Source organism: Sarcophilus harrisii, chromosome 3 (assembly GCF_902635505.1).
Source record: "Sarcophilus harrisii chromosome 3, mSarHar1.11, whole genome shotgun sequence".
Taxonomy (NCBI): Eukaryota; Metazoa; Chordata; class Mammalia; order Dasyuromorphia; family Dasyuridae; genus Sarcophilus; species Sarcophilus harrisii.
Window position 1 is genome coordinate 448,804,388 of NC_045428.1, and position 144,179 is coordinate 448,948,566.

A 144,179-nucleotide genomic window follows, 5' to 3' on the forward strand; every position below is an offset into this window, starting at 1 on the left:
TTCTCTCTCCCAATACCCAGAAGTCAGGTGAAAAGTTTTCTGGCAGAAAGTTATTTGCTGAGGTTCCCCCAACTCATGCCACTTTGGATTTTTAGGGGCTAGATTTCTGTCCCTGCTTCCTGTTTGCTAGGGATGAGCTGTGTATTCTGCTATGAAGTCTCTGCCATAAGTGATGAATGACAAACCTCCTTCTCTGTTCTACTGTCCCCATCTTTATCCCACTACCTCCCCCTTTCCCAGGGCTCATGCCTCAAAGAACCTCTACAAAAGAGCTGAATCCTGGAAGAGAGAAAGGGCCCTTCTCCCCACAGAAAATGCTCTTTTCAAATGAATCTCCCTCCTCTCCAAATGGCACAGAGTCTGCTCGGTGCCCCTCAAATAACCTTGGGAAATTGCCAGTAGAGCAGCAGCCGTGGCAGCTTTCCTCCCCCACTCCCGACCCATCCTCCTCCTCCCCTCACTTCTTCCTTCTATTGCTTCATTGTCTCCATTCCCTCATGAGACTCTTCTTTCAGTGACTGAACTGATTCCTGTCCTCTGGGTTGGAGGCCTCAAAGGGCTTTCGGGAAGTGGTGGCGGGCAATTTGGCAGTAGTACTCTTGACCAGGCAAGTTTGCCCATTTTCAATCCCTCAAACATTTGTCTTTATATGTGAGTTTCCTTAGAGGATGGGAAGAGAATTGGGAGAATGGGAAGAGATTGGATTCTCAATCTATCTTAAATCTGGGTTCCATAATGGTCCCCTCCTTTTTTATTGTTGACCCTTTCTAACGTACCTCTATCCATCTAAATTTTCCTGGTCACTCTTTATCCCTCCTTCCACCTCAATCCTTCAAGTAGACAAGCTTTCAGTGTCCTCATTTCCTCATGTTTCTCAAATCCTAAAAAGATGAGACATGGTGCATAAACAGGGCTCAGGCTCTCTTGGAATTGGACAATGAACACTGAGTCTTGTTTCCTAATCTAGAGACATGGCTATTTTATTTTCATCAGGTTATGGAGGCAAGGCTGTGTTCCTTTCTTTGGGTCTGAGAAATATTCTGTGATGCTAAGATTGTAGGAGATCCTCTAGCCTTGTTATGGGGCCAAACACCATGGAAACCTGCTGTTATGGAATTCCCTAGAGTTGTACCATCCTATTTCGAAGATCAAACACAGGCTTGTCTCCAAGGTTCTCCTTGCTGTTCTAAAAATTATCAGAAGGAGAAATATCAAGTGAAAAAATCAGAAGAAAGAAAGAAGAACCAAAGGAAAGGGAAGGGAAGAAAAAAACGGAAGAAAAAAGAAATGGAGAATGAGGGGGAAAAGGAAGAAGTAAAAAATAAGGGATAGGAGTGAAAGAGGAAAGAGGGAAAGAAATGGAGAGGCAGAGGGGGCAGTGACATTTCCATATGACCTCCAACTTCTGCCCCATTCTCTTTCTTCCCCTTCCCACTTCCTGCACCTGGTGATATGGTACTCATGCCAAGACTCTGGGGAGTGGGGGAGGGAGAAGAGAGGGATAGAGATGCCTTTGGCATCTCTTGGTTTCTTCCTGCACAAGGCCCTTCTGTGTGGAGACCAAGAACTGGGCCTGGATGGGGCCTGGACACAAGGGGATCTAGGGGCTGGATGTATGCCAGAAATAGATCCCATTTCAACTCTTCCAGCTGTGGTCCCTCTGCTGTCCCCTTGCCCAGCCCCCAACCTCTCCAGCTGTGGGCTCTGAAGCTTGGTCTCTTCCTTATCTCCTTCTCCTATCTTCTTATTTCTCCCTGAATTTCCACACTCCCATGATTCTGCCTCTCTGAGACAAAAGTGATGATTTCTTCTTAGACTCCTCTTGGGAACAGCTGCCCATATTTCTTGTCTCCTGTGTCTCTTGTGCCTCACCTGCAACCAACTCTATATTCCTCCTTAATTCCTCTACTCTCACTCAGTTCCTTCTATTCTTTTGCTTTTTCTTCAACTTTATCCTCAGTTACTTCCAAACATGTATACCCTCTCCTAACCCTTTTTAGAAATATTTGTCTTTTAATATCACAGAGTTTTAGAATTGGAATGGACCTTAGAGACCATTTAATGCAACCCTTGACCTGACATATAGATGCCCTCTGTCTTGTCCTATGAAAATGTTACATTTATTCATATTCCTGTTTCTACTTTGCTAATGTTGTTCCCTTTGTCCAAAATGCTTTTCATTCTCCACTATCCTATCCAAATCTATTACATTTTTCAAGATCTAGCTTAAAGCCTACTTCCTCCACAAATCCTCCTGGTGTGTCCTCTGTATTCCTCTGAATTTCCAGGACTCTTATGGTCTGCATTACACAATTTATAATTTGGGCATATAATGTCATGCATTATTCCATGTTACATATGTTTCAGTGTCTTCTATAAGACTGTAAGCTCCCTGAAGGCAGAGAACATGCTTCTCTATCTCTATACCTAGTATATTAAGCTTACAATAGAAAGAAACTCGGAATCAAAAGATTTAGGTTTGAATCAATTCAGTTACTTTGAATTTTCATTGTTATTTATGCCTCCATGATTCCTGGTAGGTAGTTGGTGCAGTGGATAGAACACTAGGTCAGGACTCAGGAGATTTACTTAGACACTTACCAATTGTCTAATCCTGAGAAAAATCACTTAATCTCTGTTTGCCTCAGTTTCCTCAACTGTATGATGGGGATAAAAAGAGTTATCTATCTCATAGGATTGCTGTGAGAATCAAATGAGATGATGTTTGTGAAGCACTCAGTACAATGCCTGTCGCATAATAGGCACTATATAAATGCTTATTTCCTTTTCCACTCCCTTACCTACTTTTCTGGTTGCAGTAATCCCAGTAACAGGGATGCTTGCTTCCATCTCCTCAGAGACCTTGGAAGAGCGGCTAAGAAGCTTTGCATCCTTTTATTTACTACTGTCAGAGCCCTAATCCCAATAGACACTTGAACAGTTTGGGTCTCCAAACTGTTGTAATGATATAATTTCTCCTCATACTCAAGCTAGATATGTCTCTCCATTTGAGATGAGGAAACCAAAGTATTGAATAGCTCCCACAAAGCAACCTACTACCATTAAGATTTTCAGAACCTTCTCCCCTCCTATGAATGGAGAAACTGAAGTTCAAACTGAAAGGACTTGGTTTCCTACCTACTGAATTCCTAATCATCCTTTCAAAGCTTCCTTAAATGGCCCCTCCTATTTCTAGCCTTTCCTGATCACCTGTTGATAATGTTCTTTTCTTCCGCTTTTCATATCTCGTATAACAACACAAAGATGTTGTCCATCTCTCACGAAACCACCATAAATTATTTTGTATTTTAGTTATTATGTTGGTGTCTTGTCCATTTACTTAACTGTAAGCTCCCTGAGACAGAAGCATGTCTTATCTATACTTGGACTTTCCTCTAGAAACTAGTAATGTTAAATACATAGTAGGTTATGGAAAAAATGACTGTTGAATAAATAAACGGTCCACTGCCTTCAAGTTTACCAAGGTTAGAGCTAGGATAGTATCTTGCAGCTTTGTCTTGTACCTTCTTAAGTTCCCAAATACCAAGAACTTGCAAGTTCAACTACACAAATGCAGAATAGGAGCCACATGGGATCATAACTGTTACTTTACCTTATTTCTGACCTGAATAGCAGTGCTATGTCCTTTTCCTTAGGAGGAGGGACTTCGGGTCCAAATAGTTATCCCAAAGATGCTGGAAGAGTCCACAACTTGATGTCCCTTTAAGGGACTATCCTAGAAGGGAGATTTTCTTTCTGTGTATGTGATGGTGGTTTCATGAGATGGTGTTTTTACTCAGAAAGCTGAATTCCATGGACAGAGCATGGATTAAAATAAGGAAGCCATCTCTAAAACTCTCCACCTCAAAAAAATTGAAAATTTGAAATAAAACAAAAATAACCTAGATTCTTAAAAAAAAAAAAAAGGCACTTACTCTGAGCTGCCTCTACAAAATGTATAATGGGAGAAGAGTATAGTGGTTCATAGATTTGTAAGTGGAAGGGAGCTTTATTTTACATGTGAGGAAAGTAAGACTCAAAGAGATTCAGTGTCATATTGATAGAAAGTGTTTGAGGCCAGTAGCAGAACCCGGGTTTTTTTTTTTTTTTTTTTTTAATTATAGCTTTTTATTGACAGAACATATGCATGGGTAATTTTTTTTTTTTTTTTTGCAACATTGTCCCTTGCACTCACTTCTGTTCCAGCTTTTCACTTCTCTCCCTTCACCCCTCCCCTAGATGGCAGGAAGCCTTATACATGTTAAAATGTAAAAGCATATTTTAGATACAATATATGTGTGCAGAACCGAACAGTTCTCTTGTTGCACAAGAAGAATTGGATTCAGAAGGTAAAAATAACCTGAGAAGAAAACAAAAATACAAGCAGTCCACATTCATTTCCCAGTGTTCCTTCTCTGAACACTTCTCTGGTCATTTCTTACAGAACAATAATATTCCATAACATTCATAAACCACAATCTACCCAACCATTTTCCAATTGATGAGCATCTACTCAGTTTCCAGTTTCTGGCCACTACAAACAGGCCTGTCACAAACATTTTGGCACATGTGGGTCCCTTTCCCTTCTTTAGTATCTCTTTGGAATACAGGCCCAGTAGTAGCACTGCTAGATCAAAGGATATGCACAGTTTGATAACTTTTGGGGCATAATTCCAAATTGCTCTCCAGAATGGTTGGATTAGTTCACAACTCCACCAACAATGCATCAATGTCCCAGTTTTCCCACATCCCCTCCAACATTCATCATTATTTTTTCCTGTCATCTTAGCCAATCTGACAGGTGTGTAATGGTATCTCAGAGTTGTCTTAATTTGCATTTCTCTGATCAATAGTGATTTGGAACACTTTCATATGAGTAGAAATAGTTTCAACTTCATCATCTGAAAATTGTTTGTTCATATACTTTGACCATTTATCAATTGGATAATGGCTTGATTTCTTATAAATTAGAGTCAATTCTCTATATATTTTGGAAATGAGGCCTTTATCAGAACTTTTAACTGTTAAAATGGTTTCCCAGTTTATTGCTTCTCTTCTAATCTTGTCTGCATTAGTTTTGTTTGTACAAAAGCTTTTCAATTTGATATAATCAAAATTTTCTATTTTGTGATTAATAATGATCTCTAGTTTTCTTTGGTCACAAATTCCTTCCTCCTCCACAAGTCTGAGAGGTAAACCAAACTATGTTCTTCCAATTTATTTATAATCTAGTTCTTTATGCCTAAATCATGGACCCATTTGGATCTTATCTTGGTGTATGGTGTTAAGTGTGAGGCCCCAGGCTTTTTGACTTCAGATCTAGTGCTGGAGTGAGGTGGGGTACAGTGGTGGCGACGGCGGTTATGCATGCATAGGTTCCCTATGTTTCCTTTCTAGTATCACCTATTTTCTTCCATGAAAGAGAAGCTATTTTCCATCCCAGTCAAGTACCTTGTCTGGACGGGATTGACACTGGAGGAATCGATGACAAATTCCCTGGGAAGTGACCTTGGAAAAACACATATTTCTGAATTCAGATATCACAAAAGCATTGCTAATGGTGTTACTTTTGGGGAAAAGTTATAAAGGGAAAACTCAGTTTGGCCTCAGTATTGCAAAGGTTTCATTTCAAATATTTATATGCTGAAGTATGCATGTAATCAATATACAATATGTGCACATGCACATACATTTCACCATTTTGATGTTCATTTCTTTCTAAATAGTTTTAAGAGGAACTTCCTTTTTGCTCAGAATAACCCATCTCTACCATTTATCTGAGCCCCAGACCCATCTTTCTATAAGAGACATCTCCTTTTTCATACCCTCATTATGTAGGGTGAAACTCTAGAGAAGAAAGTGAGCTTTTGTGTCTTCCTTGCTCAATGGGTCTAGGGTAGAAGAATAATGACATTCACCTGTATCCCTTGGATTCCTACCACTCCTTTTCTCCCTATTTCAAAGATCCTGAAGGCCAGGTTCTCAGCCTTCTTTGAGTGGAGCTAGTGAGTGTTCTTAAAATGGTGATATTTTGTTTTGACACCTCTGGAATATTGTGTTACCATAGTTGAACACCTCTATGATGTTAATTAGGTTCTTTCAAGTTTAAGTATTCTTGGGATGAATCAATGAGTTTATTAGGACCACTGACTTAGTACACAAGGGAGCTACCTACCTCCTTGGCTCTATATATGAAACCAGAAGTCTTGATGCCCCATGGACAGTCAATTCATTGTCCTGTGAAGAGGAAAGTCATTGCTTTGCTTATGTGCTTACTGGGAAAACATCAAATAATTCTCTTTGCCATCAATTATGCACCCTTTTTCTGACAGTGATCTGTATGTGTCTTGTTATTGCATGATTCTGATTTGGAAGAAACCAGGTCATCTAATCCAAAGCTTTCATTTTGGAAATGAGGAAACTGAGACCTAGATAAGTTAAATGAGTGACTCAGTGGCCAGTGAATATGATAGGATTCAAACCCATGTTTTCCTAGATTGGGAGAGGAGGGTGAGTTCACAACAAAGAAGACATCATTCATTCTCAATTCAATTTAACTTCTATTTCTTGTTCCTTTCCCCCCCGATTATCCATTGCCATTTTTGTTCTCTTTACTTCCTATCTTTTTTCTTTTTCTATACTTTTGCCAAGAGATAGTTGTTATCCCAGCTACGCCCAGAGAAAGAACTCTGGGAGATGACTAAAAACCATTACATTGAATTCCCAATCCCTATATTTATGCCCACCTGCATTTTTTATTTCCTTCACAAGCTAATTGTACAATATTTCAAAGTCTGATTCTTTTTGTACAGCAAAATAACGTTTTGGTCATGTATACTTATTGTGTATCTAATTTATATTTTAATGTATTTAACATCTACTGGTCATCCTGCCATCTAGGGGAGGAGGTGAGGGGGGGTAAGAGGTGAAAAATTGGAACAAGAGGTTTGGCAATTGTTAATGCTGTAAAGTTACCCATGCATATAACCTGTAAATAAAAGGCTATTAAATAAAAATTAAAAAAAAAAAAAAAAAAAAGAGATAGTTGTTATCTCTCTCCCAATACAATCCCTTCTAGCCCCAAACCTTCTCAACCTCTTCCCTCAAAATCTTCTCCACCTCAACAACCTCATTTCCTAGTGGTAACTACCATTTGAGTAGGACAAAGTGGATAGCTAAGCAAACCTAACCAAGACAGATGAAAGCCACTTTGTCCCTTCCCTATGGATGTTATGTGTTCCGGCTCTCAGTCTCACTGTTCACTGGTTAAAATAGAGAAGGGGTGGGGTAAGAATCTGAGGGCAGTGTGTATGACCCCTGCATTCCTCTACAAATTACCATCACATCCCTAAGAACTATTGGAAGAGAGGGATCCTGACTGCATCCATTCTTTATCAAGGGATTCATCAAAGGACTTATAGCCTCCAGACCCTGAGGGTGGGGAGTGGATACTGTTTGGGAAGAGAAAGTTTGCATAATGAGAATTTCTGAGTTTTTGAAGTCTGGATGTAGTAATGGTTAGCTCAAGGGCCTACAGTTCTGGTGCAACTCACTGCATCTCCTATTGTGGGTATAGATTATGGCTGAAAGAGACAGAAATTTTAAAAATGGCTCATTTGAGATTTCTCCTCTAGGCTGCTGGGAAGGGAGGAGTAGTTCACCAACTCCCCTTTCCCCCCTCAAAAAAAGTTCTAATTTTTGGAGTTTATATTGGACCTCTAAAATCTGGGCCTTGTCTGGATGGAAATGAGTTATATTCCACTATCCTCAAAGTCTAAATCATCTTCTACCTAGCTTGTAAGGTAGCTCAGTCACCTTGAGTGGCCCAGCTGGAAATGGATTTAGGGGAAGCTATTCCTCAGGTTTCCAAGCCCATGGTGTCTAAAAATGCCCTCTGCTTCTCTCTTTGCGTTTCTGTCTCTTTCTCAGTAGTTCCTTGGTGGGAAGGTGGGGGACTCCCTGTCTTTCCTCCTCCTCTGCACCACTGTCCCTCCCCCTGCATCCCATTCTGATTAGTTGTGAGCCTCTCTCTGCTGCTGCTGTTGCGGCTCCTTAAAAGAAGGAGCACATCTTTACTGCAGTCTCGAAATGCCAGCATGAGGTGACTTCTTGCAGGAGATGTTTCCATGACACTCATTTAGTCCTTCTGCAAATACCTTTGGTGGGTGTGGGTGAGGGAGGGGAGTGTTGAAGCCCCTTTAGTCTGCTTAACTGCCTTGCTGGGTGGGATGATTTTCCTTTCCTCCTGCCGGCCAGAGCTCCTCATTGAGGGTCCCATTGCAAGGGAGCCCTTTCTGGTCTCTCTCTTCTCTCTCACTCTTGTGCTGATCGGTGGGGCTAGGCTGACATGGGTGGGCTGGGATAGGAGTTATGTGCACCAACTGGTGACTCCATTTGGAAGGAAAACTTTTTGTTGCTCAAAGTTAAGACTTGGGAGTAATGTTGGTGAGCGGGATCTAAGGGGTGAGAGGGGGGGTATTTATGTTAGGAGTCCGGGCCTGTGACCCCCCCCCCCCCGTCTTGAGTGAGTCAGTTTGAGTCCTAGGGATCTCAGAGGTCATTTTGTCAATTCCCCTGCCTTCGGACTGGACAAAGCCTGGCCTTCCAGGCGAAGGAGGTGGGACTGGGGAAAGGTAGCTGGGGACGGTATTTTTCCGTCTGGAAGATATCCAGGGAAGGAAATTCCCCCTCATCTCTAGGTTGCCTGTTCCTGGGTCTCCCCATGACTGAATCAGCATCCTCCCTCCTCCCGGAGCTGCTGTCCGCAGAATTGATGACAAAATGTCTGGCGCCCTGGGTGGGTGGGTATGGGCCTCTCCTTTTGCCGCCATCCAGGATAGGTGAGGCCGGGGTAGGGGTCCCAGCAGCAGCCCCTGAGGGTTCCCATCTCTCCCTCTAGAAACTTGCCATGCAGTGTGAGCAGGGAGCAGAGCAGAGACGCTAAAACGCCTTCTCCCTGGCAATGCGCATGATTCTGCGGCTCTGTGCTCTCCACACTTCAACGCACCTTGAAACGGGGCTCGCCTCCTTCGCACGGGGACGGGCAGCATTCTGAGCCAATCACCCTTCACTCCCCCGGGAGACAACCAATGGACAGGAGATGGGGGCGGCCCTAGCGGCTTGGGGCCCAGGCTAGGCTTCACCATAGCATTGGCTCAGCTCTGCCTTTGCTTGTAGTGCAGGTGCTGCCGCCGCTGCCTGGATAAGGGTAGAGAGAGGGGCTGCGCTAGGAAAGGAGGGATGGAGAGAGAGGAGGAGAGGCAGCCAGAAGAAAGGAGCAGGACATGAGAGAGGGCGTCCGGGGGGCTCCTTGACACCGCTTTGGGGCCGGGGCATGATAAGTCTGCGCAAAGAGGAGCACTTTTGAGATATGATGACGCTCTTGGCTGGCGGGCGGTAGTACTATGATTTGGTATGTGGCCACTTTGATAGCAAGTGTGATCAGCACCAGAGGTCTTGCAGCTCAAGGTGAGTTGAAGTACAGCGTGTCTGCTCTGCCCCCATTCCTGCCGCCACCTCTCGTCCCCTCCCTTCTCCCCTAGCCCCCCCCGGCTCCCGGGCTTCCCTTTCCCTGGGCTCCCCCGCTCCCTGCTTCCCGAGCTGGGAGAGAGCTAGCTGCACGCCCGGCGTCCGTAATTGCCGCGGAGAGAGTCCCCGACTGGTGACTCGCACTTGGAAGAACTGCCTCCCAGGCAGGGAAGAAAACTTGCCTCTCCATCCCGTCCCTGCCCGCATCTGGAGGGCGGGAGGCAGCGGGGGAGAACGTGCCGGGGGCCCTGGGGCTGACCCGGCATCCGAAAGAGAATGCCTCCTATAGATCCTGGGCATCCCTCCGCCGTCCCCGCAACTCCCTTATCTCCACTTCTCGAGACTTTTCCTTTGGCGAAGATTAAGACGGAGTGCTTCTCCCCAGCGAAGCGACAACGCAGGGCTTGCAGGGGGCTTGTTCTCAACTCCGGCTAGCAAGGCAGGCAGTTTGCGGGTTATTTGGTGGGGGTGCCCCTCGTTCGCCCCCCCTCCCTCAAATAAATCTCGTCTCAGCCCGGCCACTCATCCGAGCGGGGCGCTCGGCTTGCTATCCGGCTGTGGAAGGAGGACCCGAGAAGGCTACACGCACACACACACACACACATACGCACACGCACACGCACACACACTGCAGCCCCGCGGGCAGCAGACGGCCCCCTCCCCGCAGTTGGCAGCTTAAGGTCACATCACCTTGCTCTCTTGGCAAGGTGGGCACCGAACAGCGGCGCTTGGGCGCGCTTCCTCAGCGCCCCAGAAGCATCCCGCTTTCATCCTGTGCCACGACCGCCCGCCAGAGCCTCTCCGGGGGCTGCGGGGTGTTTGCCATCCCTGCCCGCACCTTTCCCTAAGCCGGGCGCAAACTTCCCAGGGAAGTACTGAGCCCAGGAGGGAGACTTCCCCCCAAGATCCACAGCGGAGCGGAAAGGGGGAATTCCCTGCGGCTCCTCAGATCGGAACCTCTGCGGGATCTCCCCTTTTTATTTATTTCTCCCTGAATCGGGGGTAGGGTCGGGGAGGCACGGGAGAGGAAAGCCCAGTAAAAGAGGGACGGGGGTGCGTGTGCCGCCGGCGCTGGCTGGGGAGGCCGAGGACTGGGGAAAGAGATCTATGTGCTTGGCTCGGTGTGGCACCCCCGACTTGTGAGGAGTCCTTGTAAGGAAGTCGGGGAAGAGGAGGGCGGGTGGGTGCCAGGGCACTGAGCTCATGATCCCCCGCTTCCAGCCTATGATCTGGCTGCGGGGCAAGTGCATAAAGGCTGCCGGGAGACCGCTGCCAGAAGGGAACGGCCGGGCGGGGCTGAGGATTCGTGCATGGATGTCAACCCTAAAGAGAGACGCCCCTCTAACTGAGTGGGGGAAGGGGTGGGCAGGGCAGGCAGCCCCCCTTTTCTCTCCCCCCCCCCAGCTTCCCTGCGGTGCAGAGACAGAGCAGACCAGCAGAAGGCGCCTTTTGCCGAGACCGCACAAAATTAGGCTGGGGGTGGGGTAGACCTGGAGTGAAGTGCCCCCTCCTCCGTCTCCACACTCCCCACCTTCTTTGGGGGAGGGAAGACCTCTGTAGGGTGATGGGGGAAGACTATAGGATGGAATCAAATAATATATTGATAGGTCTTACAATTCCTCATTTAGGTGGGGAAACTGAGTCATGATGAAAAAACTTGGGGAGAGGGAAGACATTAGGTCTGAATAGGGTTTGCATTTGAAAATCTTAGGCTTCCTGGCCTCTTTCCTGCTAGTTTTTCTCCCATTTCCTTGCCCACCTTCAGTTATCCTTATCGAAGTCTCTACTTCTCTGAGACAGTTAGTGAAAGAGCAAAAGGAAAAGTAGAATGAACCCTATTTTCTCTCGGAAAGAGAAAGTGAGAGGGCTGAATGATGTTTAGACCTTGAAGGGAGAGTAGGAAAAAGAGCTTTTATTAAGGGAAAACTGCCGTTCTACCTCTTAGTTAAGGCTTGAATAGGGGAAAGTGGATTTTTCACTGCAGCAAAAGAGAGAATAGTTAGACATTAAGAACTTCCAAATCACAGGACTGGGTTTCCCTAAGAAAATGACAGATCTTCTTCTTCTTCTTCTTTTTTTTTTTTTTAAATTTGAAGAAATGCCCATCTGTTTTAAATGAGTTTATGTTTTTTTTTTTTTTTTTTTTTTTTTTTTTTAACCTGAAAGAAGGTGGCTGATTTTATTGAACTCTGGAGGCACTTTTCAGCATGAGATGTCTCTGGGTTCCTGGAGCCCCTCTATGCACTTTGGAATTCAGTATACATTCATTAGAAAAAAATTGGAGAAATTGTGGTGTCACCATGAAGTGTTGGAAAAGTGCTCAGAACCTCTTCTTAGGTTACAGTAGACTAGGGAACTTCTTTTGAGACTCTGCTTCCCAGGTATCCACAGGGAATGAACTTAGGCATTAGAGTTGCTTATTTGCATTGGAAAGTCAGAGGAGCCAGAATCGTGTCAGAACCTGGAAAGGGTCGTGTGAAGGACACATAGGGCTGCTACTTTCCCTGCCCTCCTGGAAGAAAGCAAATGAGAACTGTTTATTGTCTTATAACCCCTTACAGGGAAGGAAGAGAATTAGATGGTGCTGGGAGGGGTCTGCCAGTGTATAAGAATGAGTAAATCCATATGTGGGAGGCTGTCTTTGCATTTATGTCTGAGACTGAGTGTGTCTCTTACAAGTGAACTTACTCATAGAATGCTCTCGATTCCATGACTCCCCAAAGGAAGAGATGACTTTTCCAAAAATCTCTGCAAGCTGACATCAGAGATCAAGATCAGATGTGTGATTAAGTTGACTATTACTAGGGATGCTCTAGTTATTAAACATCAGTAGAAAGGTAGAGGGGGACATGACTTTAAGGGAAGCAAAGATTAGCCTTACCCAAAAAGCAACTTGGAATTTGCAAAGGAGACAGTGACCATGTGGATGGAACTTCACCTTTGAAGTTTTTCAGGTGGGAGTTGGAGAGGTAACCCTAAAAGGATTTTAGAGCTAGAAGAGACCTTGAAGAACATCTTCTCTAACTTCCCCATTTTGTAGATGATGAAACAGACCAAAAAAGTTCATTGTCTTGACTCTGATCCCACAGGTAATAGTTAATTGAATCAGGTCTTTGGACTCCAAATTCATGCTCTTTCTCCTGTGCTATGCAGCCTCTTGTCCCTGCTTAGAGGTCTGCAATGCTGGAGACATGGCTAATTTGCTTTGGAAGATATTGGATCCAGTTGTTGCCAATCAACAAGCATATAGTAAGCTCTTACTATGTGCCAGAGGCTGTACCTCTACACTATCAGGGACATGTGTCATGGGTTGTTGAAAATCAGAATATCAGAATTAGGACTTTGAAGATCCTTAAAAACCTGCCTACCCAAATTATGAATTTCCACTACAACTCTCAATTCATCTAGCCCTTGGTATATAAACAGCAACAGGGAACTCACTACCTCATGAAGTATTCTTGCATAGCTTGAATTTTTGCAATCAATTTTTACTTATTTTCTGCCTTTTTGTATTTCCCTGCAATTTCTAGGTATTGGCCCTAGTTGTCCCCTTAAGCTGTGAAGAATAATTTTAGACTTTCTTCCACATAACTGAGGGGAATCATAAATGCTTTCTTTAAATTTCTTCTAATATTAATTTTAAAAATAGACAAGCATTATGATACCCATTATATAAGTGAAATCTTATAAAACATATGTTAGAAATATTAAGGGAAGGAAGAGGCAGTCTCTCATATAAAGAAGTACCCTTACCTACCCAGAGGCCATGACCTATGACTCTTAAGGTAGATTCATTAGATTGTGAGCTCTTTGAGAGCAAACTGTCTTTTGCCTAGTATATAGTAGTTTCATAGTTGTTTATTGACTGAATGATTGATAGCTACTACTAAAAGAAATGGTGTCCAGGAACAGAGTAAGATGCCAAGAGCTGGATGAAGGTTTGAGCTGGAGTCCTAGCTGTAATGGGCACTATTAGAGATTAGAGGGTTGGGTTAGAGCTTCAGGCACCTCATTTCATTTAATAGGGGATTGTGAAGGGCAATGTACTGAGGGTCTCAGACAACTGTTCTGTGGTGAAATGGCTTTCTACAACCTAAATTCTATGAGCCTAAGCCAGTTGTGGTTCTTGAAGGGTACCTTAAAGAAATACAGGTCAATAGGTAGGTGTTCTCTTTCCTGGCTTGTGGAAGCCTTAATACTTTCCCTCCTCACCCTTCCTACTTTGTCCCTGCCTAGGTTCTTTGGTGATAATCACTGCAGTTCCTTATCTCGATGCTTTCTCTACCTTCATTCTTCCCATTTTGATTTATTCAAGTCATCTCCTATCTGTTCTATATGAAACAGCTCTCCTCCTTGCAGAGTGAAGAGGGACATTTCTTTCTCTTTCTGTCTCTTTTGGGGGTGATTAGAAAAGTCTGAAAGGCTGCAGGGCATCTGGGAGAAGCATAATTTTGTGGTAAGACTTGGTTTGGGAAATGACCAAAGTGTCCATATGCTGCAGGAAGACATGTCTGTTCACTAGCTTGTTCCCTGAAAGAGGTTGGTGAGAGGGAAGGTTTGAAAGGAGTTGTCCAGGGGGCACGGGAAGGCATCAGCTTTCAGCTGCCAGCATGTTGTATGACACATGGCTAGTTTGGGGAATCACTGGGTCCTCGGTCCTATATGGTTTCATGTTTACAACTCTGAGACAGCAACATTGGATCCAGTTACCCAAGGAGCTGTAGCTACCTAGGCAGGGTAACTCTGAGACTCAGCATCTTCTTGAGTTTCCATCTTTCCCTATCCCTTCTTTTTCAGTACTTTTCCTACTCTTTCCTGCTCTGCTTACACTTATTTTCCCTCCTAGTTTCCCTAATTGTTCTTTGATCTGTTCCTGGAGGCATTCCTTTCTGTTCCTTCCATCTCTCTCACCATTTCTCTATAAGAATATTTCTCAATGCCATCATGCTGAAAGCTCACTTCCCTTTTTCCTGTGCTTGCCCTTTTCATGGCTACTTTCTCTCTATGTTGTTTACATCTGCATTCCCTACTCCTAATCATTGCTATTCTCCATTGCCTGGGTGGGATGCATAGAAATGGGAAGCTGTGCCTTGAAATTTATCATGTTATTCCTTGCTTTCTCTTCCATCTCCCTCTCCTGCTTCCCACTGGGCTCAGGCTCTCTCATATTCCTGCTCTGCTCCAAGAGATATTATCATTATTACTCCCCCTCCCCAGCTTTCCAAGCCCTCTCCCCCTAAATCCATGGCTACCACAGTGTCTGCACAAGGCCTGGGTGATGGTTGAATAAGGCTTATTCTCCATGTACTGCTTAGAGTAGTCTGGGTAGCTCATTAGGGCTACTAGATCTGATTAGTGAAAAGAGCTCTAATTGGTGAGAATGCCCAATTGTGTGTGTGTGTGTGTGTGTGTGTGTGTGTGTGTGTGTGTAGGAGGAGGAGGAGGAGGGGTTAGATGGAGAAATAGGGTGAGGGGAGAGGATTATCTGAAGGCTGGCTTTAGAGTCCCCTTAAATGCATTCTTTTGGCACTTGGTCTACACTGTTAGCTGTTCTCTGTAGAGAGAGCAACCATGGTTTCAGACAGTTTGGAAGAGAGCATAGTCTGGGGGCTGGTAGGCAGTGTGACCAATGGCTTGATTAAAAGATGTCTGGGATGTCCCCATTGTGGAAGGGCAGTGAGGGAGGTCTTGGAGGGGATGGGGGGCAGCTAGGGGAGAAGCTCATAGGGATATTTTGGAAAAAACCTTTTTCCTTCTCCACTGAAAACTAAGAGGAGTGGGTAGATCTTTGGTATTGGTGATGGCAGGGAGTTGAGGGAAGGGAAAAAATTGCTAATGCTCTGGTCTCCTCTCGGGCACTGCCCATGGGCACAGACCCTGCTGCTAGAGGCAACTGACCTATTTTTTCTTTCTGAATCTTCTGCTCTTTTGCTTTTTTGCATGAATAAGCAGGAGAGAGGTGGATAGGGAGGGCGTTAGGGGCTTTCATAAGGAACTCGGGGAAGGAATTCTGTGAGGGATGGGGATGGGAGGAGACCCTTGTCACCTTTGATTGGAGGGGGTCATGGGAAAAAATCCACTCTTAGATATTTTTCTCTTATCCTTTCCCCTCCCCCCAACTCCCTCATTGGTCTCTCTTGGGATGAGAAATATTATATATACATGAGACCATGTTGTATACAAGTTGCAACCCAGCCTCCCTTTCATACACTACACAAGGTGAGTGATTGTCCTCATTTTCTAGCTTCAAAGTAGAGAAAGAGCCCAAGTTTTGTAGGTGAGTAAATACTGTATTTATATTTCACACTTCCCAAGGACAGACCACGTGAAAGGTCTGCCTTCCTCCTGCTAAGCTGAGCAAAAAGGGGGCTTGGCTGTGGTGCTTTCCCAGGCCCCTTTTGTCCTAAACTTGGGCCCATACTTTTGCATGTGAGTATGTGTGGCCATGTGGGGAGTATGGGGGTTCCTGAACCTGAGGGCACTTTGGGGAGGAGAGGAATTCTTGGGTGTGGGCAGGCGTGGTTTTGCTTTTCTGCTGAGAAGCCATTAACGAAGATCAGAGATTGAATTACTGACTTCCTTCCTGTCAGCGGGTCTGCAGGGAAAGGGCTCCTGGAGATATAATCTAGTAGAGAGCAAATTAAAGTTGCTAATATAGCCCTGCCTCACGGGCTGCAGTGGGGAAATCAGAAGCTGACTGAGGTAAGGGGTACACCCATCGGTGGAGAAAGGGGGCTTTATGACTCTCAGCCCTTTGAAAGTCTATTGCTCTTTTGGTTGGAACCTATTCCTCTACCTGGGGAAACCTGGTTGGATTTGCCTAAGACATCCCCAGTCTGAAAGGCCCGAGAATAAGAGCTGGGAGGGATGCCCTTCCTTCGGACTCCTTTTAGGGCCATATTAACTTGGGTGAGGGGTCCTCTCCAGGCCTTTGGTCAGACTTCCCCAGCATCCTCAAATACTTCCTCCTTAGCAGCAGGTGTCATGATGCTAACTAAGTTGTGGCAACAAGGGGTAGGAGGCTGGCAGAGTCGATAGCAGTGATCTTCAGGGATGAAAGATGGAGTGATCTTGTCCCTTGGATTGCTAAGCTTGGGTCCGTGAGGAATGGATGGTGCGGATAAGGACCACTGCTGGGGAACGTCTAGTCCACATCAGTGTGCCATCCTTCTCAAAGTAAGCCAGACTGCCTTCCAGGACTCCAAGTAACCGGGCAGAGAGCCTAAGGATGGAGGCCACCATTGCTTCCTCTTCTGCTTGAAAAGCCGACGAGCACATTTCACTCTTCTCAGGGAAAGTCCCATTCCCCACTCCCTTTGCTGGTTGCAAGGATTTGGTCATGAATTTGAGGGTCTTGCAGTAAGACTGGGAAACGGTGGCCTGATATAGAGACCCCTGTAAGGAAGGATCTTATTGCGGAAGTCATAAATGACCCAAGAGGTCATTGGGTCCAATTCCCTCGTTGGAAGGATTTGGAAACAAGTTTCGTGCTTGCAATCCTTGGATTGCAGAAATTAAAAATGAGGGATTAGGGATCTGAATCCCACCACTTTTGTGACCTAGGGCAGTCCAGGCTTTAATTTCCTTATCTGTAAAATGGTGTGCTCAGACCTGATGACCCTCTAAGGTTACTTTAGCTCTAGAGTTTTTATTTTGTGATTCCAAATCCATTTCTTATCTTACCATCCTTGGCATATATAAGATTATACGGGTCTCCTCCTTCTTGTATTCCTCAGTCTGTAATAGATGATTTAGTCTTTGGTTGGCTCATCTAGGGTTCAAGATCATGAGATTGTCAAGAAAGAAAGTGTGAGTAACAACAAAAAGCCATCTGTCCTACTTGTCTTTCCCCATCTATCCTCCCTTATCTAGTCTGGGGCACTCAAAGTTAAAGGATCTGTGGCTTCATTCTCTGAAATCCCCCCTACCTCTAATTCTGCACTTAGCAGGGAAGCTCCAGTTTGGAGGTGGGGGCTGTGCCAGCCTCTTGTAGGTGTGTGATTATTTTGTGTTAACCAAGGGTTGCCAACTACAGCCTTTGGCCCAGATGCCTGCTGATTACCACCTGGCCTTGAGAGTTTGAGATTTGTACCTCATGGGCTCCCCAAAAGGTCAGCCAGATCCCAGAAGGGATGGTATGACCATTCTAAAACTGTCTGGGCAAATTCTATATTTTTGGCTCACTAAGCAAATTATCCAATTATTGCTCCCTTTTCCTCAAAAAAAGAAAAAGAAGTCGATATAAGTTTTTACTTCCTCAAATCCTAAACTTATGAGCTATTCAGTAGGGAGTTATGTGAAGACTCACCAAGTCTCTTGACCTCTTCCCCTTGGTTCTTCTGAGGGAGGGATCAGTGAATACACAAGAGATTCTCTACTGTACTGCTCATTTTGGGAAATTTCCATAGCAAGGCCATCCAAGAGTCATTCTCTTTTCTAATTATTTCTAGTCTCACAATTCTTATTAAACTGGGCTACCAATTCAACACCTTTCTCCATTAGACTGTAAACTCCTTGAGAGTAAGGATCATTTTTTCCCTGAATTATATTTCTATTGCTTACCACCATATTTTATATACAGTAGGTACTTAATAAATGTTTATTGAATTGAGTTGAAGTCTCCCTTTTTCATTTTAGACTTGGACAAGTTGAATGTGATCCTCTAAGGGTTTTGGTCTCTATGTTTCAGTGGCTGACTTTTGCATTGTCACTGTCTCTCTGAATCTCTTAATGGATTCATTCATTCATTTCATTCACTCATCAAATGTTTATTAAGTGCCTACTCCAAGTATTACAGTAAGGGTCAGGGGTGATCCGGTTTCCTTCTGTGCTCTATGCTTTTTACTGGGCCTCTGTTCCCATACCTCCAATTCTTTATTTCGTGGCTCGTTCCTCCATTACTCTCTTAACTTTACATCCTATTTCTAGGCTTCCTAGACAACCCAGGGAACCTATGAGTAAGTGCCCCCAGGTCTTACCTCTTTCATTGTGTTTAGTGGGGCTGAAGAGGGGGATGAAGGCATAGAGTCTAAATCTGGAGCTGTCCCTCAGTCATCTGAGGAGCAGAAGGAAGTACAGCGAAATAGAGAGGGATGTATTTGGGGTTAAAATTTGCTGAAATAAATTTTTTTTTTTTAAGAATAGATTCTGAGGGAGGAGACAGACAGGCTCCAAGACAGTGGGAGCTGTGGGCAAGAAGGAGAGAAGACTGTTTCCTCTGCGTGTGTGTGTGTGTGTGTGTGTGTGTGTGTGTGTGTGTATTTAGTGCTATAAAGGAAAAAGGATAGATAAATATTTCACGATACCAGAGGGATTGGAGTATGAAGGCAATTCCCCTCCCTGGGGACAGAAGCCTGAATCCCCTACCTAATTTCTAGGCAATTTCATCTCTGTTTTGTTCATTAGCTTTGATCTTATATTCTTTCTTTCTCTTCCTCTTTCCCTCAACACACATACGTCTTGATCCCCTCTAAGAGGGGAATGACTTAGGTCGAAAAAGCACTAAGTGACTTCTAAGCAGAAACCGTGACTTGGAACCTAGGTGTGTGGGACACCTAGGGGACAAGCCCCTTAACCACTCTGGGACCAGGATGGTCACGCAAGCTGCTCTCAGTTTTGACTCTGAGGAAACACCAGTGTTAGGAGTTTGGGAGACATCTGGGGAAAGGAAAAGTGTGGTGGGACCTCTCCCAGAGCTCTTGGAGTGGAGAGAAGCATTTGGGGCTCAATCCAAAACACCCACAGGTCCATTAGCATTGGATACCAGCTATCCTATCCAGTAGGATGTTCAGTATTGCCAGTTGGATTGTTTTTTCTAGAGCACAAAGGAACGAGGTGCTGGAAAGGGGGATTTGAGGGATAGCAGAGTTTGAGCCCAACCTGGGCTTTTTCCCTTCCTGTATCTGTGGCATTAGAAACCCAGACCGGGGGCCCTGGGAGATTCCTGGCTCCGTTCTCGGCGCTCCCCTCCTCCTTTTCCACCAGGCAGATGAGCTCGGGGTTGTGAGTAGGGCAGAGGTGGGAGCAGTGCCAGCCCAGTGGCTGCAGGGCCCTCCATGCCAGCTATGCCCAGTATCGGTCGCTAGAATAAGGAGGATGGAAGGAGGTCAGGGAGTGGTTCTCCGCTTACTGGGGGCTGGCTAGGAGGCAGCTGGAAGCCCAGAAGCTCTCTCCAGCCAGAGGAGGTGTGAAACCAACAGCTTCATTGGGGATGCAGTGAAAATCAGGCAAAGAGAGGTGCAAATGAGCAGCCAGAGCTGTGAGAACAGCCAAGCCAGGAGTGGCTCTGTCAGCCAAGATGCCCCTTTCCCCGATCTGTCTCCTGCAGGTTTCCTATCCAGAGTCCTGCATTCCCGAATGGGGCTTCACAAAATCAACTTGAGCATAGCAGGCTGACCCTCACCCCATCATTGTTAAATTATCTCCCAGGACCCTTTCTCCATCTCACCACAGGGCAGGAGGCTCCCTCCATCTGAGGGAAGCCCTCCATTCTGGGCAGTCTGCAGCCTCCAGGCCCCCTGTCCTTAGGCTGCTTTCTCATTGTGATTTCCTTGCCCAACATCTCTGTGTGCATGCTGCAGATACCTGGGCCTCAGTGTCCCCTGAGATGTTCGCCATCCCCCCAATTCCTCACCTGGGGAATCGGGGGGTTCCTTCCCAAAATGCCTAGCCCCTGCCTCACTTCTCTGACCGAGGAGGAGGGAGCGCTGCAGCTGCACGCCTCCCCCTTCCCTCACCGAGGGGCTGGAGTGCAGCATGGGCTGGGATTGGGGGAGGGGGCTGGGGAACCTGCTGGGGCCACTAGCAGGTGAGTGCAGTGCTCTGCTCTGCTCCAAAAATATCTAGTGATCTTAGCTCCTTCTCTAGAAAGCAGTGATGTCACCTGCAGCCAATCAGCTGCTAGAAGGCTTTGCCTCCTCCTCCAGCAAGTTGCAGAGAGTCAGGATGCTTGCTGCTCTCCTCCTGGGCTCTGTCCCCAGCGCCAGGCTCCACAACTGCAGTGGGAGTCAGTGGGGAGAGGGAGCAGAGGCAGGCCGCACTCACCTATCAGCAGGGTCAGGCAGCCAGTGTTTGGGGGCTGCTCCTCCAGACAGGGAGAACCCCACACTTCCCCCCATTCCCTCAGGAACTGGGGGATGGGTGGGGGTAATCTTGGGGTACTGAGGCAGTGTCAAGGCTGGCGTGGTAAGGCAACAGCTTGTGCAGATGTGGGCTAGAGTGATGGGGAGCTAGTAGTGTTTGTGGAGGAACTCCTACATTTCCCCTCTCCTATAGGGATCTCCACTGGACAAGGTGATCGCGTGACCTTGCTAGAAGGAAGTTTAGAATGAGAATAGAGGGATTTTTTAAAAAGGGGACAGTGGGGATGGGGTGTTAAGAGATTTGGGCTTTGCTTTAGGGATTTGGGAAAGTGGGGTGGAAGAGCAGGGATCTGGTGGTTTGGTAGTGCATGGGTTAATTTAATTCCTTTGCTTTTTCCATTTTAGTGGGGGTGGGTATATAAGAATACTTATCCCTCAGTTATTTGAATATGGGCTGCCCCCCTCCAAAACCAGCCTTAGTTAGGAGTCTTTAAGAATCCAGATGATTGCTTAATTTCCCTCCAGCACTGAAATAACTGTATTCCATCAGTGAAATAGTGAGGTTAGCCCCACAAGTCTTTCCCCTCTGTCTATTTTTCTGCCATCCTAGAGGTGATGTCCAGTAAATCACCAGTGGTCAAGGATAAATCAGGAAGGGAGTCTTCGATTTCAAAAAGTCTATGAACTTGGATGGTAAACTAAGAAAATTAAATGTAATCAATTTCTTTTGTGGATTTTATGCCTCTAAAAACACCTGAGAGGAGCCCATAGATCACCAGATTGCCAGAGGCTCCCCAACACAAAAAGGTTAAGAGCCTCCGGATTCTGGACTGAATGATCAGATGAGAATGAGGTCCCTCCCACCCACCAGCCCTCCCCATTCTGCGGCAGCCAGAGGGGAATGGAAGGAGCTGGGGTAGGCAGGGTAGAGATTGCCAATTAGCATCTTTCACCAGTGGTGCCCTAAACTGCCTCTGCTTTGTCAGGGATTCCCCTAGTCCTTTCCAGAGCCCTTTTTTTTGGTGCTAGCATCTGTCAGTGCCCAGATGAGGGTGGGAGGGTGGTTGTATCTGCAGCTTGGTTCTAAACTCTGATTGCACAGCCTTAGATGGAGATGTGTGTGTGTGTGTGTGTGTGTGTGTGTGTGTGTGTATAAGATCTAGCTACAGCTGGCGAGGGGCTCCACAGCAAGGGGATGGGGGAGCCCTTTTTTCTGCTCCTGATGTTTGTGCGTGCTAGGGAGGAGAGTAGGGCACGGAGGGCAGAGGAGTGCTTACAACCTCAATGCACTTTCCCTTGGGAGGGAAATTCTGGCTGTTAGTGACCAGCTCTTTCTTTAACTCCCTCTTTTCTCCAACCCCTTCTTCCCAAGGCTGGGACGTTTTAGGGTTTCCACAGGCAGAGGAATCCATCAGGATGAATAGATCTGGGGGACCAAAGTTATTTCCTTATGGCAAAGGTGTCATCTCATGGGGAGGAAGTCCTTGGAAAAGGCGGTGCTCTATCTACTTAGAGGGTATTCTTGCGTTCTAGTCTTTGGGGGAAGGAATATTAGTCTGGTTAATAGAGATCAAGTTGTCTATTCTTTGTTGGGGGATAGGATATTTCTGAGGAGGCCGAGTTAACCCTTTGGTGGAAGATTGTTCCTGAGAGTGAGTGGCCTTGGATGAAAGTATGTTAGGGAAATGAGAGAATCTGTCGGTTAGTCAGCATTGATTAAATATTGATTATGTGCTCAGTAAGCAATGGGAATGCAAAGAAAGGCAAAAAAGAGCCCCTGTCCTCCAGGAGCTTACATTCTGATAAAGAATGCAAATAACCAGGTATTCATAAGACATATGCAGAGTAAATCGAGGTAATCTGAATGGGAGAGAGACATCGGCTTCCTGAGGATAAGGAAAGACTTCTAGAGGTCGGGATGTGAGTTAAGTCTTGAAGCAAACCAAGGGAATCCCATCAAAGATGGGTCTGAGAGGCAGTGCCTTTTGAGCATGAGCGACAATCAGGACAGGCAAGTGAAGAGATGGGATCCTGTCTCTGTCTACCCCCTTTATCTGTTTAAACTCTCTTGTGGATCCTAGGTGCCCACGGCCTGCGGGAGGAGCCTGAATTTGTGACTGCGAGGGCTGGCGAGGGTGTTATTCTGAGATGCGATGTGATCCACCCTGTGACGGGACAACCTCCCCCCTACGTGGTCGAATGGTTCAAGTTTGGGGTTCCCATCCCCATATTCATCAAGTTTGGCTACTATCCCCCGCACGTGGACCCTGAGTATGCAGGTAAGGCTTGGGGGTTTGTGATGAGATGTTACCCTTGTTCATGGAAAGTATCAGGATAATCTCAAAGTTACCACCAACTTGCTGAGTCACCTTCCTCTCAGTCCCAGCTAAAATCCCATCTTCTACAGGATGCCTTTTCCAACCCCTCTTAATTCTGGTGCTTTTCCTCCATTAATTACTTCCTATTTATTCAATATATAGCTTGTTTATTCATATTTATTTGCTGTTTTCACCATTTGATTGTGAGCTCTTTGAGAGCAGGAACTATCTTTTGTCTCTTTCTGTATCCTTGACACTTAATAAAAGAGCCTGGAAAAATCAATGGTTTATTAAATGATTGAAGTCATTTGGCCTCAATTTTCCAAATGGATAAAAAAATTCTTGTGCTACGTATCTCAAAGCATCATTGTGAGATAAGCATTTAATGAATTAAAAGGTGTGCATGTTAGAGATGATGATGGTGGGGAGGAAATGTCTTTCATCAGGACCAAGGTCTCATACAGTCACCTCCTCCTTTGAGCTCCAAGCTCAATTTATTGTTCCATTATCTTTTCTCTAGCCTTCAACATTCTCAGCTCTCAGCAGTCAATAAGCATTTATTAAGTGCCTACTGTATTCCAGAAACTGTGTGTGGAGAGAGGAAGGAAGAGAATTTTGTACATGTTGAGGATGCAAAAAGAGGCAAAAGAGAATCCTTGTCCTCAAAGAGCTTACAATCCAATGTCTGGCTGAAGTTTCTTTTGTCCTGCCTTTTTCTCTCCCTATTGGTTTCTATTTATTCTTGTCCTGCTTTTTGTCTCACTGTGTTTTTGTGTCTGACTTCTTCTTCCCTTTTGGCTCTGGTTGGATTTAATTGAATAGGAGGGAGGGAAAATGGAAGCAGGAGGGATTGAGCTACAGATGCTGGGGATGTGACATTGTCTTTCTGCCAAGAACAGCCTTTGGATATTGGACGGAGAGATGGAAGAAAAGAAGGACTGAAAGTGGGGAGGGAGAGAGAGGGAAAGAAGGGAGACTGAACGAAAGGCAGACGATGACTCGGGGGACAGAACTAAGGCGGGGCAGTGGAGTAGGAGTCGGTTTCTATCTCCGGAGGAAGTTGAGTCAGAAAAGACCCTTTTGATGGAACTCCTCCGCCTCTGTTCCAGGTGGCTTTACAGCAGCAATAGCAGCTGTAAAATTAGTCCTGTCTAGCCTCACCCACTCCCACACCCTGGGTTCAGAAGGTGCAGCCTCATTCCATTCTGGAGAAAAAGAGAGAGAAAGAGAGAGAGAGAGAGAGAGAGAGAGAGAGAGAGAGAGAGAGAGAGAGAGAGGGAGAGAGAGAGAGAGAGAGAGAGAGAGAGAGAGAGAGAGAGGAAGAGAGGGAAGGAGGAGGGAGGGAGAGAGGAAGAGAGAGAACGAGAGAGAGAGACACACAGAGACAGAGAGAGAGAGAGAGAATGAGAGAGAGAGAGAGAGAAAAGAGAGAGGGAGGGGAAGAGGGAGAGAGATACAGAGGGGAAGGAAGAGGGGGAGGGAGAGGGAGAGAGCTTCAGTGAGTCTAATGTTTATCCTCTGTCCTCTTATCTGTGGGTGCTCTGCCCAAAGGATTATAAATTTTAATTGCTGAAACCTCACAAGATATCTTGGGGTTTATGGGCTAGATTTGTTTTTTAAGGATCACATCTTAAACTCAAATCATTCTGGTTCTTATTGGTCAACAATAGGTCTCAGCCCAAGCCTCATTTGCTCATTGTTTGAGTTCTAATGGTTCAGAGTCGGTGTAAATTAGGAATCGTTTCTCTTTTGGCTAGAATCCCTCAGACTCTTCTCCTCCCTAATTGATTCTTTTAAAAAACTAGGTAAAAGAGGCCATTCTTTGCTTCATTTCTTACCTAGCCTTATCCACTGAATGGACATTGCCTCAGTCAAAGTGAGACCTGGCAAAGATCTTAGCTTAAAAAAGCCTAGGTCTCCCACTGCATCCAGGGCCATCTCCACTTGTCCAGTTCTATATCTGGCCACTGGAGCCAGATGCTCTGGTGGGGAATGTGAAGCAGAACTTTGCACAGCCTTCTCTCTCTGAAATCTAACTCACTTGTAAATCATAACATTGCCTTCCTCCTGTTGTGGTCCTATTTGAGAATGAAGGACAAACAAAGCAATCCCTCTCTGGTTATAACATTCTGGGACATCCCAGCCACGGGGAGAGGATCCTCCTGATCCGTCTTCCACTCCTTCTGGCCCCATCTTCATCTTGCTCTGCAATTATTCCCACCAGCAGTGTCCTCCGTGTCTGTGACTCACTGGCAGCCAGCCACCCGCCTGCCAGGCACTGTGTGTGTGTGTGTTCATACATTTTTGGGGTCTGGAGAAAAGGAGGCATTGGAATAAGAGAAGACTTTGCCTGACTCCCGACTTCTGGATTTTTAATTTCTGACTCTAAGTTCCAAAGCCTTTCCCTGAGAATTCCTACCTTTCTAGGTCTCCTTGACTTTTGTCTCTGTTTGTTCTTTGGGAACCTCTGTAAAGTAGTGGCCACAGTATGGAGGCAGGGGTATGGCCCAGAGTTCAGAGGAAAGAAGCAGGAGAAGTGTGGGGTAGCCCTGGAGTTGAGGGATGCATTTGGTGGTAACAAAAATGGAGAATAGGAAGCTTGGAGGCTGCCATGTCATTTCAGTGGCAAGGGGAAGAGTGAGACATCTAGACTGCTCCTGGCGAGCCATCATATCCTTTCTATCAGGAAAAGAAGTCCAAGATATCAGGAACGAGTAAAGCTTCTGAGGGAATGGACCTCCCAGAAGACCCTCTGCTTAGCTCCCTCTCTCTTTGTTCTGAGTTTGGTGGCTATCACCTATTGGGACTCATATACAAAGACACTTTCATCACGGAGCACCCTTGTTCTGTAGGGTTAGAAAAGGCTAGGAATGGGACCTTAGCGTCCCAATCAGTGACATTTCTTTTTCCATGCTATGGAACCTAGGCAGAAGCGGGATGCTGTTTGTAGATTTGGGGGAAAAAGCAAAGACAGGAGTTTCCTCTGGACTGAGATGGGCTGGCAGAGAAGAGAGACAATATGCTTTAGTGGAGAGAACATTGGAATCAAAATGCTGGATTTGGATTCTGGCTCCTACTTCTGTGATGATTTTCTTGGGAAAATCCTCTAAACTCTTCAGGCCTCAGTTTCCTGACAACATTGGACGAAATGATAGAAAGCTCTAAATTCTGTCATAGCCTGCTGGCCGGGACCCCCTCAGTCCTGCCTGTGTGCTTCTTTCTGTCTTCCATCTCTCTTCCAAAATTCCATTCTACATCTGTCAGGTCCCTCCTTTCCCCTGGAGCTCTGGAAAGAGGGGGACGTAGTCTAGGGAACCAAGGCCCCTTCTCTGCCAAGCATCCTGAGCCATGATTCCCCTCCCAAGTCTGGGGCTAGGCCAGCATGGGTCTGGGGTGGGGGCGGGATGCCTGGATTTTTTTACGTCTTTCTCCACCCGCCACCATCTGCTGTTGGTGGTGTCTGTGCTGGGGGCCTTGGCTAGGGTTTCCCATTTCTTGGCGTGATATGGGCAATGGGTTTCCCATTCTCTCCTTCCTGTATCTTAGCAGGGGGTGGGGGTGGGAAATTACAAGCTGGGCCCATGATCTCTCTGCCTCTCCTGACTAAGTCTGAGAGACCTCCCCTCCCCTTCCTCCCTCCCTCCCTCCAGGCCGGGCCAGTCTTCACGATAAGGCGTCCCTTCGGCTGGAGCAGGTGCGCTCAGAAGACCAGGGTTGGTACGAGTGCAAAGTGCTCATGCTGGACCAACAATACGACACTTTCCACAATGGCAGCTGGGTGCATCTCACCATCAATGGTAAGTAGCTGATATCCTTCCCCCATTTCCTCCTGGATCAGTTTAAGGATATTGTCTTCAGTATTTTTGCTTCAAAAATATTTTTTCTTACTCCCTTTATTGTGCCCCCTTTATTTTGCACCTCCCTCCAATCCTTAATTCCTTCTGGGAAGGTCTGAATGCCATCTAACCAAAGTTCATCTGGTCTCCCTGCCTCCTCTCCCCAATGTTGCTGTGATTCATGCTAAGTGCTATATCTTGGGAGCCAAGGATCTGGAGCTGAGGTGAGGTCTCTCCTGGGGTATGTTACAGAAATGATATGCTAAGAGGATTCTTTTGCATTGAGGAAGTAAGCAACCACCTATGTGGCAAGACTTTAGGGCCCCCAGGAAGGGCCTTCTGACCTCTGATGCCTAAAATTCTTATTTATTTTTGGAGTCCAAAGTTTTAATTCCATGTTTAAATGTAAAGGTTTTCAGGAAGGATAAAATTTTAAGTTGACAATAGTCACTTGTACTTTACTCTTGAATGAGTTTAAGGATAAGTAATTTTACTTTTGAGTTTAATGGGGGACACTAGACATATGGGGAATGGGGGACACGAGGCCACCACCAAGTTAGAGAAGTGCAGAAAGGGACGGCTGGGGTATAGGAGAGAGACTTCACTTATTTCACCATTTTCTCAGGGTAATTCATGAGGGAGGTTTGTGGATGTGTGTGTGTGTGTGTGTGTGTGTGTGTGTGTGTGTGAGAGAGAGAGAGAGAGAGAGAGAGAGAGAGAGAGAGAGAGAGAAAGAGAGACAGAGACAGAGAGAGACACACGACACACAGAATGAGAGACAGAGAGAATGGAGACAGAGAGAAAGAGACAGAGAGAGACAGAGATAGAGACAGATAGAGACAGAGACAGAGACAGAAAGAGAGAGGCAGAGATAGAGACAGACAAAGAGACAGAGAGAGAGAGACACACACACACACACACACACACACACATAGAATGAGAATGAGAGACAGAGCATGGAGACAGAGACAGATAGAGAGAAACAGAAAGAAAATGAGAGATAAAGAGAGATAAAGTATGAAGGTCTTCTCTTGAGAGGAATTGCCTTGGTTGAACTAGTAAGAGGATGCTTTACCCTTGGACTGTGGGGACGGGTCCTGTACATCCTAGGCTGACCCTTGGAAATCCGGGAAGTGACTGTAGGTGGGAAGAGTTCCTGGGGTTGTGATGCGATGTGTGGTTTAGGTCGGGAGTGTGTCCCGTGAATAATGATGACTTTGGGCATCTTGCAGGTTGCTTTTTCTAAGGACACGTCTGCTCTAAGCACTTTGAGTCCCAGAGCTCTGGCCAGGTTGAAGTAGGGGTGAACCTAGGTTTCTAATTTAGCAAACCACCCTCTAGGGAGTTAATCCTGTAGTTAGAGATGACAACTCGATCCAGGTGTCTTGCTGCCAGCCTCTAGCACTCAATGCATGAAATTCTTAGTTATTCACACGTGCCTGATTCGCGGCAAATTTTAAATCTCAGCCAGGCTTCCCCTGGCACTCAGCATGCTCTTGAGTCATCTCCCCCTGCTACCAGCTGCTGTGTGTTCAGGGAATGAAAATTCATTTTAATATTAGCTCAAGCAAAACATAATTAGGAAGGTAAATCTGCTACTAAAAGAATCATATAATATATGCCAATGCCAAGAGTACTAAAGCCATTTCATCTGCTGTGTGCAAGGTTTCTTTCCAGTTAGATTACAAACTCCTCAAAGGTAGGGATTGTATTTTTTCTATTTCTTTTCAATCCTCCCTTCACCAGTGTCCAGTCCAGTGCTTTACAATCAATCAAGCAAATAAGCATCATGTTATGTTAATCATATGCATATATTAGGTATTATATTTGTGGGTTTTTTGGGTATTTAGTGCCTACTCTGTGCCAAGTACAGTTACTGGCAATGCAAAAACAAAACGGAAACAGTCCCTGCCCTCCAGGAGATTAGAGTCTAATAAGGTAGATTTTTAAGCACTGTGTTATAAGGCAGTGTCTTATAGTAAAAGGAACACTATATTCAAAGTCAGCATGTCTGGGTTCAAATTTAGCCTTTTAGCATAGTGTCTGACACATAATAGGTGCTTAATAAATGTTGACTAATTGAAATCTCCATTCTGTGACTTCAATTTTACAAATAAACATCTTTTTTCATGCAAGACAGAGGAAATACAAAGACAAAAATGAAGCAGCCCTTGTCCTTAAAGTGTTTGCATTCTGCTGGAGCTTACATTTTATTTATTTGTTTCCTCATTTGTAAAATGATCAGGAGTTCTATAAAGTTCTGTTATATTTTGATGACTTCAAGAATTTAAATAGCCAAATGGGCCATAACATTTAAATGTTATGCTATTATAGATAAAAAATATAATTTTGTTGTAAGCTTGACTTACCCAATGTACCTAGTAAGGTAAATGTAGTATTTAGAAAATAAACAAAATTAGCTTATTACTCATATACATCAACCTCAAAACATGTTAAACTTTGAGCATGCAACGAATAGCTAAAATGTCTTCTCTTATTGAAAAGAAACTCTTTAGTTGAATCTCCCCACTCTTCTCTAGTATTGCCAGCTTCAGCATTCCATTTGTTAGGGGGCAAAAAATGTTGTGTCATGAGCAAAAATATTGAATATCATTAGGTGATCTCGTAGTTCCTTCCACTTCTAACATGATTTTGTGATGGGTCTCTCTGCTTATTGAGCCTTGATTCTACCATGCTTTCTAACTTCTTTTTCCTAAGTAAGGTAAGGAAAAATAGAAAGAAATTGTAAAAAGAAGAATGGATGTTAGCTTAGACGAAAGAAAGGATTGGAAGAGACAAGCAGGGATATCAATTTCTTTTCTCATAGGTCTTTTAGAGCCAATTGTCAAACAAATATATTAACACCATTCATGGCCATGTGTTTAGTATTGTAGAGGATAAGTAAGAATAGTAAGATAGTATTAGTTCTTGAAAAGAGCTTTTTTTGTACCTGGGGGAACAAAATAAACATTTCTCAAGGTGAGTGATAAATTAGCATCCTATCTGAAAGCAGGGAGCTGGATAATATGACCCTCAGCTCCTGAAGACTATTCTCTTCTATTGCTTCCCATAATTCAAGGAGAAATTTCCAAACCCTAGTTTTCCAATAGAAAGAACTAGCTTGTTTGACAAAAAGTATTCTTTGATGGAAATCATTTTTCTAAAATGAAAGACTGGTGAAAAATGACAATGACAAATTCATTCTCCTTTGGTGTTTTCTTTGAAGACCAGCTGGTCGGAAACAAACTCAATTATTTCTTTATCGCTTATAAAATACCTGAAAAGCCTCAGCCTTGTTTTAGGTCTGTGAATTACCTCCAAGAGAAGCCAACCTATTTCTAACCTGCACTATTAATTATAGGGCACTTGTACAAAAAGAATTAAGCCAGGAAATGCATTTGGCAAAGTAGCACCTAATTCAGTAAATAATTGAGAGTCAAACCATTATTTTTCTGAAAACTGGAAATTGCTTAAAGTACTTTTCTGATTAGCACCTAAATAATAAAGTAATTATGTAATTAGTAATTAATTTGTCACTTCAGGACATAATTTAATTTATTATCTTTTTTTTGGAGCCTGCCACCAGAAGTAATAGATGCTGTAGTTGTATTTCAAAGGGCAGAAATGCTAAGCCTCACTTGTTCTAGTTTCTATTGGAGAAAGAAAAAAAAAGGATCTGGGAATTAGAATGCGTAGGTCCCATTTCAAAAAGATAGAATAATTTTTAAAATTAATACTAGGTATTTATCTGAGCATATACCTGTCAAAACAGACACAAGAACCATGTGAATATAAATATAAAATACTTTTTATAGAAATAAAGGCTGATCTAAATAATTGAAATTCATAGGTAGATAAAGCCAATATAATGAAAAAAAAGACAATTTTACCTAATTAATCTACCCCCAATTAAATTACTAAAAAATTATCTTACTGAGTTAGAAAAAAATAATAACCAAGTTCATTTAGAATAATAAAAGAGCAGGAACGTCAAAGAAACCAGGGGAAAAAAGGATTAAGGAAGCAGAATCAGTAAACCATATTATAAGGTGAGAACTGTTAAAGTGTAAAATAGATAATTTTGATTTTTTTAAATTAAAATTTTCTAGTGTAAATAAAACCTTTGTAGCAAAAGAAAGGAAAGTAGAAAATGGGAAAAAAAAGTTTCACAGACAATCTTTAGGATAGAATGTGATTGGGTTGACTATAGGCAATAATGAGCTGGCTGATTTAGGAAAAAACATGGAAAGACTTGGACATATGAAAGAAGATGCAATCCACCTTCAGAGAAACAGATGAAGTGGAAATAGGCATAATATAGTCTTATATACACGTATATTAGTGAGTATTTTATGAGTATTTTATAGATGTCTCAGTGTGTATCTGAGATTTTTTAATATGTGTATATATGTATATCTGTCTATCTATCTGTGATTAATTTCTTTCGAGGGTGAGGGAGTGGGAGGGAAAAAAAAACCCACAACAAAGTAAAAAGTGCACAGCAGAGAACAAAAGAAAATCTATAAGGAAGCAGAGAAAGATTGAATAGTTTTTAAAATAGTGTATAGTATTTATTATATATGTTTGGAAATTTATTGCTTTATATTGAATGTTCTCATGTGGGCAATGTTTTTTCCTTTTCTTATTTGGTATTTAAATTTTAAATAATAAAAAATTTTAAAAGTTCAGGTAAAAAGTACTAAATGTATTCTTCAAGATTAAACAACATTTATTGTCTCATGTAAAAATGTGGCCCAATAAAGTTTATTTCAACTGCAATTTATTATTAAGCAGTTATTGTATGCAAAGTACTGTGATAGGCTCTGGGAATATAAAGGTAAAAATAACTGGGCAGCTGGATGGCACAGTGTTCAGATCACTGACCCTTAAGTCAGGAAGACCTGAGTTCAAATCTGCCTCAGACACTTAAGTGCTTAAGATACTTACTAGCTGTGTGACCTTGACCAAGTCATTTAACTTTAATTGCCTCACAAAACCAAATTAAAAAAAAAGGCAAAAAATAAGAATATCGCATCTATGGCATGTACAAAGATGAGTTTGATATAAGATGTATGCAAAGTAAATGCAAAAAATTATATGTGTATGTGTGGACGAGCACTAACAGATGGAGAGTGTGCATGTGTCTGGAGGACCACTAACAAGTGGGGTGTGGAGAGGAGCAGTAATCAGAAAAGGCCTCTGGTGGCCAATTGATTGATTTGTTGATTGATCCCAAGTGGCGCCAGAGCTGAGTTTTGAAAGGAGTCTGTGACTCTAAGAGGCAGAAGGAAGAAGGGGTAGATGGGAGGCATTGTGCAAAGTCATGGCGGTGGGAGTTGGGATTCATGGAGCTGTCACAGCAATAATGGTAAAGGAGGAAGAAGAACTTGAGATCGGTCTGAAGAAGGCTGGAGTCAGATGGGGATGGGCTTTCAGATCACCTGGAGGGGAGGGAGAAGCCTCCAAGAAGGGGAATCACACAAAATTTCTATTTGGTCAATGTGTGGGCGATGGCTCAGAGAGGGGAAAAACCCAGAAATAGGGTCCAAGCAATAGTCCAGGAAAGAAAAGATATGGGTCTAAAGTAGGTGACTTGAGAGAAGGGGACAAATGAGAGATCTAGCCTGGCAGCAATGGCCTGGAAGCTTTTTGGCTCTGCAGGTTGAAGGAAAGCACCTGATTAAGTGCTTTCTGTGTGTCCAGGAATTGATTTTAGGCAGTGTGGTCTTGCCTTTTATGAGCTTATCCCATACTGGTACCGCGTGGCTGGGGTATGGAGGGGCTGACTTTATCCAAACATGGCCCAAGAATGGTTCCCTGGAAGCTACTAGTCAGAGCTGGGCTGTGTGGATCTTCTCAGAAAGGGGGTGGCTAGAGATCCCAGTAGTTTGAGATCGACTGAATTACTGTTCCAAAGCAGCTCAGGCAAATGAGACAGTCTCTAAAAAGCCGATTATCCAAACAGGATGGAGTTTTCATCAAAATTGAAAAGTAAGGGAGGAGGAAGAGGCACAGAAAGCAGGATCTGGAGTTATTAGAGTGTTTGCAAGGAGCAAAGGGTCATCTTAGAAAGTGGAGATGCTGCCTCTGTGGGGGCAGCTTGAGAGGGAAGGAGGCTCTTGTTGGTAGGAAAATAACTCCCCACCTGTGCTTTAAAGAGATGGAAAATCAGACTGCTTGCTATCTTGGGGAGGGGGGAGGTTAAGGAAAGAAGGGGAAAAAATTCAGAAATTTATAGGGCTTGTGCCTTATAAAAATGAATGTTGAAAACTATCTTTACATGAATTTGGAAAAATAAAATACTTTTGAAAATAAGCAGATCGAGATCTGATCTGTTTTAGGGCCTTCCAAATTGGAAATGTGAGGGCATCACTTACCTAGGGGTAGCTCAGAGGGTGATCGTAGCTAACTTATACAGGAGTGGGGGAACCAATTGTTTAATTTTCAATCAGATCATTTACACTTCAGAAAGAGGTAAACACTATAAATCAGGGCTTGATTTATTGTTTTGAGGTTTGTTTAGACAAGGGGAAGGAGAGGGAACAAACATTTATTAACTATCTACTGTATACCAGACATCAAAGGCATTTAATGTATATAAATATATAGAACAACATATGTTGAAGTCGTGTAAATGCTTTACAAATATTATTTCATTTGATTCACAACAACCCTAAAAAGCAGGTGCTATTATCCCATTTCACAGATGAGCAAACTGATTTGTCCTGGGTTATCCAGCCAGACTAGCTCTTTATCCACTGACCACCTAGCTGCCCCTACTGCATTTTGGTGAAGATCAAATGAGATAATATATGTGAAATCCTTTGCAAATCTTGAAGTGTTACATAAATATTAACTATTCATTTTTTATATGGGAGAAGACTTTTGCTTATATATGTCACCTATATGGGATAATCTAGGTTGCTTATTACTTTGACTTGGAAAAGTCATTTAGGCCTCAGTTTGCTCATCTGTAAAATAAGGGGTTAGACTATTTGGTAATTAAGGAACTTCCCCCTTTTAATCTATGATTCTATATAGAATCATGGACAAGATTCATGTGCTTTTAAACTACTCTAATGACAAGGGGTTGGAGGATTCAGCAAGTGTAACTTCATTTTGTTCTTCATTCTTTCATTCTCTCTTTCAGCACCCCCTACCTTTACGGAGACGCCCCCACAGTATATCGAGGCTAAGGAAGGAGGCAGCATCACCTTGACCTGCACAGCCTTTGGGAACCCAAAGCCCATTGTCACTTGGCTCAAGGAAGGGACTCTCCTTGGGGCTAGTGGGAAATTCCAGGTGAGTGGTAATTTCTAGGTTAACCACTGAATTAGACCCCTGCTCTATTACCCCAGTGAACCAATAATTATCTGACTCATTCTGCATCTGTGTGTGTAACATGGCTGTTCTTCATTCAGGGACTTCTGAGCTCCAAGCATTTCACAGACCTCAGAGGTCTCAGAAGTTTCTCTTCTAAACTCCAAGTTACAATTGAGTTGAGCTAGGATTTTGACTTATCAATGGATTTTAGTATTTAGAACCAGAAGGGACTTTAGAGATCATCTCATCCATCTCCCTTATCTTACAGAGAAGGAAACTGAGCCACATCAAAGTAAAATGAATTGTTTAAAGTCACACAGACAAAGAACTACTGAATGGGGATTCAAACCCAGGACTTCCTTTTCCAAATTTCATATTTACAAGGGAGGAATGAAGACTTCTCTTTATTATATAAATTTAATATAAATATATAAATTTATAATTTATTATATAAATACATGTTTTATATATTTGGACACACATATATAATAAATACACGGTTCATATATATAGAATATATACATGGTTTGTTCTCTGTCTCTATCTCTCTATGTATATATATATATATAGATATATAGATTACATATGCCTTTCTATATCTATTCATTACAAAATTCTCAGAGTATCTTAAGGTTTTATAACTAGTAAACTTTTTGTGTGACTTCAATTTTTATATGCTAAATTTCTATTTCCTGAATCTCCTTTGGGACTCAGCCATGGGACTCCAGGAGGTTCAGTAATCATCTTGGATGGACATAATCTAGGCAAGCTGTGCTTTTTCCATTAGACGGGCCTCTTTCCAGATGCTCTTCTTCTCTCAGATACATCCATCCCTCTCTTTACCCCTTCTGACCTACCCTTCCCTGGGAAGAACAATCTATAATTGGTTTATATCCTTAATTTGATTGATCTATTCATGAATCATCAATGATCTACTATACGTCCTGAGGAAAAAATATAAATCCTGTCCTGATGGGATTTTTCCACTACAAATACTTTTCCAAATCTCATTTTATCATAGATCCAATTTGGCTCTTTGAAGTCAGCCTATCTGCCCTTTGTTTCCCTTTGTATTTTTATTTTTGGAGGCATTTGGGATTTGTGTCTTGTCTACGGTCAACTAGCTAGTACATGTATGAAGTCAGATTTGAATTCAGGTCCTTCTGATTCCAGGGCCAATGCTCTATCCACTGTGCAATCTGCCCCCCCCTTGTTCCTGCTCCCCCATCCTGGTTCTCTATGTATTTTGCTGTCTCTTAGAGATAGTCTCTTATTCTACTCAGTTTATGTGTAGGTGCTGGGGGCAGGCAGATGAAAGAGATAATCAATCAAAGAAAGCTTCCTAGAAAGAGGGAATTTTAAATTTAAGCTGAGTTGTAAAAGTAAAGGAGTAATAAAGATTTTCAGGGGAGAAAAGGGGAGGGTAGCTCTGGAGAATAAAGAAAAACAAGGAAATTTCCTATTCTTGCCTACAACAATGATTCATGCTTTAACATTTTTATAGGAGCAGTATAGCATGGTGGGTTAGGAGCTGCTCTCAAAGCCAGGAAGACCTGAGTTCAAGTCCTATATTAGACATATCTGACTGTATGATCTTAGGCAAGTCACTTGACTTCAAAATGTTTTATGTAACTCTGAGTATAAGTTGCAGAAAAGGGCATTGTTAGAGGGAATTTCTTCACTTTCTTTCACTTCAATTTCTTCATCCTATAATTTATCTATCAAGTATTAGGGAGTACCTTTGGATCTGTTCTCCTGACACTTAGACTAGAATGCTTTATCACATTGCCTTTTCATATAATCCTTTGTTGTCCTTTAGTCATTTCAATCATATCTGACTCTTGGTGCCCCCATTTTGGGTTTTCTTGACAAGGATGTTGGAGTGGTTTTCCATTTCCTTCTCCAGCTTATTTAACAGAGGAGAAAACAGGGCTAAGTGACTTGCCTGGGGTCATGAAGCTAGTAAGTATCTGAGGCTGGATTTGAATGCAGGAAAATGAGTCCTCCTGACTCTAGATCCTGTGCTCTATGCACCATGGCAACACTTGGCTGCCTCTTATGTCACCCTGGGACTGCCCTAGACAGCTGATACTATTTTCCTCCATGGGCAGACTCTGATCTCTTTCTGTTCTCTGTCCCTTTCCCTACTTCAGGTGAGTGATGGGAGCCTGACTGTGAAATCTGTCAGTCGGGATGACAGAGGGGCTTACACCTGTCGAGCTTATAGCATACAGGGAGAGGCTGTCCATACCACCCACCTGCTTGTCCAAGGTAAGAGATATTTTTCCAGGCTTCCTTTCTTCTTGGCAAACACAGGGTAAATACTAGCTAGAAACAGAGAAAAAGTTCAGGTAGCATTGTGGGAGTAGGAATATGACTCAGGATGAGCTGGGCAGAGGATAGAGAACCAGACCCTTGGTCAGAACTTTCCCAGGGACATATAGGGCAGTATGTCAAACTCAAACTCCTGTGGTTATCTTATTGACAAAGTAATAATAATACCAATAGTAACATATATATTACATATGCTTACTTTGTGACAGGCACTGTTCTAAGTGCTTTACAATTATTATTATTTCATTTGACCCTCACAACGAGGCAGGTTCTATTATTATCATCCTCATTTTACAGATGAGGAAACTGAGGCAAACAGATTATATGACTTGCCCAAGATCACACAACTCAGAAGTCTCCAAGTCAGAATTAGAATTCAGATCATCCTGATTCTAGATCCAGTATGGAAGGAAAGTTTTTCTGGGTCTTTATTTGAGTCTGTAGATAGCAGAGTCCTTTGCCATGCCTCCTCCCTCCTAGGAGAGGAGACCTCCTTCAGGCCATCCATTAGTGATGACATCAATAAATAAAGATGGGAATTTGATCCAAACCCCAGACATTTAAATAACATTAAGGGCGTTTGGCCCAGCCAGAGTCTGCAGAGTCAGGGCTAGAATTTGCTGTTCCTTCTTGGGCAGGGACTGAGGTCACTCTAGTAGGGCGCCTGGCACACAGTAGGCACTTAAAATGCTTGTTGATTGTCCAAGAGGGGTGTGTATTTGGTACAGAGGTAGGGGTAAGGGATCAGGAGAGTTCTCATCCTATCCTGGACTGGGTGGAAGGAATTACTACCGAAGCTGCTTCTCTGCCTACTTCTTGTCTCAGGGTGGATCTCTTGGGAGATACAGTGTTAATCTGCAGAGAAGGGTCAGAGGGTCCCTTTGCATCTCTGATGAATGTGTCCCCCTCTCCAGGGAGAAGGAAGTCAGCTAACTGACCGAAGCCTTTGTGCTTTCTGGAAGGAGGAGGTCTTTAGGGGCTTTAACTCTGCTGGAGTTTGATGGTCTCCCTTCTCTCTCCACTGCCTCTTTTTAATTTTACCTCCCCCTCCCCAACAGCTGGTTGAAGAGAAGCAAAAGCTTCTTAGTCTTCCAGAAGCAAGCTTATTTCTTGCTCCAGATTTAAACAGTGCTTTTTTTTTTCTTTCCCTCTGACTCTAAAGGCTCATCTGGGGAGGGATTGTCCAGAGAGGGACTGAGATGCAGATGGTTGGGGCAGTGATTGTTAAATCAAGAACAGGCATTTATTAAATGCATACTCTGTGTCAGTCAGATTGGTGCAGTGGAGGTTGCTTGCTGGAGAAAAAAATAAAGTCCATTTGGGACTGAGTCATTGGGGTTGGGGTAATTGGGGTAATTTCCAGGATGCTTCCTGGGTCCTTTCCTTTCTCTGAGACCTGCTTGGGGGAGCAGAAACCTAACCATCTAGAAGTGTCTGCCAGAATCTCCGTGGCAACCATCTAAATCTGGGATTCTGTCCCTCGGGTATAGGTCATCGTTCTCTCCAAGAGCCCAGGATAGCCCTTCCGAAGGAGCTGGCCTTCCTCTGTGGCTTCTGGCCCTTGGTCTCTCCCAGAAGGTGAAGTAACTGTTTGTTTCTTCTCCTCCCATAGGACCTCCCTTCATCGTTTCCCCTCCAGAGAACATCACTGTCAACATATCCCAGGATGCATTGCTCACCTGCCGGGCTGAGGCGTATCCCGGCAACCTAACCTACACCTGGTACTGGCAGGATGAAAACGTCTACTTCCAGAAGTGAGTGCACCTGACGGGCACTGCCTCGGCCCCTGCCTGCCCCTCCCCGTCCCGGACTGCCCCCCACCCCCATCTGCTCCTCACCCCGAGGGAGTGACTCCCCAGCATCCCCACGGAGGGTCTGCTGGGTGCTGTCATGGGAGCGCTAACTCAGTCAGACTCCTCTGAAGGCGGGCACTGTCCACACTCTGGTGCTGAAACAAGAGGCAGGGATGTCCGTCGCCTTATTCTGGGGACCGGGACAGAGAAACCGTATTCTAATTAAAATGCTTTCTCCGTGCTATGGGAGGATCCTAGGTTCCTTGTTCACACTTGCTAGGGCAGAGTCACTATAATCAGTCTTTTCTGGACACATGGGAAGCCCCCCAACTCTACCTTCTAACATAGCTCCCATCTTTCTTTGCTTCACTATGTGTCCCACAGTGACCTAAAGCTCAGAGTAAGAATACTAATTGATGGAACGTTGATCATCTTCCGGGTGAAGCCAGAGGATGCGGGAAAGTATACGTGCGTCCCTAGCAACAGTCTGGGCCGGTCCCCCTCAGCCTCAGCATACCTGACAGTGCAGTGTGAGTAGAGGAGGAAGAAGGGGAGATGAAGCGGGGGTGAGGAGGGCGATGGGGATTTCTTGCTGCTCAGGGATTTTATGGATGTTTTAGTGATAGACAACTATCCCTGAGGTCAGAAGGATGTAGCATTGTAGCTTTAGAACCCAACCTTTCATTGTACAGGTGAAAAAAATGGAGAGCGTGAGAGGTGAGAGTGACTTTCCAAGTTGGCAGGGGTCAAACTAAAATCTTATGTGATCACACAGGGAGGGAGCTGAGAAATCAGAGCTCAAGAAGTAAAGTGGCTCTCATCTCTTCCTACACTGGGGTCCTTCCCCCAAGTGAGTGGGATCTCAGAGATGGACTTTCCCAACATCATGAAGGGGGGGGGGGACTGAGAAATCAGTAAACAGGCTCTGATCTCTCCCTACACTGGGGTCCTTTCCCCAAGTGAGAGGGATCCTCAAAGATGGAGTTTCCCAAGGTCACACAGAATTTGAATTGAGGTCGTCTTGATGCCAGAGCCAATGAGAACCTGGGTACTTGACTGAACCCTTTTCATTGAGATGAGTCGCTTCCTCAGGAACCTGGCTGGACAATGGCCAAACCTGAGGACTTAAGGAGAAACAAGGCCCTACTTCTCTCCAGCCCACAACCTAGGCCTTGCTGGCATGAAGACAACTGCCCTGGAATTGTGTGCCAACTGGCACCTCTCCACCTTGAACAACATGTTGCCACTATGCTTCTTTCAGGAGGTTTGGCCTCAGGTCTCTGAGGGAGTGCAGGGCCAAACCTTAGGACATCTCTCTATTCTCCTCTGCCAACTATGTTCTTTGTTTTACCTATGTCTGTCAACTAAGATTTCCTTATGCCAGAAAGTAGAGTAGTGAGGGGAGAAAAATCTTCCCCAAGATGAATCTCCCTTGGCTCCCTCTGTTGGTTTTTTCCCCTAGGCTGTTTGTATCTAGGCCATGAGCTACTCTCCATCTCCTTAGACAGAAAAGCCTAGTGTTGATGTTTAATATTATTTATCAATGACTTGGATATAGAAGGAATGCTCCAAAATGTTATAGATGAGACAATGCTGGGAGTCAGAGCCAATAAGTTGGATGATAATCAGAATATAGAAAGAACTTGAGGGGTCAGAACTTTGGGCCAAACCTAATAAGCAGAAATTTAATTGGATTAAATTTTATGTATCAAACTGGATTCATAAAACCCTTTCCCATGAGAACAAAATTAGGAAAGTACATCTAGATGGCTGTTTGAAAAAGATGTGAGGTTTTTTTTTTTACTGGATTGGAAGCTCAATGAGTCAACAGTGTGACAAAGAAGGCCTGGTATCTTTTTTAAAAATTCTAAAATTTTTATTTTTATTTTTAAAGCTTTTTATTTTCGTAACATATGCATAGATAGTTTTCAATATTTACCCTTGCAAAACCTTGTGTTCCAATTTGTTTTTCTTCTTCCCTCCCCCCACCCTCTCCCCAGATGGCAAGTAATCCAATATATGTTAAATATGTGCAATTCTTCTATACATTTATACAATTATCACACACAAGAAAAATCAGATCAAAAAGGGGGAAAAATGAAAAAGAAAACAAAATGCAAGGAAATAAGAAAAAAGTGAAAATACTATGTTGTGATCCACACTCAGTCCCCACCCATCAGTTTTCAGATGGCTCTTTCCATTACAAATCTATTGGAATTGGCCTGAATCACCTTGCTGCTGAAAAGAGCCATGTCCATATAGTTGATTATCACACAATCTTCTTGTTGCCGTGTATAATGATCTGGTTCTACTCAATTCACTTAGCATCAGTTCATGTAAGTCTTCCCACGCCTCTCTAAAGTCATCCTGCTGATCATTTCTTATAAAACAATAATATTCCATAACATTCAACTCTGATTCTCCAACTGATGGGCTTTCACTCAAATCTTTATTGAGGAAGCTAGGTCATGGAGAATTAGAAATGTCCTCAGACGCCAACCATGTCAACCTCCCTGTTTTACAGATCAGGAGACTAAGGTCTGGTGAGATTAAATGACTTTCCTCAACTTAATTTGGATTTGAACCCAGGTTTTCTGGACTCTCTAGCTAGTTAGCTCTGTAATCCCACCATATCTACCCTAGTCAGATTACTGGATGATTGCCTTCAATTCCTAGCATCACATTCATTGTCTCTGCTATTAGAAGATGAACTTACTGAGGGCAGGGCCTGTTTTTGCCTTTCTTTGTGTCCCTGACACTTAGAAAAATGCTTGTCTTGTAGTAAGTGCATAATAAATGTTTTCTGACTGGCTGACCACTTTAGAAAGGGCATTGATAAGCTAGAAAGCCCGTAGAAAAAGGTCATTATGATGGAAAATGGTCTCAAGATCATGTCATAGGAGAATGGGTAAAGGAAATAGGACTATGTTTAGCTTTGAAGAATTGTTATCCTTCACTTTCGAAGGTGATTGGTGACATTACACGAGTGATATGTTGACTCGTCAATGAATTGGATTTAAAAGAGAATTGCACAACATCAATCTCACTTTCTCCTCTACAGTCATGAAAGCCCAGTTGGCAGACACAAGCCACAATGGGGGGTGATGGGGGTGACCCAGGATGCAGTGGATGGCCAAGCTCTGCAGGCTCCACAGCACCTGCTTTGGCCAGGCGGTTGGAACAAATCAGTCTCATTTCCTCATGGGGGGAAAGAAGTCTTCACGTGCTTGGGGTAGACATCTTAATTCCCTGATGGGTTTGAGCCCCGTTGTTTACTCTCAATTGTTTATCCTGTCTGCCAAGATAGTTTTACGTGGGTGTGACTGTTGCAAATGCTACAGCTTCTTGGAGAGGAATTAGGAAGATTAGGGAAGAAGGCAGAGTATAATGGCTACCTTCAAATATTTGAAAAGCGGTCATATGGAAGAAGAATAAGACTATATGATTCCAGAGGGTCGAACTAAAAGCATCTAAGGCAGAGAGAGATAGAATTTAACTCTATGTAAGCAAAATCTTGCTGACTTTGCTTTGGGAGGTAGTTAAACTTTTAATAGAGGCTTTTGAGTGAAAGTTGGGTGACCCTCTTGTTGGAAATACTGTGGAGAAGCTTCTGGTTCAGGTGTTTTTTGAGGACTTTTCCCGTTCTGAGACTTTCTGCCTATGTGAGTCCTGTGAGGTGGATGATAATTCATCATGCTAATTGGCAATGCTCCAGCAGCCTGATGTTGTCATTCCCTTCTCCCCTCCTCTGGCAAAATGGGACTGTGAAAAGAGGGAGCGAATAATGACTAATGAGGATTAATTCCTTCCTTTTGACTTATGCAAGTTTTCATCAACAAAAAACTCCACATTATTGTTGTTGCTGATGGCAAAATCTCTGTTTCTTGTGGCTGTCTTGGGAAATTGCTCACACCTTAGAAAGCCAGATCAGATTGATGGTGGTGGTGATGATGGTGTGAAACCTTAGTGTTAGCAATGTGATTTGGAGACAGGGAGAGGAGGCAGTGATAAAATCTTCTTGTTCCTCTGAGTATTTGGTATTCTGTTTTCACCATGCCATTGTCCTCAGTGGAATTGCCAACTCTCTCTGGCAGAATCCCCAACTTGATATTCTAACCGTTTTCAGTCCTGGGATGATTATGTTGACAGAGAAGGGCCCTGTTACTCCTTTATCTCTGCAGCATAAGAAAACTTGTATGATAGCAGATACTCTAGATTCTCAGGTTTTAAAGATATGAGAGGCTTTTTAGCTAGGTGGACCAGTGGATAGAGCACTAGCTCTAGAGTTAGGAGGACCCGAGTCCAAATGTGTTCTTAGAAGTTGGGCCAATCATTTAACTCCAATTATTAAAAAAAGAGAAAACCTATAGTAGGACAAATAGGCCACAAATCATTTATATAAAGTAGTTTCTATATACATAGTACAGATGTCTTTTTAGAGGATACAAAAGTTGAGGACAGGATGCTTCATAGTGCTTACAATATGATTGGGATGATAGATATACATAATAACAGTAATGATAGCCAGTATAGTCTTTTGAAGATTACTAAGTACTTTACAAATATTACTTTACCAAGAAACTATAACCACTTGCTGTTAAGGGAATTCCTGTACTGAGTCAGCTTGGACCAGTGATCCCTTGCGACCCTGATCTTTCTGAAATATCCCATTTAAAGACCCCATCCTCTAAGCTTCAAGCATTGCTCATGCTCAACTCAGAGAAGTTCCTCCTCCCATCTCTCCAGTGGCCCCACTCTTTGCTTGTACTTCTTTCCTCATTCTGTCTGCCTTCAAAGAAAATCCAGGGAATTGAGATTTATGGGTGGGCGAGACAAGGATCTTTATTACTGCTAAATGGCAGTGTTCAGAGTACTTTCCCATTCATAAGTCCTTTGAAAACCTTGGAGTGGGGGGAAAGACTTATCATTTAAAAGTAGGAATCTACCTCTAAATATATAACTTGGCCTGGTATTTATATAATGCTGCTTGCCTGAAGGGCTCAGAGCACATTGAAGATGTCAGTTCATTCATCTTCACTGCCTACCCAGAAATGAAGGCTTGTTGTTCCCAGTTTTTCTTTTGGGGCACATTAAGAGGGCAGTGACTCACCCTGCATCACAGAGTGTCAGGATTAAATTCTTGTCCCCAAGGATGTAGCGGAAGCTCTGTTAGTCATCTCATGCTGTCTCTCTTGTGTTTCTTTTGATAGAAGAACCATAAAAGCCTATTTTATGTGGGCACCTGCTGTGGAATGGGTAGACTGAGTCACATAGAGCTGGGCAGGGAAGGGAGAGGAAAAAGCGTAGATAAGTTCTTGGACACTGATACCTTGTAGCTCAAATAGGATTTTCACTGGGGTATTACCCTTTTTTCTTAGGGAAGAAGATATGAACTTAAAAATGACTTATGGTCAGGGATGGAGAAGAGCATAGCTAGGTTATGACAAGCTGCAGGACTCTGAAATCAAGACCTCTTGGGAGATCAGGGCTTCTTTCTGGTCCAGGTTATCTCTGGGGGACTCTGCCTGCAATGGAGGTGGAAAGGGAAGAAGAAACAGGAATCAATCATCTTTATTGTTTTTCCCCTTACTCTTTTCCTCTTCTTCCTGCCTCCCATGCAGACCCAGCCCGTGTCCTCAATATGCCACCAGTAATATATGTGCCGGTAGGAATACATGGTTACATCCGCTGCCCCGTAGACGCTGAGCCACCTGCCACCCTGGTCAAATGGAATAAAGACGGCCGTCCCCTGCAGATTGAGAAGGTGACAGGGGATCCATAACCCTCTGGGTCTCTGCCTTCTCATTAGATAATAGCCCAAGGCCTCTGCTTTTCTAGGGGTGGGAAGAGGCAGGCAGTGCTGGTCCCTTCCAGGGCATGGATTCTGTCTTCTATTTCTCTTTATCCCCTTATAGATCCTCGGACAGTAATCTAGAAACAACAGGTTTTTGATAGTTTGATTGCTCATCTTCTGCCTTTGGGCCAAGAGGAAAACCTGGACAGAAACTTAGGGATTCGATGTTGCTTGGTCTGGCTCTCCATTGATCCCCTTGTTCATACTTTGACAGAACCTGGGTTGGACCCTGATGGAGGATGGCTCTATCCGCATTGAAGAGGCGACGGAGGAGGCTCTCGGCACTTATACCTGTGTGCCTTACAACACCCTGGGGACAATGGGTCAGTCTGCTCCTGCACGGCTTGTCCTGAAGGTGAGATGCCAGGCAGAGACCTGGGCGTTTCTCAGTATATGTGTGTGTGTTGTATGTATAAGTGTGCACCTCCAAGTGAACATATACCCGTGTGTATTTGTACTTTCCTTCTAAGGATCCCCCCTACTTTACGGTGCTACCGGGCTGGGAATATAGGCAAGAGGCTGGCAGGGAGTTACTCATCCCCTGTGCTGCGGCAGGAGACCCCTTCCCCGTCATCACCTGGAGAAAGGTACTTTCAGTGTCCAGGATATATAGGGAACCATGATGGGGGAGATTGACTTGGTCTTCCAGGGAAGCTCAATCCCCAGCTTATAATCTCTGACACTGACAATTATTAATGATAGATTCTTGGTTGAGTGGGCAGGAGGCCAGAGGGTCCTGGCCTGTCTTGTGTCTTGGGTGCTTGGGGAGGTCAGTAGGGTGGGCATCCAGGCGCTGTGCCCTTGTCGGCATTGTGCCCCTCCATGGGCACCTGAGATGCTGGTGGCTTCTTTCCACCTTCCTTGTTTTCCCTCCTCCCTTTGCCCTTCTCCTTGCCTCCTTGTTTGCCCAAGGTAGGGAAGCCCAGCAGAAGCAAGCACAATGCCCTGCCCAGCGGGAGTCTTCAGTTCCGCGCCCTAAGCAAGGAGGATCATGGAGAGTGGGAGTGCATTGCCACCAACGTGGTCACCAGCATCACTGCCAGTACACACCTCACAGTAATTGGTATGCCCAGGAGGTTTGGCCCTGGGGGCTGGGGGCGGGCAGGGGAGAAGGGGCAGAAGGTGTAACCTTGACATTCTCCATGCCCTCTCTGACATACGAGCAAGTTCTCTGGTGTGATCCCTGCCCTCTGGGGCCCCAATGGAGGTCAGGGATATAGCTGGTGCTGAGGACTCCCTGTGCTTCTGTGGGACTCTCTGTAGGAGAGACTGGAGCTCACAATTCAGTCTAAGCCCAGTAAATGGACATAAAGTACAGAAAACAGACCTATATAGACATTTATACAGCACTTCAGGGCTATGTACTTAAGCATTGAGAGGAGAAATTGAAGTGATTGGAATAACTGGTATTAGTCTAAAAAGGCACTGGAGGAAATGAGTACTCAGTTAAAGCCTGAAGGGGATGCCCTGAGAGGCAGGTTGGAAAAGAGAAGAAGGCATGACGGAGAGTGTGGGAAAGAAGGAATCCAGGGAAGGAGGCGAGGGCAAAAGGCCGGACCTCAGTCCCAGCTCGTTGTTGCTCTGCCTCTTTTGGGGGCTTACTGGTTGAGAGGAGGGGTGACTTATTGTATGACAGAGGTATCTGTTCAGCCCACCTGGAGGCCAGACCATCCCTTCCAGAGGAGTGACGTTTTCCTTGCAGGTCACCAGCAGTTGTGAAATGTAATATCCCCTGGTCCTGTTTTAAGGGGGCAGTCTCTTTATTCTCTCTAGCCTAAGATTACAGGGAGTCCATCTGAGAGCTAAGGACTCTGTTCTGCTCCAACTTGCAATCCCCCATCTCTAGTCTCCATAGTGCCTCTGGCGGGCCGTGGATGGTGCTGGACTCTTGGGTCCCTTGGTTTCCCATTCTCATCTTAGGCTGATCAGTAAAGCCCCAGTTCAGAAGTGCTCCCCTAAGCTACCGTTCTTCTTAACCTCCTTTGGGCCGTAGGGGGAGCATCCCTATCTTGAGGGCCAGCCCGATCTGTTTCAAATACATGTTTTTTCTTTCCATTTTTCTCAGGCACCAGCCCTCATGCCCCCAGCAGCGTCCGGGTCCTTGTCTCCATGACGACTGCCAATGTGTCCTGGGAGCCAGGCTATGACGGCGGCTATGATCAGACATTCTCAGTTTGGTACGGCCCTCTGTGAGTCACCCCCGCATGCTTTGCTCTGCTTTTCCCTCCTGACTTCAACCATTACCCTGGGGTGGATAGTGAATAGCAAGAAAAGGGGAAGGGATCTTTGACCAGAAAGATGCCCAAGGCAGTGAAGAGGGTGGGGTGAGCAGCTAGGATAGTCCTGGGTGCCGAGGCAGACACTAAGAGCATCCCTTAGGATCTTAGAAATCTGGGGGATCCATTTAGGCTTTAGCACGAATTGTCCAGAAGATTGTCTTTGCTGCCAATTTCCTGGTTCATCTCACTACCCTTTCTCCCTCCTCCTTTGCTTTCTGACTTCTCTGTCTCACTGACTGGGGTGGAGGGGTAGGCCATGGTGCCATGAAAGTTACTTAGGACTTTGGGGAGATGACCAAGCCCAAGGCCTAGAGCCAGATTCCTGTACGGTCCCTTCCTGAGTAGCTCTGGGAGAGGAGGCTGTTGCCTTCCTGGCCTCAGATTTATGCTGGCTGTTTTTCTCTGGGTCCTTGGTTTTTCACACTTTGGGTTTTAGTTCCTTCAATGAACTTTGCAGATACAGGGAGATGGATAACCTAGTTATGGTGGGTGGGTAGATGGAAGGTTAGGGATCCCAGAGACAGGAATGGGCGCAGGAAAGAAAGGAGAGCAAAAGATCAATAGCAACAGCATTTTTCCTCTCTTACTGAGTACCTCCTTTCCACCTTACTCCCCTTCCAGCCCATCCTGAATAGGAAGTCACAGTTCCCTGCATGGACAGTGTCTTTGAACAGGAAGGGGCAAAGCCTCCTGGCTTTCTCTTGTTCTGATAGGTCTTGCTTTAGTGAAGACGGCCAATGGCTCTTCCTCTATGCTTTGCTTGGACATAAGGGAAGCTGGTGGAGGGTGCTGTGCAGGGTGAAGAAAGGCCCTTTGATGCTTTCTAGTAGAAGGAGAAAGAGACAACTGCTCATATGACTTGATGGAAATTCCCCAGAATCTATTTCTATTCATTTACAAGGTTGTTTGACACCCCAATTCTTTTGCTTCTACCAAGTGGGCCATCTCCATCACTAAGAACCTAAGTAGGTCCTCCTGATACTGGTTAATGCTCACGGTTCCATTTTATTTCCTTCCCTTTGATTTGGGTATTTCCTCCACTTAGGTTCACAGTTTGGGATATCACTTCCTTTTATTTTGCATCATGGTTCCTAGCTATACTTTTGTTTTAAGCTGTGGCCATAGGGAGAATAATTAACTGTGTAACAATCCCCCTTCCAAACTCTAGGAGCTTATGAAACCAGTTATATTACCATGGAGGATAAATTTGACATCTGGTGAACTCAGAGGAGGTCTGCTTCCTGCTGAAGCTCACTTGCTAACCTATAACTCTGGCTGCCCAAGAAGGCCCTAGAGGTCTCAGGAAAGGCAGGGGGTAAGGACAGAGTCTGTTAATAAACCAAACCCTATTTCTCTGTTCCATACATCCTCTTGGACCTAGCTTGTCCCTTGCCTTCTTAAATATTATTTGGAATATGACCAGCTTGGAAGGGCAGGATTGTTTTGGGTTTTGCTTCCAGACCAGCTGGAGGAATTAAAAAGGGATTAGAGGTAAGTCAAACATTGAGGCCGGGACTTACTTTTGTTGTCACCACGGTCCCCTGAAATAATGATGATAATGATAATAAGAAAGTGATGATAATAATAACGTTTTTATTGTGTTTGGAGTTTGTGAAGCACTTCCCATATTGACTCAATTGATCCTCACCATAAGGGGTAGAGAGGGGATAAAGTCCTTTGGTGAATATTCTTAGAAGGGAAGAAGCAACAAAGGTCAAATCTTCTGGGAACTGCATAGTGACATCTGCAAGGTCACAGAACTTTTGAGGCTGTGAGTCTAAGGAAGGAGCTGTGGGCTTGACTTCTGTACCTAGCACTGAAGATACAGGGTGATGGGAGGAGACTCTGGGAATGCCTTGGTGGTCCCCTTGCTGCTTGTAGCTCTGCTCCATGTCCTTTCTGCCATTATAACTTGCTTTGGTACCCTGGGTGAGTGGGGGGGTAGAATGCTCTGCCTCCTGTCTTCTATCCCATCCTTCCCCCATTCCTTCTCCCTCCCTTGGGCACCCCTCCCCACCACTGCCTATGTGCCTTTATAAGAACAGCTAGTGCCTCTTTCTTCCTATCTTTAAAAAATTCCCTTGCCCACCCAGCCAGGAAAAATTGGTAGTGGTCCTTGGGCCCAGAGGCTTACTCTGGTGGTCAGCCTTCTCTAGCCCAATTTGCTTCCAAAAGTCAGCCTCCGTTGAGTGGGACAATGTTGCCTCCCTGTGGGGATGTGATCGCATTGCACCTTTAGACTTTGAAGTAAGCTAGGTAGAGAGAAGGAGAAGGAAGTCCCGACATCAGGAGGGAATACCAGTCCTCCGGCTCTTAGGGCATCCCTCCTCAGCCCCTTTCATGCAGCACGTGCCTTTTCTAAGAATCAAGCCCCTTGGAACATCCCTGACATTGCTGGCGGAGGGCTGGACCGGGGTGTTGAACAGCAATTTTTACTTGGGAGCCTTCTTTGGAAATACCGACCCAGGGGTTCTTAACTTTTTCTGTATTACAGACCCCTTTGGCCATCTGGTGAAGGCTATGGACCCCATTTCAGAATAATGTTTTTATATGACAAAAATTAAATGTGGAATTTGAAAGGAAACCATTGATAATATTGAGATAAAGATTTTCTTTTTTTGGGGGGAGGGGGATATCTCACTCAAGTTCTTGCACCTTTTGAAATCAATACATACAGCTTGTGGAGTCCAGGTTGAGAACTTCTGCAGTTATTGAGTGATTTCAAGCCAAGGTTTTTCTTTTCCTGTGAGGGAGAGTGGCCGGATTACAAAGGGGCAAGAAAGTAGGACCCCTGAGTCCCTTGCTGAATTCTACCACTGTTCAAAAACTCTTTTTGTTCTTTCCACTGCCAAGATGTTTTCTTGTTCCATGTAGTCTATCCTTCCCTCAATAAAAGAGCCTGAGAAAATGGGTGATGTTTACTCATAGCTACAGCCATGATAGGCCATCATCTTTTTTTTGTGAGGTAGTCATCAGGATGGAATTGTGTATCCTACTCCTCACGTGACTTGTGGACTAAATTGCTCTCTGAAATGGTCTCCATTGGAAATACATCAATGGCCCACACCTCTGGAAACTGCCTTGTGCTCAGAAGTTATGGGGACAAGCCCAGCTTTCACTGGCCAAATTATCCCACCCTGATCATTATCTCTTTTTTGTGCTTAGTTAATGCAGGCCCACCTAGCACTACTTGCTTTAAAACTCTCCAAGAAGCCTCCTAGTCCAGTGGAATCAGCCTTTTCTTTTATCCCCTCCCTATGTTTCCTTCCTTTTCTTCTCTTTGACCAGGATGAAGCGGGCCCAGTTTGGGCCTCATGACTGGCTGTCACTGCCAGTACCTCCTGGACCAAGCTGGCTACTGGTGGACACTTTGGAACCTGAGACAGCCTACCAGTTCAGTGTCCTGGCACAAAACAAGTTGGGCACTAGCTCATTCAGTGAGGTGGTCACTGTGAACACTTTAGGTGAGCAGCTCCTGGCGCCTGGGGATGAAGACAAAAAAGCCCGAGATGTTTAGTCTTTATATACTATCCTTTGGGTTTTGCTTTGTACTGAGTGGCCTGTGGCACATATAACATCTTGCTACCCAAAGGCCTATTGCTTCTTGTAAACAAACTCCTAGAGAACCTCATATTATTTGGGAAGAAAAGGGGTGGGGCTCGATTCCTTCCTCAGGGGTCACAAATCCAAGATCACCTTTGGTATCAAAGGAAAGAAGAGGAAATCTGCCCTTTTCCCTCTTCCTCTTCTCCCAACATGATATTCCTCCTCTGATCATGTTTTTTGGTTCTAGGGACTTTTGTTGAGTGGCTGGGGACATTTCTCTCTTTTGGGTCACCCAGAAAAATATCAGCATGAAATCTTAGCATGGGGAACATGGAGATCAGTCCAAGAGATGTCCTCACCTCCAGAGGACATCATTATACTCCCAGTGGGGAGGACGGAAGCTTAGGGGATAGGATGCTTGCTTGTCCTTTACTTGCCTGGAGCTCTTATAGCTCTTCTCTCTGGGTTTCCTTTTCTCCATCTGTACTAAGAAGCATCAGAACCCATGAGGACTACAAGAGAATGTTAGGAAATATTCTTGTCTCTTTGAGAGAAAACCCAAAACTATTTTTTTTAAATTAGGACTACCTCCCTGTGCCTTCTCATAAATGCTAGTTACATTTTTTCAAATGGGTTCTCCAGAGCGATCTGAAAGTGGGATATTTTAAGTTTGAGAACCATTAAGATAGGTTCTAACAGGATTCTCTTTTTGTATAAAGGAAATATTTGCATTGAAGTTCCCTTTTTTCCCTCTAAAACTAATTCATTAAACTTTGGAGACTTTAATGTTGAGGGGCATTAGGAGTCCTGAAGTTTACTTTGGTACCATGAGCCCTCTGGGATATAAACATTGTTAGAAAGGATCTAGAAGATTGAGAGTGAGAGAGTATTAACCTCTTTGTATTCCCTATGACTATTTCTTTTGCCTTTTTAAATTCCACTGTAGCATTCCCTATCACAACTCCAGAACCCCTGGTGCTGGTTACCCCACCAAGGTGCCTCACAGCCAATCGGACCCAGCAGGGTGTACTCCTATCCTGGCTCCCACCCGCCAACCACAGCTTTCCCATTGACCACTACATCATGGAGTTCCGCATTGGAGAGCGCTGGGAGATTCTTGATGATGCGATCCTGGGTACTGATGGAGACTTTTTTGCTAAGGACTTGTCACAGGTGAGGTTGGTTCAAGATCGTTATCTTGGTTATCCTGGACCTCCTCTTTGTCCCTATTTTGGAGAAGACACGTGCCTTTCTCAGATTCACTGGTAGCTTTGTTTGACCCCAACTTGAAAACTGTAGTTTCAAGGTTACAGCTACTTGATTATCTCTGGGTCAGTTTCCTAAATCTTGAACTAAAGAGATGAGAACTGAAGTTCAGGGAAATCAACTTTTTTCTGGTCCAAGAAGGAGCCTCTGAGGAGATTACCTGGAAGGCAGCTAGAGAGGCAAACACATGAATCTGGGGAGTTGTATTCCCAATTTGGTCCATATTTGGACACATCCCAATCCAAGGAATCCACTTCCTTGCTGTGAACCTAACTTGAGAGAAGCAAAGGCAGCTGGAGGAAGCATTTTGTACTTAATTAGTTTGTCTTTGGAATCATGCTTGTGTAGCAGTGTAGGGTAGGAAGAGCTCTTGAGTTGAATCTTCTGGCTTGCTCCCTTGATTCTTTTCTCTCTAGATGAGAAAAGCAAAATTTTGCTGTTTGGATATATAGTTCCCTCCCCCCACACTTTCTCTTTTCTCCTTCTCCCCCTTTTCATGCAACACTATTTCTGTTAATCCCAACCCCCTTGTTTCTGAGAGGGGTCCGAGGCAGGATTAGTGGTGGCCAATCAGCTGACAAGGTATTGTCCTTTGGGGGGGCACTCTAGGACACTTGGTACGAGTTCCGAGTTCTGGCTGTCATGCAGGATTTGATCAGTGAGCCCAGCAACATTGCCGGCGTCTCCAGTACAGGTAGGTTTAGAGGGGAGTGTCCTTCCCTCCACACATACACACAAGGACCTTGGCTCCAGAGTAAATTTAGGGGTCTCTAGCACTCAAAACAGAGAAAGAGGCTGGGTGGGAGAGTGAGGAAGAGCCTGAAACAAAACAACAGACGCTATTAAATCCCTCTGAGGCCATTTAAATCCATTTAGCTTCCATTATGGATTGTACCTTAACACAACCTAAACAGATAGGTGTCTGACCTATTCTTCATGACACCCACAGAAAGAATCTCAACCGTTTCCTTCATTATAGAATCTAATAATGTTAATTGGTGTTTAAATTAAATCTTGCTTGCTTCAATTTAAGTCTCTTTTCCTTTTGAAGTCTCTTAATGATAGGGGAAAAGTTCTTTCCACAACTCAACAAGTATTTATTGAATATGGTGTATTATATGCCTCCTTAAAAGACAATGAGGCTTCTTTTGCAAGAAAGTGGTTATAGTCATTGTTCTCTTCTTCTTTCACTACCCCAGCTTTCTTCAGGCTAAAATAATCCACTTTCTTCAGGTTTTTATTTATGTGTATTGTTTGCCAAGGGCCTGCTTTTACACTTTTCTTGGTAGGCTTAAACAGAGGCTTTCCCTCTTACTCCCCCTTTCCCTCCTCTAAGCAAGGTTAGAGACCTTAGAATGGAGATAGAAGACCTCCAGCTAGCTGACCTGAAGGCGGTCCGTCCCTACAGCTGTCCCAGGGGCTAAATAGGGAAGCAGCCCAGGCAGTGCAAACACTTGTGCAGTGGCTGGCCTGGAGAACCTCCTCTGTCTCATTTAGTGCAGTTGTCTAATTAAGGCTCCAGCCTTAGCTGTCAGAACAGAGCACACCTCCTCCTTGGCGCGGCCCCAGGGAGAGGAGGCCCAGGGAGATGGGGCAGCAGGGAACAGGCTCGCTGCCAAGGCCAGAATACACGACGTGGGGTCTCTCCGAATTGCTCTGCACCCAGCAAGCTTAGATGCGGCTCATTTGCCGCCCCACACAGTGCCCGACCCCTACCTAACCAATCACTGGGGTTGCCTTTAATGTTTTACTCTAAGACCAAGAAGTTTTGTCTAAGTAGATCAAAATTCAATCTGCCCCCTCCATTTTCCAGAGTTCAATAGTGTACTTGCCATCAGTCAGGATATGCTATATCAATAGTAAATGCTTTACACTGCTGCTAAGGAGAAGCATGTCATAGCAGAGAGAGACAGCCCTGAGGGCAGAGAAGATGGGTCCAAATGTCCTCCCTGGCCCATGTTGGCTGTTTGACCATGGTCATCTCACTTCATCTTGGCAACTCTTTAAGATTATATACTGCACAGAAGGTGCAAACTGCACTGGTGGAGAGAATGTCCTTACCTGGGAGTCCCCCTATATCAATGAAATCATGAGTTCAGTCCCTATTTCTATACTGCCACAACCTAACCTGAATCCAAAATTTGTATTTGAAACCGTGTATTTACTCCTAATGGAAGAGGCTTAGGTCCTTTGTATCTCTTACCCCTACCCCGCCAGAAAGGAGGGCAGCTGGGCAGTGCAGTGGATCTCCCTGTTAAAATCTGGCCTCTGTCACTTACTTACTCAGACTCTAGGTGAGTCATTTAACCCTGTTTACCTCAGTTTCCTCATCTGTAAAGAGCTGGAGAAGGAAATGGCAAACCACTCTGGTGTCTTTGCCAAGAAAATCCTAAATGGGGTCACAAAGAGCTGGACATGAGGAAAAAATGACTCGGCATTCACATGCAGCAATTGGTAAACTCCTTCCTCTAAGATGTTCATTTGGATCCTCACGAAACCCAGCCACTCATTCATAGGGAATGATTCATTCATTTACTAAGCTTTTAAAATTCTTACAGTGGGCATTCATTCGATACCTCCTCTATGCAAAAGTACTGTATAAGGAGTTAGGGGAGATAGAGAGATGAGTAAGCAGAACATAGATTTAGAATTCGAAATTAGCTTTGAGGTCAGCTGGTGTAACCTTATTTTACAGATGAAGAAACTGAGACCCAAAGATATTAAACAGCTTCCCCAAGGTTACGTTATTACTGGCAGAAGTCACAACTAGAATCTAGATCAGATTTAGAGCTGGAATGGAGAGTTTGAGGTCATTCAATCCCACTCTCTCATGTTACTGTTATGTTGATCATCCCAGAGGTCAAGTGGTTTGCTCAAAGTCACACAAGTCACATGTAGCAAAGTTAGAATTTGAATCCAGATAATACTGAATTCATATTCAGTATTCCTATATCACATGGCCTCCCAGTACAATTAATTCCCTTTCCACTAAACTAAAACAGGGCCTGTATTAGTAAATATATAACTAATAGCAAGGAGTAGCCTCTGTCTAAAACGATACCATTATGGTTATGTTCTGTTTTTCCCCTTTCTTAAATTCTTGTACACTCAAAGAATCTTATAATGTTAGAGCTGGAAAGGATCTTAATATGAAAAGGTCTTCCGCCCAGTGCCCTCCTTTTGCATGATTTCTTTTGAGACTGACATGATTTCTTATACTATTTGGGTCTATGAGGACAGAGCGATTTGTGTGGCTGAGTAAATGCCAAGTCTATCATGGCTGAAATTTTTTTTTACAATAATTAGAAGAATGTTTTGAAACATAACATTATGATCTAATTAATCTGACTTCTATGAGACAGTCTGATCTGTTTATTTCATAACCCTCATCCTTGTTTTCTTTTTCTTTTGTGAGTTGAAGGATTTTCCCCCCATTAATCCATATCTTTCCTCTTGTCCCCAGAGAACTTCTCAGCTCCAAAGTCCAGATCCCTTAAAAATGAACAAATAAACAAACCAAAAAAAAAAAAAAAAATACTCCTCCTATCTTCAGTCTTCTTGGTTTGGACCACAGATTTGCAAAGATACTGAGGAAATTGCCTTTTAAAGATAAGATTATTGTTCTCAAGGAGCAAATAGTCTAGTGAACTGATAAAACAAATAAACGAATCAGCATAATTACTGATTATCACAACTCAAGTTAGAATGAGATTAAATAAATGAGAGGAGTTAAAAGTTCTGTCCCAGAAGGCTAGCTTCTCAAAAGGCTGAGCTAAGAATAAAAGATAAAGCAGAGGAGAGTCAGATGACTCCCCACTCACTGGATGAAACTTGAAAAAATGGAATGAGCTACCCTAGGCGATAGTGAGACCTCCATCCCTGGAAGTGGATGAGTACTTTTTAGGAAAGTTGTAAAGCAAAAGAGACCTAACTAGATAATATGTGAAGTTTATTCCAACTGCTTCTTTTAAGTGCTTTGAGATCAGATGAATTAGAAATTACTTTCAGGTAGGAGCCTCAGGAAATGCTTCAAGTATTATTTGACCTGGGAGTTGAAGGATGCTGGGAATGTCAATAGATAAAGATGTGGAGAGCATTTCTGATGCGGAAAATGATGAGAGCAAGTATAGTTTATGTGATGGGAAATAATATCAGATAAATCTTAGTGCTCAATCTTACTGTGGTTTCTCATAAAGATAGAGAAGATGAACTAATCCTGGCTAGGGGAAGGTGCAGAAAATTTGAGACGCAAGTGTTTCTTCTGTCTCTGGCAGACATCTTCCCACAGCCTGATCTGACGGATGATGGGCTAGCCCGCCCTGTGCTGGCTGGCATTGTGGCAACAATCTGCTTCCTGGCAGCAGCCATCCTTTTCAGCACTTTGGCCGCCTGCTTTGTCAACAAACAGCGTAAGCGCAAGCTCAAACGCAAAAAAGGTGAGTGGTGGTCTCTTGGCTTCTAAGGACTGGCCCACCCACTGGGCCTGGTTCCAGGGACTTCCCCCCCCCCCCCACTATTTCCACTGGGAAAGTTGGCCCTTCAGCATGGTTTTGGTCATGGACAGACCTGAATCAGGACAGTACAACTGTGGCTTAGATATGGGACTGGCACAAAATGAGGAATTTGTATGTAATTCAACCATCAATAAACAGTATTAAGCGCCTACTATATGCTTTGCACTGTGCTAAGGGCTAATGAAGTTTACTTAGCTATAACATAGAAAGAATATTCTACAAGGATACCTCAGCACTTGGCTTGGGTGGACGTGGTCCCTTTTGTTTCCATATGTGTTAGGTAAGTAGGGCAGAGTATGGTGACTTGAGTAGCCCTGGGATAGCCTCTTGGGAAAAAAAAGAGTTTACTAAGGTAGAAAGGCTTGATAGTGAAGTATCAAGTAATTTGAAATGTGGGAATAAGAAAGCAGGGAAGACAAGGAGGGCCAGTGGGGAAAGCAGGTGGAGGCTAAAGGTGATGGAAAAAATTCCTTTTATGGAGGGGGAGTCAGGTAACCTGGGAAAGAGGCCTACCCATATTTTCTGGCTTCCCTCAAAGGGGTACTGAGATTGGGAAGTCACTGGAGAGTTGCCAATTATGGTAAAGAGCTCTCTCCTTGTACTGTGGCTCTCCCTTCCTGAGGTCTGGGTCCCTTTGCCAACAGTGAGTGGCACTGTGGCTTATGGCTTCTGTCTGCTGTGTCTCTTAGACCTCAGCATGTTGTATCCATTTTCTTCTAGATCCTCCGCTCTCCATCACTCATTGCAGGAAGAGCCTGGAGTCTCCGTGAGTATCTCCATGAAGCATGAAAAGGGTTTGGGGTGGAGGGGATCAGAGAGAAAGGAGTGTGGTCCTTCTTGCTCTCACTCTTAGGGCATGGAAAGAATTCCATTGGAATTTGGGAATATTTTTAGATATCTTTCCCCAGAATTTAAACATCTGGACTCATCTGGCACTCAGTAATGTCATAAACAGTTCCTGATGTTGACTCTTAATTTTAATTATCAACAGGATTCTTGTCATAGTCCAGTCATCCAATATTTGGCACTTAGTAGGCATTTAGTGCTAATGTTTGTTGAAGGAATGAATGAACAAATATCTACAGTTAACACTAAGCTATCTACACTAATGGAAGGGAGCGATGGTGTAGGTAATCCAAATTAGCAGATAATCTAAAAACCATTTCTCTTTGGCCATGGGAATGCATGCATTAATGTAACTTTACTCTTCTACCTAATAGATTTACTACTTTGCTTAAACTAGTATTAAAAATGAGTTTGTATTCCCCAAGCATATTGACAATGTGTATATGGGTTTATCTGGAGGAAAGGGGGATTGATGAGAAACATATACCAACCAAGTCTTGGGGTAGAAACCAGCCTAAACATTGGACTAGGCTGATAAGAATCAGCCTAGTATGGCAGATAGAGAGCTGGCCTCTGACTTAGGATGCCCGGGGTTCAGGATTTGTTTGTGACACATACTGGCAGTGTGACCCTGAATAACTCACTCACCTTTCCAGTGTCCTTTAGTGTCTCTAAGACTATTGCAAAAATCATGGTGATCAGAATTGGTGAAGGGACTTTCTTTGTTGGAATCTGCCCATGTGGATGAATGATAGGTGGGAACTTAAAAAAACAAAAATAAAAAGAAGCTAGTAGTCATGCAGAAAGTGGAGCTGGTTATGGTACCTTCTTTCTCTTTCACTATCCCTATTTTGGGTGGTATTGTATAGGGTGGGGATAGATTGGCCTGAAAGGATAAAATGGTGATGCGATAAGGATGCCCTATTCTACTTCCTCTCCCCCTCACTGTGTCCTTTGCCTCTTTGCCCAGTTTATCTTCTGGAAAAGTGAGTCCTGAGAGTATCCGGACACTAAGAGCCCCATCAGAATCCTCCGATGACCAGGGCCAGCCCGCAGCTAAGAGGATGCTGAGCCCCAGCCGGGAGAAGGAGCTGTCCTTATACAAGAAGACCAAGCGGGCTATCAGCAGCAAAAAGTACAGCGTAGCCAAAGCGGAGGCGGAGGCGGAGGCCACCACCCCTATCGAGCTCATCAGCCGTGGCCCTGATGGCCGGTTTGTGATGGATCCCACCGACATGGAGCCCTCAATGAAGACCCGGCGCATTGAAGGCTTTCCCTTTGCAGAGGAGACTGACATGTACCCGGAGTTCCGTCAATCAGATGAGGAAAATGACGACCCACTAGTGCCCACCTCGGTGGCTGCCCTCAAATCTCAGCTGACCCCTCTGTCATCCAGCCAAGAGTCCTACCTGCCGCCACCAGCATACAGTCCCCGGTTCCAGCCCCGGGGGCTGGAAGGTCCCAGTGGTCTGGAAGGTCGGCTCCAGGCCACGGGCCAGGCCCGGCCCCCAGGCCCCCGGCCCTTCCACCATGGCCAGTACTACGGTTACCTCAGCAGTAGCAGCCCTGGGGAAGTGGAGCCCCCGCCCTTCTACATGCCTGAAGTAGGCAGCCCCCTGAGCTCCGTCATGTCATCCCCACCCCTGCACACTGAGGGGCCTTTCGGTCACCCCACCATCCCCGAGGAGAACGGCGAGAATAACTCCAACAGCACGCTGCCCTTGACTCAGACACCCACGGGAGGCCGCTCCCCAGAGCCCTGGGGCCGACCGGAGTTTCCTTTCGGTGGCCTGGAGTCCCCAGCCATGATGTTCCCCCACCAGCTGCACCCCTGCGATGTGGCAGAGAGCCTGCAGCCAAAGGCCTGCCTTCCCCGGGGACTGCCCCCCACCTCCCTCCAGGTGCCCGCGGCCTACCCGGGTATCCTATCTTTGGAGGCACCAAAGAGTTGGGCAGGCAAGTCACCTGGCAGAGGTCCAGTCGCAGTGCCCGCCGCCACCAAGTGGCAGGACAAACCTATGCAACCTCTGGTGAGCCAAGGGCAGCTCAGACATACCAGCCAAGGCATGGGCATACCGGTGTTGCCTTACCCCGAGCCGGCCGAGCCCGCGGGTCATGGCGGCCCAAGCACATTCAGCCTGGACACCCGGTGGTATGAGCCCCAGCCTCGGCCCAGGCCCAGCCCCCGGCAGGGTAGGCGAGCCGAGCCCAGTTTACATCAAGTGGTGCTACAGCCCTCGCGGCTCTCGCCTCTGACCCAAAGTCCCCTAAGCTCCCGAACCGGCTCCCCGGAGCTCGCGGCCCGGGCGAGGCCCCGCCCTGGCCTCTTGCAGCAGGCAGAAATATCGGAGATAACCCTACAGCCACCCGCCGCAGTCAGCTTCTCCCGCAAGTCCACGCCATCCACGGGTTCCCCTTCCCAGAGCAGTCGGGGTGATAGCCCCAGTTATCGGCCGGCCATGGGCTTCACCACCCTGGCCACCGGCTATCCCTCCCCGCCCCAGGGCCCTGCCGGGCCTGCGGACAACCTGGATGTGTTCGGACAGACGGCCTCCCCCAGGAGGATGGGGGAGGAGCTGCTCAGACCAGAGCCCCCACCAACAACCTTATCCACTTCAGGGTGAGTATGCTGCGGCTGCCCTCTTCCCCTCCTCACCTGGTCTACTTCCTTCCCCCCATTCCTTGCCCCTCCACCCCTCTCATCAACCCAAATGACAGGGCTCGTTTGGACATGCTGCAGCATCCCTTTGGGAGACGAGTTCTGATTGGCAGAGGTCAGGGTGTGGCCACTGGCCATTGGCGGAGGGAGGGGGGGTCACCTGGTCAGGCGCTTAGCCAGTGGTGTGAGGGATCTCCTTTATCCACCTATCCCACCAGAGCTTTAGGAGGCATTTAAGGTCACTGGGAGTGATGGTGGGAGTAGTTGGGGTAGAGGAAGGGGTGGTCTTAGTACTGGTACTTTAGCTCAAGAGACCTCTTGTGTGTGTGTGAGTGCTCAGTCACTTTCTCTTGGAGTCAAGGACTTCTTTGCCCTTCCCTGTGAATCCACCTGGTCCTGGCATTGGGGGCGGGTGGTGGGTCCAGGGGAAGCCCACCGAGTGTCTCCCACATTCCTTTTCTTCCCGGCCCTTCCTCCCTTGCGAAGCAGGACCCTGGAGCGTGACTTTCCTGGATCACCAGGGCAGGGGCCTCCTGTCCCCAACCTCCTGCCCCTTAGCAGCCCTAGCGCGCACCGATCTCCAGTCCCTGTCCCTACGGCCTCTCCGAAAGGGATGCTGCGGCCATCAGGCTTGGGGGCTGGGAGGAAACACTCAGGCCCTGTCAACGGCATGCCAGGAGCCACACACCCCACCCCCACCCGCGCGCCTCGCAGGAAGCTGCAGAAAGACAGACAGACAAACAAGCTCCCGCGATCGGCCCGGCAGAAAGAGCACACCCTATACTCTAGCGGCTGGTATTCCAGGTACCAGAGTCACCCCCAAGACACCTGTCTGTGTCCATCTTCTTCCTCTTCTGCCTTTTCCTTCCCTGGCCCTCCTTTCTTCTCCTTTTCTTCCTCTTCCCTGCCTCACCCCTACTCTTAATCTGTCTCCTCTCTGTCTGTCTCTTCTCTTCCTCCCTTTCCGTCTTCTTTGGGCTGCTCTGACTTGCCCAGAACAGCCTGCTGAGTCGTAGTGTCTTTTTGAATCCCATCTCCCTCTCCCCCTCCCTTTCTTTCTCTTCCTTTCTATCTTCCTTTCTCTCTTTCTCTCTCTGGTTCCGTCCTTTGGTCTCTTTTCTTGAAGTAGTCGCCCGTTGGAGGGGAGCCGGAGAGTACCCTGCCCCGACCTGCTCTGCCCAGCCCAGAGGAGCCTGGGAAGATCTTAGGAAAGACAGAGAGGTGGTTGAGGAGGGGAGACTAGCTCTCTCCTGCCTCCCTACACTTAGGGACCCATGTTTCACTCCCACCCTCTGGTACCTGGAAGTCTCAAGCCTTACCTCCCACCCTCAGCACCAAGCCTGGCTGCTGCTGGTGGGAGGAGAAGGGAGTGTTGGGGATTCAGGGAGAGGTGGGGGAGAGCCTGTAACTGGGCTGACCACATGCAACTTCCTGTGGCTTTGGAACCCCTGTTATCTAGAGATGCGCACCCCCACCCCGCCTGTCTCCGGTCGCAGGAGATGCTGTGCGTCGCAGCTGTCGTCTGTGCTTTGTGCAAGCCTGTTCATCTGCTTCGTTCCATCTCTCCCCGTTTGGTTCTCTGTCTCTCTCCCTTCCTGTCCTGTCCCACTCCCATCTTTGGCCTGCCTTATTGGTTCTCGGCTCCCCGTGCTCCTCTTCCCCTTCCCTCTGGGCATGGGGGGTGGTCCCCCGCTGCGCTGCTGGTGTTGATAACTGCTTTGTTTCTGATTGATCTCAGCTATCTGGGCAGTGTTGTCGAGACAAGCCTCTCCTCAGCTCAATAGGTAAGGGAGCTCCGCGAACACCCGGCTGGGGCCGGGGCGGGGGCTGGGGGGGACGAGCGGGAGGATGGACAGACTGACTGACGGGGCTTTGCCAGGGCCATCGCTTCCTTTAAAGGGGAATTAGAGGGGAAATGCCTAAGCAGATCCCCTCTGGTTACCCCCATCTTTGGGGAGGTAACTGACTCCTTCTGCCTCCCTCCTCCCTACCCCCTTAGCCCACCTGCCCTTGGCTTCTGAGTTCTCCACTCAGGAATGCCTCAGAGTCTGCCAGGTGGAAGGAGCGCTAGGGCTACTTTAGTGTTACTTTTGACCTTCCTACCTTCTACACCTCAGCCCCCTGGGAATGCCTCCAGGAGAGATTTCCTGATTCTAGGGACTACCTTCCTCATACACAGCAACTTGCCCACAGCATGTAAAAGCAGTCCCTTGGGAGCCTGGATGTACCATTTAGGTCTAGACTGCATGGGATCTGCTTTGCATCTCTCCATCCTTGGAGGACTCTGGGGTCACTCAGGCCCCTTGGTTAATTCTTTGTCCAAGTTTCCAAAGAAATGTTAGGTATGGCTACTGGAAGACTTGGCTCTTCCCCTGGAAACCTCTCCCCTTTCAGGCTCCTTGCTGAAATGTCCTCCATACTTTTCCCTTTAATTTGGCCTTTCTGGCTTAGAGCTGTCTCAGCTCTTTGCCTTGAGTTATAGCAATTAGTGATAGCTTTTAGTGATATCTTTGCCCTGGCAGAGATACTTGTAGGATGCCTGGCTGACAGCAGGGCAATATTCCCACTTCACTTTTTTCTGTTCCTTTCCTCCACCAGCCTATTCTCAGCCATATATACATGTAACCTTCCCTTTACCAGGCAGGCATGTTTACAGTTGCCCATAGCCACAGGACAGCAGTGCTACTCACTTCAAACCCCTCAGCAGAGAGGTTTGTGGAGGGGGACTTTTGGGTGCTCCATAAGATAGGACCTTAGATCTACCCAACCAGAGAGAATTTTTTTTGGGGGGAGGCAGGCTCTGGGGCTGCCTGATCTGGGGCTTTCTTCTCTCTGGTAATTAGAAGAAGCTCTCCATCTTCTGCTCCTGACCTGGCTTTACTCCTCCAAACAGGAGGCTCAGGGCTTAAGTCATTTGAAAGGATCTGGAGATGCTAGAGAGCTCCCCTCTCTACCAGGCACAGAAGAAACCTCGTTGGTCACAGGCTCCCTTCTTTCTAACCTTAGGCAGTAGTTTAGAGAGCAGCCCCTGTGATTAGAGTGCTCCAGATGAAGGCATCCTGGATTTCTCCTTTCTCAGAGTTAGTAAGAGTGAGTGACGATCTCCAATCAGAGAGGACTGAGGGTTAATAAATTTCTTTCAGTCATAAGAGTCATCTCTCATAAATGGATCACCTTGCCATTTCTTTATGATCTGGGGCTATAAAGTTGTCAGCAACCAAGGGTGCTGAAATCCTGTGTGGGGCCAACTGGGTGTTATACTACAGTCATTAAGCATAGGTGAGGGTACTGAAGAACTACTGGAGTGCTTTATGAGCTCACCTGCTCCAGGGACCTTCTGCCAGCCTTGTGTACCAGAGTTTTCGAGTGAGTGATTGAACTGTCACCCCCTCCTCCCTCTTTCCCCTGTGACTCCTTAGTGTTCTTGCTCCAGAGCATCTCTTGGGATGTGGGAGCCTCTGGGGACCAGTTCAGCTCTCACTAGTTTCCCAAGAGTGGTTCAGCTCTACTATTATTCCAGATGATACAAGGAACTTGACTACCCCTCCACAGCCCTTTCTGACTTTCTTCACTAATTTCTACCATGTTTTCCTCAGGCCATGCTGATCTGTGGCAGCTGAGAAGCCATCTCATTGTGGTGGAAAACTTAGAAATGGGGCTTGTGAGCATGCTAATGCTTTCTCCCCTTTCCCCTCTGTTCCCCTAGCCACTTCTCTTCTTCACCCAGGAAATACTACCAACCTAGGACAGCCTCCTGCTGCCTTTCCAGGCTAAATATCTCACAGTCTTGGTGGGTGGCAGGAACCAAGCTCGCTCTCCTACTTGCACTCCCCTGGGGAGTGGGGCCATTTGTTAGTCTCTAGGTTCCCCTTTAAAACTGTCTTCATGCTGTGCATGTGTTTCCACTTTTTTTTTTGCTTAGAAGAAGTTGTGACATCTCTTGTCTGTGTTCATTCTCCTCTCCCTCCTTATTACTCCTCTTCAGCCCTGTGGTCATTTTCTCTTTCCTTCTTTACTGTTCCCTCTCCTTTCTTGCTCTCTTTCCAACTCCTCTCTCCAAAGGGGAGTTGGGAGTTGTGTAGTGTGGATCAGTCATTTTTACCGAGTTGTTTTCTCAGCTCATTCTCTATCACCAGTGGTACCCTCCTCCCAACTCTCAGACTCTCTTCTCCTAATTCCTGTATCAGTTAATCATGACCATGATGTTGCCATGTCCTAGCAGTGGGACCAAAAGCAGGTATGTGAGCTCCTTCTCTATCAACCAGGATCTCCTTACATTGTTTGGTAAGCCACACGAGAGACCTGTCCTAGGCTGAACCTTTCCTGTTGTAACATCCTGGCCATATCCATCCTTGTTCCCAAACTTCAGATTGACCTTTTATTTGGAAAGAAGCTAGAAGCTCTGAGCTCTGTGAATAAGTCTTTGATTTTAGGGTCAAGAAGTTCTGTTTCTCTGAATCTTATAGCCAAGTCCTTAATTTTGGAATCAGGAACAGAATCAGGAATAGGATCACTTCTATCTCTCACACATACATATTCATATACTCATTGCATGGATACATACCACTTTGTGGTTATGCAAGGGACTCTACATCTGAACACTTGGCTTTTTTTTTTTTTTGATGTTATTTTGAACAATTACATTTTTTTTGCTTTAGTTCCCTATCTGTAAAAACAGGTTGCTAGGTTACTATCTAAGTTGTTTGGGAGCCACGAAGAAGAGTCAGTATCATATCATGTTTTACAGTTTCCTCTTGTTGTCTTAGTGTTGGAAGAGACTCAAAAGATAACTTGTGCTGTGTTGAGTTGACCTTGAATCTGAAAAAGATCTCATTGGCCTAAGTAGAATTCATCTTGGTTCCCCTGAGTTTTAAAAGCCCGCCTCAGCTACTTAAAGAGAGCTCAGAGAGAGGGCAGCTGTAGGAAGAATGAAGCTCTGGAGCCTTCGTTCCATTGGTTGTGAATATAATTTCAAAGAGCTCCATAGTCTTGGTGGGTTAGAAGTCCATATAGACTAGATATCTTGGATGATCAGGAAAAATTCAAGATTTAGGTATTTTCTTCTATGTGTCAAGACTAACTTTGCTCTATGAAAAGAAGAGCTGCTTAAAGTTTTCCAGATATCACAGAGACCTCAGGCTACCTGAAACCAGAAATAAGACATACTTCTCTTTGGAGGAACCAGATCTGAGATCTATTTCGATTGGACTCACTTGTTGAGGTCACATCTCTTGGAAAGTTTTGGTTCCATTTATTGCTCATCCAAAATTCCTTTAAAATGTTTGTTTTTGAGATGTGCCAGGAATTGAAACCTTCATTTGTGAGTCTGTAAGCTCTTTGGGAGAGGGGATTGTGATTTGTTTCTTCTTTGGATACCCACTGCTGAACACACTACTCATTATGGAATAGAAAATTAATCAATTATTATTGAATATAATTTTTAATTCTCTCACTCCAAATTTCTCTAGATTCTTAGGTAGGCCTGAGCTAGGCATCTAGGAAGGAGTCTCAAGGAAAAGCTTTTATTTGCTTACTGATTTCTACAAGACTTCCAGTGCTCCAGGTGGATACCTCTGGAGGTCAGCTGATTTTGGCTGTAACCTGTTTCTTTTGTCTTTTCTTTATAATTTGTTGTTATTGGGGGTAGCTATTTTACCTTTTCCCACTTTAAACTCCCCATACTTGTTTTTTCTCTTGCAATGAGACTATGTTAAGGAATCCCAAAGAATCTTATCCTGTTATATTTTGGTATTTGAGTCCAGGACCAAGAGAAGAAATGTGTAGACAGCAGGCATCTGGAATGGTTCAAGTTTGACTGTCTTACAAGGGGGAATGGGCTTAACTTTCAGTCTATCATTATTACTCAGAAATGTTTGTTTGTAGAAAGAACATCAATCAATTTTCCATCTCCCTGGCCTATTCTGACACTTGTCGCAACAGAAATGTTTTCTGTGACTATGATACACCATGTATCAAATACAATATGCAGGCACTCAGGTCAGAGTTTTCTCTACTGAAGTCTGTGATCTCTTTCCTTTGAGCAGAATCAGCATTTGAATTAAATGAGGAAAATAGTTTGAAAAGAGGTCCAATTTAGTTTTAAAAAATGGTGAATGTTTGTTGAATTGAAGAACTGATAGTTGATCTTTTAATTTTGCCCATTTGGGAAAATCTATGGCAATGGGCTATAGATTTTTAGTTTCTATTATGGCATTGTGACGTACTCTCATTTAGATGTGGAGAACTTCTACACACATAACTATCCCACTTATTGTCATTTGCTTGATCAGACTATGTGATCTTTTACTTTGAAGACTGCTTCTGATGAAGCCTTTGGGGCGGGAAGACAACATTACAGTTGGGAAGGGAAGAAAGGGTTTTCTAATCCTTCTTCTTCAGAGGTGGTGGGAATGTGTGGGTTTGGAGATGAAGACTGTTGTTTGATTCCATTTTATCTCCATCCCCTATACCTCTTTTAAATGGTCTGCTTCCCTTTTTAACTTATAGGAATTTAGGGGACTACAGTCCTAAACTAAAAAGGAGCTAGAATCATAGCAGCGTGCATAGTCAAGGCTGTAGAGATCATAACCAATAATAATAATAGCTAACATTTATAATATATATATAATATATTAATATATTATATTATAATACCTAACTGTGTCAAGCACATTATCTCATTGGATCCTCACAATCACTTTAGGAGATAAGTGCTACTATTATCTCCATTTTACATATGAGAAAACTAAAGCAGAAAGTGCTTATATGACTTGACCAGGGTCACACAACTAATAAATGTCTGAGGCTAGATCTAAACTCAAGTATTTCTGACTCCAGAAATGTTGTCATTATTTTACAAACTCATCTCTCTTCCTCCTAACCAAAGGTCTGTGAAAGGTGGGGTATGTATATTGAAATGTTGAATATTTGGAGTGAAAGCTTATATACAAATCAAAATTGCCTTTTTCTAATAGAATTAGATATTGATATCACATTGATATCAGAACTGAGCTCAGGGGGTACTATCGTGAGGATACTGACTATTTTGGAGCATAAACAGTCTTGAACTAGCAGTAGAAAATCTGATTTCTATTCCTAGCTTTGTCACAAATTTACAGGGCTATGTTGGGCTAGCTACTCTATTTCCATGATCTGGATCTCGGTTTTCTTATCTGTAAAATGAGTCTCAAAGTCATCCTCTAGGTCTGTGATTCTCTGCCCACCATACGCATCCACTGTCTTCTTGGTAAGCATGTGCCGTGACTCAGGACAGGAGCCATCAAGGAAGATGCTATGTAGTGCAGGGGAAAGAAAGTTGGATTTGACATTTAATTGTCAGAGTTCAAGTTCCTGCTCTGAAACCTTGGGGGAGAGTCATTTAATATCTCTAGGCCTCATCTGTAAAATGAGGGGACCCTGAAGGTCCCTTCTGTGATCCTAAGAAAGTGTCTATATTAGCTAATACCAAAGCCATAGACTTTAGTGAAATGTAAGGTCTTTGAGGGCAGAGAAACTGTTTGGCTATGGTTGGTGTATACCTCCTTACCCATTCTAGGCACTTCATAAATACTTACTGAATTAAATTCAATAAATGACTAAAGGAACTTCTCACCTTCCCTTTAAGCAAAACAGGTAAAATTGTTTCTCCCCAATTTAATACACACTCCTCTAACTTCCTATTATGATTTCTTTTAGAGTGCCTTTGATGTTCATTTTAACCAGATTTCACCTTTAGAAAAATTGTGGAGAGATATTGTAGGCATGTACAATATGGAAACACCCCATGCTCGTGTAGTTCTTAGGAAGGACTGTCATTGGATAGCACATCCTGGAATGGTTCTACTGTCTCACAAGTGGGAATGGGCTTAACCTTCAGCATACTATTATTACTCGGAAATTTTTGTCTGTAGATAATCAATCAATTTTCCATTTCCCTGGCCTATTCTGACACTTGTTGTCACAACAGAAATGTTTTCTGTTACTATGATACACCATGTGTCAAACACAATAGGAAGGCACTCAGGTCAGATTTTTCTCTACTGGAGTTTGTGACTTTTTCTCTCTTAGCAGGTCACAGAACTACTGGGCCCATGGGTGTGAAAGAGAGGGGACAGAAAAAGATCCTCCTTTATTCCCACTATTTTCCTTGACCTATCTATAACCCTTATCAATTGGGTGTCCATTGGGTACTGACTGACACTAGATGCCAAGGGGTTTGCTTAGGTTTCCAGGAAGGCCATTGATTTCACTCAGCAGAACTTAATAGCAGAGCTTAATAGATAGACACCTGCCAAGGGCAGTGGGCTGAATGAAATGGAAACACTGGTTAAAAAAGAGAATTATATAACAGAGAGAATGCTAGTCTTGGAATCAGGAGACATGGGTTTAAATTTCATTTCAGGTGGCTATTAGCTGTCCTTTAGCTGGGCAAGTCACTTATTTTCTGAGAGTCTCAGTTTCCTCTTCTGTTAGATGGGCTTAATCATTTGGTGACTTCCTACCCTAGAGAGTTGTGGTGAGGAACAGCTTTGCAAAATTGTCAAGTGTTATATGAAGTGAGTTGTCTGCTGTATGTTATTGTATTGTTAGCCTCTATCTATGTGAGTTCTTGTTGTGTTGTTAACCCCTATATGTGTGAACTACTGTAGTTTGTGGTTGTATTGTTGGCCCTTCTTATGTGAATTATTGTTGTATTGTTAGCTCTTCTATGTGTGAATTATTGTAGTTTGTTGTTGTATTGTTAGCTCTCTACATGTTAGTTTTTGTTGTTTGTGGTTACTATTGATCCCTTTCCCTCATTCAGCTCCCTGAATCGTGAACAGGACTTCCAGAGACCTTTGGTTCATATGCTCCACTCCTACCTTTTCCCCCCATTAATGTGGATAGCTAGCTATGGCCAGCTAAAGGTTAAGGGGAACCCCATTACAGAGAAATGTTAGCATCTGGTGGATGGTTTCTGCCTCTGTTGACCCACTTGCAGTCAGATGGCTGTGAAGAAGCCTTGTGGGACAGCCTTGGGAGCCCATGGCTTCTGGGGCCTGTGGCATCTCTCCCTTAGCCTGGGGGCTGCCCTTCTCTGGAGGCTGGGGGAAGGAGGAGCACAGGGCTGCATGCAGTCATCTGGTGGGGTTACCTGCCATCCACTCCACTGCGCCTCTTGCCTTTTCTCCTAGCCAGGGATCCAGGAACTTCAGACACTGGAGCTGCTTCTCTCTCTCACCTTTCATTCCTCACGGCTTACGGGCGGTGCTGAAGGGGCGCTCATGGTGCTAAAGTTAAGGTTTCTACTTTTCAGGACCTCCGATTCTCCCACAGATTGGTTTCCCTCTACAGGATCTTGCTGGAGTTGGGGGCTCAAGAATAGCTGGCGCTGGCTGCAGAATTCTCTACCTTCCTGGAGCACAGGAAGAGAGGGAGGAGGTGCAGATGGACATGATGGTGGGGAGGTCTTTTTAGTGGAAAGACAGGAGTCCAGGAGACAGCAAGGAGAAAATCCAGACTGCAGAAGTGCTCTTTGCTTCCAGATGGGGCAGCCGATTGCCTTCACTTCTTGAGAGGCTCACTCCTCCTGAGGGAAAAGTCAGAAATGCTGACCAGCATTTATCTGTCTTTCTTCCCTTCCAGAACACATCCATCTGCACCCGGGAATTCTGCTGCACCTGAGAGGCTTGAAGCTCTTAAATACCAACGGATAAAGAAGCCCAAAAAGTCAACCAAGGGCTCCTCGAAATCCAAAAAGCGATCCGGTGAGTTATGGGGAAGAGTTCCATTCTTTCAGTTGTCAATCTGTGGGCGTTTAGCCTGGAAAAGAAAAAGTTAAGAAGGTCAAGAGACTTGTGTTCACATTTTTGAGAGATTGCTGTGTGGAAGAGGGAGCTCAGACTTACTCTGTTTGGCCCCAATGTGCAGCACCAGCAGTGCTGGGTAGAAATTTTTTTTTTAAAGGCATATTTAGGCCAAGAAATTAGGAAGAACTTCCTTTTTTTTTTTTTTTTTTAATTTAATAGCCTTTTATTTACAGGATATATACATGGGTAACTTTACAGCATTAACAATTGCCAAACCTCTTGAAGAACTTCCTTAAATTTAGAGGTGTCTAAGATGGAATGGGGTGCCTCACAGATGGAGGTTTACTTCTCCTGAGGGGGATTTTCAAGCAAAGGTGAGATTGACCACTTGTCAGTGAAGATTCCTTTTAGGCATTAATAATAATAGTTTGGATGATAATGATAACTAGTTATTATATAGCACTTTCAGGATTGCAAAACACTTTAACATAATTATTATTTCATTTTGTCATTATCATCCCCATTTTACAGATGTGGAAACTGAGGCAGGTAGAAGTGAAGTGACTTGTCCAGACTCTAGCAAGTGTCTGTGGTAGGATTTTAGCCCAAGTTTCCTCTGAATCCAAGTCCACCACTCTATCTATTTTTTGTTGTTACTGTTTTGTTCTTGTTGATTAGTTGTGTATAACTCTTTGTACCCCCACTTGGGGTTTTCTTAGCGAAGATGGCAAAGGTTTGCCATTTCCTTCTCTATTCATTTTAGAGATAAATAAACTGAGGCAAACAGGGTTAAGTGATTTGCCCAGGGTCACACAGCTTTTAAGAATTTGAAGCTGGATTAGAATTCAGATCCTCCTGACTCCAGGATTGGTATTTAATCCACTGTGCCACCTAGTTGCCCTATCTATCTATTAAACCACTTAGGAATAGATGAGATTGATGGCTAAGATAACTTTCTTCTTTTAAAAAAATTAATATTTTTTTTTCCAATTACACATAAAAACAATTTTTAACATTTGTTTTTTAAAATTTTGAGTTACAGATTCTCTTCCCCCCTCCTCTCCCCACTCCTTGAGAAGCTAAAGAATTTGATAAATTATACATGTACTGTCATGTAAAACATTTCTGTGTTAATCATGTTGTAAAAGAAAACACAAAAAACCCAAAACAGCTCAAACCCAAGAAAAATAAATAAAATTAAAAAACCCAGTATGCTTCAATCTGCATTCAAACTCCATCACTTCTTTCTTTGGCGGTAGATAGCATTTTTCCTCATAAGTTCTTCAGAATTGTCTTGGATCATTGTATTGGTGAGAATAGCTAAATTGTTCATAATTGATCATAGTATAATATTGCTATTATTGTATACAATGTTCTCTTGGTTCTGTTTACTTCACTTTACATCAGTTCATAGAAGTCTTTTCAGGTTTTCTGAAAACATTCTGCTCATAATTTCTTAAAGCACAATGGTATTCCATCACAATCATATACCAAAACTTGTTCAGCTATTACCTAATTGATGGACATCTCCTCAATTTCCAATTCCTTGCCACCACAAAAGAACTGCTTTAAATATTTTCGTACATATAGGTCCTTTTCATTTTTGACGTTTTTGTGATACAGACCTAGTAGTGATATTGCTGGATCAAAGACAATGCACAGTTTTATAGCCTTTTAAGCTACAAATTGCTCTCCAAAATGGTTGGATCAGGACACAATTCTGTAAAGTCTCTTTCAGTGCTCAAATTCTGTGATTCTTTTTTTCCCCACTATTTAGTCTGTCAGTTTTGAGATCCTTTCCTGGTTATGATGTCATTGTGAATTCTGCTTTTAGATTCCATCTGAACTGAATTCTCCAGGTTTCCCTTTGTGCTAGGCTCTGGACATTTTCTCTGGCTGTCTCCCATTCTTGGAATAGTCTTCTTTCTCATTTCTGCCTTCTGATTTCTGCAAATCTCAGCCAAAATCCCACCTTCTATTAGAAGATTTACCCAATCCCTACAAATTCATTATTTCTTCTTTATTCTGAATGTAGCTTATTTGTACATAGTTGTTTGCATGTTGTTTTCCTCATCAGACAGTGAGCTTTTTGAAGATGGGGGCAGTCTTTTTCCTCTCTTTCTATCCCTAATACTTAGCAAAATGCTTCATAGGTGTTTTTTGACTAACTGACCCTGTTTTAAGAATATATTTACTCTCTACTTAACTATTAGAATTGATATAAGTCTTTTTGATTCTTGGAGAATATTGTGAGATAGATTCAACTTCTTTTTTCTTAATTCATCTCACTTCAGAGGGTTGGCTCATCTTTGTTCCATGATTTCTTCTCCTTAACCCACACATTAATACTTTTGTTGGATTGTGGTCCATGTTTATCCAATTAGATTTGAAGAATGCCAGACAGAGGTCAAGAGTGTAGCCTTAATAGCCTAATGTAGTTATACTAGTGTAGCCTTAGACTAACAGGTCTAGATACCTCTTGGGACTCTGAAAAATGCTCTTTTAACATATACCAATCATTTTGCTTTTTCCAGGGATTTTTGATAAATTAGCATGAATTGCTAAGGAAAATTGCAAATCAATATCTGATTAGATGAAGGATTTTTAATCTGGAGGCCATAAGCTTTTTTTTTTTTCAATATATTTTGATAACTGTATGCCTTTCTAGATTTCTTTAAGTCTACACTAAAAACTTACTTTCCATAGGAAGCTTCTTAATTCAAGAGCTTTCCTCTTTGAAAACTTCTTATTTATCTTGTATATAGCTTGCTTCGTATATGTTTGCTTGTATGTTGTTTCCCATATCAGAATGTAAACTGCATAAGGGCAAAGATTGTCTTTTGCTTTTTTTTATTTCCCCAACACTTAGCACTGTGCCTGGCACATAGTAGGTGCTTACTAAATGTTTAATGAATTGAATTAAATTTTAATATAATGTTTTATTTAAAATCTTCTATATTTTATTTTATGCATTTAAAAACTTTTTTTTTTCTGAGAAGGTATCTTTACTAGACTGCCCAAAGAGTTGTGACACAAAAAGGTAAAAAAAAAAATTCTGCATGAAAGAATCATACACTTATGTCTCTGGTGTGGGTTAGATAAAGTACTTATTTAAGTGAGGGTGATAAACCAAAAACAATCTTTAGGAGAACCATCTCTTTTGAGAAGACTATGACTTAATTCTCTTTCTTGTAAGTTTTCTGCAGTTTAGTCATACCTATTTTACAGATAAGCTCAGGAATCAGAAACCATCTCTAAATTGCTATAGACATCCCTAGTGCTGATTATGAGGCTCAGTCTCATGTGTTGAGGATTAGTTGAAGGAAATGGAGTCTAAGAGAAGTTTTAGGGGGGAACACAAAATTGCATTTTTCAGATATTTGACATAGATGAGAAAGATCAGAATTAATATGCTTGGTGGATTTCGAGGAAAATCTGGAAAGATTTTATCTGAACTGACACTGAGTGAAGTGAGCAAAATCAGGAAAGCATTGTACCCAGTAACTATAACATTGTGTGATATTCAAGTATCATTGTTTTAGCTCTTCTCAGCAATACAATGTTTCAAGACAGTTCCAAAAGACTCATGATGGGAAACACCATCCACATCCAGAGAAAAAAAGGGGAGAGTCTGAATGTAGGGTAAAGCATACAAGTTTCACTTTTTCATGTTTTTTTTCTTTCTTCTTTCACAACATGACTAAGACAGAAATATGTTTTACATGATTGCACATATCTAACATATATCATATTTCCTTCTGTCTTGAGGAAGAGAGTGAGGAAATATGGAGGAAGAAAAATTTGGAACTCAAAATCTTTTAAAAAAAATGAATGATGAAAATTGTCTTTCCAAGTAATTGGAAAAAACAAAACATTATTAAATTAGAAAAGACAATCTGCTTCGTCCTAGAGAGTAGAATTAGAACCAAAGCTTATGGTATAAGGAGGTGCATTCTGACTTTGAAACAAAGAACTTTCTACCAATTAAAGCTACCTAGAAATGAAATCATCTGCTTTTTTGGGCTATGAACTCTCTGTCTCTTGTAGTTAACATAGAATCCAGACTCAGTCAATTTTAACAGATAGAGAAGAGCATTGTGTTAGATACAATGTTTAGACAAGACTTGGTGCTTGCCTTCCTGCAGTTTATGGTCTAGTACTTGGGGATTTTGTAGAAGAGTTCAATGGTCCATAGCTCACAACTGCACTAGATAATCTTAGAGATTTTAAAATTCTCTTAAATTCTAACATGCATACCTTTTTGATTTATAGATCAACATGGTGAAAAGATTCAGGGAATTTGCCAATAAAGCTTCTTAGTTTCTTTCCAGTTTTGTGATGCTTTTGACTCTTGGATTCTTAGGGTTGATATGAGTCATGACAGTCAAACCATTGGTTGCTTTGAAATTTTCAATTCAAGATGCTTATACTGCTTCTGGGTACAGGACTGTTTCATATATTCTTGTCACCTGGATTCACAGAGAGTACAAACTGAGAAATTACATTTCTTTCTTTCTTTCTTTCTTTCTTTCTTTCTTTCTTTCTTTCTTTCTTTCTTTCTCTTTCTTTCTTTCTCTTTCTTTCTTTCTTTCTTTCTTTCTTTCTTTCTTTCTTTCTTTCTTTCTTTCTTTCTTTCTTTCTTTCTTTCTTTCTTTCTTTCTTCCTTCCTTCCTCCCTCCCTCCTTCCCTCCCTCCTTCCCTCCCTTCCTTCCTTCCTTCCTTCCTTCCTTCCTTCCTTCCTTCCTTCCTTCCTCCCTCCCTCTTTCTTTCTTTTTTCTTTTTTTTTTAAAGGCATTTGGGATTAAGTGACTTGTCTAGGGTCACACAGCTAGGAAGTGTTAAGTGTCTGAAGCTGGATTTAAATTCAGGTCTTCCTAACTTCAGGGCTGGTACTCTATCTGCCCCTTATCTTATATTTTCATATAATCTTGCTTATATTAGTGGGGTAGGATTGCTGGTTGTCTGAGTCAGGAAAGAAGTCTGTATTACAGAAATCTCTGGCTTTGTCAGACTCATTTAACCCTATTGTTCCTATGTCAGAAGATTAGGGGAGAAGACTGGCCTGGGCAAGGGGAGAGGTGAATAGATGATATTACCTCCCACTTTCTTTCTAATGATGCTTTTTTGTTTTGCTTTCCTCTTCCCCCAGACGGTTCTGCTTCCCAGGTTCAGCAACTTCCTAACTCTCAGGTACTGTGGCCCGACGAAGCTGTCTGCCTCCGAAAGAAGAAGAGACACTCTCGTCCTGATCCCTTTGCCCGCCTCTCAGACCTATGTCATCGCCAGCTTGCTGAGGATCAGACAGCCATTCTCAACAGTGTGGACCATGATGACTCAGGCCACGCCACCTTGCTGTAGCTTAGCACCAACTGTAAAGGTTCTAAGGGCAAGAAAATTGGTTAGGGGGATGGGGAGCAGAGGGGAAAGTGATCTATATGAAATATGTGGGGGGTGGGGGGGTGGATAGAATGGGTTTGACTGACATGGCATGCGGGTAAATTTGCTTCTTCCATCAGTAAATGGCTTGCCTTGAATTTTTGTTGTGGGAATTGTGCAAATCTTTACTCCAATCTGGACCATTTCCTTCCTCTTCTCCTTTTGGACAAAATTCTCAAACCCTTGATCAGTTGGTCTCACTCACAGGGCAGAGGGAGGGATGAGAGAACTGTGAGTGGAGGGTGTGTGAAGTAATTTGGGAACAGGGAAAGAGCTCCCTAGATAGATTTTTCTCACCTTTTCAAGTTACCTTTGGGAGGGTTAAGGAAGAAGAGGAAGTCAAATGTCTCCATTTCTCTCCTCCTCTTTTTCAGTTTTTCAAATCCTGGAAGATGTCTGGGTTTCCCATCTCCCCCTCAACTTTCAAGCTTATATATATATTTATATATATCTGTGTGTGTGTGTGTGTGTGTGTGTGTACACAGAGAGAGAGAAATACAGATCTATGTGATGTGTATGTTTCTGTATGTATACAAATATATATATAGATATATATGATCAGATTGGTGGGTCATACAGATTTAAATGCTACAGATCTTTCTGTGATGTATGAAGGAGATGAAGGGGGAAAGACAGCTGACAACTGAGTATCTGGGGGTGAATGGGATGCTCTAGTGTCTATCTCTGGATTATTCCTCCTTTCAATGAAACCCACATGTTCCTGGCAAAATCTACCATTTGTCTTTGCTACTTTTTCTAATGCAGAAGAGGTATGGACCATTGCTATGTTTGCCAACCATCATCCCTACCTCCTCCCTTCCTACTTTTCCTAGCCCCTAGGTAAAGGAAATGTTTTGGCAAGGGGCCTGGCTGGTGTCTTCCTTCCATCCACAGTCCAGCCAAGGCTCCTGAGGCTCAGACAGGAAGGCCTCTGGGTACAAACTCCATCTCATTCTTCATTTCCTCCTTAGTCTTTCCAGGGCTCCAAGCCCAGTGGCTGAAGGGTCCCTTGCTTGACAGCCTGTCTACTATGCTGAGTGCCAGGTTGCCTCAGCTCTATTTATATCCTCTTTCCAGCATTGTAGCACCCTCCCAAGTGCTACTTCAGACCAGCTGGTAGGATTCTTTCTCCCATTCTGTGGGAGATAAAAACCCCAGACTGACTGATCTCCACTCGTGCAGCACTTCCAAGTGTTCACCAAGATCTTCCTCTGCCTTGTGGTAAAACTTCCTCCCTAATCTCTGGCTCAAATGGAACAACATCAGGTGAATCCTGAAGGCCCGAGGTTTCTTGATTTTCAGTGGGATGGGGGGAATCATCTGACTTCCCCTGTCTCAGTTCTGTTCTGCTGGAGATGGCCTTGGCCATCTTAGCCCCAGGGAGGGACATGTTCTCTGATCTACCTTTTGCCAAAATATTGTCTGTCCAGACCGTTAGTTTCTGGCAGCTTTTGTGGAGTTGTCTTGGGGTTGCTTACAGTGTATCACTTCCAAAATAGTAAGCTGCTAGCCAAGAGCAAGACAGGATGCCCTGATGGTGGTGAAGGTGGGTGGTGGTGGGGTTGTTTCTTTCTCCTTTTGGCAGAGAAAGGGGATTGTTACCTCACCTTAGCCAAAAGACCACTGGGCATCTTCTTGGTGCTGTTGTCTTGGTGCATTTTTAGGGTCCCAGCTTCTCCTTCAACTCCTACTTGGATGTCAAGTTCTGGAGTAATAAAATCACCAGGTTTCATTCCACCTGGTTTGATGACCGTTGCCAATAGCTGGGCCCTAGAGCATGGACCTGAATATAGGGACTGGTCCTCCCAGAGCTGGGCAGTTGCAACTGCCCTGGGGCTTTTAAATTGGAGGAGAATCTGTCTCCCCCACTATTGTGACAGGCCCCTGGTGCTTCTGCTTTCCAGCACAGTGGGCCAACCTTACCTTTGGGTAGGGTTCAGCTGAAGCAATTCAAGTCACAATTAATTTCTAACCAAGACAAGCCTGGAATGAAAGGGATGGGGAGAAGGCAGGGTTCTCCTGGCTATCTCTGGTTTCCACTGTCTGAGATACTTGTATTTTTGTTTGGCAAACCTGGATTCTGGATGATGCTTCCATCTTGCTTCATCCAAATCCTTTCTACCCTTAGGTATCAGGGTAGCTGGTCTTCCCCAGTGAGGTCCTAGAGAAAACAAAGAAGAGAAAACTGGATGGTCCTGTCTTTAATCAGGAAGCAGTTGGACCTCTGCCACTGTGCCATCTGTGTCCTTTATTTTAGTGTAGTACTGAGTGATCTCAGGATGTGAGCGTCACCGATGTATTAAGAAGCAGGCATAGAATCATGTCTTAGTTAAGGCTGGGTGAATCCTTTGCTTGCACTCTGCCTGTACACATTTGCTTTTCTAGGAATAGGAAGCCTAGGTTACCCTTCTACAGACTTGGACACCAATATCGATGAGATCAAAACTTCCTGGCCACTTTTTTTTAAAAACTTCAAAAATGACAATTAGGTTCTGAACAACAAAGCCATCCAAAGAAAGGAAGGGGTTAAAACTAGGTCCAAGGGAGAGGTAACATGGGAAAGGACTGAATATAGTAAATGGTAGGAAATTTAAGTGAATGGGGAAAGTTGAAACATCTGAAAGATGAACCTTGCTGTATTCCCTGGAGTTTAGACTAATCTATCCTGTAAATTCTGAATCCTGGAGTCAGCTTAAATATCTTTCAGAATGATGGTCGTTTTTTTTTTTTTTTTTGTTTTTTTTTAAAGCATGATTGATAAGGAGTAAACTACCTGTAAGGAAGCCTCCTATAGCACCAGTTGTAAACCTGCCAAAACCCTATCATGCCCCTAATATATTGGAGACATATTTCTTGCATCATCCTAGCAAAGGGTCCCTTTCTGACTGGGAAGTGTGTGAATCCCAGCAGTTTCTTGATTTCTAGTATGCTTTGTTGCTATTTCCTGTGGGAGAGGGAGTGTCTGGACTGTTTGTAGCTAAGAAGCTACAGGTAGTAATCTTTGTGTTGAATAGCTGAAGAGGAGCACAGGGAGCGTCTATAGAATGTAGTCAGAACTCACTGGGCTGGGAGTGTATGCTTCTTTGAGAGCCTATGACTTTCTGATGCTATGTAGCATCATCCTGCTTATCTCTGGGCTTGCTTTGGGGCTAAAGAGTCTTTAAGGTTCTGTTCTGCTCCTTGTTTGGTTGAGCCAAGCAGAGGGAATCATGGGGAGAGGGGAACGTAAGCAGCCACTTGATAGGCTGTTGAATGCCAGTTTCCTTTGGGATCTCTTGAGGTGATTTCGGAGCCCAGTTTAAAAAGAAGAAAAATGCTTTGGTTTTCTTTGGGGTAGAGGAAATGAATGTTTCAAGACACTGGACCTCTCGAATGAGCCTGTGGGCTTTTATTTCTTTTTGGCAGGGAGTTAAGTGTGCATAAATACATGCATCCATGCGCACATGGACACATGCAGATCTGTTCATCCCGTATTTCTGAGGAAAGGTTGGCCAGAAAGTTGGGCCTCTCTCTCCTTACAAAGGTGCTGATCCCATCTCTTCTTGCTGGCGGATTCCTTTTCCCTCAGCACATCGGGCCAGACAGGATTGGATGCTGTTCTCTGTGCTAGCTGCTAAATTTCGTGTGCTTTAGTATCTCATGACTAGGGAAGAAACACATGGCCATCCTCTGCCAACTTCCCAGGGCAGGGGAGTTTTATAGAGTGGACTTTGGAGAGCTTCCTTGAGAGCAGCTTCTTCTCTCACTGCTTGGCTGCTGCTTTAGACCTTCCTTTAAGGATCTGAACTGGGGTGGCTCAGCAGGGATGCAGAGTGGTTTGCTGGCCTTTTTACTTGGAGGGTATGTGTGTGTGTGTGTGTGTGTGTGTGTGTGTGTGTGTGTGCTCATATATGAATGTCTATCTCCAAACTTCCTTTCATGTCCTCTTCGTTGTCCCTGGAAGATTAAAGTAGCATTAGATTTCCAAGTATATCCAAGATCCTACTCTACTTTATAAAAAACAATCCTACTATACTTGAGATATAGAATTCTTGCCTATCATCTTGTAGGGTCTTAATGTCTTGCAGGGTAGAAGGTACTTTGGGGGCAGTCCTTCCTGAGTCTCAAATATTGATCTTTCTCTTTTCTTTTTCTTTATAATATCCCTAACTTCCACTGCTTCAACTTTATTGTTGAAGAGGATTGAGCTAGGGAAAAAAATAAAATAAGATCCCTAAGGATCTTCAAGCAAGAAACACAGGAGAGTGGATCTGAACCCTTGACTGTTTAAGGAGAGGAAACAGCAATTGAGGAGGAGGTGGCAAAAACCAACGGCACCCCAATTTTTCTCCTCATTATCTGATTACTAGATGAGGTATGTTTTTTGGTCCATTGGTGAGGGAATATGGGTCTGTGTCCCACACAGGTGCTAGAACATTCGTTTCAAAGGTAGGGCTGTGAGTACTGAGACACCATTTCCTTAACTGAGGTGTGCCTTGATCCCAATAAGTTCACTGGGTTAGTGCCCCCCCTTCCATTGAGGAGAGGATAGTCCCACAGGTAACGTCTGGGAAGGCTGGTGGATGGTTTTGGGGGTTTCCCTCTCCTCTATTCTGTGTTAACATTTTCTATTTGGTATTCTCTAGCATGGAGTCAGTTTCTGTGCTGTCTATTAACTCTTTCCTTTTAAGGAAAAGAGGGTGGGGAGTTTCAAAATTTTTGGTACTAGTACATGTATTTAAAGCAGTGGGCTTCTCAAAAGGAGGGAATGAATGCAGGAAGCAGCAATTTTTGCTTCTTGACACCTCCCAGGATTCAAACCTGGGAATGAGGTTTGTTTTCTTGGTTGGGGGCAAATCCCTTCTAGTCTTTTTAGGAAGTTTTGGGGGGTGGGGTGGGATAGGGTGGGTAGGGGTGGGAGAGGAACTGTACATAAGATGTTTAATAAATATGTAGCGAAACATAGGAGAAGAAAAGCTAGCAATTTGTCATGGCTTGATCTGTTTGCATGTATAGGAACTTTGGGGGAGTTCCTAAGAGAGCTAGGTAGTAGCTAAAGAATAGGAAGGGAGGTGAATGGGGAGTTGGAAGGAGCTAGAAAAATCCCTTTTAAGACAGCTTCTTATAATTCCATCTGGAGGTATGGGGTTCCACCCATCAGCATTTCTAGACCCAGCTCAGCCCTTGTGTTTTTGTAGAAAATGGGAAACAGACTTGAATTGAGATTTGGAGCCACATTAGTGATAGGGTCAGTTGCCCTTGGCAGGGAGATCCAGAATATATCTAATGGCCTATCTTGAGTGGGAGGACCCAAGCGGCATTAGGAGCTGGAACATAGAGATGAAATAAAATTCAGTAGAAAAGCATACATTGTAACATGGGAAGCTATGGGGTATGGGACTGAAGACATCTTGAGATATGAAAAAGAGGCTGGGACTATTTTCAGGTGCCCCACCTGTCCTCCTAAAAGGAGCTAGAGTTTAGTATCCCAGAACTTTGATCATCTAGAGAACTGAAAAAGGGTTAGGAATAATCAGTCTGAAAGACAGAGGAACTGTTTCTCAGAATCAGTGAACCTGATTGAAGGATGAAATTGTAGCTGAAGGAAAATTGAGGGACAGCTTGGATATAGAACAATTGAGGTTTTTCTTATTTATTTTGAGATCTGTTGCTATGAGATTAAGCTCCAATGCAAAGTGTTCAAACTCAAGATTTCTCCTTGGAGATTCCCTATGAGTAGAGAACTCATTTTTATCCATGTTCTCTGCTGGGGCTGCTTAGCCTGTGATCTAAAAGATTGTCCCTTCCTCTATCACCAACCATTCACTGGTAGGTGGTAAGCTATGACTTTTTTTTTTAAATAAGGAGTAATGTCCTTTTCTTATTGTCCCATTGGCCAAGGTGCATCCTATGGTATTTGTGAGGTGTCTGGGGAATCTGGGGAGGGAAGATGGGACTGGATCCTCCTCTCCCATAAACACCATTCTCCCCCCTTAAGGATGAGCTTAGGGCTTCTGCCTCCCCCTTCTGGACAGTCACTGATAGTCATTGCTTCTGTGTAGCACTGTGTAGACTGAAAGTGGCCCTAAGGCTGAACCCCCAGCTTAGTGACAGACTTTCCTTTCCTCTAATGTCTCCCAATTCTGGCTCCTTCTCAGGCTTGAGTTAGAATTAGGAGCTTTTCTACTTAGGGAGAAATTGAGAAATAAAGCTGTGGTCAAGGTCCAACATTTTCATTCTCTATTCCTCATTGTCTTAGATCTTTGTGGCCATTTCTTTTCTCATTTAAACCAGCCACTTGATCCTGAACTCCAACTTCTACTTGTGAAGGGATCTTAGCAAATATAGGTCACCTCTTCAGATGGTATGGACTTGGGATTATGAAGGAGTGTGATTATGGCAATGAACCCCATTCAGAGCTGATATAATTTCCAAGGTAAACTGGGAACTGGTTTGAAAAGTACTCCCTTCATTTCCCAGGGGTTTTGTGTCAAGGCTTTCTCTAGAGTGGGGGTGGGGGAAGAAAAATGGTGACATACTGAAAAAAATAGCATTAGTTGTTTATCATACTTCACAGGCGACAGAGTCAGGGCTATAGGCATTACAGAACACTATGCAGGCTGTTAAGAAATAAGTTAAGATCCACTTTGTTTAATTTTTGGTGTGGCTTTCTAGTATGGACTCACAGTAAGCCAGGTTCTGAATAAGATTGGGGGAGTAGTTCCATGCTTTGAACCATCTGTCAGGGAAAGAGAGAGGAAATTATGTAAAGGGGTGGTGGGGGCTCAGTTCCCATCTCGTTGGTTCTTTAACTTATGTCTACCTCATGCTCCTTAGTGGTTATTTGAGTTTTAGTGGCCCCTGATGAGCTTCCAGGTCTTTGAGGTCTTCCAGGTCTTCCCCATCCCCTATTTCTTCTTGGTTCCAAGGGTTCTGAACTTGTGCATGGCTTAGGTGGTGTAGGGGTGGGGAAGGGGAATCAGGGAGGGGAGGTGGGTTGATTTGGGTTTTGGGAGGGATTTTAATTATTCAGCCTTAGAGATGTTGCAAGCATGCTTTCTGGTGATGTTTTCACATAAGTAAGTGGAAGGGACAACTTAGCTTCCTGTTATCTTAGGGTGCTTGTGAGAGTTCATTTCCAGTGGAAATAAACCTCTCTAGGGGCCAACTGGCAATCCTGGATGAATAACTGCTAATCAACAAATATTTATTGAGCCTATTCCATGCAAGCCACTTGGGGATATCTATCATTAAATAGCTGGTAATGTGGGGAAGTGAGATGGCAATGTAAAAAAATATCCTTCCCTTTTCCCCAGAGGCTACACAATCTCCATTCACCTCTGTCAACATTCAGGGGCTGCCTTTTTGCTTTGGGATTTAGGAGCAGAATAATGACATGGATCTCTGCTTTGGGTCTGCTTTATGTGTTTCTTTCCCAGTTTCAGGGAAGAGTCTGCTTATATGAGAGAGAGAAAAAGGGAGAGAGCGAGAGAGAGCGAGAGAGAGCGAGAGAGAGCGAGAGAGAGAGAGAAAGAGAGAGAAAGAGAGAGCATAAATATGGAGATATGGGAGGCAAGATTTTGAATCTGCCCCTAAGGGGAGCCAAGCTCCCAGTTCCCCATCTCTATTTTTCCTGAGAAATATTATGCATAAGATACCCTCATTCCTGTTGACTCCCAGCCAGACAATTTTTGTTTTGGCAGGAGAATCACAGAGGAAATCTTCCATCTTCAATGTATTTTTATGAAGATTGTACATAAAATTATATAAATATATAATTTGTTCTATTTTAAAGAGAGAGGGGAACTTATGTAAAGGTGGGGTGGGTGGGATGGGGCACAATGAGAAGATGCAACAGCAGTAACTAGTAGGCTGCCAGCAAGTGCTACATTTGGGAGGGGTAGAGTGTGGGAGGGCATGAGGTTAGAGCAGGAGAAGAGGAGTGGGAGAAAAGTTTTTCTTGAGCTGCTCCACCTCTGCATTCATATATATATGTGTAATATATATATATGAAACCTATATAAAGACTATCTATCTTATCTCTATATCTATCTATATACATATATATGAAGTCATAGTTCGCTTTATTTTTGTACCTGTGCTTTGAGATGCTTCAAACACAACCCCCTAGCCCAGGCGGTCTGGGATTCTTGCTCACTTTCTAAAGCTACTTCTCTCCTTTTCCTTGCCCCTTCCCTTTCTTTTCCCAGTTGCTCGGATCTCTCTGTCAGAAATACAAAAAGGAAAACCGAACAAAAGGAAAAACCTCTGAGCTGCTTGCAAAGAAGGGGGAGAAAAGCAGGAAGAGGGGAAATCACAGGATCAGATTTCTGTTCCCATGTGATGAGTGGGAGAACTGGGACCCTGGTTCTCCCTGACCAATTGTATAGGAGATGATACCGGAGGAAGGTTTGTGGGAGAGAACTATCAGGAGGATATGCTCTGTGAGCAATTCCCTACTATACTCTGGCCAGGCCTCTAGGCATCTTAAAGGTATCCAGCTCAATCATGACAGTGTTAGAGATGAAAAGAGCAGGAAAAAGCCAGAAAGCTAGAAGTGACCCACAATAATACCTATCTTATATTATGGCATCTCCACTTAATTAACCATCGAGAGGCCGAGAGGCCACGGACTTGGATCCAGGTGGTACTATCAGCATTGCCAGGAGGAAAGAAACCCTGGCTTTGCAATGCTTCAGGTTCTTAAAACCAGTGGAATCTGGTGATTAGTATGAATTTAAATATAAAATTATATATATAAATAATATTTTTCCAATTGTTGTTATTCTTTAGTGGCAAAATAAAATGCAGTTTGAAATGGAATGGCACAGCCCTAGAGGCATTGAGTAGAGTGAGGGAAGGGGAAGGGGAGGGGGGTGGGAATTGGGGAGCAAGCTCTCCAAATATGACTGGGATGAGGGAATTGGGTGGGTGCCCAATATATGGGCTTTTGCAGAAGTCAGAGTACCAAATTGTATGTTAGTTGTAGAGAATTTAATATAAAATGAGACCCTCCTGCAGTATTGGGTAAAAAACTTTTTGTTGAGTGGGTAAAGATTTCTCTGGGGACCTGAGACTTCCACTGCAAGGATCTTAGACCTTGGCTCTTGAGTGGTATGTCTTCCTTTCTTACTTTGCAGGAGATTGGTTCTATTTCTTAACTGGCACTAGGTCTGATGATACAGAGAGGCAGAGGAAGGAGGCTCAGTCTTGACTTCTTGCTTTTGTTCCTGTTCATCATCTAGAAAAAGCAATATTAATTCCCAGATCCCAATGGGCTGCTCTACAAGGAGCTCCTGTGTTGGGCTGTTTGGGGAGAAGGGGAGCCGAATGCCCAACTTCTTGAAAGGGCTTTTTGCAAACTTCACTGAGCATTATTTGAGAAAGAGGTGGATGTGGAAACTGAAGTTGATTTTTGAATCTTTGAATTCTTGGAGCAGATCTCCCTGGATTCTGTTGGGTTGTTTGCTCAGAGAGAACCTTCTATCTGATTTTAGAGCCCAGTGCATCTTGCCCACTTAGGATCAAAGGGGACTTTAGTAGTGTGTGTAGAAAGGAAGTCCTTGTTAGACCTTTAATGCCATCTTGGTCTTCTCATGAAGTTAAATGAGGACAAGAATGGATTATCAGAGAGGGCTCCCAGGGAAAAGGTTACTTTACAGGCAATCGGATTTTAGGACTAGGTGACCTTGCTCACTATGTGGAAGTCCCCAAATAAAAGTGCGAGATGCCCCATTGTCCCAAGGGCTTTTTATGGTTTTCCTCCCTTTATCTTACCACTTCTGCTTTTACTCCTGAGGAGAGCAATTTTCCATTTCCTAGGTCCCATTCCATGCCTAGAACATATAATCGTTAGGCTTCCAGGAGGCTCACAAGCTGAATCTCTTCCTCAAAGCACCAGGAAAGATCAGGACAACAGTCTTCTTCCTTGCCAACCTACATGTGGACAGAGGTAGAGGAATTCCTGACTCTCTGCCCCTCCTCTCAATCCTCACCAACTGGGTTTTGAGGCTTTCAATTTGAGAGGAATGAAGAGATGAAATGATTCTCAAGGGGAAATACTCTGGTTGTCTTAGCCAGATCTCCGAGGGAGAATAGCCTCACTCCCTTGCTCTCACTATCCAGGGCCCCGGCCTTGGGCCATCCCCATGAGAGAATGTAGCAGAAAGAGAAAAAAAGAAAATCCAGCACAGAAATCCCATTTCTCCCTTCTTCCACCGCATCTCATTCCCACCTAAGGTGCGTAAAGTGGTGAATGAACAAGGGCGCCTACTCCAGGGATTCCTGTCATCCTGCTTTGTTGACCAGGGATGCAGGCAGTTAGGCTTGCTCTTGTTGAGCAGCCCCATGCCAGACAGGATTTGCTGCATTTCTCCATCCTTATTTGGTGTAATGGGATTTTGGTGCATTGCTTTCCTACAATGGGTAGGGTTTTCTCCACCATATACTAGTCTAGGATATGAGCCTGATCTTCAGGCTGTAGCTGAAGTGGAATAGCTGTGGGTTTCTGTCCCCCTTTTTTTGCTTTGCTTTGATTTTCTTTTTGGCTGGAAGCAGAAGAGGTTCTTCGTTGCTCCATGGAGCAGATTTTCAGCAAAGTTCTTTTCTTAAGGAAAAATAAAAAGGTGAGCCAGAGGAAGGGGAGACTGTGGAAAGTTGCTGTTTCACAGAGCACACTTTCTGCCTGTAAATGACTGACCCTTTAGATGCCAAATAGTCTGCAGCCAAGTTCAAGGTCCTCTCCTCCACCGTCTCCTGCTTAACTCCCAAGCTCAGGGCCTGACCAAGAGGATGCTCTTTGGGCGTGGCCTTGGTCCTTGGAACTATCCTTTCCATTGGAGTCGGAAGTGTCAGGTTTTGGAGTAGGGCAGAGTATTTCCAGTTACTAATGTCTTTTCAACATGGGAGGCCAATTTTAAATACTCTGTGGGACTGATTCTTCTGATTTCTGTGTAAGGAGCCAGGGACAAAGGGTGGGAAGTTGTGTCAACAATACGCTTATTCTAATTGCCCTTTACTACAGACACTAGTTTGGAAGATCACTGTTCTACATCACCCTAGTTCCTAGTTGACTTCTTTTTTGTTTTTGTTTTTTTTTTTCATAGGGAAAAGTTCTGTTCAACATATAATCCTTTTACCCCACGCCCTTTGGGCATTTTAAATAAAAATGTCCTTCCCTGCCCCCACAGCTTGTAGACACACAAAATCAGAGAGGAAGAAGCAGTAGGGTCAGCCAAATGCCACCTTTTCCTGAGACCCCCTTAGAACCTTCTGTACCTCGGGCCCAGCAGCCATTCACATCCTTTCTAGTCCTGATGAGTTTGGGGAGTCTGGGTGATATTCTTTTTCATCTTGGAATCTCTCTGTCTCTGCCTCTCATTTCTAGCTCTTCCTTTTCTTCTTCTTTGAATTATTTTGGGGGTCACCACCCATCAATGCCAGATGACTCTCTTGTGAAGACCATTTAAACCTCGTTTCCATTTCTTGAATGTCTAGTATTACAACGTACTGCGCTAGGGTGCTTTATGGTGCTGTTTCCGAAGAGGCCGGCTAGATCGATCACTTTCGTTCTGCTGGCTCCTTAACTTGTTGTATTTTGTCTTTTTTTCTTTTTCTGGGGAAGAGGGTGGGAGATGAGGGAATGGGAAGGAGGGGGGGCGGGAGGGAACAGGGAAGGGCTTTTGTTGTTTCTCTTTTTTGGGGTGGGGGGTGGGCTTCAAATTAGTTGCAGTGGGTGGCTGACTTCATGGTATATTGGTTGCTGACTGGTGCACGTTGATTAAAATTTAAAGATCTAAACAACAAATTGCACAGCTGCACACAGCAGAACAACATAAAATGTGAGTCTGAATGGCAACTAGAGGGTTAACTTTTGAACTTCAGGTATGTAACTCAAAAGTAAATTGAAAAAAAAAAAAAGAAACCACTATTTTTTCAGTAAGTTTTTTTTTTCTTCTGTAAAACAAACTTAGAAATACAAACTACCAGAACACGAACTCGGTGCTGTACCAAAGCCTTATATGAACTTATTCCGTGCTCTGTATAACCTGTCTCTATTGAGATCCTTGCTCTCTTTTTCCCCTTCTCAAAAGCCTGGGAATGCCAGCTGTACCCAGCCTGGGATCAGAACTTGGGAGCCTGTGGAGCCAAGGGGAGCCAGCCCTGGATAAGGGAGCAGGTGGTGATGAAAGTGTACTTTTCCTGGAGTTGGATGTGAAAGGGGTGCATGTGTGTGTGTATGTGTGTGTGTGTGTGTGTGTGTGTGTGTGTGTGTGTGAGTGTATGCACTTTACTCCATGGGTGCTAGATGATTTATTGTGGGTTTACCAAGTGGCCTCAGTTATGGGAGTTGGAGAAGTTATTGAGAGAAGATGAAAGTGTAGTCCTTATAATTTCCCTGCCTTTTTGCTCATATGGGAGTGGAGGTGGGCTAAGAACAGCCAGTCTGGTTATCCCCAGAAACTCTAAACAAAGGCCTCCCAACAACCAAATCCTAAAATTCTAGGCCTGGAAATGAGTGACCTTCAGGGGTCATTCTGAGTATCTCTTCCCCCCAATTTCAGACCCCTGCAGTTCTCGTCCCATTCTTAAAAATTTCTAGGGAAGGAGATAACATAGCTGTTCTCAGCTGTCCTTTCTAGCATGGGCCAATTCCACTTGTCTCCCCATCCAGGTAGAACCCCTTTGGCTGTCCTAACCCTCTGCCCAGACTATCACCGAAGAGCTAGCCTAATTGGCAATTACTAGAGGCAGCTCCTAAGCCACGCCTGGCTCCGTGGCCCTAAGCAATAAAGCCGGCTCTGGCTGCCAAGGACTCAACTCCTTTGGCCTTAGACTGTTGCCAGTTAGAAACCAACAAGTGAATTCCCTAAATAAAGCTGGGAGGGAGAAGTCGTAGCCCTGCCTTAACTCAGGCCACATGTCCCAGGCTCCACTTGCTGATATTTTCAGGCTTGCTGAGTACTAAACAATTCATCACCAGTAACACTGCATGTTCATAGACTGGATTAAAAAAAAAGACAAAAAAATGCAGACACATAAAACAAATCAAAGAGTGGTAAGTGTGCCCAGTGAAGGAACTCTGGGAGAGTCGCAACTTTTATGTTGCTGTGGGTGAGCTAGTAGTCTATGGAACTGATTAAAAAAAAGTTTAGCATTGAATTGCTCCTCATGTAACATTACTCTGCTTTAGAAATGTTTTGTATTTTGATATAAATAAACATTTGCTAAAAAAAAAAAGCTTCTGTTTTTTATTTCTGTTGGTGACTTGAAAGAATTTTTTGAGTTCATTTAAACTATTCCTCTAATACCAAGACCAGACCAGGTGTCAAACATACCCAAGTGCACTCAAACAAATTAAAGTGTGAAAACTGGTGGGGAGGCAGTATTGGGAAATGCTTAACAAATTAAATAAAAACAGAATAAGGTATCGATAAGAATACATTTTATAACTAAGTCAATATGTGGCCCACAGGATCCTTATGAACATGTTCATCAGTCATGTCTGACTCTTTTTGACCATACTATCTGTGGGGTTTTCTTGACAAAGATATTAGAGTAGTTTGCCATTTCCTTCTCCAGTGGATTAAGACAAAAGGTTAAATAATGATTACCACATCTAGTGTCTGAGAGTGGCTTTGAATTCAGGGGGGCTTGACTCTAGTTCCAGTATTCAATCCACTGAGCCATCTAGCTGCCTCCTTCTGAACATATGAGAGACCCCTATTTCTATTTGAGCTTGACACCATTTTCTTCCATTTCCTTGTTCCTGGGTTTGACGGATGATTTAACCCACTAACCTGTCCCTTCCTTACCACCTTCCCCCCATATCAAGCCATTTTTTGATTTTTTTTAATTTTAAATCATTTTTTGATATTAAAAATCATAAAAGCACATGCACATTATGAATCAGGGTTTCTTTTAATAAATGTGGGAAAGTAAGTTAATGGTTTAATTACATCCAGGTTGCTCTGTAGATGAGTTACCCAATGCAGGTAGATGATAATCTTAGTGATGTCTTAAGGTAAGCTTTTGGCAAAATTGGAAAATAGAAGTTTTCTCTTGGATTTTCTATTCCCTGTACAGATGTGAAAGATACTTGGGTACAATACTTAATTGATTGACAGGTTTGATTTAGGTGATATAGCTTGATTTAATAAGTGTTCCCTTCATTGTCCTTTGTACATTCTGCCTGGAACTTCATTATCAATTCACGAAAATGACCTTTTCCATCCTTGTCCACCATGCCCAAACCACTGGATTCTTTTATGCTACCTGCTGTCTGTCCAAAGACTCCCACTGCTGAGAATTTACCATATTTCAGGTTTGCTTATCTCGTCCTTTTTATCCATCCCTCACCTAAAGTCAAAATTCCTATTCTCTACAGTAAGCTAATTCATTTGGTTTATAAAGTAAGCACCAAGGATTAATATTTCCATTTATGCCTAGAATTACAAACCAAAAGGTACATTTACAAGTATTTAAGTAGGATAGTTGAAGAGGAACATGATAGGAATGTTATATCATGGTACCCTATGTTTAGAACTTGATCTCTTTCTCTTCATTTCCTAGTTTTTACCTTTTCTCTTTCTTCCTCTTAATTTTTTTTTAAAAACTAGGTAAATAAGGCCCTGTATAAGGTGCCCCCCTTGTTTACCAAGCTGTAAAATGAAAGTATATTTTTTATTTGTCTACACAAGATAGAGTTTTGTGTTCCCCGTTATTATTGTGTCATAGAGAAATCTTGGTTGTCTGGGGGCAGCAAAGACCAGGTTTTCGCTAGAAAGGTTTCAGCTATGGGACCAGCCTGAAGGAACTGCATTTCTTCTGTTAGAAAACCAGCTCTGCTAAGTTCAGAGATGCTTGCCCTTGGTTGGTTTTATTCCTTTTGCAGTCACGGCAGGCTATTTACTAGATTATGGAAAAGTTTTTGGTAGTGGATGGGATAGCCACACAGTAAAATTACAGTTCTTTTCTGTATTAAAGAAAATTTTTTAAAAAGTATTTTCCTCAAAAAAATAGTATTGTCTTTTGGTTATGTAGTTCTGGATTTTTTTCCCCATTTGTATCCCTCATTTAAAAAAGAGTTCCTTATTCTCAAAGGAAAATGCATCTAATTAAACTCATTAACATTAAGCTGGCAAACCCTACTCTCTCCCAATCTTAGCATAAGTGTTGTCTTTTAATAGGGGGATTGGTTTGGTACTACAGCAAAATGATTAAAGCATTTCAGCAAGGTTAAATGAATGAAGGAAAGAAAAAGCTTAAATAATTACCATGTGGTAGGCATTGTGTCTGTAGATACAAATATAAAAGACAGTTGCTACCTTCAAGAACCTGACATTCTATAAGGGGAAAACATGTGCATAAAGGAATGGGAGCCAAAAAATTGGTTTTGGTCTGGGGAAATCACTGGGATGCTGAGTTGATTTATGGGGAAGTCAGTTTATAGGCCCTCTTTAGAAGGAGGTATATGGGTGTTCAAGGAGGATTAGAACCTTTGGTGTGAGGGCTTGCTAAGCCCTTTTCAGGGATGGTCATCCACCTTTGGGATCCCTGAGCATTCAATTCTCACCTAGGGCTCCAAGAAATTGTAGCATATGTAGTGGCCACACCCCAGTAAAATGAAAACCAGCAGGCCAGATGAGGATCTAACCCAGGTTGTAAAGATAGTTTAAGAGAGTGATTCTATGGGATTAGTCAAAGAAATATTTTGAGGCATGGAGAAGTTCCTTTATGCTGAATTTGATGCTGATTCTGAACTTATATTTGCAAACATTTCCCCAAGATTTGTTTTACATTTGTTATCTCGCTTGATCTTCACAACAACAAATATAAAGTGGGCATGAGAGGATTTTACTATCTCTATTTTAGAGATGGACAAAATGCGGTTTAGGGAAGTTGTTATTTGCCAATATCACATAATAATTCAATGATGAACCTAAGACTTCTGACTCTAATTCCAATATTTCATGGCCATTCCCTCCTCCCCCCCCCACAACATACTTCCTCTTTTCCCCCCAATTATTTTATTTTTGATTCATATAATAAAGTATTATTATGCTGTAACGTAGTATAATAAAAAGATTACACATGAAGCTGCAAATCTATTGTATACAAGTTATTATTCCCTTTAAATATATAATAAAATTATCATATAAATTACCTTTCTTTTTTCCTTTTTTTTTTGTCTCTTCTCCCTTTCCCTACCTCCATTCTAGAGATGGCTTCCATTAGACACAAATAGGTATCTATATCTATCTATATGTATCTCTATCTATCTATCTATCTCTATATCAGTACCTATGTCTACATTTACCTGTAGATATATATGTATAAATATATAAAAATATATCTATGTACACACATATTTATACACACATACATATGAACATATACTATATATCTATATAAATAGAAATTCTATATATCTTTTTATAAATTCTTTCTCTGGCTTATAATTTATATGCTATAGGACTTCTGGGTCCTCCAAGTTAATCACACCAAAATTTAGGAAGCAATCTGGCATTAATCCCTGATAATTTATAGTAGTGGGTCTCAAACATTTTGATCTAAGGGCCCTTTTTTACTCTTAAAAATTATTGAGGATTGCAAAGAGCTTTTGTTTATGGGGATAATATTACTATTACCCATATTAGAAATTAAAACTTGAAAAATATTAATTCTAATTAATCTAATTAATTAGAATTATAAAAATCCATTACACATTAACAATTTTGAATGAACTATAACTATATTTTTGAAAATAAAAAATAATGAGAATGGGATTATTTTGTATATTTTTGTAAATTTTTAAAAGATCTGGCTTAATAGAAAAGAGTTGAGTTCTCATACCTGCTTTTACTTTCAGTCTGTTGTGATATATGTTGTTTTGGTTGAAGTATATGCAGAAAATCTGGCTTCATATAGATATATATAGTTGGAAAAAAGGAGTGTTTTAGTAGACAAAGGATATCTTAGTGTTATTATGAAAATGGTTTTGTCCTCTTGGACCCTCTGAAAGGGTTTTGAAAGTTTATGGACACAATTTGAAAACTGCTGCTTTAGAGCAAATAAATCCTTCTTCCACAAACAATGTAATTATAGAATATTGGAACTGAAAGGGACCTTAGAAATTATCTAGTCCTACTACCTTTTTTTTACAGATGAGGAAACTGTGCTACCAAGTGGTCACTTGTTTCTTATAACGACTGTTCCTTTGTAGTGGGATTTCATATATAAGCAAGTGTGTGCCTTTAACATAATTTTTTGGACAACTGAGCCCTTCCTCTGCTCCTAAAATCATAGGCAGTGGGTTGCCTGTTTTATTTTCTGTTTCATTTAAACACCCATTCTGTGTTCCAGTTGAACTATGTATCCTGATTTAAAAGTGTGAGATCTTTGAAATTAATTCCTATTCAATTCAGTTTAAACAGCTATTTCTTTGGCATCTGCTATGTGCCAGTCACTGGTCATTGAGGATGCAGAGACAAAAACTAACAGTTTCAACCCTCAAGGAGCTCTCAGGAATGATGTAGCTGGAGCCTCTCATGTACAGCATTAAAATATTTTCCAATAAGCCAAATCAAAGCTATTAGATTAGGATAAAGAAAGATTTAGCCTGAAAGGACACTGGGTTATCTGTCTAATCAACACATTCATTGTGTATTACTTTCCTTAAATCCTAGATTTCAGGGCTCCAGTTAGAGTTCAACATTTTAATTTGTGATGGATGAGGAATGAAAGATGACATTATGAAACTATTTATATTATAAGTATATATTATATACTATATACTATATATTATAAGTATAACTGAAAGAAACTCCTTTTGTTAAATCATCTCTCCCACCCATTCCCCTTGTTCTCACTAAAATCACAGGTAACAGTTTTGAGTTAAACCATGAAAATAGGTCCCAGGACCTAAAAGTGGTTGGTATTGGTAGGCAAGGGAAAAATATGTTACATCCTAGTGTGAGTTACTTAAGTTGCAAGCACTATTAGGAGAGTACATACATATATTTGTGAACAAAATGGAGTAATTCTCAAAATGGAATAGTTCTGAATTCACAGAAGGAAACATGATGACTGATGATACATTATTTCTCTTTTATTCTTATTCCTCATGTATCAGGAGAAGTTACATTTTAAAAATACTTACTGAATTTTAAATATAAAACTGACTGGGGCACCAGAATGTCAAACCAGTCAATTTTACTTACTCACCAAAAAGTGTACCTGGCAACTGCTCTCAGTCAACAGATGTGGAATCTTAAAATAAATTGTGATTGAGTCAAGTTTTATTGATAGCTCTAAATCAAAAGAAGTCTGATTTCCTTATACTGAGTGGTTCATTTTCCCAGAGTAGAAACCTAAATGACTTATATGGTCAATAGTAAATGGAATCACTGGGGACAAAAAGAAGTAAAAAACTGTTTAACTCTTAATGCTGAAAGGTCAAGCTATAGAGAGGGCCAAGTCAGGCAGGACTGTGCCCTTACTCTGCATATGGTTGAGGTCAATGTGTTGGGGCAGGTATGAATACGTATGAGTTTGGATATGGGCTCCACTATTTATTACAGGTGTGACCTTGATTAAAATTCATTAACCTCTCTGGGTTTCAGTATTGTAAAATGAGGAGATATGGACTAGGTGACCTGTAAGGTCCTTTGTAACATCAAATCCTATAATGGTGAAAGACATGGGATAATAGCCCAGGGTGGAATTGCTTTAAGGTCAATAAAGTGGCTTATAGGGTAATTATATATTTTATACTTTTCTAAAGAAGGCTCAGGGAGGGAGCAATTGTGTGTCCAGAGTCTTTAGAAACTGGTTTTAGAAACCATTCCCACTTTAGCTACTCTTTACTAGTCTACCACTAAGCAGATATTACAGAGGAAATAGACCAGAATGCTTCTTTTTTGTAGTTGCTCTGTCTCAAGGAACTTCAGAATAATTTCAGAGGGATTGTTCCTTTCCCTTTTTGTTTTAGACTTTTGTTTGCATGTTCTAAACTATCTCTTGGAAATAATCAGTTGCACTTGTCCTCTAAGAATAGGGAAAGACATGAGTAAGACTCTTGAGATCAATTTTGACCTAAATGGTTCTTCTGTCCTTGGATCACTTAGCTTAGATAAAATCACTCTTTCCAGGAGATAATGGATTCTTTTTTTTTTTTCAAACTCCCTGTGATTATAAGGTGGGGATCTCTCTCCATGATGTATCCTCTAAATTCCAAATAGTTAAATCTTATTCTATTGGCAGTCTCTTTCAGATTCTTATCTGAAACCTGCCCTAAGCTAAATAATAACAAGAAAACTTCAGAATATCAGTAAGAGCCCATGGCTAGGCATATCACTCCTCTCCCTTTCACCCAGGAGAACAAGGGGGACCATTGTCACATCATCATTGGTCAGCCAATCAAACTGGAGTTTTGCCACAATATCCCTGCCCCCATTACCCTATGGGAGTTCCAAGGTTGCTCCTATGGAAGGAGGGAGCTAAGGAGGAGGCCTGGCCTGAGCCAAAGGATGATTATTACAACATGGATTGTGTACATAATAGCCCGGCAAAAAGCGGGATTCTGCTTCCCACCAAAAACCAGTTCGGTAAGTGGGATTGCTTCAGGTAGAATTTCTGGGAAGTAGTTATTGAGTGTGAATTGTGGGGGAGTGAGTGGAATCTAACTTTGCTCAATCTCTTCTAGGACATTGAAGTTGTGGAAAGCGAGGCAGTGTCAGTGGTGCAACACTGGCTGAAAAAGGTTAGGAAGCCCTCTGAATAGGTATCCCCATTTATAAAAGTTAGAGACCACCTAGGGAGGGATCTACAGTGGGGTCAGGGATCCATGCTTCTTTGTGTGAATCACCAAGAAATTCAATATCAACATTTATCTTCAATTGAGCTCTGCTGATAAAGAAAGCTAGAGCTGAGATCTATCCACCAAATTTCTTAGATAACTCTCCGGGGGTGGGTGGAAGAGCTTTAGCTAAGATTCTCAAGTATGAGTTTTGGCTATACTCTCTCAGTTTACTGATGTCAGAAGGAATTGTTTGGGGAATAATGGGATATATCTGAGAACTCAACGAGGTTCTTGAAGCCTCAAAAAAGATCTGCTTATGTTTCAGACCGAAGAAGAGGCTTCCCAAGGTATCAAACAAAAGATGTCAAACTGTCCTCCAACTCATGGTCAAGAAGTGCATGTGACAAGAGATGTGGTAACAGGGGCAAGAGTTTGGGGGGGAGAAGATCAGGCTAAGAAAAGAGGCTGGACCTAAACATTAATCATGCCTCTCCCTTATTTGTGGGTGGTTGAAGAGAGGGTAGGGGGTTGTGTGTGGTTCAGTCGTATATTCTTACAAACTTACTAGGACTTCATAAAGAATGACTGATAATAAAAAAAGATGAGGATGACTAAGAGGTAGTTTCCCTAGAGCACATCCACAGAGACCAAGGAAGGCTATTTGTAGGGAGAGATTGGCTTGACTTTGTTTCATTCCCTGAAAAGAAATCATGATACTTTTTGTCTGGATTTTCTAGGTGAAACATCATATTTCAAAATCTGATTTGTCAGCAAATCGGAGCCAAGAGGTCCTTGAGGAGAGAACACGGATCCAGTTCATAAGATGGAGGTAAAAAATATACCCATTTACCCCTCTAGGAGATTAAAAAACCCCATAGTAATAGTAGAGGGAGAGGCATCTGGCCACAAGAAAGATATTTTCCTCTGAATTCTATACTAGTTAATATTCTCAGGTATCTTTTCTTTCTTCTCTGCTTTCCAGAAAAGTGTGCTTTGGATTGGAATTTTTCATAACTTTGTTCCATCTCTAGGGGTCATTTTTTTATCCTAAGCTTTCAAGTGATTCATGGGAGAAAAGTCCCTCCCCCACCTTTTATGCTTTCAAAACAATTTCAAATTTTTCTTATTTTTGCACCTGAATTGTTCAGAAGTCATTGGACTTTAAAAGCTAAAGGAAAATAAGCTCTTAAAATGCAAAAGTCAAAGCCCTCATCTGCAACAGAGATGAAAAGAGGCTTCTTAGTGCCTGAGGCTAGAATTTTCCATTCTCCTTTTCCCATACCCTAGCAATATTGTCTTGAAGTTTGTTAGCCCTCAAACTGAATCTCCATACTTCTTCCAAACATTCCCATGCATTTTTCTGGCCTACAGACCAGTGTCCCTCAAGGCTAAGCTCTCAGAGCTCTTTAAATATATAATTTATATATATATATATATATATATATGTTTGTATATTATATAATATATAAGTACATATTATATTTGTGTTTGTTACATATTTGTAAAATACATATTTATAGTTTATATAACTTGTAAGATCTCTGTTTTATAGCTAGGAAAAAAAAACAAAAATCATCTTCTTTCACCTCATTTCATAAATGAAGAAACTGAGAGCCAGAGAGAGAAGTTAAACAACTTGCCTAAGGTCTCACAGATGGTCAGCATCAAATGTGAGATTTGAATTCAAGTTTTCTGACTTCAAAACTTTGGAACAGTCATGATTCAAATTAATAAATGCAAAATCTCATTATCGTTGTCTCTAATAATACCTAAAAGAAAAGTATCCATGCAAAAGAGACCTAGCCTTAGCTAGAGATGTAGTAAGCAGTCCTCCAAAGCTTTAATTTGGAGATCTTGGAAAGCCTTTGACACTTCAGGAATTTGATGAATCACATCTTTGATGTGACTGTTCCCTCCATTGCTATAGTTCACGATCCCCAGCAATACCTTTTGAGTCTGGTACTATTCTTGTCTCTCTATATACCTCCTAAGAAGTTCTCCCTGAAAAGCTAGAATCTTCCTTTTAGGTCTTTTGTATAAGAAGTACCAATGTGTCAATCTGGCTAATAACCTGTACTCCTACCACATAATCAAACTCATTTTTTTTTCCAATCACACCATACTTGTCTATGATATGCCACTTGTCCTAAATCCTAATACAACTTCTTAGGCCTAAGTCATTGTATGGAATATCTACCTTGCCCCCTGGATCACCTAAAACTCTTGATGTTTTTGAAGATTGTGGTGTTCCAAGATTTGGCGACATATAATATCACAGGATGATATTTTTAGGAAAAAAATATTTTTCCTATTTGGGGCCAATTTAGGATTTAGATTTAGCACTGAACAATTCCTCAAATTTATTACAATTACCTTTCTAGACCAGTGCTCATCTGCAAAAAGTACCACTTTGCCAATTCAAGGGACTGGCCTTTCAATTGAATGTCATCGTCTAGACAATAGGCATTTCTAATTATTTTGCTTTTTCTTGGACTGTTAAACTCATTTTGAAGAACCTTGTATCTCAATGAGAAAATCCTTTAATGGTCTCGAATTTGGCACATTTCATATAATGCTTTTTACTAACTGAAACATCATTATTGTCAAAGAATTTCTTTTTCATTTGGATCATGTACAGAATGTTCTCCTGATAGTGGTGAACACCTTTGGGTAATATACATGTGTGTGTGTGTGTGTGTGTGTGTGTGTGTGTATAATATTTCCTTATTTTATTTCTCACTATATCTTGCTAATCAAAGAGTCAGTAAATAGGATTTCTTGTTATTTTATCTACTGAGTCAAATGTGTTTTTTTATAGTTAACAAGCAATAAATAGTGAGATCTTGTCCTCTCTGCAATATTTGATTAACCTTATAATTATGTAGAAAATTGATTTATGTATGGTATACATACAAATTATGTGTACTTGGTCTTTCCTATTCATTCTTTTTGACTTCTTAAATGCCATTTATCATACTCTCATATTTTCATCAAGGTTACCTTCAAAATACATGTAGATAATTCTGACAAAGTTTTTTTTTTTAAACAAATGAGAAAATAGGAGCATAGATCAGTTTACTGAGGTCTTTTCTATCACATTTTTAGATAATAATGTCATTCATTGCATTCTTTGATAAACCTGTAACAAGGACTTTTTGTGTATGAGCTTGCACTACAGACTCAGCTGCAGTCTGTATGGATTGGGGTAGAAGAAGTTGCAGTCACTGAACTATGTATGTAGTGGTTAGGGGAATAGAGACACCACCCTATGGGAGACAATCATCTACTCCAAAGGTAGAGAGCATGGAATGTCGTGTCGCCACATCTCATCTCACCCTAAAAGACAAAGCTCTTTTGCAGCTTCCTATTTTAGTAATTATTATTGATAAATGGCATTGGGATACTAGACAAGGTATAATTGTAAAAGGAAGTGAGTTGATTATGTGGTAGGTGTACAGATTAATAGCTAAAGTGATACATTGGTATTTCTGATAAATAAAGATCTAGAGGAAAAATCCTAGCACTCCAATGAGATCTTCTTTGGACAATCTATGGAAAAACAAGAGTGCACCAAATTCAAAGGCATTGATGGGGTTGGTGAACTATAGCAATGGAGGAGAACATTCACAACAAAGATTTGATTCCTCAGATTCTTGAAGTGTCAAAGGCTTCCCAAGATCTCTAAATTACAGCTTTGGAGAACTGCTTACTACATCTCTACCTGAGGCCAGCTCTCTTGTATATGGATACTTTTCTTTTAGATATTAGGGATAGGGATAATGAGGAATTATGACTGTTTGAAATTATGACAATAGAAAAAGTATTGATTTTGGAGTCAGAAGATCTGAATTCACATCTGACATTTGATGCTGACCATTTGTGAGATCTTGAGCAAATTGTTTAACTCCTCTGGACCTCAGTTTCTTTATCTGTGAAATGAGATGGAAATAGCTGATCTTTAGATTTTTTCCTAGCTCTAAATCAGAGATATCTTCTAAGTTACATAACCTAAATTTATCTAATAAATATGTATATTACATAATATATAGCTGTATATTATATATTAGCATATATATAACATATTTATAAACTATAAATTTTCCATAGGCAATCTCTCCCTCTCCATAGCAATTAAAAAAAATCAGATTGACTTTACTCACTTAAGATACACTAATTTACTTTAACATTCATCTGGCAAAATATTCATTGAATGCCTATTAATTTATGCAGTGCTATGCTAGATATCATATGGAATAGAAAGACATAAAAAGACAAAGACCCTTTTCTCTGGGAAGCTTGTATTATGTCTCATACACATGAAAAATTAAATAACAAGATATTGGAAGAACAGTGTAGGATAAGATAAGTGAAAAAAAGAGATAATTTGTGTTATTAATTCAGAAGAGTAGTGTAATCTTGCCTGAGGGTGGTGGAGGAAAATTTAATGGCAGAAACTTTGTAAAGATAGAGCTAGTTCTTGAAGAACAGTTTGGAGTTGGATAAGCAGAGAGGAGAAAGTAAGGGCTTCCTTCTATTTTGCAGGAACAATTTGAGAAAAGGTTAGGGAGGCAGAAAGCATATTGTGTTAGGTAGATAGCCTACTGTAGACTGCTAGACAGCTATCAACTTGTGGAAAGTTTATGAATGAGACCTGGGAAAATAAGCACATTATAATAGGATCAGTTGGCTTCTGTTGTTTCAAAAAATAACCAGTGATACTTAAGAAAATAACATTTCGATGAGTTGTGCCTTACCTGTGATGTTGAATTTTTTCTGTCACCACTCCTAACCATCACTACAAGAAATTGAGATTCATTAGATTCTATGCCCCTGAGTTTTTTTAAGACTTAATTTTAATTGTAAGGATCATGGAACATTTATTTTGATTTGGATGCTTGAATTTCTTTTTGTTATATCACTTGCATACTATGAAACCTGAGGAAAATACAAGATCTCTGGTTTCTATATCATAATAGAAAAATGGGAGAATATGATTGAGCAATGTACTCAATTGCCTGAACCATTTGATAAGCTGATAAATTGAGGATATTGCACCACTCAGGGAAATTTGACTGGTCAAGAGCTTTTTAAAAAAATAGTTGAAGGATTCTTAATTGGGAATTCCTGAACTTACTGAAATATTTTGTGTTACTATTTCAATATAATGAGTTTCCTTGGTAATCATATATGTTATTTCATACATTAAAAATACTCTGAGAAGGGATCCATAAGGGAGTATAACCTTTAAGAGAACAAGGCAACAGATTTTTATAATCCAACTTTAGCACTTTCCTCTTGAGTGGTACAATAGAGAAAACTTGAAAACTAAAATGTTTGAATGACATTTTACAGTCACACTCGTATCTTCCAAGTCCCAAGCGAAGTGAGAGATGAGGCCATGCGGGAGAGGATAGAGCAGGTGAGAAGAAGGTGAGATTTCCTTTCAATAAAACTTTTATGGTTTCCTGGTTTGGGGGTAAGAATGTTCATAGTGCAACCCAAAAGTCTAAGCTTCAGAGAAAATAATCTGTTCTGTTGTTGGGATCAAATCTTCGTAATAAAGACTTGGATCTCTTTAGTCACTATCTAATTAGTCTAACAACAGATTTATACAAGCCTCTTAGTTTGTTGCCTGGTATATTTTACATTCTATAGAAACAGCTCAATTGGCCTCCATTTTCCTTTCCTACCCTGTGTATTCTCTCTTCCTAACTCCATGTCTTGGACCAATCTTCCTGCTGTGTAAGTAAGATCACTAAGAAACTCCAAGTATCTGGTCATTGTGATTCCCTCAGAGTCTCTTGCCCCATGATATCCCTGATGATTGCTGTCATTTTATACCATCTCTCTCTCTTACAGCGTGTCTCAAGTTATGGTTGAATGTGCCCCCAGTGTTCAACCCTCATTCACAGACTGCTAGAATCCACAGGTGAGACAAACGATAAAGGTCAGTTTGGTAGAGATGGAGGAGATTGGAGGTGGTGGAGAAAAGGAAGGCAAGAATTAGTAAAAACTAAAATGGGTAATAAGGAAGCAGGTGTGGTTCATTCCTTGGGAGCAGACTAGTTTGTTCTTGGTTTGCCTGGAGAAAAGATCTTAGTGAGAAGGGAGGATGTAGTTACTCGGTTTATCTCGTTATTCATCTCTCTGCTTCCAGGAAGAATTCTAAAGCAAGATTCATGTAAATGTCTTTGATTCTATGATGTAATATAATAGAAGAGATTTTTCTAAAACCACCTGCTTAAAAGCCCAAAGATCAGAAGGACCATGAGGGCCTGTTTTTAAGAAAAAAACTTATTGAAAATCAAGACCACAGAAGCTTTTGTTCTCTGGATTAGGATTCAGGAGACTTGAGTGCTAATCTCAGCTCTGCTACTAAGCAGGTGTGGAACCTTGGATGTAAATAATTCTCATGGCTTCAGTTTCAATTTCCTCTGTAACTTCATAGAAACATGATTATACATGAAATAGTGAGAGACAGTTGTGTGGCAGTACTTTGAAAAGTAAACTAAAGTATTTGACAAAATATAAGGTCAAAATAAAATTATTATAGAGCATTCATTCAAGAAATATTTATGAGGCATCTACTTATGGTACTCACTGGATGTCTTCAAACAGTTTCTGAATGACTGGTTCCTTTGTTATATGGAAAGAAATAGAATTAATTTTATAGAGAGTATTTATGCATTTGATGATGGTATTTGAAAACCTTCCAACTCTAGGATTCTTTGTTTTCTGTGATTTCTCTGTAATGTGTAAGCACTGTGCCAATCAGTGGAGAGAATATAAAGATTAATTAATAGTTTGGGTCCTCTAGGAGCTTATGTTCCAATAGAGAAGATATGACATATACATATATTTGCTTCTTCTACAACTGTCTCTTAAGACTCAGGTGCAGGGTTTAGGAGGCAAGAGAAATGTCCACCCTATGATTGGTTGTTACCTCAATTCTGTCCTCACTATCCTGTCTGCTTCTGGCCTCCAGGTTGATGTCCTTTCAGGTTCATAGAAAAACCTGCACTTGAGGTCCTCCTCCCCCTAACCTTGATGTTTGACCAGTGCAGCGTGTCCTGGGGAAGAAAATCCATCTGATGAATCCATAACTGTGACAGTGGTGACATTTGCATCTTCCCATTAAACTACTAAATAAAGAGACATGCTATTTAAGAACACCTCGCTATGTGTCTGTGGCTGTGCTTCCAATATCTTTCAATCCCCTTTGATTTGGAGAGAAACGTCTTCGTTGTTCCAGCTTAGAGATCTCCCTCTTTCCCCCCTCGCATCTAAGGGGAGAAGGGCCCCATTGGATAAACGAAATGGTTTCATAGGCCATTTTGCTAGTTACCACCAGATGGTACTGTTTCTCCATAGAAGTGATTGTGTCAAAATGGGAGAGGTGATCAGTCAAGTGTGCTATGGAGATTGAGTGCTGAGGTTTGGAGAGATGTCTGTGCAGTGCTGGGCATGTGGGGAACCATAAGAGATTATCTAAGGTAGAGTTTCTATCTTTGAGGAACTTTGCAGACTAGTTCTCTAGAGATTACACTCATCTGCATGTATTCAATTGAGAACATTTATAAAGAAATATAGACACAGTGGCAAGTAAAATAGACTGTAAAATGACTCAGTACATACTGAGAGAGCCTAGGAGAAAGAAAAGGTCAGGATTTATAGGAAGGTAGGTGGCATAGTGGATACGGCATTGGACTTGGAAGCAAAAAGACCTGAGTCTAAATCTGGTCTCAGACACTAGGTGTGTGTACCTAGGCAAGTAATTTAATTTCTCAAGTTATTTTTCTTAGCTATAAAATGGGCCAAATAATAGTGCTTACACCTCAGTGACTATGAGGATAAAATGAAATCTTTGTGAAGCAATTTCACTATTCTTAAGTGTTAATAATAAATGCTATTATTCAGGAAAGGCTTTTTGTAGAAGGTAAGGTATTGCATAGAGTTTCCTGTTTCTTCATGATATTTAGAAAAAAGGTCTTTGAAGCTTGTGATTGAACTACCAAATGATACCTATTGCTTGTTGCTTTTGGAATTTATTGTGATGTAAGGCATATATGTATACAAATACATGTGTGTGAGTACATGCAGTCATCTAATGTTGTAGGAAGAGACATTAATAATATAGCCACAACAACTTCAAACCTTGGGTGGAAATGAAATCATTAAGTAGCTTAAATGGAGTTTTGTTCTGTGCATGATTAACCCCAGGAGGAGAGTTTGGGAACAAATATGCTGCCTCTACCTGTATTACACAAGGGACTGAGCCATGGTGAATTAAAATAAAATCACTGGCAAATTTGGGACCAGTCAGCTGTGACCAAGCCATTTGTGTAGCTAAATGGAGCTGAAAGAGCTAATAAAGGCTTTGTGGGTCATATATCCAAAAGGAGAGGAGGGGAGAGAAGGAGAGAGTGAGAGAGAAGAGGGAGGAAGGAAGAAGGGGGAGGGGAGAGAGGGAGAGAGAAAAAGGAGAGAGAAGGAGGGGAGGGTGGGAGAGGGGAAGTAAGAGACAAAGAGATGGAAGAAGAAGAAGAAGAAAAAGGAGAAGGAGGGAGAGGGAAAGGAGGAAGAGAGGCAGAGTAGGATAAAGAGAAATGTGGGGTGGGAACCATTCAGGTCTCTTTTGTGTGTCAAGTATCATGCATATCTTTATTCTTAACATTAAGTTCCTAAATGCAGGTGGATTCTTATAGGATATTATAGAAAGAAAGGTGTACACACACACACACATATATACATCAGAGGATGTAGAGAAAATGTACAAATACATTAAGGAAATACAAAAGACATGACTATTTAATCATATGCAAGTTAAGGGTAGATGTATTGATATGGGAAGAAATGGGTAGTAGAAGTAACTACTAAAATTCTACTAGAGATTAGAGGGAATAAGGGGAGAAATGATCAAGTTATTTTCGGCTAATAAAGGAAGTGAAGCACTTGAAAGATGGTAACTAGACTGTTTGGTGGTAGGCTGAGGAAAGCTAAATATTTAGACAAAGAACAATGAGAATATTAATGAAGGACACTCTGGTATAGTGAATAGAGAGATGGCCTTGGAGTCAGGAACACCTGAATTCAAGACCTCCTTGTGGGTATATACTTGCCTGGGCAAGTCATTTAACATCTCAGTGCCCTTGGTCATTTTCTAAGAATGAGAGGTGCAGAGAATGTGCCTCATCTGTATTAGTAGATGAAGTCTCTCACTAGAAGTTTTCCACATTGTTGTAGAAAACACAGTTCTAATAAAAGTAATAATAATAACCAACACCCATAATATTAATAGGGTAGATACTGAATGACTATATATAGAGGAGACTTTTAGTTTGAGTAAAGGTTAAACTAAGTGAGTTTTGAGGGCTCACCTCTGCAATTCCCTAATTAGACAAATTCATGTAAATCCAACCAACATTAAACTACTACTCTATACTATAACACTCTAGTAGAAATGGGGATGGTGGTGTAACTTTTATATAAAGCACAGTCCCAGTCCTCATATAGTTTACATGTTAGTGAAGGAATAAGATAACTTTACAGAGATAACTAAAATAATAATAATAATGAAATTTATATAGAGCTTTAAGGTTTGCAAGGCATTTTCTATCCTCTTTCATTTGATCCTCCTAACAACTTTATGAGGTAGGTGCTGTTATCCTCATTTTACAGATGAGAAATCTGAATCTGAGAAAGGTTAATCTAAGGACATAGTTAATAAAAGTGTCTGAGGTAGGATTTGATCTTGCATCTTTCTTATTCCAAGGCCATCTAATTATTGTAGTCATTTTTCAATTTATAAATGCCTTTCATTCACAAAACTTCATAAGTGTACTATGTGTAAAATAAATTGATCCGTGATCTCAGAGGGGTTAAGTTCATTACAGAAAGTGAAGATGTCATGAAGAAGGTGACATTTGAAAGAAGGTGGGGATAATTGATATTTATTTCTTTGAGACTAGTTTCAGAAAGATCTTGGCTCAAGATGGCTGGAGTTTAGAGAGTGGGTTGTTGCAGATTGTGAGATGGAAGGCTAGGATTAGAAAGCATAAATAATTGGAGTGGAATATAGGATTCGGAAGTTGTGCCCAAGACTAGGATGGAGTGAGGTGGGGTGGGAGAGTAGTGGCAGATGGAGTGAGTCAGTTTGAGAAGTGCGTGTGGGGGGAGGGTTGAATGATAGTTTGGGGATTCTGGTGGAAGACCGAGCCCGGAACAGTAGGTGGTGCTGGAGAGAATTGTCCTGTAGGTCTGAGGCAGCGAGGACACAGAGAGAATAAGTCCGCAGGACAGGATGAAGGTCAGCAGCAAACCAAGAGCCTGTAGAGGGGTCTTTGCAAAGACTCTAGATTTCATGACTAGGGACAGGGGACGAGAATGTGACTCACTTTTTGGAACGAGGAAAATGAGCAAGCTTTAGGTTTTGAAATGTAGTCACCTGGGCCCACAACTAGGTAAGAACCTTTGAGAGGGAAAGCTCGGATGGCTGCCGGAGGCAGACTCTGCCGCCTGAGGCACAGTTGCAACATGTCGGTGAATTATTGATCGGTGTTAACATTACAGCTCTGACAACACCATTACTGACTTTGACTTCATGTTTAAATCATCACTCCAACAGCTCTGAAATACAGTATATTTTATTTAATACGTAACGAACAGATCTCCTTTCTGTTTCAGTTCCCTTTGCCGATTCTCCGTGCCAGTGCTCGCGGAGGAGTGAAGAGAATTGACTCCCAGAAAAGAGGGAGCAGAAAGGGGCCCGTGGAGAGCAAGCTTTCTGGGTAGTATAGCACGCGGGCTCAATCTGGGAATGGCCTGGGCATCGGGAAGGGAAGGGCACGGATAGGATAGAATAGAGTAAAAGGCAAGAGAGATTCAGAGTAGATCAAAGAAGATATTCTAGACAGAATAAAATGTTTAAGGAAAGTAGCTCAAATGGCAGACAAAAGGGATAGAGAAAAAGGGGGTCATTTGGGGTGTGAAATAATAAGTCTCTCTGGAAATCAAAACGTTATTGAAAAGAACACCGGGATTTGGAATCAGAATATCCAGGTTCTAATTCCAGCCCCACTAGCTGTTGCCCTTGGGTTTCAGTTTCACCTGTAAAACGAGGTGATTGGAATAAATGATTTTCAGCCCCCTTTAACTCTAAATCCCATGATCTTAAGAGACTGAAAGTGTCTGAGTTATACAAGGACTTCAGCTGCACTTTGTATTCTGCTGTGAATTCTGGAGAAGTAGAGGGGGCAGTAGGAGAGAGGCTTCTCCAGAAGAGTTGTCCCCAGGACTGAAAAATAGTGAAGAAAAATGGAGATGACGCCTTTAAGAAAAACCCAAAGTAAGCTCTCTCCATTCCCTCCCCTCTCTCTCCAGTGAAATGTAAGAGGAACCTGAGTGTAAGACCAAGGGCTCCGCGTGGAGTTGATTAACCAGCAGCCAGAAAGCGGGCAAAGTGGAATTGATATTTCACAGAAAACGGGAGGAAGAAAAAAAAAAAAGAAAGAAAGCCAGACTCCACCAACCAACCAAACAAATTGTTCAACATGTTTTCCAATTACTTGGCAGGCTCCAGAGCGATGCTCGAAATTCATTTTCCATCCTGAGAGGGGAAAAACAAAGGGGAGAGAAAGCAGCAGTTGTTCTTTACAAGTTTGGGAAACTTTGCTCCAAGCCAGACAGATCGGAGCGGATGGGGGTAATGTGGTGGAAAGCGGCTTTGAATTCATTAGAGGTTTTCTCTCGCTTTCCCATGCTTCTGCCACCCCCACCTTTTCGCACACACAATTTGTTTTTTTTCCTTTGCCTGTTTATTGTGTGATTGGGGTGGGGAGAGAAGGGATTAGATATATATTTTTAAATTGTCTCAAAGTTTGTGACAGGAGAGAGTGGGGAGCTGGATATGGACCTGATCAGGGACTTAATGGACACACTTAGAAGATGCTGACCTGCAGTTAGATTTTTGAGGTTTGATAGGGGTGTATTAGAAAAGAAAAGGAGGGTAAGGAGTGTGTCTATGTTTTGAGTATTCAATATACAAATGATATACCAAGTAGTGGGCAAAAATAACACCTTTTTTACTTTTTTTAGTGGAGAGGAGTGGAACTCCTGAATTCTGTTACCATCTTTCTGTGTCACCAGGTGAAACAGGAGATTCTCTGCCTCAGTGGGGGTGTCCTCAGTTAAATTGAGACCTTAAAAAATTCGAGGTCTCTTATTTCATCCTGGGCCATATCCAGTCATTTTGACCTATATCTTGCCACTGGCAGATGGCTCTGGAGGGGAAAGTGAGACAGTTGACCTTGCACAGCCCTCCCTCACTTAAATCCAGTTCATTTGCATGTCATAGAATCACCTCCCTGATATCATGGTCCTCTTCAAGAAGGAAGGACAAACAATCTTTCTGAATAGAGCTGGTTCACAAACTGGAATTGGTCAGTTAGAAGACTCCTTCCCTCCCTCCCTTTCTTCCTTCCTCCCTCCCTCCTCCTTTCCTTCCTCCCTTCCATCTTCCCTCCCTCCTTCCTTCCTTCCTTCCTTCCTTCCTTCCTTCCTTCCTTCCTTCCTTCCTTCCTTCCTTCCTTCCTTCCTTCCTTCCTTCCTTCCTTCCTTCCTTCCTTCTTCCTTCTTTCCTTTCCTATACATGCTCTTAAAAGTGTTTTTTTTTTTTCTTTTGCAATCTGAATCCTTCCAAGAGATCGTTGGGTTTACTAGCTAGATTTCTTTCTTAAGGATCATGCCTTAAACCAAAGCCAATCTGATTCTCATTAGCCACCATTCTAGATCAAGCCCCATTTGATAGTTGTTTGGGTCCTGATCGACTCAGATTGAATGTAAATAATAATAATTTTTGCTTTGATAAGAAACCCTGAGGGGCTTCCCTTCCCAGATTAATTAATTTTTTATTTATATTCCTTTATTTTTTTTTTTTTTGGACTCTATGAAAGAGGAAATTCTTTTCCTCAATGGGTATGGCCTCAAAGACCTGTTGAAGATCTTAGCTTAAAAATGTCAAGGTCTTCCATTTCATCCAGGGTCATTTTCAGTCATTTTGACTTCTATCTTGCACTGAATTTAGATGACTGGAGGGGAAAGTGAGACAGGTGACCTTGCACAGCCCTACCTCACTTAAAATCAATTCACTTATAAATCAATTCACTTCAAGAATGAAAAAAGCAACAATAACAATCTCTAATGGATGTATTAGAACCTTCAGTTTTATTTATTTATAATTTATGATTCCTTTCCTCTCCCAAATTCTATCCTAATGCTTGTTGTAGAGTAGTGATCTTACATTTTACCACAAGAAACAGAGTTACTGACTCTCATTTCATCCAAGCCATATGAGCAGTGAAGCAGCCCAGATGGATTCTGGATTGGCCAAATTTGAGGGAGAGATCAAGGTGGAGGAATATAAGGAGGGAAGAACATCCCCAAGGTTGATCGATCTTTCTGTCCTTCCAGGATGGGTTTTTGGCATAGTCTTCAACAATCTAAGGTGTTCTATTGATTGGAAAATGGCCAAACAAATTTACATGAATGTACTATCACTGCTTTAAGAAATGGTGGATACAGAAAAACATGGGAAGATTTATGTGATTTAGTGCAAAGTGAAGTAGGCTTTTAAAATAAATTTTATTGTTACCATTTGTTTTTATATCACTTGTATCCCCCAATGTATCTTTCTCTTCCACTCAAAGAGCTATCCCTTATAACAATTTATTTTTTAAAAAGAGGGAAAACAGTTCAGCAGAGCTAACCAATAAAGCAAAAAGTTTGACATATGCAGTGTTCCACAAGTATAGTTGTCAACCTAGCCCTCCCCGCCTTTTTGTTTCATGTCACCTTAATTTCTTTCTTTTTTGGGGTAATTTTTAATATTTTATACTTAAATACAAAATGAGAAAAGAAACCCCCCCCAATATATCGCCATCTACACAGCAGGCGATAAAAGAGGATTTAATATAAAACAATAAATTTTCAATTCAAGAAAACTTATATACCATTCTTTGTTTTCAAAGCTGCTCAACTTATTTTTTATTTGTTGGTTTTCTTTTGTTCTCTACTATGTACATTTTAAAAATTTCTTCTCCTCCCTCCCCACCACTGTGAAGGTTACAATTGGGTACAGATATACACACACATAGATATCTATAAACATACACATATAAACTCATATACATGCTAGACTGCATTATACTTATTTCCTCTTATCTGTTTCTGTAGATGACATCTTTCTTCATAAGTCCAAGCCTTTTTATGTTTTTCTAAATCAACTAGCTCATCATTCCTATACCACTGCCATATTTCTTTCTGGATTCAAATAGCATTTTCCTTTATAGGATCTTTGAGGTTAATTTGAGTATAATAGAGTGAGTTGGTTATTCAGAGTTGTTCTTAAAACAATTCAGCTGTTACTGCATGCATTATTCTCTTGGTTCTGCTCATTTCACTCTTCCTTATTTCATAGAGATCTCCATGCTTTTCCTTCTTTCCTTCCTTCCTTCCTTTCAGCAATGGGTTTAAATTATTGCTGTTGAGTTAAGTGATTTCAGGTCCAGTGCTCTATCCATTGCACTACCTAGATGCTTCACTCCATGATTTTAGAAAAGTAGAATAATATATGTAGCAGAGTAATATTCAATCATGAACATATGCTACAATTTGTTTAGCTGTCTCTCAATTGATGAGCATCCCCATAATCTCCAGTTCTTTGTCATCACAAAGAGAGCTGCTATAAATATTTTAGAATACACACATTCTTTCCCATTTCTCATAATCATCTTGGGAAACAGACTATTGTGGTATTGGTGAGTCAAAGGGTATATAGGCAGTATAATAATTCTATGGGCATAATTCCAAATCTCTTTATAAAATGGTTGCATTAGTTCATAGATCCAACAACAATAAATTAAGGCCCCATTTTTTCCTATATCCCCTGCAACATTTGTCACTTTTTCCCTTGATCATTTTAGCCAATTTGATGTAAAATGATATCTTAAGGTTGTTTTAATTTATATTTTCTTAATAATGATTTAGAGCATTTTTTCATATGACTATAAATTGTTTTGATTTTTTCATTGGAAAACTTTCTGTTCATATCCTTTGACGACTTATCAATTGGGGGATGACTTGCATTTTTATAGATTTGACAAAGTTCTTTATTTGTTTGAGATATGAGACTTCTACCTGAGAATCTGTGTATAAAATTTCCGTCTCCTTTCTCCTATTTTTTGCTTTCCTTTTGATATTGGCTAAATTTGTTTTATCTGTAGAAAACCTTTTAAATTTGATGTAATAAAAATTATCCATTGTATAGCTTACGACACACAAAATCTCTCTTGTTTGTTCATAAATTGTTCACTTATACATAAGCCTGATAGGTATGTCCCATGTTCTTCAAGTTCTCTTGTAACCTCTCTTTTTATGTCTAGGTCATGTATCTATTTTGACCTTATCTTGGTAAATGGTGTAAGATATTGTCTACATTCAGTTTCTGCCAGATGCTTTCCAGTTTTACTAACAATTTTAATCAAGTATTGAATTCTTATTCCTAAAACTTAAATCTTCACACTTGTCAAACACTGGGTAACTATATTTGTTTGCCTCGGTAGATTATATGTCTATTCTGTTCCATTGATTTATCTTTCTATTTCTTAGCCAGTACCAGATAGTTTTGATAATTACTGCCTTGATATAGTTTAAGATCTGGTACTATTAAACTTCCTTCTTTTACATTTTTTCATTAGTTCTTTTAATATTCTTGATCTTCTGGTCTTCCAAATAAAATATATTATTTTTTTGTAGCTCTATAAAATAGTTTTTCCTAATTTAATTGAGATGGCATTGAATATATAGATTAATTGAAATGGGAGACCTTGGCCTTTTTAAGCTAAAGTTTTCAACAGGTCCCAGTCTGACTGAGGCCAAACCCATTCAGGGATTAAGGCAAGGCAGCAATTGAGGCTACTAGGTAGCCTAGTCCCAAAAAACCCAAATAAAAAATAAATGAATGAGTGAATCTGGGAGGAGAAGACTCTCAGGGTTTTGGTCAGAAATGACTGCTATTTACATTCAATCTGAGTCAATCAGGACCCAAACAATGACCAAATGGGTCTTGGACTACAACTTATTGGTGGTGACTGAGAATTAGATTGCTTTTTGTTTAAGCTATGGTCCTTAAGAAAAAGAAACCTAGTCAGTAAATCCCAAGATAACTTGGGAGAGTTCAGAGGTACAAAAAAGAAAAAAAATGCTTTTAAGAGCATCTATTAGATAAAGGTATGATACCTTATGTGGACAGAGGGAGGAAAGAAGGGAAGGAGGAAGGGATGGAGGGAAGAAGGATTGTACTTTATCAAATACTTTTCCTGTATCTATTGATATTATCATATGACTTTTGTTACTTTTATGATTGATATAATACATTATGTTAATAGTTTTCCTTATGTTAAACCATCTCTGCATGCCTACCATGATTCTCACTTGGTTTTATATATATATATATATATATATATATATATATATGCATTGTTATAATCTTTTATTTATGATTTTTGCATTGATATTCATTAATGAGATTAATCTATACTTTTTTCTGTTTTTACTTTTCCTGGTTTAAGTATTAGTATTCTATTTGTTTAATAAAAAGGAGTTTCTTAGAATCCCCTTTTTGTCTATTCATCTAAATAATTTATTTAATATTGGAATTAGTTGATCTTTAAATATTTGATAAAATTCATTTGTAAATTCTTCTGGTCCTGGTGCTTTTTTCTAAGGAAGCTCATTTATGGCCTGTTCAGTTTCTTTTTCTAAAATAGGTCTATTTAGATATTCTATTTCCTCTTTTGCTAATCAGAGATGCTTGTATTTTTGTAAATATTCTTCCATTTTTCTTTAGTTACCAAATTTATGGACATATGATTGGGCAAAATAACTTTATATTTGCTTTGATTTCATCTACTTTAGTGGTATGCTTACCACTTTCACTTTTGATACTGATGATTAGGTTTATTCTTTTTAAAAAATATTAAAAATAAAAAGAACAATGGTTTTCTGTTTTATTGGTTTTTCATATCAACTCAGTTTTATTCATTCAATCATTTTCTTACACTTTATTTTATTAATTTCACCTTTAGTATTTAGAATTTCCAATTTAGTGTTAAATTGGAGATTTTTAATTTGTTCTTTTTCTAGTTTTTTAAATTGCATATACAGTTCATTGGTCTGCTTTTTCTTTTATCACTGATATAAGCACTTAGAGATATACATTTCCCTCTGATTACTGCTTTTGCTGTAACTCATTGTTTCATTATTGTCATCTTCTTTAATGAAATTGATTGCTCTTTAACCTATACATTCTTTAAGATTAGTTTGTTTAGTTTTCAATTAGGTTTTTCCCCAATGTTTCCATAGTTTCTTTTTTTTGAATTGTAGTTTGTAAAGGAAGCATTTAATATTTCTGCTTTTTTGCTATAAAATAATATTTCTGCTTTTAGCTATAACATTTTTTTGCCCTAATTTAGTCTTTGTAAAGGTATCATCTACTGCTGAGAAAAAGATATATATTCTTTTCCATCTCTATTCAGTTCTTCTAGATATTTATTATATCTAGCTTACTTAAAATTATATTCACTTTCTTAACTTCTACCTAATTTTTTGGTTAGAGTTGTCTAGTTCAGAGAGGGGAAGATTAAAGTCCTCTACTGTTATGCTTTACTATCTATTAAAATCTGTCATTCATTTAATTTTTCTTTAAATAATTTAGATTCCATGATATTTCATGCATAAAAGTTTGGTATTGATATTGATTCATTATCTATTCTAGGTTTTTTCTGTTTATCACTTTTCCCTGTTTATCTCTTTTAATTAAATCTATTTTAGCTTTGACTTTTTTTTGATATTGTGATTTGATAGTGATTTGATATTGTGCTATCTCTGCTTTTTAAAAAATTTGCATTGGCTGAGGCATACTACAATGTTTTCCATTTCTTTATTTTTTTATTTTATTTTATTTTATTTTTTGTTTGTTGTTGTCTCAACTTTATTAGAGTTCATTTTGGTAGTATTTAAAGTCAAGTCCAGCTGAATACTTGTTGAAATATTGTAGAGGAAACACTTGATTAGAAGTGAATGACACATACGATTCCTTCCAAATCTTAAGCTTTTCTGTAATCTTTTTTAAAAAATTTATTTAAAAAAATTATGAAAAACAGAAAAACAGAAAAGCAATACAAAACAAAAGAGAACATTGTCATATGTCCAGCAGAACATCAGGGAAGAGTCAAAATATATAACAACAAATACCAATTCAAGAAAGTGTATATATTATTACTATAATAATAAAATTATACTCTTGAGTGTTCATCTTTACTTTTTTGCAAATTGTTCTTTTGTTCCTTGCTGCAGTTATTTTACTTTGTTCTCCCCCACCCCGTCTTCCCCATTCCATCCCTTGTAATTAAGAAAGGATATATTTATATATACATATGTAGATATATCCATCCATACACATACCTACCCACCACTCACACATATATACACCCATATCTTTCCTATCCCTGCTGACTCTTTACTTTAATTCTGCTCTTGTGACCTGCCTTGCTATTACTTAACTTCCCCCATTTACGGATCTCTCTCTTATCTTCTTCCCTCACCCTTTGTTTCCCGGTCCACTACATCTCTCCTCCCTTATTTCTTTATAGATTTTGAAAAGTGTTATACGCTTCATGGTATATATGTAATGTTACCTATTTAATCTATTCCTGATATGAGTAATTTTTTAAAACTAGGAACCCTCTTCCCCTCCTTTAATGCTTCTGTGTCTATTTTTCCTCTGCACTTCATTTATGTGACATAATTACTATTTTTATCTTAACTTTCATTTGAACTGCCTATTGTTGTCAGTCTTAAACACATGCCATACATTTCTCATGTAAAAACAAAACAAAAAACAAAACAACCTACCATGTTGAGTTTCTTGAAACTGATATTTGATATAGACTCTTATATGCTAAATTTTCTATTACGTTCGAGTTTGGTTGATAGAAATTCTTGAAAATCTGCAAGTTTGTTGAATGTCCATTTTTTCTCATTCAAAATTATAGATAATTTTGCTGGATATGATATGATAATTACTATTTGTGTATTTCTCTTCATCCTATTTCTCTTCATACTTGATTTCTCAACTTTTCCTTTTATTCTATCCCTCTTATAGTTTACTTCTAACCACTATATTTCTATTCAGCATTCTTAAATCTCTCCCTTATCTTCCTTTTTCTTATTCTATCCACTGTAAGGGTCCTTAGCTTTTTTTTTTCTTTTCCCATCTTTCTAATACATGCACTTCCATACTCCCATCCCTTATATATCTAGAAGACTTTTATACATACCCACACACACACACACACACACACACACACATATATATAGTTCTCGCTTTAACTCAGATCTGATGAAAGTAGGGTTACAGCACTAACAATACTCCACCCTCCACCTGATTCCTCTAAATCCATTCTTTCTTTCACACCTCATTTGTATTAGATCATTGCTCTTTTTACTTTTTCCTACACAATTTTGGTTTTTACAATCGCTGCATCATATTCAGTTCTTTACCAATCTTTCTTTCAAACTATCCAATTACTAATGACAATAAAAGTAAACAGCTTCTCCTTACTGAAGTTCTTATAATTGGTCTTTGATGTTTACCTTATGTTTCTTCTGGACCTTACATGTTAAATTTTCTTTTAAGTTCTGTTTTTTTTTTTGTTTGTTTTTTATAACAAAATCCTGAAAGTCTGTCAGTTCATTGACTTTTTATTGTTGCTCAGGATTATACTTAGTTTTGCTGGATAAGTTATTTTTGACTGAAACTCCAGTTCTTTTGCTCTTTGACATATAGTATCATAAGACCATCAGTTATTTAGTATAGCAGCTGTTAGATCTTGTGCAATTCTATTTTGGGCTCCATATGTTTGTTTTTTCCTTGTTGCTCATAATATTTCCCCTTAACCTGAGAGTTTTGAAATTTGGTTATGATATTCCTATAGGTTTTCATCCTGGGCTCTCTTAATTTTTCCCCCTATTTCTACATTTTCCCTCTTGTTCTAAAACTTCAGGACCATTTAAAATTTTTTTTATTATTGTATTAACATTTTTTTGATGGCATCTTTCAGGTAGTCCTCCTGTATTCTCTGAAAATAAACCCCAGTCTTCTCTATTACCGCAACAGTTGAATACGGTTCTTTCTCTTTTGTTTGCTCATTTTTATTGTTTTATTTTTATTTTTAGCAGCTTGTTATTATAATCACCTCTGGTCCCAGGGCATGGGGTATGGGGCCATGGCTTCAGATCCTTCCTACCTCTTTGTCCAGGGCCCACTCTCAGCATTCCTTTTCCTCCTCCAAGACACAGCTAGGACCCCCAGACATGCTATGCTGGAAATGGTATCATGGACCTTCCAGTGGCTGTAAGCTTTAGTTCTCCCCTCTGGCCTGGAACTGAAACCAAGAACTCAGCTCTTCAGGAAGTGCCCCCAGCCAGTGGTGTCCACAACCCACTGCTTCTGAACACACTGGGGCCTTTGCTGGTTCCTCCTCATCCTCAGGGAAGCCCAGAATAGCATTTGGCTGGACCTGGTATCCCTTAGCAGAAGAGGTCTTCTCTCAATGTCTGCCCCCCCCCCCTCCCCCCACTGCCTGTGAATGAAAATTCCTGGGCTGAGGCTACATCTCAACCCAGACGCCCCCAGGGCTTGTTCTCTGTTGCTTCAGGTGAGATAACTTGGACATGTTTACACTTAACTCAGGTCCAAGATCTGTCCTGGGATCTTTCCTTAAATCTTTTCCAGTTGTCCCAGGAGAAAACAACTCTGCTCACTATACTTTTGAAGCATTCAGTTTTAAGTGTCTTCTTCTTGTTTCCATTTTCATTGATATAGTCATTGCGATTATTGTTTTCATATTTTTGCCCACTTCACTTTGCACTGGGTTGCATAAGTCTTCCTATGTTTCTCTGTATTTGTTTCTAAAAGCCCAATGACATTCCATGACATTCATGTAAATTTTTTAGCTATCGTGCAATCAACAGGAGGTCATGAATTTTTTTTATTATTATAGCTTTTTGTTTACAAGTTTTATGCATGAGTAATTTTATAGCATTGACAATTGTCAAACCTTTTGTTCCAATTTTTCCCCTCCTTCCTCCCCCCTTCTCCCCTCAATGGTAAGTTGACCATTACATGTTAAATATGTTAAAGTATAAATTAAATACAATATAAGTATACATGACTTAACAGTTATTTGCTGTACAAAAAGAATCAGACTTTGAAAAAGTGTACTGAGATCATGAATTATTAAAGACTATGCCAGAACCCATCTGGGATGGACAGGAAGACCTGTCAGTAGTGGGAAAACTATTCCCTCCTTGTTTTACCCATGCCAGAATCTGTCTGGGCTCCTTCACTGCTCATATGCCTTGGATGAGATGGGAGCTTCCAATTCTGTTACCTAAGGTGAAATGTAGGGCTACCAGAACTTTTCATCTGCCCTGGTCTTGACTTGTACGTCTCTCAGGTTTTACTATTTGTACTTGGCCTGGGTCCTTCAGATCCTTGGTCTAACTTAACTTACATATAACTTACTGAAGCAACCTAAGGATCCCTTATCATAAATCTCTCCACCTTCCTCCCCCAACAGTATCCTGAAGGCTTCTGGACCTTTTCATCTACCTTAAAACTGAACTTTATTTTATATCTTATTGTTTCTCTCATTTAGGGTGTGAAGTCCCTGACAACAGATACTACTTAGTTTTTTATATTGTTTCCCCATTACTGAGCTCAATGTTTGGCACACAGTAAGCATTGAATAAATGCTGCTTATTTATGACTTAATATTTTTACTTATTTATTTGTTGATGAATGAAATTAATGAAAAAAGAAAGTACTAAGTGGTTTCTGCAGTGAAGGTAATGGAATAGTAGAATAGAATGCAGAGGGCGCTAAGAATTGGATCATCTGTACTCATTACCATAATTGTGGATTAACAATGTGAGTTTCTTTTCTACAAACCAATGGGTAGACATACCTTTGGGGGAAATTGTGTTATGTCCATTTTAAAATTCTCATTGTAACTAAAACAAGATGACAAGAGGAAATTTCAGTTAAATGGAAGGATGACTCATGGTCAAAATTAGTTCTCCTTAAAGAGGCAAATAAAGGAATTGGTTTAAAGTATGCCTAAAGCCAACAGGAAGCATCATTTCATGGAACATTTGATTATTTTATATTGTAGTTCTTATAATGAGCATCTGTACTATGAAGATAATTGCAACTTATGCCAACATTTGTTGTAAAGGATGGAGAGGTAGGGAAGTTCTATGAAGAGTCTAATAAGATCCTTCAAATTAAACAAACATCTTTAATACATATTAACTTCCGTATAGGTGTAGAGGAGGAGAGGGAAAATATGGCCTGAAATCAAGAAAGTAAAAAACTGCCAGAGTCTTGGAACTAATCCAGAAATCCCAATGTGGTATCAATACCTTTTTTTTTTTTTTTTTTTTTTTTTTGTAAAAAAGAGATTTGGGAGGCATTAAATTTGGAAAGCACTTAATAACATCACAAATAATGAAGTTGGTTATGGATTAAAAGGTAGAGAGGACATGGCCCAATGAGTGGAGTGCTAGGTGTGAAATAAAAAAAACCCTAGGTCCAAATGCCACCTCTAACACTGATTATTTAAGTAATAGTAGATAAATCATCTCCCGTTAGTTTCATCCTGGTCATGTCTCCCAAAAGGTGTAACCCAAAGGTGATCTGTCCTGCATTTCCCTCTTCTCTCCTCCATCCTGTCTTAGTTATCTTAGTTCCTGTGAGACCAATTATCATCTCTATGCAGATGATTCTTATTTCTACATATATTCAGCCCTAATTTCCCTCCTGAGATTCAGTTCAGCATTACCTAAGTGAATATTTCATAGGCATCTCCAACATGTCCAAAACAACATTAAAAAGATGGTCTCCTCTCCCAATGAATTGGAGAAGTACAAAGAGCACCATGAGAAGCTAAAATAAGTAAAATGTTTATCTTATGCTTAGCTGGTTCTGCTGTCTGATCACTTAATATCTTAAAGGGAGTCTCAATCATCCCACCTTTGACACCAGAATGGAGAATTATTTTAGGACTTGTAGGAACCCAGGGGAAAAAGTGTAGTGAATCTAGGTGGTTCATTGTAGAAAGAAAAGATTGGAGGGAGACTTAAATAAATGTTTTCAAGTCTCTGAAAATCTATGCAGAGGAAAGTTGTCAGTTGCTCTCAGTTTTTCCTAACATTCAAACAAAAGGATAAAAATGATCACTGGAGAATTTAGGTTAGGTCAAACCTGCCTAAACTGGGGTTGGAAAAATTTTCCAACAGTAAAATCAAACATTCTGCCAAATTTAATTCCTTATGTAAAAATAAACAAGCACATCAATTTCATTAGTATGCAAGTTTGCTTTCGTCTTTAAAAGTGGTAAAATTATATGTACAATAAGGAATTGATTTAAAATAAATTTCTTTAAATTTCATTATCAGGAAATGTTTGATTTGTATACCTATTTATATATTCATATACCTGGTGTCATGTAAAAGTTTTTTGGGGGGTGAAAAACAGTCCAGAGTGAAAAAATATTTAAGAAGCTCCGAGTTAAGTAGGCTTCTGGTGGTGATGAATTTTCTAGATTTTGGAACCATTCTCCTCATCATAGAAGGAAGACAGGGTGAGGCAGTGGAAAGAGTATTAAAAGTGTGTCAGAAGATCCACATATAAGTCCTTGAATTTGGAGAAATAACCTCCATCAATCTTTGTTTCTTCATTTATAAAAATGAAAGGATTAAATTATTTTTAAGATTATTTCCAGTCATAAATCTTGATCTCATAATTTGTTTTGATACAGTGTATTTAGTCCTTTTTTTTTTTTTTTTTTTTTAACAAATAGGAAGATCTAGACTAGACAGGTGAATTGGAACTATTGAATTACTAGATCCAAAAATAATAAGCTGATATCAAGCTGGAAGAAAGGTCAATAATCAAGCAATAAGTATTTAATAAGTGCCTATTTTGTTCCAGGCACTTTGCTAGGCAATAGGGAGGGGCACAAATATAAGCATGAAACCAATCCTTATCAGTGAGTTTAAATTTTAATAAAGGAGATAGCAGGTATATATGAAAATTGATCCAAAATTTGACTATAGTATATTATCCGGTTTTCAGATGGACAAAAATAGGAGAGGTTGCTAATAGTCAGAATTCAAAAAGATTTCAGTAGGATAGTAGTTTAGGTTAAAATCGAATAAAAAATTTCATAGGAATAAATGCAAAGCCCTCTATTTGGGTTCAAAAAAGATCAACTTTACAACTTTGAGGGAAGAGTCATGTCTATAGTAGTCTGTTTGCAAAAGATCTTGAGGTTTTTAGTAGGGTATAATCTCAATATTAATTGATCCAACAGTCAAAAAAGCCTAATTCTATATTAGGCTGCATTGAAAAGATTGGTTTCCATTTCTACTCATATGAAAGGGTGTTCCAAATCACTATTTGTGAAGACCGTGTATTTTAAAATCAGCTGGAGTCAGGAATTCAGGTTAGGGGAAAATCGTCAATCTTTATTCTCAGTGAAGAAAGATCGGAGGTGGAAGAGAATCGGCGATAGCAATGTGTGCAGCTGAGTCAAGAAGCTAGCTAGACCAGTAGCTACAAGCATAGAAACCAGGCCAATCTCTCCCAGCCTATCTTCCTGTCTCTCTGCCTCCACCCACCAAAATCGTCATTTCCTATACAACACATAAGGACTTGCACAGAGAGTGGGCAGGGACCACTCTTTATCCAATCATGTATATTAATAGAGTATAGTCCAATTACTATTTAGCCTCATGTGCTTGGGACCTCAGTGCATCAACTCAAGCTTCAACCCATTCCAACTATTGATCAGAGAAATGCAAATTAAGACAACTCTAAGATATCACTACACATCTGTCAGACTGACTAAGATGACAGATGATTGTTGGAGGGGATATGGGCAAACTGGGACATTGATGCATTGTTGGTAGAGTTGAGAACGAACCCAACCATTCTGGACAGCAATTTGGAATTATGCCCCAAAAGTTATCAAACTGCATACCCTTTGATTCAGCAGTGCTACTATTGGGCTTATATCCCAAAGAAATACTAAAGAAGGGAAAATGGATATCTTTGACAAAGAGATCTAATTCAGTTCCAATTAATCAATGATGGACAGAATCAGCTACACCCAGAGAAGGAACACTGGGAAATGAATGTGGACTACTTGCATTTTTGTTTTTCTTCTCAGGTTATTTTTACCTTCTGAATCCAATTCTTCCTGTGCAACAAGAGAACTGTTCGGTTCTGCACACATATATTGTATCTAGGATATACTATAACATTTAATATGTATAAGATTGCTTGCCATCTAGGGGAGGGGATGGAGGGAGGGAAGGGAAAAGTCGGAACAGAAGTGAGTGCAAGGGATAATGTAAAAAAAAAATTACCCATGCATATGTTCTGTCAATAAAAAGTTATAATAAAAAAAACCATTGGTTTCCAGATCATTGGTTCTGCCCTGACAAAGCTATATTTGGGGAATTTTGTGTTCATTTCTGGTAAATGCATTTTTGGAAAGACATTAATAAATTGGAGGGGAATAAGGATTCTGAAGGATGTTAAAATCATACCATAGAAAAGATCAGTTGAAAGAATTGATGTTTAGCTTAGAGAAGAGAAGATAGGTTGGTTCATGATAGTGGCTTCAGGTATTTGAAGGATTATATGGAAGAGAGTTTAAATCTATTCTACTTAGATCTAGAGAATTGGAGGTGTAAAGAAGCAGATTTAGGCATTATATTCCCAACAGAGAGGCAAAATGGAATAATCTAGTGGAAAGAACTCTGAATCTGAAGTCAGAGGATGTAAATCCCAACCCTGCTACCTATTATCTGTTCAATTTGGGTCAAATCAAGTTTGCCTCTCTGGGTCTTGGTTCCTGAGTTGTAAAGTGAGGAGGTTAAGATAGCCTCTGAGATCCCTTTCAGCTCAGATCTCTGATCTTACCAGATGACTTCCCCCCTACCCCTCAACCCCCACATCCTTTTTAGGCAGAGGCAGTCAGATAGCACAATGAATGGACTGCTGGGTCTGGAGTCAAAAATACTTGAGTTCAAATTTATCCTTAGACATTAGCTCTGTGACTCTGGGTAAGTCATAGAACCTCTGTTTGCTTCAGTTTCTCTAACTGTAAAATGGGGATAATAGCATTTACTTTACAGGGTTCTTAAGAAGATCAAAATAGATATTTGGGAAGTACTTAGTTTAGTGTGCTGGAATATTATAGGTGCTTATTAAATGCTTGGTTTTTTTTTTCAGTTCTAAATTATGATCCAAATGAGAGGTATCCAAAAGTAGAATAGGCTTCCCCAGGAGGAAGTGGGGACCCCATCCCCCTTAGTAGATGTCTTCTAGCAAAGCCTGAATGACCACTTATCAGAGATGCTTTAGAGAAGATTATTATGTGAAGCCTTTTAACTTTCAGATTTTGTGATTCTCTGATTTTGAACCTCTATGAATTTACATATGAAAACTATCAATTCTGATGAATACCTTGACACTAGAGACCCTAATTACTATAGTATGCATAGGAAATACAGGCAGATGAGTAAGAAGCATTAAATAAACACACACATATTTGTATTCTATATAAATCAAAATGAAGGACATTTGTGGGTCAATGAACAAATTCATATGTTGCTAGCGTCTCCAGCTTAATCAAAGTGAGATTCATTATTTCTCATCTAGTTAGACATAGAAAGCTTCACAGAAAAAGTGAGAATTTCAAAACAGGATGTTCTAGAGAATTTCTGGAATATTTGGAAATTTAAAAAAATATGAGTCACACCAATATGGAATGATTTTGAGGTGGTCCTTCCTGGAGCTAAAGGTAATGTCATCTTCCTTGAGAATTCCCTGACACTTCCAAGTGATCAGCAGAATATTTTCTCTAAATTTCTTTCTGGGGGAATACACATTTCAAATGGAAGACTCCTAGAGCATCCTATGACCCCCAACCTCCCCTTAAAAAAAATCTACCCCTCTGGCTCTCCTGGGATGTAGAGATATCCAGAGATATTTCAATCAACAGAAGACTGATATATCTTCCTTGAACCAACAGATGGTGCTCTTGACCTGGTGTTGTCAACAGCTAACTCTGCACCCCTTCCACAAACACCCCCTTAGTCAACCCCAAGCTGTTTGTTGATTTCTCAGATATTTTTCGCCATGTGCACTGTAAACAAGCCACTAGCTTTCTCCCATTAGCATCTTTAGTCAACTCTCAACCAGTCACCCTGCAAAGGCATGTGCTTACAGAGTAAGCGCCGAATTGTGCTGCTTGGGAAAGCTGGAGCTCCTTGCTTGGGGTTACTAGGAAGAAATGTGCTGAGGAGGTGGCTGAAGTCTTCGCAGGGTAGAGAGAAAGAGAGAGTGAAATCTTGCCTCCTAGGAGGGGCTACTCCTTTCTGCTCTGCCAGGTATGTAAGTAACAATTCCTGCATTCTTTCTAGCCTCCTCTCTCCTCTGGAAGGGTGACTCCCAGCAATGAGGGTCCCTCTTTTAGCAACCAGAGAATAAAACAGAAAATGAGGAACATTTATGAAGTGGGAAAGTCAGAGATGGACCTAGGACCCAGGTATCCTTGTTTCCAAGCTTGAGCCCTGGATTAGTTTTGTGAAGAGATGACATTTTGATTTGTGTGTCTCCCTTTATGAAGGGTTTGGAGGGAGTTGGAAAAGCATCTGTGGTTGTGTCTTAGAGCTGGAGAACTCAAGAACTCATCTTTTGATACCTTGACACAATAATCACTTTACTTTAAAAAATTTTAGTGCTATAGCATGAAATTTGGAGTAATACTCCCCTTTCTCATCTCTTGTGGGTTAGTTAATAAAAATTTGGGGAAAATTTTTTTTTATTGTGTTGACCCATTTGGAAATCAGCCTGTTGATACTTTTCTCACTTAAAGGAAATAGAATTTATTTTGGTTAAAATATGCAAAATTTCTGAAGGACCTCAGAGAGTATCCCGTCTAACCTGAACAGCAGCAAACATTCATTAAGCAAACATTCTACTATATGAAGAGCTCCATGTTAGGTACTGGAGCAGTGGGGGTGGATACAAAGCTTAGCTAAGACAAAATCCTCACCTTAAGAGAGCTTGTAGTCTTGTAGAGAGATGAAGCACTAAGGAAACAGATATGATACACAATATGAAATTAATGTGTTACAGGGTTGAAAACTGATTGGCATCCTAGCATTTGTAATTCAGAGGGATAAATACTCCCTTGCAGTCCTGTGATCTATCTAGACCATAGCTATCTTTAAGAAAGAGGGCTCAAATTCTAAAAAGAGGCACAAAAGGGAAGACTGGAAGGAAACAGTAAGAAAATGGAGTCTCCAATCCTCACCTGAGACTTAACAGCTGAATTGCAAAGAAATGGCAGCAAGTGAAAGAAACTGAAAAGAGCTGATCCATGATAAAGGAGGTAGATACATGAGGAGTGGGAGGGGTGGGATTGGATTGCCACAGGCATCTTGGAATATGAGTTTTACTGAAGTGACTCAAATTTTGGGAGATTAAAAGGGAGTTTCCAAAGGATCATTCTTTCCCCAATTTCCCCTCCCTATGTCTATCCAATAATAAACACTCTTTTTGCTCCTTTTTTGGAAGCATTTTCTGTATCCTGATTTTTGCCCCAAATTTAAGGAAGGCAGGGATTGGTTAGAAATACACAAAGTTTAAATTGAAGCAGATAGCTAAACTTTTATCTAAAAAGTATGGATTTTCTTAAATGGCAGCTCTGAGCTATTGAAATTTTATTAATAACTTTCTGTCTGATATAAACTCTCTCAAAAGAAGATAATAAAAGGGGACCACAAAGACCATATATTGCCTCTAGGCTAAAAGTTAAAAGTGAGCTCAATTGTTGAAGTAGGGTAGTTTGATTCACTTTCTAGCCCTATGTGTGAGAAAGGGGTCAGGGAGGAGATAGGCTAGATCTCTTTGTGATTCAATGGTTTTTTTTTTTTAAAGTCTGGAGACTAGAACATAACAGGCACTTAATACAGTTATCCCTTCCCCATTTTGACTTTCTTCATCATGGTTTTGATAAATCATGAGTCAGCACAAGAAATTAAAAGGGAATTTTTTTCTGGGAGTTTTGCAGAAGCTGCAGATGCCTTGTAAAGACCAGCAAATGACAAAGAGTTTAGAAACTCAAAAATATACATACATATATATATATAATATTGTATAATATCAACACATTTTATCTTCTTACACCATAGTAATTCAGATTTCTCTGATATGAAGGGAGGACCAAAAATTTTACATGGATTTTGCAAATTACCCCATGATATGCAAAGAATAATTGCATGTCCTCATTTTCTTTGTTTCTAGAATGAAGAAAGTAACAGAAATAATCAAGTGCCTTTTGAAGTCCAACTTACTGGCATTAACACAGCATTATATTTAAACCTGACTTAAGGTCTCTTTGGCATAAGGAGTTCCTTGTGAGGGAAAATTTCTCCCTACTAATGCATCTTTTTATTTTATTTTTCCAAATACATGCAAAGATTCACCTTTCAACGTTTGACATTGACCTTTGTGTTCCAAATTTTTTCCTTCTCCCCCACCTTTACTGAAGAGAGCAAGCAATCCTATATAACTTAAGCCTATGAAATTCTTATAAACATATTTCTATATTTATCATGCTTCAATGAGAAAAATGAGATCAAAAGGAGAAAAAACAAGAGGAAATAAACTATCAACAACAAAAAGGTGAAAATACTATGCTTTGAACCACATTCAGTCTTTATAGTTATCTCTCTGGGTAAGATGGCACATTCCACCCTAAATCTCTTGGAATTACCTTGAATCACCTCATTGTTGAAAAGAGCCAAGTCCATCACAGTTGATCATCATATAATCTTGTTGTAATTGTGTACAATGTTCTCTTGGTTCTGTTCGCTTCACTTAACATCAATTTGTATAAGTCTTTTGGCTTTTCTGAAATCAACTTGCTCATTATTTTTTATAGAACAATAATATTCCATGATATGCATATACCATAACATTCAGGCATTTCCCAACTGATGGGCATCTACTCAGATTCCAGTTCCTTGCCACTACAAAAAGGGCTGCCACAAACATTTTTGTACCTGTGGGTCCTTTCCCCCTTTTTATGATCTCTTTGGAATTCAGACCCAGTAGAGATATTTATGGATCAAAGGGTATGCACAATTTGATAGCCCATTGGGCATAGCTCCAAATTGTTCTCCAGAATGGTTGGATCAGTTCATACTCCATCAGCAATGCATTACCATCCCCCACATCCCCTCCAACATTTATCATTATCTTTTCCTGTCATGCTAGCCAATTTGAGAGATATGAACAATGCATCTTTTCAACATAGAAGCCAGGTTTTAAGAGATGTCTTGAACAAGAGTGTAGGTAACTTGTTCAAAGCTATACAATCATTTTTTTGTCAGAGGTTGACTTGAGCTCACTTATTTTTAGTTTCCAAGATAGTTCTCTATCATTTAAGGTGTTTATGCTTTAGAAATACAGGAAAGACTTATATGAACTGATGCAAAGTGAAGTGAACAGAACCAGGAGAACATTGTAGGAGAACATTGTACACAGTAACAACTGTATTGTATGATGAAGAATTGTAAATGACTTAGTTATTTTCAGCAAGACAATGATCCAAGAAAATTCCAAAGGACTAATGATGAGGCATATTATCTATCTGGAGAGAAAGAACTGATACTATCTGAATATAAACTGAAGCATACTTCTCCCTCCCTCCCTCCCTTCCTCCCTCACTTCCTTCCTTCCTTCCTTCCTTCCTTCCTTCCCTCCTTCCTTCCTTCCTTCCTGTCTTTTTGTACACAATGTCTAACATTAAAATGTTTTACATGATTCCATATATATAAACTATATCAGATTGCCCTCCATCTAAGGGAGGGAGGAAAAGAAACATAGAGTTTAAAACGCAAAACTTTAAAAAAATGTTTGAAAACAGTTTTGACATGTAATTGGGGGAAAACAAAATGTATTAAAAAAAGAGAAAGTTACAAAGCAACAGTGAAGTCACAAAATTGTGATCTATTAGAGAGACCAGAAAAACTTCCTTGAATAGAATTTGAGTTGTACTTCAAAGGATGGATAGACCATTTAACAGATAAAGAATGCTAATGGGTAGAAGGGATCATAGGAACAATCTAAATAAATATATAAAAACGAGCATATTGCTCATATTCAAGGAAATAATAATTTTATTTAGAGTGAATGGAAGGGAATAATAGAAAGCAAACAAGGAAAGGTAGGGTGGTATACATTCCACTCAAATTTACTCAGCTTTCAATAAGGAGACAATAGTAGATAGTTTTTTTTTTTAATCGAAGAGAATAATGCTAGACCTATATGTCAGATTATTATGCCAATGTAATGAAAGGATTGATTAAATCATGGGGAGAATAGAGGCAGAACATGCAGATAAATGATAAAGAGGTCTGAACTAGGATTATGGCAGTGGGAATAGATGGAATCAAGAGATATTTCAGAGATGGAATTGACAAGGTCTATTAACTGCTTGGATATCACAGATGAGGGAACAATCAAAGATATCTACAAGATGATGAAGATGGATGATTCAGTAAATAGATTACAGTCACAAGTCAGGAAGATATGAATTCAAATTCAGTTTCAGATCTAGTTTTGTGATCTAGGGCAAATTCTTTTAACCTGTTTGCCTTACTTTCTTCATGTTTAAAATGAGCTGGAGAAGGAATGGGCAAACCATTCCAATATATTTGCCAAGAAAACCCTAAATGAGGCTAAGAAGAGTTGGACATTAATGAAATGACAGAGTAAATAAAAAAGGTGGGAGACGAGATGAATAGAGGGGGTACACACAGGTTTAGGGGAAAGAAAATAAGCTGGTTTTGGGCATATTGGATTTGGAATCAGAGAATGGAGAATTCCAGTCTTGGCTTTGACACTTATTTTCTGTGATTTGGGCAAATCACTTTATTTATCTTAAACTCAGTTTCCTCATCTGCAAAATGAGGACGCTTAAGATTAGATGGCTTTTAAGATCCCTTCTACCTCTATATCAATATTCTCATGTTGAGTCTGGAATGATGGTGGACTATCTAGATGAGGAATTCTTATCTTTTATAATAATTCTAATCTTTTATAATATCTTTTATATAATTATAATAATAGTCTTTTATATATCAAGGACCCGTTTAGTAGTCTGATGAAATCTTTGAATCCCTTTCACAATAATGTTTCTAATTACATAAAAGAAAACACATAGGATTATAAGGAAACATTATAATACAATTATATTAGAATATAGTTATCAATATTTTTCAAAAAGTTCATAGACCCCAGGTTAAAAATCATCACAAATAGTGAATAGCAAGTAAACCCACTTATCCAAAGAAAATTTTAGGAAAAATTAAATTGGAGAAATTCTTCAGATTAGAATATGCCAAAGAATACCAAAAAAATTCTTTAGCTGAAGAAAAGTTTATACCTCAGCTCCAATCAAAAGAGAAAAGGATCTTGCCTTGGGAAACTACCTTCAGCAGTTTCTAGAGTTGCAAACCTCTTTCAACCAGGTTAAAATATACCTTGTAGATAATTGGTGATGTGGTTCTGAATCTCAGAAAAGAGATCAGGATTAGAAAAATAGACTTGGGAGTCACCTGCACAGGGATGATAGCTGAATGAGGATGGCAAGAGGGAGGAGAGAGAGAGAGAGAGAGAGAGAGAGAGAGAGAGAGAGAGAGAAGAGCACAAATGCTAGAGGGGGAGAACAAGAGAGAGATGATAAGAAGGTCAAAGGCATATCCTTAAGATATACCCACCAAGTGACTGGGAATAATCTATAGAGGAGACCTGGGAAAGAGAGATTAAAAGAAGCAGGAGAAGAAGTAGGAGAGTGTGATGCTTCTAAAATCGAAGGAGGAGAGAGTATCCAATAGGAGAAGATCAGTAGTGCTAAAAACTGCAGCGAGGTCAAGAAAAATGAGGACAGGAATAAAAATCTTATTGATTTTATGATTAGGACACTGGTGACCTTAAAGAAATTTTAGCCCTTATTGGTAGGGGCAAGGAGATTGTTAAGAGGCTGAGGACAGGTTAGTAAAGAATAAAAGCCACTGACTATAGATAATTTTTTCAAGAAGTTTAAAAGCAAAGAGTAGAAGAAATGGGGATGATAACTAGATTAAATAGAAGGGTTAAATAATACTTTTAATTTAGGATTGTGAAGATTTAAGAATTAAAGAAGCTGGGAGGAAGCCTATTAACAGAGAGACTGAAGATGTAGAAGAGAGAATTATCAATAGATTGAGGTCAAGGAAGTGATAGGAATTATATTAAAGGTTTAGGTACAGGGATTTACTTTAGTTTGTGCTAGGGATGACTCATTTTCTGTGATTGGAGGGAAGATGATGATAATGAGAAGTTTTTAGGAACAGAGGAAAGGAGATGAAGGGATTTATTGGGATTTATTTCATATAGTCTCAATCTTTATGAGGAAGCGGACTTAGTGAGTAGCTATAAATGTGGATTATAGGGATAGATGGTTGGTCATGAAAACAGTGAATAAAATGTTTAGATCAGTTGTTAGGGAACAGATAAGGAGTTGGTGATGGTAGAATAGAAGGATGACTGAGTGGCAGAGGGTCAGTTGAAATTATTTATGCTCCATTAATTTAGTGGGAGAAATCAGACTGATTTGTTTTTTTAAATAATAGCTTTTTATTTTCAAAATATATGCATAGTTTTCAACATTCACCCTTGCAAAACCTTGTGTTACAAATTTTTCTACCTCCCTTCCTCCTACCCCCTCCTCTAGACAGCAAGTAATCCAATATACATCAAACATGTGCAATTCTTCTATGTATATTTCCAGAATTATCATGCTGCACAAGAAAAATCAGATCAAAAAGGAAAACGAAAATGAGAAAGAAAATAAAAAGCAAGCAAACAACAACAAAAAAGTGAAAATACTATATTTTGACCCACATTCAATTCCCATAATCATCTCTCTGGATGGGTCTCTCCATCACAACTTTATTGGAATTAGCCTGAATCACCTCATTGATGAAAAGAGCCATTTTCCTTGGAATTGATCATCACATAATCTTGCTTTTGCTGTGTACAGACTTCTCTGAAATAATCCTGCTGATCATTTTTTATAGAACAATAATATTCCATAACATTCATATACCATAACTTATTCAGCCATTCTCCAACTGATGGACATCCACTCAGTTTCTAGTTCCTTGCCACTACAAAAACGGCTGCCACAAACATTTTTACTCATGTGGGTTCCTTTCTCTCCTTTAAGATCTCTTTGCGATATAAGCCCAGTAGAAACACTGGTGGATCAAAGGGTACGCACAGTTTGATAACTTTTGAGCATAGTTCTAAATTGCTCTCCAAAACGGTTGTATCTTTTCACAACTCCACAATGTATTAGTGTCCCAGTTTTCCCACATCCGCTCCAACATTTATAATTATCTTTTCCTGTCATCTTAGCCAATCTTGAGAGGTGTGTAGTGGTATCTCAGAGTTGTCTTAATTTCCATTTCTCTGATCAATAGTGATTTTGAGCATTTTTTCATGACTAGAAATGGTTTTAATTTCATTATCTGAAAATTGTCTGTTTGTATTCTTTGACCATTTATCAATTGAAGAATGGCATGTATTCTTGTAAATTTGAAACCGTTCTCTATATATTATAGAAAAGAGGCCTTTATCAGAACACTTGGATTTAAATTTTTTTCCTCAGTTTTCTGCTTTCCTTCTAATCTTGTGTGCATTGATTTTGTTTGTACAAAACCTTTTAAAGTTAATATAATCAAAATTATCCACTCTGCATTTTATAATGTATTCTAGTTTTTCTTTGGCCACAAATTCCTTCCTTTTCCACAGATTTGAGAAGTAGACTATCTTTTGTTCTACTAATTTGCTAGTAGTATCACTCTAAAAATCTAAATTATGAATCCATTTTGACTTTATCTTGGTATAGAATGTTAGATGTTGGTCAATGCCTAGTTTCTGCCATACTGTTTTCCAATTTTTCCAGAAATTTTTGTCAAAAAGTGAGTTCTTATCCTAGAAGCTGTTTTCTTTGGATTTATCAAACACTCGATTACTATATTCACTGATTATTTGTCTTGTGAACCTAACATATTCCATTGATAAACTATTCTATTTCTTAGCCAGTTCCAAATAGTTTTGATGACCATTGTTTTATAATATAGTTTTAGATCTAGCACAGCTAGACCATCTTTATTTACATTTTATTCATTAACTCTCTTGAAATTCTTTACCTTTTATTCTTCCAGATGAACTGTGTTATATATTTTTTTTAGTTATGTAAAGGAATTTCTTGGCAGTTTGAGTGCTATGGCACTGAATAAATAGATTAATTTAAATAGAACTGTCATTTTTATTATATTAGTTAGGCCTACCCATGAACACTTGGTATTCTTCCAATTATTTAGATCTGACTTTATTTGTGTGGAAAGTGTTTTGTAATTGTGTTCATATAGTTCCTGACTTTGTTTTGGCAGGTAGACTCCCAAATATTTTATATCATTTACAGTTATTTTAAATGGAGTTTCTCTTTGTATCTCTTGCTGCTAGACTTTGTCAGTAATATATAGAAATGATGACTTTAAGTGGATTTATTTTATATCTTGCAAATTTGCTTAAGTCGTTAATTGTTTCTAGTAGTTTTTTAATTGTTCCTCTAGGCTTTTGTAAGTATACCATCCTATCATCTGCAAAGAGTGATGTTGTTTCCTCATTACCTACTCTAATTCCTTCAATGTGTTTTTCTATTCTTATTACCAAAGCTAACATTTCTAACACAATATTGAATAGTAATGTTCATAGTAGGCAATTTTGTTTCATCCCTGATCTTTACTGAATTATTTCTAGTTTATCCCTATTACATATTTGTTGATGGTTTTAAATAGATGGTAATGATAATTTAAAGAAATCATTTATACCTATGCTCTGTATCCTATGCTCTCTAGTGTTTTTAACAGGAATGTGTGTTGGATTTTGTCAAATGCTTTTTCTGCATCTATTGAGATAATCATAGGATTTCTGTTAGTTTACTGATGTAGTCAATTATGTTAATAATTTTCCTAATATTGAACCAGTCCTCCATTTCTGCAGTAAGTTCTATTTGGTCATGTGTATTATCCTGGTCATAACTTGCTGTAATCTCTTTGCTAATATTTTATTTAAGATTTTTGCATCAGTATTCATTAGGGAAACTGGTCTATAACTTTCTTTCTCTGTTTTGATTCAACCTGGTTTAGGTATCAGCATCATATCTGTGTCATAAAAGGAATTTTGTAGGTCTCCTTTCCCCCCTATTTTTCCAAATTGTTTGCATAGTATTGGAATTAGTTGTTCCTTAAATGTTTGGTAGAATTCTTTTGTGAACACATCTGGCCCTGGAGATTTTTTCTTAGGGAGCTGATTAATAGCTTGTTCATTTTTTTTTCTAAAATGGGAGTATATAAGTGAGTTATTTCCTTTTCTGTTAATCTGGGCAATATATATTTTTCTAAGTATTCATCCATTTCACTTAGATTATCAGATTTATTGGCATACAGTTGGGCAGAATAGCTCCTTATTATTGCTCTAATTTCCTCTTCACTGATGGAAAGTTCACTTTTTCATTTTTGATAACAGTAGTTTGATTTTCTTCTTTCTTAAAGGTTTATCAATTTTTTGTTTTTTAAAAACCAAATCTTAGTTTTGTTTATTAGTTCAATAGTTTTCTTACTTTCAATTTTATTAATCTCCCCCTTTATTTTCAGAATTTCAAATTTGATATTTAATTGGGGGGTTTTAATTTGTTTTTTTTTCCTAGTGTTTTTAGTTGCATGCCCAATTCATTTATCTTCTCTCTCTGTGTTTTATGCAACTAAACATCTAGAAATATAAAACTTCCTCTAAAGACTTCTTTGGCTGCATCACATAAATATTGCTATATTGTCTTATTATTGTCATTCTCTTGGATGAAATTACCGATTGTCTATGATTTGTTGTTTCACCTACTCATTCTTTAGAATTAGAGTATTTAGTTTCCAATTAATTTTTGGTCTATTTTCCCCTACCCCTTCATTACATGTAATTTTTATTGTATCATCATCAGAAAAAGATGCATTTACTATTTCTGCCTTTCTGCATTTGATTTTGAGGCTTTTATGCCCTAATACATGGTCAATTTTTGTTTAGATTCCATGTACCACCAAGAAAAAAAGTATTTTCCTTTCTAACCTCTTTCAATTTTCTCCAAAGGTCTATCATAGCTAGCTTTTATAAAATTCTAATACTCCGTAATTACTTTCTTATTTATTTTGTTGTTCAATTTATCTAGTTCTGATAGAGCCACCTTGAGTTCCCCCTCTTATATAGTTTTGCTATTTCCTCAATCATCTCTCTTAACTTCTTTAGCAATTTGGATGCTATAAGACTTGATGCATATATGTTCAGTATTGATATTGCTTCATTATCTATAGTTATTTTTAGCAAGACATAGTAGTCTTCCTTATCTCTTTTAATTAGGTCTATTTTTGCTTTTGCTTAATTCTGGCTTTTAATTCGATATTCTTCCTGCTTATATTTTATGGGAGAGTCCATTCCATTCACATTCACAGTTTAAATGACTAATTCTGTGTTTCCTCCCAACTTATTTCCCCAAGTTATACTTTTCTCTTTCCTTTCACCCTTTCTCTTCTCCCTAATGTTTTGCTTCTGACCATCACCTCCCTTAATCTGCTGTCCCTCTTTACAGCCTCTCCCCCTCTCTTATCCCTTTCCTTTTCTACTTCTGTTCTCCCTTCTATTAGCCTCCCCCTTTCCTTTTCCCTTTCTCCTCCTATTTCCCTATAGGATGAAACAAGTTTCTCTATGAATCTAAAGATGTCTGATATTCTCTCTTTGAGCCAAATCCATGAGATTAAGGTTCACATAATGCTCTTCCCCTTCCCTTTTTCCCCTCAATAGCTTTTTTTGCCTCTTCATGTGATATAGTTTACCCAATTTTATTTCTCCTTTCCTCTTCTTCTAGTATAATGCCTTTTCTGCCCCTAGCTTCTTTTTCATGTTATCATAATAAAGTCAAATTATACCCACACCCTCTAAGTATACTCCTAACAAAGATACAGTCTCAAGAGTTAAACATATCTTACCATATAGGGATTTAAACATTTTACTTTTTAAAAACATATTTTTTTCCTTCCCTTATTACTTTTTTATGCTTCTCTTGAGTTCTGTATTTGAAGATCAACTTTTCTGTTAAGCTCTGGTCTTTTCTTCAAAAATAAATGCAAATCTTCTATTTCATTAAATGCCCATCTTTTTTTCCTGAAAGACAATGTTTAATTTTGCTAAATGGTTGATTCTTGGCTGCAGTCAAAGCTGCTTTCTCCTCTGGAATATCATATTCCAGACCCTTCAGCCTTTTAAAGTGGAAGTTGCTGGGCCTGGATAATCCTGATTATAACTCCTCAATATTTGAATTATTTCTTTCTGGCTGCTTGCAGTATTTTCTCCTTGATCTAATAATTCTGAATTTTAGCTACAATATTCCTTCGAGTTTTCATTTTGGGGGTCTCTTTTAGGAGATGATCAGTGGATTCTTTCAATGGCTATTTTACTCCCAGGTTCTAGGACATCAGGGCAGTTTTTCTTGATGATTTCTTGAATAATATTTTGTAGGCTCTTTTTTTAATTGTAGTTTTCAGCTAATCCAATAATTCTTAGATTGTCTCTCCTAGATCTATTTTCCAGGTCAGTTGTCTTTCCAATGAGGTATTTTATATTTTCTTCTATTTTTTCTTTGTTTTTGGTTTTGTTTACTGATTCTTGATGTCTCATTGAGTCATCCACTTCCATTTGTTCAGTTCTAATACTTTCTTCAGTTAGTTTTTTTAACCTCCTTTTGCATTTGGCCAGTTGAACTTTTAAATGAATTGTTTTGTTCATTGAAATGTTTTTTCCATTTCACAAATTTTATTTTTTAGGGAATTGTTTTCTGTTTCCATTTCATGAATTCTGTTTTTCAAGGAGTTGTTTTTTTTGTCCATTTTGTCAAATATATTTTTAAGAAGTGATTTTATTCAGACATTTTCTGTGTTTCCTTTTTTAGAGCTCTGATTTCCTTTCCCTATTTTTCTAACTCTCTTTTAAGATCCTTTTTGAATTCTTTCAAGAGAACTTTTGAGTTGGAGAGCAACTCATATCACTCTTTAAGGCTTCGTTTTTTGCCTTCAGTGTCCTCAGGATTTGAGGTCTGTTTTCCCCTGTCTCCATCATAGCTATCTATGATCAGAATTCTTTTTGCTTTTTTGCTCCTTTTTAAAGGTTGAGGTCTGCTTTTAGGGAAAGGGGAGATTGCCCCAAGATTCCTCTACAGGTGACAGTGACTTTATGTTGCCCTGGAGCCAGTGCTGCAGCTTCTTTCCACTACGTGAACAAGTCTTGCTTGTTTTGCAGGGGTTCAGGGACTCACTCTTGGCCTTCTATGGTTGTGTTGGAGAAGTCCCAACTAGTCTGCTGATCCACTGGCTTCTGCACAAGGACAGAGTAGCCAATGCCACTGTATTTTGGCTAAGAGCCTTCCAGTAGATTGTCCTGGTGCACAGAGGCCTCTCTGTCCTGGATCTTCCTGTTCTTTGTCTATGCTGGGCTGCCTCCTTCCCCTCCTACCCCTACCTAATTGAGATAGATCTTTCCTGAAGTTCTTCCAAACTATTTTCTGCTGGAAATTTATTCCACTTCAAATATTTGTGGGTTCTATCACTCTAAAACTTGTTCAGAGACTTGACCTGGTATTGATTCTGAGGGAAGCCAGGAAAAACTAAGACAGAGACCTGTCTTCTCTCTACTTTCTTGTGATTTGTTGCTTTCTTCAGTGATACCATGAAGACAATTTACCTTACAGTTCAAGACAGAATTTGTAATTTGGGTGCTTTGGTCTCTGCTTTCATGAGTTTTCTCCAAAGGTATATTTTGACAGTCCAATTAAAGGAATAAGGCTTGGTAGGCAGCTTCAGTTTGAGATTTCCAATTCTTGTTGTCCTTCATGCTTGAAGAGGAAATGAAAATGATATTATTATGTCCCAATCAAGGTACAGTGTGTTTAGCTGTAGCTGATCAGACCAATATGAGCTCACAAGGCTCTGTCATGTCTCAGACATGAATAGTCCAAATGAACATTTGTAGTGGAGATTTCTAAATTTGTATACCTCACTTTTTTTTGAACTACTTATATTCTGTTTTGGTCATAGAGCATAGCACCTTCTTTGCTTTGGATATGTCATGTTGGCTGGTAGTCCTGTGACAACATCTCCCATGTCTCACAATCAATTCTAAAGTTCTTTGGAGAAACCTTGATAGTCACTTTTGAGAAGAAATAGTAACGTTTCTTCTGACCTCTGGGTGAGTCTTGCCTTGTGTGAGTTCTCTGTAAAATTATCTTTTAAGCAAAGTATATTTGATATTTGAATATTGTGATCAATCCATCAAAGTTGTTCTTTTTCCAATAAAGTTTGATTGGTTGGCAGTTCAGCTTGAGAAAGGTCATCAGTGTCCAACACCTTATCTTGCCAGATATTCAGAATCTTCTTAAGACAATTCAAATTGAAATGATTCAATTTCCTGACATGGTGCCCATATACTGTCCAGGTTTTACAGACATGCAGTATTGAGATGAGCATTATGGTTCTGTGGAGTTTCAGTTTCATAGGTAGCCTAATACATCTTCTGTCCCACTCTGTCCTTTGGAACTTCCCAAAGGTTTCTAGGAGTCAGTGGGAAGGAATCCTCTGCAATATTCTGTTCTCTGCTTGGAGATCTCCAGGGATAGGAAACATACTAGCTGAGGCAGTCCATTCCACTTTTGGAGACCTATATGTTTTATTGAGCTTTTCCTTATCTGCTGACATCTACCTTTGCAAGTTCTCTCCAGTGTTTTAAGTTTTGCCTTCAGGAGCTAAGGAGACCAAATCAAATTCCTCTTCCATTTGATGATCTTTCAAGTATATAAAGACAGCTTCCTTAAAGCTTTTCTCCCCAGACTAAACATCCCCAGCTATTTTTATTTATTCCTATAAACAATGGTTTTTAGTCATCTTGTTATCCTCTGAATGGTTTTTGTTCTTTTGAGGTTCTTTCCAAAATGTGATGTCCAGAATTAAATTCACTTCATAATATACATTTAATAAGAACCTACTATATACTCAGCACTATGCTAAGAACTGAACATGCTGCTTAATTTTATTTGAGAAAGGGATATTAAAGGGATTACCATCTCTTTCAATATTTTGAATGTTTCTGTTATTTTAGCCTAAAACCACATTATCTTTTTTGGACATGTGGCTATATTATTGGCATCAATATGAATTGAGTTTACTGTCTACTAAAATCTTCATGTCTTCCCTCCTCATTTAAAAAACAAACTAGAACAAAACAAAAGCTACTATCTAGCCATACTTCTGTCCTGGATCGATGCAGTTGATTCTTTGACCACTCACTTGTAAGACTGGATTTATCTAATCCTGTATTAACTGGGCCCCCAATTTGTTCTCCCTTTCCTTGGTTGCTTTCGGGACAATGGTATTTAAGGCATAGCTCAATCTGCCATAAACTTAAGCTTGCAACCCTCCATTTTCACTGTCTCTTCCCTTATTGAGCTAAAATAAATCATGTGACATCATAATACAAAGGAAAGAATATTGACTTGACTCACATAACAAGGAATTAAATTAAGCAGTAGTAGTCACTCCATCCATTTTCCAAACTATCATTCCCCAGACCTTCAGGAGCAGGATACTGTTAAGTCTGCTCATTCTACTTTGTTCAGTACAAGACCACTATGGCATATCTCTCTTGACTGTCTTTCTGACTCTGGAACTTCCTCAGTGATTGGCAAGTTTTCAGTGTGGAATATACTGCTTTATGCCAGCCCCTTCTCCAACTTTAAATTTCTCAGGGCTTCCCTTTGAGAGAATGGCACAAGGCTATTCATACTTCATTCCCATCCCACCTGTGCTTCTGAGTCTATGAGCTTTGTTCTCATGCTTCAGTGTGGATACTTTTTCTCCCTTCAACCCGTCTTCTAGCTCCCTTTTAAATGTTATCTTTTCTCATTAGAATATAAGCTCCCTAAGGGTTGGGATTGTTTTTTTTTTTTTTTTTTTTTTTTTTATTTATATTAGTTATCTCTAGCACTTTAGCACCATGGATAGTACTTAGTATTGCTCCTTACCTAGCTGCCCCAGAAGTTTGGAAAGGGCTGTTAAGAGACTTGTTCCTGAATCCTAAATCCCTGCTCCTTAGAATATGCTACATTTTAGTGTGGGCAACTTCCATTCCTAGAAGGCTTTACATCTTTCCACAGGTATGGTGAAACATTGCAAAGACTTTGTTTTTTTCCCTTGGAAAAGGGAGAGGGGTGCCTACTATTTCCTGCCTTCTATGGGGATCCCTAGAACCAGTATGTTTTAGACCCTACTGAAAGACAATTCCACCAGCTAGAGCTAGAAACATTTATTTTCTTTTCCTCTCTTTCTTTGGCTCCATTGCCCTGGTCTCTAGCCCAAGTGTTGTCCCACTGGGATTTCCTATCCTCTTTTCAAGCCAGGTACTCTAAAAACTGCTAAGCTCTGCAAAGGCTCAGAGGGAGATCTAATTCCCAAAGAGAACATGCTGTTTGGTTTTCCCCATACACTTACCCTTTATCCCTACTAAATTTAATCTTAATAGATTTGGCTCTGATTCTAGCCTGTTGAGATCTTTTTGGATCCCGTCTGATGTTGATGCCATCTGTAAATTTGATAAATATGCCATCTATTCTTTCATCCAAGGTATTGATAAAAATTGAACATCATAGGACTAAGGACAGAATACTGGGTTATTTCTTTAGAGACTTTTTAAGGTTTTTATTTATTCATTAATCATTATTGTATGAGCCCAGTTAGTCATTCAATTCCAAATTTACTTAAATATGTTTTTAACACTTCCCTGGGCAGTTCCTTGAAAGACAGTCCTGTGATTTTTGTGCTACATAAGTGGAAGGAGAAATGATTACTGATTGACTGAGAGGATGCTGAGTGTGACAGCTGGATAGTCATGTAAGGGAGATAAAGGCAGACTCAATTTGTGAAAATATGTCTAGGAAAATCAATCAAAGAAGAGGTGTGGTCCTTAACTTACTTTCACTAGCTTAGTTTCTTACCACCAAATGCAGGTTATATAAAATATCATCATAAATAGAAATTATCAAGTTAACTGTTCATATCCATTATCTCATCAGAAATTTCACCCAGCTATCGACTTTTCTTCTACCTCATTCTCTGATCTGCTTTGACTCCACAAAAGTCACCTTGTCCCCTATGTGGATACTCTCTCCCAACCGCACTCTTTCAGGCTTTATATCTTCTCTTTCTGTGTTATGTCTTCCTTCCCCTAGCCCCCACAATTAAAATGTAAGCTGCCTCGACAGAGTAGAGGCCATCTTGTTTTTGTATTACTAGCACTTAGCACAGTGTCTATCACATAGTAAATGCTTAATAAATGCTTTATCTAACCTAGTCTATTCAAGTAGAATAGTAAACTAAAATTGAATAATTTATACAGATTAGAATATAGCAAATAAAAACAAGAATAAATGAGCTCTTTAACTGAAAGATAATATCTCAGCTAAATCTGGAGAAGAAATCCAATCTTGGCAAGGGGAACTCTACTCAGAAATTTTTACAGTTGCAAGTCCTAGAGGTCAAAGTATATGATGAGCCCTAGCTTCTCCTCTATGTCCAAGAACTTCAGCCTGCTATTTCACTATTTACATCTTGTCTGTTTTTCTCTGACTGCCTTCTTGAAGATATCAATATCATTATATAGGTACATATAAAATAACACTCAGCCAATGAAGAATCTCTTCTCTCTCCCTTGCCCTTTCTCCTCCCTCCTCCTCCTCCTCCTCCTCCTCCTCCCTCCTCCTCCTCCTCCTCCTCCTCCTCCTCTTCCTCCTTCCTCCTCCTCCTCCTCCTCCTTCTCTCTTCTTCTTCTTCTTCTTCTTCTTCTTCTTCTTCTTCTTCTTCTTCTTCTTCTTCTTCTTCTTCTTCTTCTTCTTCTTCTTCTTCTTCTTCTTCTTCTTCTTCTTCTTCTTCTTCTTCTTCCCCCTCCTGCTCCCTCTTCCTCCTTTTCTCTCTCCCTCTTCCTCTCCTCTCCCTTTCCTTCTCCTTCTCCTTCTCCGTCTCCCTCTATTTCTGTCTCTATCTCTTTCCCTCCTTCCCTCTCTCCCCTCCCTTTCTCTTTCTGTCTCTGTCTTTCTCTTTCTCTGTCTCTGTCTCTCAGCCTCTCTCTGTCTCTCTCTGTCTCTCTGTCTGTCTCTCTCTCTCTCTCTCTCTCTCTGTTTCTGTCTCTGTCTTTCTATTTCTGTCTCTCTCTCTTCCCTTTTCTCCTTCCCTCCCCTCTCTCTTTTCCCCTGTATCTCTGTTTCTCTGTTTGTTTCTTCCCCACTTATATAGTACACAGGTGTCATGGCTATCTTTCATTAGACTTCCCAGTGAGGTATTATATATAGTTATCCTTTACACATTGTGAAGGTTATGGGGCATGGTGCCCCATGATCTGGAAAGTCCATGTAAAATTTTTCCTAGTACCTTAAAATCAGTATGTGTTGGGGCAGCTAATTGGTGCAGTGGATAGAGCACCAGCCCTGAAATCAGGAGGAGCTGAGTTCAAATTTGACCTCAGACCCTTAACAGTTCCTGTCTATGTGACTCTGGGCAAGTCACTTAACCCCAGTTGCCTCAGCAGAAAGAAAAAATATCAGTATGTGTCAATGGCAAGACCTGAATTCAACTCTTCTTGATTGTGTGATTGGCTTTTACCTCCTATAATATGCTATCAAAGTGAGATAGAGCGGTGTGCTGAGCAGGGTTGTTCCTATTTGCCCTTTCTCCTATTGCTGACTTACTGCTCAGATGGGCTTCTCAATATTAGGCTTCTTCTTTGCTTTTGGAAATTGTATCAACTGATCTATAGTTTTCTTTCTTTTAGGCTCTGAGCTTCCAGGCAGAGATATTGCTTCTGGCAAAAACTTTGTTTTAGATCTCTCTCTCTCTCTTCTCTGGGGATATTTCTCCCTTAATTGTCTCTTCCCAGCTGAATTCCTAGTAAGTACAGTCAGATTAGCAATGCCAGTGGTTAACATTGCTTATATTAGTGAAGTAAACACTTAAAATTCAGAAAGGTAAACAGACTTTCTCTGTGCCCAAGGAAAGATCTCAGGTTCCTATAAAAGACCCCAAGGAGAAAAAGGAGATCAGGAACACAACTATACTCTCCCTGATTAATCTAAACAACTCATACTCAGTCATCATAGATCTTAGGGGTAGAGCTGGAAAAGACCTCAGTGACCATCTATTTCAATTCCCTCATTTTACAGAGGAGGAAGCTGAAAGCTGATAAAGTTAAATGGTTTGCCCAAAGTCACACCAGTAGTAAGCATCAAAGCTGAGATTTGAGCTTAGGTCCTTTGATTCCAGAATCAATTTTCCCCCGCATTGTATCATGCTACTCTCTGTCCTGGCTGCCTCTTCCTAAATTAAAGCTCTCAAAGCTCTCTGAAGCTCCTTCTGGTTTTGCTTTCTCTAATTTTATGTGTTTGAGTAGGATCTGGGTTTTTTCCTGAGTCTTAATTTTATCTCTCCAGATTTCTATAGTTCATGTAGGGGCATGCTTTATTATTATTGTCCTTATCCCCTTTCTGTAATTAAGTTCTGAATTTTCAATGACCAACTCCTTTTTGCATTACCTTTTTCCTCTTTTAATTAATTTTTGTTTTTCAATTACCAAGCATTAATTTTCTCTCCCTACCATCTCTACTTCCACTGAAAACAAAACAAACAGAACATTTCTAACAAATAAGCATAGTTAAGAAAAATAAATTTCTACCAAAAAATAAGTATCTTGTTCTGTATATTTAGTCTATTACCTCTCTATCAGGAGGTGCGTGATATTCTTCAGCAGTATTCCACTTGAATCATGGTTGATCATTGTACTGACCTTTTCCTGTTTAAAAAGAAAAGGAATTGAAGCTAGATTGGCATGATGTCTCCATGACAATCACAAAAGTAGCTTTTAGTAGTCATTTTCTTCTCTTTCTAAATGGTCACAAATTATCTTTCTAATAATAGCCTAGATTTTACCAGGATTTTAATGGAAATTCATGACATTCTATATTTCAAAAAATTTGGTTTCTATCCTTTTTTGAAAATTGAAATGGCACTTGCTTATTTCCAGAACTGTGAGCCCTTAGAATCATAGACCTAGAACCAGAAGAACCCTCAGAAGTCATCTAGTCCAACCCCTTTATTTTATAGATCAGGAAACTGAGACCCAGTAGGTAAAAATGATTTTCCTCCTGATCACATAGATAGTGAGAATCAGAGGATTTGAGCACAGGGCAATGTTTTTTCCAGCTGTACTATTCTGCTAACTTCTGCCAAGTTTTCATGCTTTTTTAGGTGATCATGACTGGTATTTCATTGATTACATTTGCCAGTTTTTCTGTTGCCTACAATGGGCATACTTTGGTTCTCATTACTTAAACTTGGAAATAACTAGTTACTTTTCAGTGATTACCTCAGTAATCTTTGTCTTCATCTTCTCATTAACCATTTTTAAATTTGTCTCTTCCAGTACAAAGATAATTTTTCTTGGTAGAGAAAAAAAAGCAATGCAATTTTTGAGTAATCTTGCCTTCTTTATGTTGTCCATTATCATCATTTCAACTCCCATAAGCAGTATCTGTCTCTTTTTTGAGTTTCTTCTCACCTAAAACATAGCTTTAAAAGACTTTTTTGTCCTGAGCATTTATTACTAGTCTCAAATTGTTCTGATATTTAGTATTCATGATACTATTTTTATTTTTACTGTGATTTTAAAAATTCATCCTTGGTTACCAACCTTTGCTTCTATCTTCTGTACACATAATTTTTAAAAAATTGAGGTTGGTCACTGAATTTTCTGTGAATTCATGTTATTATCTTTCTATAGATTCTCTTTTCCCATCAATAGATTCAATTATGTAGTCAGAGGTACATTGCTTAAGAGTTTCTTGTTCTTCTTGGATGAATCTTTTCTTTTTTATTAAAACTTTTTATTTTTAAAACATATGCATAGATAATTTTCAACATTCACTCTTGTAAAACCATGTGTTCCAAATTTTGTTCCCTCCCCCCTCCGCTAGATGGCAAGTAATCCAGTATAGGTTAAACATGTGCAATTCTTCTAGAAATACACACTGCACAAGAAAAATCAGATCAAAAAAGGAAAAAAAAATGAGAAAGAAAAAAAAAGCAAGCAAACAACAACAAAAATGGTGAAAATATTTTGATGTGATTTACATTCAGTTCCCAAAGTCTTTTCTCTGAATGCTGATGGCTCTCTCCATCAGAAGTCTATTGAATTGGTCTGAATCACCTCATTATTGAAAAGAGCCATATCTATCAAAATTGATCATTGTAAAATCTTGTTACTGTGTACAATGTTCTCTTGGTAGCATCAGTTCATGCAAATCTCTCCAAGTGTCTCTGAAATCATCCTCCTGGTGCTTTCTTATAGAGCAATAATATTCCATAACATTCATATACTATAATTTATTCAGCCATTTCCCAATTAATGGGCATCTATTCATTTTCCAGTTTTTTGCCCCCCATGAAAAGGGCTGCTACAAACATTTTTGCACATGTGGGTCCTTTTCCCTTTTTAAAATCTCTTTGGGATACAGACCCAGTAGAGACACTGGTAGATTAAAAGGAATGCACAGTTTGATAGTCTTTTGGGCATAATGGATGAATCTTTTCTATGGCATTTTTGACATATCTAACCTACTATTTTCATCATCTCTTTGGAATATATGGAATGGCAAAATGTATTATGACATAGCATATTTTCTTCCCACGGACTCTTCCTGGTTTTTGCCTATTTGCTATGTCCTTGTCTATCTTTATATTGCAATGTCCTTTCTTCCTTCTCTACTAGCTATCTTTTTTTGGAGGGAGCGCAGAGCTCTTGCATTTCATGAAATTTCTAGAAACTCTATTCAGAAATAAGATACCAAGAAGGTAGAGGACAGTGACTTGCTCAGAAGCAAAATGGGTCCCCTGACACCTTCCTGCCAGAATCTTAAGAGTTGTAAAGGGAAGTTAGAAATTATCTAGACCAACTCACACGGGAACTAAAATATCCTTTTAAACATATCTGGCAAATGAACACTTAGACTTTGCTGGAAGATCTCCCACAATGAGGAACCCATTATTTCCCAAGGTAGGCCACTCTTCCTTTGGAATGCTCTGACCTAAAAATATCCCCTATGAATATGAAATGGAAGTGATGAATAGATTTAAGGGATTAGATCTGGTAGATGGACCTGAAAAACTAAGAACAGAGTTTTGAAATATTTTTTAAATTTGATTTTTTTATCTTTTTATTTTCAAAATATACGCATAGAGAAGAGAGCCAACTGCACCCAGAGCGAGGACCGTGGGGACTGATTATGGATCACAACATAGTATTTTCACATTTTTGTTATTTTTTTTCTTTTCTTTTTCGCTTTTTTCTTTTTTGATCTGCTTTTTTCTTGTGTAGCATGACAATTGTGGAAAAATGTATAGAAGAATTATACATGTTTAACATATATTGGATTATCTCCCATCTAGGGGAGCAGTTAGGGATAAGGGAGGGAGAAAAAAATTGGAATACAAGGTTTTGCAAAGGTAAATGTTGAAAACTATCTCTATGATATTTTTAAAATTTTTATTAAAGCTCTTTATTTTCAAAATAGAAGAAAACAATAGAATAAGATAGACAAGAGTTCTTTTCAAGAAAATTAGGTATATCAAGGGAGCATTTCATACAAAAATGGGCATGATGCAAGATAAAAATAATAGGGATTTGACAGAAGCAGATGAGGTGGCAAGAATACACCAAAAAAAAAAAAAACTATATATGAAAGATCTTAAGATCATCAATAACTATGATCAATAGCTATGATCTAGAGCAGATATCCTGAAAATGAAGTCAAGTAAGCCTTAGGAAGTTTTATGTACAATAAGGCTATAGAGATAATAGAATTCTAGCTGAGCTATTTAAAATCCTAAAAAATAATGCTGTTTAAATAAAATAATATTTAATTCAATAAGCCAGCAAATTTGGGAAACTTAACAGTAGCCACTGGATTGGAAAAGATTGATTTACAACCTAGTCCTAAAAAGGGGCAGTACCAAAGAATGTTTAATTACTGAACAATTGCACTCATTTTAAATGCCAATAAGGTTATGCTTTTGAAAACTAGGCTTTAGCAATATATGAACAGAGAATTACCAGAAGAGCAGACTGTTTTTAAAAAGTCAGAGGAACTGGGAGACTAAATAGTTAATATTTACTAGATTATGCAGAAAGCAAGGGAGTCCTAGAAAAACATACATTACTGCTTCATTGACTGCATTAAAACCTTTGTGGATCACAACAAAATGTAGCAAATCCTCCAAGAGATGGGACTATCAGATCATTTTGCTGGTCTTCTGAGGAACCTATATGCAAGCCAAAAAACAATAGTTAGAAGCAAATATGGAATAATTGATTGGTTTATAATTGAAGAAAGAGTAAGAAAAGGCTGTATATTGTCACCTTATTTAACTTATGTGCAGAGCACATCATGTGAAATACCAGGCTGGATAAATCAAAAACAAGAATTAAGGTTACTGGGAGAAATATCAACAATCTCAGATATACAGATGATACCATGCTGATGGCAGAAAGTGAAG

At 40.8% G+C, this 144,179-nt stretch overlaps 2 protein-coding genes and 1 long non-coding RNA gene across 11 annotated transcripts; 2 read left to right on the forward strand and 1 right to left on the reverse strand.

Annotated features, from left to right (window-relative positions):
• Positions 1-9,155: 9,155 nt before the first annotated feature.
• IGSF9B (immunoglobulin superfamily member 9B) lies at positions 9,156-79,264 on the forward strand. Of its 7 annotated transcripts, none has more exons than XM_031960874.1 (21): positions 9,156-9,468; positions 22,691-22,888; positions 26,578-26,724; positions 33,914-34,065; positions 36,240-36,357; positions 38,033-38,174; positions 38,598-38,743; positions 43,835-43,977; positions 44,282-44,422; positions 44,538-44,654; positions 44,980-45,130; positions 46,133-46,256; positions 49,635-49,810; positions 50,839-51,065; positions 51,768-51,852; positions 55,433-55,594; positions 56,393-56,438; positions 57,489-59,138; positions 59,664-59,981; positions 60,916-60,961; positions 68,802-68,889. In XM_031960874.1, exons 1-20 carry the CDS (start codon positions 9,405-9,407, stop codon positions 60,959-60,961), a joined length of 4,353 nt encoding a protein of 1,450 aa, XP_031816734.1. In that variant the 5' UTR covers positions 9,156-9,404; the 3' UTR covers positions 68,802-68,889. The 7 variants fall into 7 exon arrangements, with proteins under 7 accessions (XP_031816734.1, XP_031816735.1, XP_031816736.1 ...); XM_031960875.1 differs by having other exon boundaries at positions 59,667-59,981; XM_031960876.1 differs by having other exon boundaries at positions 46,133-46,244.
• Positions 47,825-49,628, reverse strand: LOC116422485. The gene is made up of 3 exons (XR_004233165.1): positions 49,022-49,628; positions 48,481-48,598; positions 47,825-48,271 (listed from the first exon to the last, which is right to left on the reverse strand). It is a non-coding gene; the product is annotated as an uncharacterized LOC116422485 (long non-coding RNA).
• A 14,558-nt stretch (positions 79,265-93,822) lies between the features above and the next one.
• On the forward strand, positions 93,823-105,760 carry SPATA19 (spermatogenesis associated 19). 3 transcript variants are annotated; one of them, XR_001120754.2, is made up of 8 exons: positions 93,825-93,987; positions 94,086-94,142; positions 94,507-94,596; positions 94,919-95,010; positions 99,534-99,611; positions 100,041-100,110; positions 104,865-104,968; positions 105,561-105,760. XR_001120754.2 is itself a non-coding variant. In XM_031960882.1 (7 exons), exons 1-6 carry the CDS (start codon positions 93,910-93,912, stop codon positions 100,059-100,061), a joined length of 405 nt encoding a protein of 134 aa, XP_031816742.1. In that variant the 5' UTR covers positions 93,823-93,909; the 3' UTR covers positions 100,062-100,110; positions 101,167-101,353. The 3 variants fall into 3 exon arrangements, 2 of the variants coding, with proteins under 2 accessions (XP_031816742.1, XP_003764468.1); XM_031960882.1 differs by lacking the exons at positions 104,865-104,968; positions 105,561-105,760 and adding an exon at positions 101,167-101,353 and having other exon boundaries at positions 93,823-93,987; positions 99,534-99,600; XM_003764420.3 differs by lacking the exons at positions 104,865-104,968; positions 105,561-105,760 and adding an exon at positions 101,167-101,353 and having other exon boundaries at positions 93,826-93,987.
• The last annotated feature ends 38,419 nt before the right edge of the window (positions 105,761-144,179 follow it).

Excerpts from the sequence above, each read along its gene's own strand:
- SPATA19 (XM_003764420.3), top strand. The coding sequence starts at position 93,910 with ATGATTATTACAACATGGATTGTGTACATAATAGCCCGGCAAAAAGCG. Across the intron at positions 93,988-94,085 it reads TCCCACCAAAAACCAGTTCG|GACATTGAAGTTGTGGAAAG; the intron begins GTAAGTGGGATT and ends AATCTCTTCTAG. Across the intron at positions 94,597-94,918 it reads TGCATGTGACAAGAGATGTG|GTGAAACATCATATTTCAAA; the intron begins GTAACAGGGGCA and ends TGGATTTTCTAG.
- IGSF9B (XM_031960874.1), top strand. The coding sequence starts at position 9,405 with ATGATTTGGTATGTGGCCACTTTGATAGCAAGTGTGATCAGCACCAGA. Across the intron at positions 36,358-38,032 it reads CACCCACCTGCTTGTCCAAG|GACCTCCCTTCATCGTTTCC; the intron begins GTAAGAGATATT and ends CTCCTCCCATAG. Across the intron at positions 38,175-38,597 it reads GAAAACGTCTACTTCCAGAA|TGACCTAAAGCTCAGAGTAA; the intron begins GTGAGTGCACCT and ends TGTGTCCCACAG.